This window comes from Canis aureus, chromosome 18, assembly GCF_053574225.1.
Source record: "Canis aureus isolate CA01 chromosome 18, VMU_Caureus_v.1.0, whole genome shotgun sequence".
NCBI lineage: Eukaryota > Metazoa > Chordata > Mammalia > Carnivora > Canidae > Canis > Canis aureus.
In genome coordinates this window covers 20,379,384-20,523,562 of record NC_135628.1, presented here as the reverse complement: position 1 = coordinate 20,523,562, position 144,179 = coordinate 20,379,384, and the positions used below count along the sequence as shown (strand labels likewise).

General features: G+C 40.5%; 2 long non-coding RNA genes across 9 annotated transcripts; one reads left to right on the top strand and one right to left on the bottom strand.

Annotated features, from left to right (window-relative positions):
- The first annotated feature begins 54,191 nt into the window (after positions 1-54,191).
- On the top strand, positions 54,192-134,297 carry LOC144288683 (uncharacterized). 8 transcript variants are annotated; one of them, XR_013356650.1, is made up of 8 exons: positions 54,192-54,443; positions 60,560-60,688; positions 71,417-71,595; positions 91,718-91,904; positions 94,050-94,138; positions 131,941-132,323; positions 133,522-133,818; positions 133,911-134,297. It is a non-coding gene; the product is annotated as an uncharacterized LOC144288683 (long non-coding RNA). The 8 variants fall into 8 exon arrangements; XR_013356651.1 differs by adding an exon at positions 93,308-93,359 and having other exon boundaries at positions 133,522-134,297; XR_013356654.1 differs by adding an exon at positions 69,864-70,029 and having other exon boundaries at positions 133,522-134,297.
- On the bottom strand, positions 82,613-93,653 carry LOC144288684 (uncharacterized). The gene is made up of 3 exons (XR_013356656.1): positions 93,483-93,653; positions 84,342-84,449; positions 82,613-82,714 (listed from the first exon to the last, which is right to left on the bottom strand). It is a non-coding gene; the product is annotated as an uncharacterized LOC144288684 (long non-coding RNA).
- Positions 134,298-144,179: the final 9,882 nt, after the last annotated feature.

The following is a 144,179-nucleotide window of genomic DNA, read 5'->3' as shown; positions in this document are numbered from 1 at the left end:
CTTGAGGAATGAGGAGAACATGCCATGTCCAAGAATCATGCCGTGAGTCTACAGGTAAAAGTGTTTTTTGATTTACCATGGAGGTAAATGCCCTGCATTTCATTGCATCTGTATCTTTGGGGTAAATCCCCAACAGTGCAATTGCTGGGTCATAGGGCAGGTCTATTTTTAACTCTTTGAGGAACCTCCACACAGTTTTCCAGAGTGGCTGCACCAGTTCACATTCCCACCAACAGTGTAAGAGGGTTCCCTTTTCTCCTCAAAAGGAAAACAATAAACTCTAGTAGAATTTTGCTTTGAATGGAGAACTTAATCTAAGGTTAAGAAAACCAACAAGCTCAGTGGGGAGACTATTGTGTGGGAAGTCTGGTACCCAGGTTGCCTTCCTGGCTATGCTGCTAATTGGCTGTTTGACTTGGGCACGTCACATAATATTTTTAGGTTTTAGATTCTTCACTCAAAAAATAAGGAGTGGGGGATGATACCTGAAGTTCCTCAGATTCTAATATCTAAGGATTCTATGAGTCTAGGAAGCTTTATGCATTTAGGTCTACTACACAAAATTTCTGAATTCTAGCCTGTCCTGATCTGTACACTACAATTTTATAAATCCACTTTATGTAGAGAGACATAGCCAATGAAGACTTCCCAGTGACTTCTTTTACTTTTCTAAGGGGAAGGAGAATAAATATTTATAACCTATTACATTTCAGGTATTTCACTTAACCATTAAAATAATACTGCAGACTAGGTGTTACTACTTTCATTTTATGAATGAGGGAATTGGACCACAGATTTTTAAAAATTTTATTTAAATTAAGTTAACTAACATATAGTATATTATTAGTTTGAGGGGTAGAATTTAGTGATTCATCAGTTGCATGTAACACCCAGTGCTCATTACATCACATGCCCTCCTTAATGCCTATCACCCAACTCTCCCTTCCCTACCCCCTCCTCCCCTCCAGCAACCTTCAGTTTGTTCCCTGTAGTTAAGAGTCTCTAATGATTTGCCGCTCACTCTGCTTTTATCTTATTTTATTTTTCCTTCCCTTCCCCTAAGTTTGTCAGACTTGTTTCTTAAATCCACATATCACTGGAATCATATTGTATTTGTCTTTCTCTGACTGGCTTATTTTAGCATATTTTAGCATGATATCCTCTGGATCCATCCATATCATTGCCAATGGAAAAATGTTGTTTTTTTGATGGCTGAGTATATGTATATATATACCACATCTTTTTAAAAAAGATTATTTATTTATTTATTCATGACAGACACATACAGAAAGAGAGAGAGAGAGAGAGAGAGAGAGAGGCAGAGACACAGGCAGAGGGAGAAGCAGACCCCATGCAGGGAGCCTGACGTGGGACTCGATCCTGGGACTCCAGGATCACATCCTGGGCCAAAGGCAGGTGCTAAACTGCTGAGCCACCCAGGGATCCCATATACCACATCTTCTTTATCCATTCATCCATAATGGAAACCTTGAGCTCTTTTCCATAGTTTGGCTATTGCAGACGTTGTTGCTATAAACATGGGGTGCATGTGCTTCATCACTCTTTTTGTATCTTTTGGATAAATACCTAGTAGTACAATTGCTGGGTCATAGGGTAGTTCTATTTTTAACTTTTCTTTTTTTTAATTTATTTTTTATTGGTGTTCAATTTACCAACATACAGAATAACCCCCAGTGCCCGTCACCCATTCACTCCCACCCCCTGCCCTCCTCCCCTTCTACCACCCCTAGTTTGTTTCCCAGAATTAGCAGTCTTTACGTTCTGTCTCCCTTTCTGATATTTCCCACACATTTCTTCTCCCTTCCCTTATATTCCCTTTCACTATTATTTATATTCCCCAAATGAATGAGAACATATAATGTTTGTCCTTCTCCGATTGACTTACTTCACTCAGCATAGTACCCTCCAGTTCCATCCACGTTGAAGCAAATGGTGGGTATTTGTCATTTCTAATAGCTGAGTAATATTCCATTGTATACATACACCACATCTTCTTTATCCACTCCTCTTTCGATGGACACCGAGGCTCCTTCCACAGCTTGGCTATTTTGGCCATTGCTGCTATAAACATCGGGGTGCAGGTGTCCCTGCGTTTTCATTGCATCTGTATCTTTGGGGTAAATCCCCAACAGTGCAATTGCTGGGTCGTAGGGCAGGTCTATTTTTAACTCTTTGAGGAACCTCCACACAGTTTTCCAGAGTGGCTGCACCAGTTCACATTCCCACCAACAGTGTAAGAGAGTTCCCTTTTCTCCGCATCCTCTCCAACATTTGTGGTTTCCTGCCTTGTTAATTTTCCCCATTCTCACTGGTGTGAGGTGGTATCTCATTGTGGTTTTGATTTGTATTTCCCTGATGGCAAGTGATGCAGAGCATTTTCTCCTGTGCATGTTGGCCATGTCTATGTCTTCCTCTGTGAGATTTCTGTTCATGTCTTTTGCCCATTTCATGATTGGATTGTTTGTTTCTTTGGTGTTGAGTTTAATAAGTTCTTTATAGATCTTGGAAACTAGCCCTTTATCTGATATGTCATTTACAAATATCTTCTCCCATTCTATAGGTTGTCTTTTAGTTTTGTTGACTGTATCCTTTGCTGTGCAAAAGCTTCTTATCTTGATGAAGTCCCAATAGTTCATTTTTGCTTTTGTTTCTTTTGCCTTCGTGGATGTATCTTGCAAGAAGTTACTGTGGCTGAGTTCAAAAAGGGTGTTGCCTGTATTCTTCTCTAGGATTTTGATGGAATCTTGTCTCACATTTAGATCTTTCATCCATTTTGAGTTTATCTTTGTGTATGGTGAAAGAGAGTGGTCTAGTTTCATTCTTCTGCATGTGGATGTCCAATTTTCCCAGCACCATTTATTGAAGAGACTGTCTTTCTTCCAATGGATAGTCTTTCCTCCTTTATCGAATATTAGTTGACCATAAAGTTCAGGGTCCACTTCTGGGTTCTCTATTCTGTTCCATTGATCTATGTGTCTGTTTTTGTGCCAGTACCACACTGTCTTGATGACCACAGCTTTGTAGTACAACCTGAAATCTGGCATTGTGATGCCCCCAGATATGGTTTTCTTTTTTAAAATTCCCCTGGCTATTCGGGGTCTTTTCTGATTCCACACAAATCTTAAAATAATTTGTTCTAACTCTCTGAAGAAAGTCCATGGTATTTTGATAGGGATTGCATTAAACGTGTATGTTGCCCTGGGTAACATTGACATTTTCACAATATTAATTCTGCCAATCCATGAGCAGGGAATATTTTTCCATCTCTTTGTGGCTTCCTCAATTTCTTTCAGAAGTGTTCTATAGTTTTGAGGGTATAGATCCTTTACATCTTTGGTTAGGTTTATTCCTAGGTATCTTATGCTTTTGGGTGCAATTGTAAATGGGATTGACTCCTTAATTTCTCTTTCTTCAGTCTCATTGTTAGTGTATAGAAATGCCACTGATTTCTGGGCATTGATTTTGTATCCTGCCACGCTACCAAATTGCTGTATGAGTTCTAGCAATCTTGGGGTGGAGACTTTTGGGTTTTCTATGTAGAGTATCATGTCATCGGCAAAGAGGGAGAGTTTGACTTCTTCTTTGCCAATCTGAATGCCTTTAATGTCTTTTTGTTGTCTGATTGCTGAGGCTAGGACTTCCAGTACTATGTTGAATAGTAGTGGTGAGAGTGGACATCCCTGTCTTGTTCCTGATCTTAGGGGAAAGGCTCCCAGTGCTTCCCCATTGAGAATGATATTTGCTGTGGGCTTTTCATAGATGGCTTTTAAGATGTTGAGGAATGTTCCCTCTATCCCTACACTCTGAAGAGTTTTGATCAGAAATGGATGCTGTATTTTGTCAAATGCTTTCTCTGCATCTAATGAGAGGATCATATGGTTCTTGGTTTTTCTCTTGCTGATATGATGAATCACATTGATTGTTTTACGAGTGTTGAACCAGCCTTGTGTCCCGGGGATAAATCCTACTTGGTCATGGTGAATAATTTTCTTAATGTGCTGTTGGATCCTATTGGCTAGTATCTTGTTGAGAATTTTTGCATCCATATTCATCAGGGATATTGGTCTGTAATTCTCCTTTTTGGTGGGGTCTTTGTCTGGTTTTGGAATTAAGGTGATGCTGGCCTCATAGAACGAATTTGGAAGTACTCCATCTCTTTCTATCTTTCCAAACAGCTTTAGTAGAATAGGTATGGTTTCTTCTTTAAACGTTTGATAGAATTCCCCTGGGAAGCCATCTGGCCCTGGACTCTTGTGTCTTGGGAGGTTTTTGATGACTGCTTCAATTTCCTCCCTGGTTATTGGCCTGTTCAGGTTTTCTATTTCTTCCTGTTCTAGTTTTGGTAGTTTGTGGCTTTCCAGGAATGCGTCCATTTCTTCTAGATTGCCTAATTTATTGGCGTATAGCTGTTCATAATATGTTTTTAAAATCATTTGTATTTCCTTGGTGTTGGTAGTGATCTCTCCTTTCTCATTCATGATTTTATTAATTTGAGTCTTCTCTCTCTTCCTTTTAATAAGGCTGGCTAATGGTTTATCTATCTTATTAATTCTTTCAAAGAACCAACTCCTGGTTCTGTTGATCTGTTCCACAGTTCTTCTGGTCTCGATTTCATTGAGTTCTGCTCGAATCTTTATTAACTCTCGTCTTCTCCTGGGTGTAGGATCTATCTGCTGTTTTTTCTCTAGCTCCTTTATGTGTAAGGTTAGTTTTTGTATTTGAGTTCTTTCCAGTTTTTGAATGGATGCTTGTATTGTGATGTATTTCCCCCTTACGACTGCTTTTGCTGCATCCCAAAGATTTTGAACGGTTGTATCTTCATTCTCATTAGTTTCCATGAATCTTTTTAATTCTTCCTTAATTTCCTGGTTGACCCTTTCATCTTTTAGCAGGATGGTCCTTAACCTCCACGTGTTTGAGGTCCTTCCAAACTTCTTGTTGTGATTTAGTTCCAATTTCAAGGCATTATGGTCTGAGAATATGCAGGGGACAATCCCAATCTTTTGGTATCGGTTCAGACCCGATTTGTGACCCAGTATGTGGTCTATTCTGGAGAAAGTTCCATGTGCGCTTGAGAAGAATGTGTATTCAGTTGAGTTTGGATGTAAAGTTCTGTAGATATCTGTGAAATCCATCTGGTCCAGTGTATCATTTAAAGCTCTCGTTTCTTTGGAGATGTTGTGCTTAGAAGACCTATCGAGTATAGAAAGAGCTAGATTGAAGTCACCAAGTATAAGTGTATTATTATCTAAGTATTTCTTCACTTTGGTTATTAATTGATTTATATATTTGGCAGCTCCCACATTCGGGGCATATATATTGAGGATTGTTAAGTCCTCTTGTTGGATAGATCCTTTAAGTATGAGATAGTGTCCCTCTTCATCTCTCACTACAGTCTTCAGGGTAAATTTTAGTTTATCTGATATAAGGATGGCTACTCCTGCTTTCTTTTGAGGACCATTCAAATGGTAAATGGTTCTCCAACCTTTTATTTTCAGGCTGTAGGTGTCCTTCTATCTAAAATGAGTCTCTTGTAGACAGCAAATAGATGGGTCCTGCTTTTTTATCCAGCCTGAAACCCTGTGCCTTTTGATGGGGTCATTAAGCCCGTTCACGTTCAGAGTTACTATTGAGAGATGTGAGTTTAGTGTCATCATGATATCTTTTCAGTCCTTGTTTTTGTGGATTGTTCCACTGAACTTCTTCTTAAAGGGGAATTTTAAGAGTCCCCCTTAAAATTTCTTGCAGAGCTGGTTTGGAGGTCACATATTCTTTCAGTTGCTGCCTGTCTTGGAAACTCTTTATCTCTCCTTCCATTTTGAATGAGAGCCTTGCTGGATAAAGTATTCTTGGTTGCATGTTCTTCTCATTTAGGAACCTGAATTTGTCCTGCCAGCCCTTTCTGGCCTGCCAGGTCTCTGTGGAGAGGTCTGCTGTTACCCTAATACTCCTCCCCATAAAAGTCAGGGATTTCTTGTCTCTTGCTGCTTTAAGGATCTTCTCTTTATCTTTGGAATTTGCAAGCTTCACTATTAAATGTCGAGGTGTTGAACGGTTTTTATTGATTTTAGGCGGGGATCTCTCTATTTCCTGGATCTGAATGCCTGTTTCCCTTCCCAGATTAGGAAAGTTTTCAGCTAGAATTTGTTCAAATACATATTCTGGCCCTCTGTCCCTTTCGGTGCCCTCGGGAACACCAGTTAAATGTAGGTTTTTCTTCCTCAGGCTGTCGTTTATTTCCCTTAATCTATCTTCATGGTCTTTTAATTGTTTGTCTCTTTTTTCCTCAGTTTCCCTCTTTGCCATCAACTTGTCTTCTATGTCACTCACTCGTTCTTCCACCTCGTTAACCCTCGTCGTTAGGACTTCTAGTTTGGATTGCATCTCATTCAATTGATTTTTAATTCCTGCCTGATTAGCTCTAAATTCTGCAGTCATGAAGTCTCTTGAGTCCTTTATGCTTTTTTCTAGAGCCACCAGTAGCTGTATAATAGTGCTTCTGAATTGGCTTTCTGACATTGAATTGTAATCCAGATTTTGTAGCTCTGTGGGAGAGAGGACTGTTTCTGATTCTTTCTTTTGAGGTGAGGTTTTCCTTCTAGTCATTTTGCTTGATAGAAGCGCGAACTCTTCTCACTGTAGCATTCCAGGTGTTCTCTCTTTAATTCTCAGGCCGAATTCATAGATTTTCAGGATAATTTGAAGGTTTTCTAGGTAATTTGGTTGGGACTGGTGATTTGGAGACCCTACTCTTCTGCCATCTTGCCCCTCCCCTATTTTTAACTTTTCGAAGAACATCCATACTGTTTTCTAGAATGGCTGCACCAGTTTGCATTCCCACCAATAAGGTGAGAGAGTTCCCCTTTCTCTGCATCCTTGCCAACATCTGTTGTTTCCTGAATTAATTTTAGCCTTTCTGACTGGTGTGCTGTGGTGTCTCATTGTGGTTTTGATTTGTATTTTCCTGATGATGAGTGATGTTGAGCATTTTTTCCATTTGTATGTCTTATTTGGAGAAATGTCTGTTCATGTTCCTCTGTCCATTTCTTGATTGGGTTTAATTTTTGGGGTGCTGAGTTTGATAAGTGCTTTATAGATATTGGATACTAGCCCTTTATCTGATGTGTCATTTGCAAATCTCTTCTTCTATTCTGTAGGTGACCTTCTAGTTTTGTCAATTGTTTCCTGTGCAAAAACTTTTTATCCTGATGAAGTCTCAATAGTTGATTTTTGCTTTTGTTTCCCTCGCTTCTGGACACTGCAGAAGTTGCTGCAGCTGAGGTCAAAGAGGTTGCTGCCTGTGTTCTCAGGATTTTGATGAATTCCTGTCTCACATTTAGGTCTTTCGTCCATTTTAAATTTATTTTTGTGTGTGGTGTAAGAAAGTGGTTCAATTTCATTCTTCTGCATATAGCTGTCAATTTTCCCATCACCATTTGTTTAAGAGACCATCTTTTGTCCATTGGATATTCTTTCCTTCTTTTCCAAGATTAGTTGAATATGTAGTTGAGGGTGTAGGGGCCCACAGATTTTAAGTAATTTGTTCGTCCATCAGACAATCAAAGTGGTGCTGCTTGAATTTGAACCCAAGCCTGTATGATGCCAAAGTCCATCTTCATTCTATTATGCCATTTCAAAGCAAATATCTGTTAGAATGCTCACCATTTAGGACAATACACTATGAAGATGAGTTCCACTTAGACAAAAGATCCTCAGGGTCATCTTCCCCATCCAGTGGCAAGCCTTAATGGATTTATTTGTTGGCTGACTTTCCATCCTTAGTTCTCCACACTGCATCATTTTCTGGTCAGATTGTTGAGTGGAAGAGAACCAGAGGATAAGGCTAGTGGAGCAGGACACCTTTTCTTCAGAGAAAACTTCAGAGTTTTCTCCTCCACTTGAATGCAACTGCCTTTGCTTCTGTCCAGAACCAGGATTGAAGTTTCCCAGTACCCAGACTAGAGGCAGAAATCCAACCTTGTTCCATGAATCTTCAACAAGAGAAAATACCCAGCATGCCTTTCTCACTTCTCTATTTTCTTTTCTTTTAATTTCTTAAAAGAATCCTTTTAGTTTTTTAAATTCTATTTTCTTGCTATTCTGTCTGTCAAAGCCTCTCTGCTGGTCACAGATATTGCTTCATAGTAGGATCTGTTATCAGGTCCTCAGGGACTATGATTGACAAAACTTGTTTAGTTACAAGCAACAGAGATCTACTCAAGCAAGTTCAAGAAAGAAGCAGTTTATGTAAGGATTAACATGGATATTCATGGAATTCCAAGAACACAGCTAAAAAAGAGCCAGACTTCACAAAGTCCAGAACTCAAGGGCATTTCTGGGTCCAAGGTGGCCCTAATGGCCTAAGGACCAGAAGTCTATGGGTCTATACTCTGGTGATCCACCAGTGATGTGCCTCAGCAGTCTGGATATCCATTCCTCTTTGTCTCTGATTACAACTAGCTAGCTCTAAAGCACTTTCTCTTTTCATTTACTTTATCCTTTAAGAAAAAATTCATAGTTTTTGTTTTCTTATGGTTTTGGCTTAATGATAATTTCAGCTTGCCAAGACCCCACACAGCTCCTACTCTGCCTCCCTGTCATAATTCCAACACTATTTCATGGCTTCTCTTTCTTTTTACATCCTTCAAGTCTCCACTCCTTCTGTTAATTGCCTATATTTCTCCATGTCTCCCAAATAAAATTCCCAAGGAGCTGTTCCAGATCATCTTTCACAAGAAAAATGTAAATCTTCCCCAATCTAGCACACCCAGATCAAGGGCACCTGACTTAGAGTGGACAATTCCTTGGCTAGCCAATGATTTATGACAGAGCCTGAAATTAAAGTATGAGTTAGGTCTGTAATTCTTTGCTTGAAGGCGTTTTTTTTTTTTTTCTTTGAGAGAGAAGGCAATGGGAGTACACTCAACCCCTTAACAGGCAAGCTGAAAGAACAAGAGAACTAATGTCCCCCAAAGCAGTGCTCAACCAAAGATGGATGGAGAGTTGGCAGATATACTACTCAGTTGTGCCTCATTTAGGAAATTGAGGCATGTTCCACAATACTCCCAGAGTTCCCCAGGAAGCCCGAGTTCCAGCTGCTGAGAGTAATGCCTGACCTGATAAAGCACTCCATATTGGTCCCTTCCTTCTCTCTGTTCTCTTCCTTACCCTCCATTTGTGTTTCCTGGGATCACCTCCTAGGTAAACTAGTTGTCCTTTAATTCTTGACCCAGGCCATATTTCTGAGGGAATCCTAACCAAGCCCTGCTTTCTCAGGGAGGGAGGGGTAACACGTCAATTAACATCTAATAAGCCCTGAGAAATATTGATCTAGAGTACACAGGAGCTAGGGAAAATGACCTTTATCTTAAATGAATTGAATTTCCTGAGATTTGTTGATAGTAAAACGAATAGCTCAAGTATTTTTGATTTAAGATGTTCTTCATTGGGAGTAATTTGACATATATGAGGACACTTGGATCTTAGATGTGAAAGCACTCCATTTTTATTTTACCTCTTTGTTACTCTCTCCCTGAAGTATGGTTTACATTGCATTCTTTTATATTACTACATTTCACAAGGAAGACATAATAGAACACTTTACTCACATGATTATAAATCTTGGTTGTGTTTTTTGAGTCTTGAGGTTGAAGTATTATTTTGGGGACTCTGTGAGTTACTATAAACATTTTCATGGTGTTAACAGAGGCAGTGATACAGTTTGGCCTGTCAATATAAGAATTATCTCCATTGCAAGATTTTGAACCATAATGGTTTCCAAGACTGCATACCAAAGTATCCAAAGCTTTTAACTAATAGACTTCTTCTTTTTTTTTTTTTTTTTAGATTTATTTATTTTAAAGAGAAAGCACATGTGAGCAGGGGTGGGGGCAGGGAGAAAAAGGGAGAGAAGCAGACTCTTCGCTGAGCCCAGACCCCGATGTGGGGCTTGATCTCATGACCCTGAGATTATGACCGGAGCTGAAATCAGGAGTCAGACGCTTACCCAATTGAGGCACCCCACTAATAGATTTCTAATAATTTCATTATTCTAATCTCCAAGTTTTTAATCATGTCACTATTAAAATACTGAAATGATTTTATATTGAGCCCTTCAGGTGATTTCTGATCTAGATAAAAGAAGGTTCTCATTTGGGAAAATAAAGTATATTTTTAAGAAAGCTAGAGCACCTCATATAGTAGTACCCTATACTGGTTAGACAATATAAGACACATTCTATTAGTTGTAATGTAACTTTAAAAGTCCTGAAAAAGGACTTTTGGGAAGTGGGAAATGTACATTGGGAAATGTACATGTTCACTTGTACAAATTTTGTGAGATGTTTGGCTGCAAGTAATAGAGAAACTCCAAGTCACCTGTCTTGAACAGTAAGGGCATTTTATTTTCTTATTTAACAAAAAGTCATGAGTTATAATGACTCTAGAGCTCGTGAAACCATGAGGTCATTATCAGTTTCCTATCATCTGTCATTCTCAGTATATTAGCGTATTCCTTAGGCTAGCTCATTTCATGGTCATGTGACAAGCTATTGATTAAAAGAAAAGGAGTGTTCCTTAGTGCTTCTTCTTCATCTTCTTTTTAACCAAGAAAATCTTCCCAAGAGATATCTGGCAGACCTTTTCTTGGGTTTCATTGGCCATAACCTATCCTAAACCAATTACTGGAAGAGGATGGTATTACCTTGATTGGCTTGGTCTAATCAAGCTTTACCTGTGAATTGCATGGAGGAAGCATGGTCCCCAGACAAAATCAAGGCTCTTTCAACAAGGAAAGGCAGAGAAGATAATTGTGGAGTGAACCACCAGTCAAATCTATTACCATCTCTCATACTGTTTGTTTTGGGTTCACCAGAATAAGAGCAGTAGTTCTTATTGTACTCTCTTCTGAGATGTTTTCTGTGATATTTTCTGTTCTTATGTAAAGAACATAATCTATAGAATAATTTGCAATGATAAACTATCACATTGTGACTTAAAGATGGCTATTGAGCACAATGTGGTGTTCTAAATTCCTAATATGTAGTTTGGTATGTTAGGAAATGGAATGGATTTGGAGAAAGAAGACCTAAATTTGTTCTCTGTTTGACCTTAAATTTGTTACCAGTTTGACCTTAGGTAATGAATCAACTCTTCTTTGACTTATTTTCATCATTTGTAATACAGAGATACTGTCTACCTCATAGTATCTCAAAGTTTGCTGTGAAGATTAAATAAAATGTGATGCAAGGGAGAGTGCTTTGTAAACTATTAAGTGGTTCATACATGAGAGAGATATTTAAATAGAAGCCATAATATGCCATTTAAAGAAGCAAAAACATCCACACTGATCTTGGCAGTAGAGTCAAGAAGGTTTAAAGGGAAAATGCTTGGAAGGATTACAGAAAGTAAATAGGTTTTCCTATGAAACAAAGCTGACTTATGAACAACCCAAGTTAGCCTCATCAAACTTCTTTTTCTTAAGTTAATATTAAGTTCAAGAGGGAGTTTAGGTGTGTAAGTGTGTCACCTGTCCTTCCGACTTCTGGGATGAAACAGGGTAGACTGGTCTGAAATGGAATAAGGAGGATGACAACTTGTGCTTTAACATCGTTAAGGCTGGAAACCAAAGGTCACCCATACCAGTTTTAACTAGCTCAAATCTATACACATTTCCAGATGTCCTACCAGAAAAATAATTTTTCTACTAATTGATAAGTTACTGTGATCTCAGTTTTCTCCCTGCACCGTCATCAGAGGCTGAATCATTCCTCTCCAACTTTTGAGATGGACTCCAGCTGTTCATATTGAAGGAGGCCCTGTTGACCTTGAGCTTGAGAATTGGTATGTGTTATAATACAGATGGCATTAAAATATAACATTTACCCGCTGAGAACAACATTATGCTATTTATGAAACCATATAATTTCAATAACTAAACTCAGCAAGATTTTATTGCTCTCTCCACCTGTAATCACAGAAGTGCTGACTCATCATTCTAGAACCACTGCTTATGGAGACGCAGCCTCACTAAAATCTGCAAGGAGTCTTGTTTTTTTCTTCATTTCTGTGTAACCTTTTTTTTTTTTTTTTTTCCAGTTAAACAACCACCTTCTAAAAGGTTGTAATTAATTAAAGTCTCAAATTAACACCAGGAAAAGTTTCATGTCACAAAATTCTCAGGGCCTCCATGGATAGAGAAGACTATATTTCTAATATCATGATGATAAATTAAAATTCATGAATGTCTTTAAAATTTTTATAGGTATTTTAACAGTCGATTTCACTTTCTCTGAAGATATACTAAAAGAAGGCTTCTTTGATGTATTGGAATGCTTTCTTCCTTATTTCCTTATCCCTTACTCTGGTTTATTTATTTTACTTTATGTTATACATACAGACACACGCAGTTTTCTTCTAAATATCAGTCCCTTTTTATTGGAAGGTTTAAGTGATTTTGTATTTCTCATAAGGCCTTTAGATATGGTCAAAGGAACATTTAGGCTGCATTATATCTTGATCTCCCCCAAAAAGGGAGGGGAAGAAAGATTTGCCAAATAGAAATAGTCTCATTTGCACTCTGAACCATACCTGACATCAATACAGTCAGGGTGAGAGGAAGGTTCGAGAAGAGCAGAAAAAGCTAATTGTCTATGCACTGGATACTGCTGTATTTATATCTCACCAACTTAGTGTGAGTATGCTGAGGGCAAGCGAAATGTCTCCCTGGTTTCAATCGAGATGAGTGTACGTACAGAAGTGTGAGGATTGATAGAGTTACCAGTTGCTAATGCCATTTTGATCTGTAGAAGTTTTACATCATTTAAAAATTTTTACTAAGCTGTTAGCCTCCATTATGCCCTGAAGCGGTTATTTCCACAGGTTAAGGATGTGTTAGATAAAGAATGATTTCCCTTTTATTCTCAGTGAATTTGCCTTTTAATTTCATCTAGCAACCATTTTTGTCTTCCATGATGGAGTGGCATGGATTTAAATGAACTCTCCAAAGATTGATAAAAATCGAAGTCTGTTCCCCATGCTTTGAACTACACGTCAACCTTATAAATGGAACTTGCTGTTTTCTCTTAAAAGGGAGAATCATAAAGAATATTTGATTATTTTAGTCAAGTCAGGCTTCCCTTAGTAAAAGAGATAGTATATTATGGAATGACGTTTATAACCTAATATTATTTAGATAAAGTGAGGAAGAAGAAAAAAAGAGAATAAACAACCCAGCAGGACCTCAGTGAGGGAAGCAAATCTGGAAAATGAGAAAATCTGATAAAACATTTCCTCTTGTTTTGTGGGACCTTGTCATTACCTGCCGGGCAACCCTGGCAAGTCTGTTCAGAGAGGGAATGGCAAACAAATTTATTAATCATCTCCAGAAAAATGAAGAACGCCTTCAAAGACATTACCCTTTCCTTGGCTTCACAGAATCTTTTTAGGTTTTACTGTTAATAGGATTAAATAAGAGAGATGGGCAGTAAAGATATTGGAGCAGAGTTTATTGTGAGAAAAAGTATACATTAAGAATTAGTCTCCCCCACCACTTAGCTCAATGCTCTGTACACATTCTTCCATTCAGATTTTTTTATTGCTGTTTGCTTAGAGAAAAAAAAGTCCCGGGTGAAAGAATGTGGGCAGGAATACATTCGTTGCCTGTCCGGTGTCTTTCTGCTGTGCAGGGCCATGCATCCCTCCCAACTTTGTCCCAGCTCTCTGCTGATCAGAGTTGTAGGCTGCTGCTGGCCTAAACCCAACCTTCTCCTTGCTAATAAAGGAGTCATCTGCCAACATTGTATTTGTTGGACTTCTTCTGAGCCAATCAGAGACTGCCCTTGATGGAGGGACAGAGGAGAAGTTTATAATAGGATCAGTTTTGTTTGCAATTTGTTTCTAATAGATGCCAATAAGCCAGTTAACTAGGCTCCAGTTAATGGACATTTTATTGTTTCTCCCCCCACCGTGCTCATGACCTTTCCTTAGAAGCATTTGCAATGCCTGAAAACATGGATCTGCCGCCTGGTAGCCGGAGGCCTCTCTTTGCTCTAGAAAACTTGTTTGCCAGCCCCGGGCTGCAGACCAGGCCAAAATGCTTTGATCATCCTGTCAGTGGGAAATTTACAGCAACATTCGGGCTTTTGTTCCATGTGTATTTCTCCAAATATAATATCTCCCTCAAGAAATCAATGATAAGCTGTTAAACTAAAGAGCATGGTAACATCCACAGAGCAGTAAATTAATGGTCTTTTGTGGATAGATGGTTACAGATTTCATCATAAAAAATGGATAAAAGATTACATATCACGCAGAGCGAAACTTTTAATAACTCAACATGACTTTTCTTAATGGGTTTTATTCATTTTAATCATTATAGTGTCAATGATGATTATAGCCTTATTAGATTGTAGTGATTGAGGGGCCTGTTTATGAGATATTGAAAATCTCAGGCTGTTCAGAATAGCCCAGCGGCCTGTGTGGGTTTGATGTGTAACTTTATCTGGGGGAGTAGGGCTTGTCAGGAGAGTTTCAATTAATACTTTTACTAAATTGCTCCTGTCTTTAGTGACCTAGGTCACAGATGACTTAAGGATTCCACAACATCAGCTTTTCAAAACAGTTGAGCTGCAGCAGTGTAAATCAAAGGAGACTGTAAGGGAGCATGTGTGTTTAAATAAGGTAGGGCCAGGAAAAGCCTCTGGCAAAAGTGACAGAAATCCCTCCACCTCATTTTGCAGCCAGTAGAGTCCTCTTTCTGCTTTCATGGTACCTCCCTAGAAAGGAGTTATTTTAATAACAGGATATAAAGTTGGAAGGTTAAACCTCTAGCTTTCCCCTCGGTGTCTGGCCACATGATTATAATGAAAGCCAGGACTTTATTAGGGATTAAAAGGTGTTATTCCAGAGAAATGCCTCAAAGATATTGCCATCCTAATACTATTATAACCAACGTGTCAATGCTGTTCCTAAAAAACACACCAAAAGAACCCTGCCACTGAATACCTTCCATGGGACGGGGATCATAACATCATCCAACTGATATCCTCTTGATTTAGTATTGATTCTTCAGGATGTCTATTTCCATTACAAACAATTCTGTCCCCTAAAAATTATTCTAAATGTTTCACTATAGTGGAAGTCACATATAACAGGCCTAGGAGAAGCGGTGTGTCACGGTGTCATAGCGTCATAGCAGGAGACCTGGGTTTGCATTTGGGCTACCTTCTTCAGTAGTAGTGTTTTCTGGGGCAAGTGACCCTACCTCTTCTAGCCTCCGTTTCTCTATCAGTAGAAATAGGAATGACGTTAGTACCTGTTTTGCTTATCTCTTTCACAAGGTTCCTAAGAGAATCCAGTAAGCTCACATTTATGCTTAAGAAACTCTGTTTTCAAGTTAATCTTCAAATCTCCACTGCGATCAAGGAATGGGTGACCTGTTTTTGTTTTTTTTTTAAACCTGGTTTTTATATGAAGTTCAGCAGTAAGTAGAAAATACCATGTGATTTGGTAAAGTTTAATTCAGTGTGAGTGTAAGTGGTTAGGCTCAGTCATTTGAAAACAGAGCAATGAAAGTCAGAGGAATCTAGAAAAGCTTCTCCTCCCTTTCCTGGAGGGAGGAGAGGTAGATACTTGAATTAAAAAAGATAGTGCAAGCCAGTGGAATGTCTTAAGAAACCTAAGTATGTATGTTTCTTTTTTTCTTTTTATTTTAATTTAAAAAAATTTTAAAGAAGATTTTATTTATTTAATCATGAAAGACACACACACACAGAGAGGCAGAGACACAGGCAGAGGGAGAAGAAGGCTCCCCTCAGGGAGCCCGATGTGGGACTCGATCCCAGGACCCCAGGATCACGTCCTGAGCCAAAGGCAGACGCTCAACACTGAGCCACCCAGATGCCCAGTATGTATGTTTCTTAAGTAAATCTGTCTTCATCTGTCAGATGGGCAGAGCTGAGAATCAGCCTCAGTCTAGACCTGAGTGAAAGAGAAAGAAATGAAGTATGGGAAACAAGACAAGACTGTTGAATGTTCCAATAAAAAGGGAACATATACCAAGGAGGGAGGTGATCAAGTTAGGGGAAGAGCACGGGCTTCAGGATCAGACAGCCCTGGGCAGTTCTACTCCATCATCATCACGATGGCTTCCCAGTTGCCAGCCCTACTCAATATCCACTCACCTATGAACAAAATCCTGTGATGTCAGTCATATTTATATCCATTTGGGATAGATACAGCCTACTTAGTGTTTGGGAACATTCAAATGTCCTCAAAAATATTTAATTTCCTTTGTCTATAGACTTTTTAAAGAGATTTTATTTATTTATTCATGAGAGACACACAGAGAGAGAGCCAGAGACACAGGCAGAGGGAGAAACAGGCTCCTTGCAGGGAGCCCGATGTGGGACTAGATCCTGGGTCTTCAGGATCATGCCCTGGGCTGAAGATGGCACTAAACTGCTGAGCCACCCGGGCTGCCCTTGTCTATAGACTTTTTTAAAAATTTAATTTTTTAAATTTAAATTCAAATTGCCACAATTATCTATAGACTTGTATTCTTTTTTTTTTTTTTAAGTAATCTCTACACTAAACATGGGGCTTGAACCCACAACCTCTGACGTCAAGAGTTGCATGCTCCACAGGCTGAGCAGCCAGGTACCCCTATAGATTTCTACTCTTGATCTATACACTCTCCCTGAAAATTTCCATCCCAGCCTATGGCCTCCCTATTTCCAGTTACTCCCAGATTTCCGTCTCTAGTTTCAACTTTCTCCAGGGGTCCAGAAAAAAACTTTCTAACTGCCTTGCTGGTCATCTTTGCTTAGACATGTCTGTCCTAAAGCTACCTCTTTCTCACTGAAACTTTCTCCTCCTTTCCACTACACGAGGACCCAGTGAGAAGATAGCCATTTCTGAACCAGAAAGCCGACTCCCTTCAGACTTTGAATTTGCCTGTACCTTGATCATGGAGTAGCCTAAGGAATAGACTATAGGCATGGAATAGACTAAGGTGCCAGGTGATTAATTTTGGAGTTAATTTTCATTCCATATCTTTTCCCCAAGCCCAAGCAATCATTAAGCCCCATCAATTCTAATGCCCTACTGTGGTGGGCACATAAATTCTTTGACATTGCTCCCATTAAGAGGTGAGTTTATATATCTTCTCCTTGAAACTAGACTTCTGTGACTGTTTTGACCAATAGAGTGATTCTGTGTGACTTTCCAGGATAATTTATAAGAGGTGATTCAGCTTCCACCTGGCTCCTTGGAACATGTCAGCAAAAGGCCTTCATGTTATGGGAAACCTCAAACTAGCTCATGCAGATGAACCACATAGAGGGGCCTGGAGACTCCAGGAAGAGACCAATGCTTGGCTAGCTCCCAGCTGCTTCATGCCTCTGCTTTTCATTTTTCAACTACCACTACAACTGTGATAGGCCATACCAAGATAGACTGCCTAGCTGAGCTCTCCCAAATTCCGATCCATAGAAACCATGAGAAGGGATAGGATGATTATTGTGTTTAGCCATGAAGTTATGGGGTAATCTGAACATAGCAATGGAAACTAGAATGCATACCATCCATCTCCCTCTCCTGTCATTAGCACCCAAGGTCGGGCCTTTATCTCTTTGCCTGGCCCAGTGATTGGCACACAGGAGGCCCAATCGGCATTGCCGGCTGAATGAAAGCCAGCTCCATGAGAGCAGACTTTGTAGATGGGATTAGGATCGTAAATCTAGTTAGGCCAGAATTTTGTGACAATAGGGTTCTCCTTACATTGCAAAACTGTTGATCTATGACTCAGATGGAGAAGTGGGATGAGGTACATATCTCTATCACAAATGAAACAAATAAAGGAAAGAGAAAAGATTTTTTAATAAGAGCATTATTGAGCCCTATGAGAATGATTTGTTTAGATGGTACAGAAATCTTTTTGCAAAAATGTACTCTTTCTGTTGTCTTATCAGTTGAAATCAGCCCAATTACTTAGTCTTTTTTTTTTTTTTTTCCCAAAAGGGCAAAACAAAGACTGTCTTACTTTTTCTTTTCATCCAGGTGGTGCTTCCCAGTTTCTGTTGGAGAATTTAGGTTTTAACTTCTTTTCATTCTAAGACAATACTAAAAGGATTGGAAGCTTCTGATTTACACATTCAGTGAGAAACAGCCTTCCAAGTCTTATAGCCTTTTACATGTTCCATTTTTCAATTTTATCTATTGGAATGTAAAATTTCAGCCCTTTTATAAATTGCCTATTAATATTTAATTTCTTATATCATTGTATTGTTACTGGATAACCACAATTGCTACATGGAACAATAACGGAAGATGCATTAACTATCAATAGACGAGGACACGAATAGATAGCAAAGGTAATATACATGAAAAATAGTCTGTCAAACAATGTCAGCCCCAATGAGCATGAATTTACAGTCGTGTACAGTAGCCACAATGGTTCTCATTGTTGATTCATCCTCTGATTACTCTGTTTGCACTGTAGACAAAATGGTCCAAATGAAGACCAAGATAATAAGTGAACTATCTATCATCTCTTTTATTTTCATTCCAAGCTAGGAGAATTGGCAGAAAGAGAACAGTAAATGGAGATTCCTGCTGGTTCTGTGTCATAGGACTCTTTTAAAACACTGAAGGCGCTGTGAATTATTTAAGACAGAGAATAGAAAGTAGGACTTGGCAATTTCACTGAAGCTTTATGTCAGGTTCCTTACCCATACTCCAAACGCTGTAATCTCAGGCTACGATTTTGGGTTTTTTGTTGTTGTACAAAAACTATCAGCCCACGAGTGTTTGCTTTCAGTAAAAGGTAGAAATGGCCAAGTCAGGAATTGATGAAAGGATCAGGAATGGAAACAAATATTCCAGGTGCAGGTTGAGAACTCAGAGGTGTATTTTCAGTTCATCAGAGAATCTCTGATTTTAAACCCTTCTTAAGTAATTTACTTGCTTGACACCTCTACTCGAAGGTCCCACAGGCATGCATTTATTTATTTATTTATTTATTTATTTATTTATTTATTTGATTGTTTGTTTATGAGAGACACAGAGAAAGAGGCAGAGACATAGGCAGAGGGAGAAGCAGGCTTCCTATGGGGAGCCTGATGCGGGACTTGATCCTCGGATCCCGGGATCATGGCCCGAGCCAAAGGCAGATGTTCAACCACTGAGCCACCCAGGTGCCCCCCACAGACATCTTAAGATAGTAAGATATTTATTTAAGATAAGACCTACTATTATATCCTTCCCTTGCCATTTTATAACACAACAATACTAACTCTGTTCCTTTTCATTTTGATTTCTCCCTTGCTTTAATGGCACCACGATTTTCCCCCTTACTGGTAACCTTACTCCCTGTTTCTCTGTGTACTTGCTATAGTCAGTCATTGCTAAAAGAGATACATTTCCCTAGAGGCAGATAAAATTTCAGTCCAGGGCCGCTCTTGTACACAGGTGTCTTCTAGGGCAGTGTGTTTTTGTAAAAGCCATACATTTTCATAAAATTTGGAAAAATAAGATGTTTCAGCTAGCTGATGTCTCTTTCCACTCAAGCTTTTCCTCAGCCACAATTTCACTCTTACTAAGTGCCCGTTTGGAGACTGGACAAAAGGAATGTTGAATTGAGTTTGGAGATACATTTATTAGGATTTGGTGGGACATATTTATGTGTTTTGGAGGCAATCCTGTTTACATTTAATTATTGCTAGTTGTTCCAATGTAGCTGATGGCTTTCAATCTGTTCCTATGGCCCACTCTGCTGAATCGCCTGGTTCATACGACAGAGAAGCAAGGTCAGAGTATATTATGCCATGCAGGTGTGAGGAGAGACATGCTGTGAATGTGTGGAACCAGAAGCTGGTCTGTGGAAAATTCTTCAGTCTCTCAGATAGGTAAAATGTAAGCAGAGAATTTACTTCTCTATTAACACCTAGTCAACATACCAGTTCTCTCCTATTAGAAATATACTCTAAAACACAGTGCATACAATTATGAATTCACTATACATTTTTTCTTTTGTAATGGGAATAATGAAAAATAGAATTTATCAGCCTGTGTTTGTGTGGCACAAACCTGTCCCAGGACTATGAATAGTAAGGATATACAACTCATGTTACAAAAACTAAGGGAACTGTTTCTCAGGGCACCTGGCTGGCTGAGTCCATAGAACATCTGTCTCTTGATCTTGGGGTTGTAAGATCCAGCCCCATTTTGGGTGTAGAGATTGTGTAAATATAAAATCTTTATAAAAATATTTCTCAATTTGAAAACAATCCTAGAAATTTACATGACTCACCAATAATGAATTGCGAGCCAAAATAAACTTTGCTAAACTACCAATAGAGAAAACTTTTTCAATCAACCATGCTAGGGGAAAGACTGAGTTATCTTTCTATACCCTTTATGGAAAATGATGTTATAAAATATTGGTCATATATGAAGAGGCAATCAAGGACTATAGAGATAAAAATATACCGAAACAAGATTTATAGGGGTATGTCAGGCAGTTCATTTTTAAAGATATGGTTTTTTTTTTTTGTGTGTGTGTGTGTGTGAGAGAGAGAGAGAGAGAGAGAGAATTTTGTAATTTCTTATGATTTCTTTTCTAGTTCTAAATAAATATTCAGTTTCCTACTTACTATTTTATTCTTTCCTCTTTAAAAAGAACTCCAGGGATCCCCCCCTGGGTGGCTCAGTGGTTTGGTGCCTGCCTTTGGCCCAGGGCACGATCCTGGAGTCCCGGGATCGACTCCCGCATCAGGCTCCCAGCATGGAGCCTGCTTCTCCCTCCTCCTGTGTCTCTGTCTCTCTCTTTCTCTCTATATATATATCATGAATAAATAAATAAATCTTAAAAAAAATAATAATAAAAAGAACTCCAAATTATATAAGCTTCATACTCTACCAAACCTGGATTAGCCCCTGGCATAGACCTATGGATTCTTCCTTTATGCTGTTTCTTGACTGTGTGTCATCCTTCCCTTTGCTACCAACATCACCTTTTTCAGACTTTGTTTATTTTTGCATGTAATCTAGCAGAGCAAGTGCCTAAAGTGGTACTCACTGCACCCTCTTATTCTCTCTACTTTAATCCATGCTGCTTCCTGATATTACTCTGATTAAGAACAACAAAATAACAATTTATGTAGTGTCTGCTGGGTACCGGGTACTTTATATATATTGTCTTTAATTCCCACAGTCACCCTTATTGTTGGTATATGGTACCATTGCTGAGATGAGGAAACCAGGGAACAAAATGCTTCAGTCACTTGTCCAAGGCTGCAGAGTTACCAGGGGACAGGAGTGGGATTCAAAACTAGTGCCTCCAAATCTCTGTCTGCCAATAGCCTATGGTCTCCTTCTTTTTCTAAAATGTTCAGCTTCTCTCACTGCTCCTGGAAAGAAACTTCAACCTTTGGCCCTCCTCAGTAAGATGTTGGCCTCTCCTTGCCGGCAGATGTGATCACCTTTCCGATTTTTATGCTCCACAATGAAACCAAATTGAACCCTTGGTGGTCCCCAAATGTATGTAGCACACCTCCTTGGCATGGAACTCTCTCTTCTGCAATAAGCCATTCTTAACTTTCTCAAATGACAATTGCATGTGCCATCTCCATAGTTCTGCTACAAGAGATCATAGCACTCACTCTACTTCTTTTCACATAAGGAACAGGAGCACTCATCAGTACATTGTTGCACCATCTCACATTATAGTTTGCTTATTTCATTAATGTCATAGATATTTTCCATATTTCTGCATAGTTTTAATAATTTCCATGTTGCATGGCTACATGTCTATTTTTTTATATAGCTTAAATACTTCTTTATATTTGGACATTTTTGTTCTAGTTTTTGTTTGTACTTTTATTGGCTGTTGCTTGTAACTGTTAGAGTCAGCTTTAGAGTATATGCTTCTTTCCTCTATGGAATTATTTCCTCAGGATAAAACCCTGGAAGTGGTATTATGGACTCAAAGTGCATGGGCATTTTATGACTCCTATAGTCCTGTTGCTTTTCAAAGATTTGCATAATTTACATTGTAATTAGTGGCAAAAGATTGTACTGGTTTCACCTGGCAGCATTGGATGATATTATTTAAATTGATATTGTTATTGATATTATTATTTTCTGTTTTTGCTACTAGCAAGTTTCTCCCTTTGATTTTTTTTTAGATTGTTTTTTGAAATTGAGGCCAGAGGAAAAGACAGGAATCAGATGAAATATGTGAAATATGTGGATAAAATGACTTCAAATTTTTTAAAAAATTTTAAAGGAAAGATACATTGGGAGAAAAGTTTATGAGTATGTTGATACAAATAATAAAAATAATTTGATACACAAATGTACCAAAGTCTTCAAACCCACACAATTATTACCTGACAATCAGGCTCAGTTGGCTGATTGGCTGAAGATTTGCAGATGCAAATATTACTGCTATGCCAGATGTGTAATTGGACAGTCACTGCCAATTAAGCAAGGCAGCAAATTGAAGGGGTCCAGGAGATAATTGATTCTCCAAATTAGTAACTCAATTGGTCAAAATTATAATACCTGTTGAAGTTACTTTAAATTATGCTCTAATAGTAATTAGAGGCTTTGCCTCATGTTCTATGAAATATTTCCCTTTGCCGATGAAGTACTAAGGGACTGGTAATTTAGGCAAATAAATGATGATTGCCTGATCAAAGTCGTTAAATTAATATAAAATGTAATGGTTGTAAATCCTCCGATAAAAGAAAATGGCTTAATATCTCTATGGGGAGGTGGCCAAAAATACATTTTGCAAATATTTGGATACATTTTTCATAAGGTCCAGCAACCCATTCCATTTTGCAGGTTTTCTTGATAGGTTCATAGACCCATCTTTTTTCTTTTACTATGGCAATAAGTAATTGTGTCTCTTCCATGCCTTTGTCATACCTAATTGCCACTTTATTGTTCCCGAAGGGCAATCGGACTAAGACTTTTAAAAAGCTGAATGTAAAATGACTAGTAAAGATTAAAAGAAGGAACCCCAAGATCGCAGAGCCATCACAGCCTGATACTGTTTCCTACGGTTATAGTTTAATATAATTAACAACAATCACACGTTATTTAGAGAGCAACTGTGCGTTCTCAAGACCTAAACTCTAAGAAATACATATTCACTCTCATTTATGAACTTCATGTTCTGATTTTCTCAGAGATCTTTGGCTAACGTTCCCATCCAACCTTGTCATTTATTTAAAAAAATGAAATTATCTTGATGTTGCAAAGGATCTAGGGAGGAAAATGAGACTGAAATGGAAACAATTGTTTCTCCACATCTTAGGAATTCCACTTAATTTGCAGACCTTAGAGTGTGAGAGGATTTGGGGCTTCTTTTTCATTTGTGGCTCCTCGTTGCTTTGTAGAAAAGAAGATTATAACCGAGTCTAAGCATCCTAGAACACGGAGTCTGGAGAGTACTCACTTTATCACCAAAAGGAAAAATTGTAAGTACCTACTAAATTGCAAGACCGAGTTCTGCAGCAGTGATACTTTTGCATAGATGAATAATTCCTCTGCCTTGAACAAAAGATATGGTCGAAGCTATTGCCAGAACTTTTGAATATGTGAATACAGAGTATAACCTTCTGCTGCTGCAAAAACTGTGTAAAAGTTGCACATGATTTTTGGAATATTTTTTGGCAAGGCAAGTTTCTCCTGGATCCTGGGTAAGTGTGCTAGGAAGGAGGCTGTACTTTCTGTGTTTAGAATTCACTAAGAGTTAGTGAATCTGAACCTTAATCATTGCAATTCCAGTTGGTCTGCCCCAAGTGAAACACAAAATCGTATTTTAAAGGGGTGAGTAGATGCTTTAAAAATGTTTCAAAATAAATGTTCTGAATGTCAGTTTGATTTCGAGGTTAAATTGCCTCTAAATTACCAGTTCTAAAATCGCATTTCAAAGCTTTGGGAAAGCCTGTCTGGGGCCTGTCTAGACCTCAGAATTGGCCTGGTTTGTTTTAAGGTTTCAACAAGGCCCTGGCCTGCTGTGTTTGCCTAATGCCAGAGGAGAGACATGTGTGAGACGTGATGCTGATTTCTAAGGTACTGTTGTGGTTTTGTGTGTGTGTGTGTGTGTGTGTGTGTGTGTGTTTCTTCATTATACTCTGTATGGAAAAATAATTTGAAAGATGATATCATGGTATATTTTTGAAATTGCATCACCCCTTGGCTTCATCACATCTTAAGTGAAGAAGGACAAAGTGGTGGATCGCAACCAATGAAGAGGGATTAGAGACCTGGTTTCTAGTCTGACACCATCACCAGCCCTCTGTGGGGCTCCAGAGGAGTCACACAACCTCTCTGTACTTCATTTCTGAAATGAGAACATTTGGAATATAAACTCTTCACAGCCTCTTTGGCTCTATGCTCCTATGACATTACGAAGAGTGCCGACAGGTTCTCTAAATTTTATTGTATGCTATATGTGTTTATTGGAAAACAAACCAACAATTCAGCACTGATCATATACCAGGGAAATCTAAAACTTCAAATGGACTTGGCAGCAGGGCAGTCATGAGTTAGTAAGTAAGGGTTTATGGACACTCAGAAGCTCCTGCAATTACAGCACCAAGCCAGTTGGAGTTGTATATCTGTCACAATTGCTGCGACAAAAGATTCAAACTGAATATACACTTCCAAAACACGGACCTACTTTGGCTATTTAAAAAAAAAAAAAAAAGTTTTGGAAAGAACCAGAACATTGATCAAATCAATTAGCTCATACCTTAGCAGCTCTGCTTTGCATGCCTGTGACAGGGTGAAACATTCATAAATAGGCACGTCTAAGCCCCCGTCAGGGCTGGATTGTGTAATGGTCTGGTCTGTGTGACTTCTACCTTTCTCTAATTACTGCTTCATGCAGCACCTGCACTGCAAGTCACGTGCCGTGGGTCTCTAGAGCCTACCTCACACCGAAGGGATGGAGGGAATCGTATCTGTTGTCTGATCCTTTCAAGTAGGAGAAAGCAGTGGGTCACTCATGGGGGGCTGGCACAGTGGGCATCATAATGAGCCCTGTCATCTCAACCAGCAGAGGTGTTCCCTCAGCAGCCAGAGCCATTCACACATAAGCGTTGAGCAAGGAGGCTCATAGCCCACCACAGGGCTACTCCTTCTGGCATCTCCATCCTACTTTATGCGGCTCTCACTGTTTTCATTCTTTGGTCATTGAGAGGGACACATATCTTCAGTCTTTACTTAGGAAAATGAGATGAAGTCCTTTCAAATAATTGAGAAAAATTTTTCTTTCAAAGAGTATGAATTAAACAGATTCATTGGCTAATTGTTACTCTCTTCTTAGACACCCATTCAGTGATGTGTTTTCTACAAAAATGTATCTCTGAAACTTTGTTTCATAAGAGAATTGATGATAGAATGTAAAACGAATGAAATCTGGGAGAACATGTTTTACTTTTTTAAGAAATTGAGCTGAGCTCTGTATCACCTACAACTGTTTTAAAGTGTGCAATCCAGTGGCATTTAGTGCATTCTCAATGTCATGCAACCATCACCTCTCTCTGGTTTCAAAACTCTTCCATCACCCCAAAAGAACACCCCACGTCCATTAAGTAGTAACCCCTCACTTCTGCTTCTCCCATCTCCTGGCAACCTCAAATCTGTCTCTGTGGATTTGTGTATTCTGAATGTGTTTTATGTTTTAAAGAGTTACTTTTAGGGACACCTGGGTGGCTCAGTGATTGAGCGTCTGCCTTTGGCTCAGGTTGTGATCCCAGGGTCCTGGGATTGAGTCCTGCATCAAGCTCCCCACAGAGAGCCTGCTTCTGCCTATGCCTCTGCCTCTCTCCGTGTGTCTCTCAGTAATAAATACATAAAATCTTTAACAACAACAACGAAAAAGAGTTATTTTTATTCCAAAGTACTTAGCCCCAAAGGCCATGGAAGAAAAGAACATGGATCTGAAGAGAAAGGGTTCTCAGGATTATTAACTATTTACCTGTCAGAGCTTCCAGCTTCCTTCCTCCTGAATTACAACCGCCTTTGGAGCACAACAGGCCGCCAACCAGCCAGGAGGGAAGAATGATGTCCATTTAGAGTTCCAGGAAAGGCCTAAGTAGAACTGAATAAAATGATTTTAGTTGGAATTTGGCCACATTCAAGGGCTAATTAATGGGGATTATGAACAAAGTGAGGAATGTGCTTCTGGCTGCCATGGAGTTATCAACGTAAAGTATGGACTGTGAGTTTCCTAACCTCTGTAGAAGGACGCCCTTGTGCTCCATCCAACATCCTGAATCTGTTAAGTGCCGAAGAAACTGGACTCTTGGAAAAGGATGTGTAGTCTCTTATTCATTTGCTGAGAGGTTGGTGCTTAAATCTGCAGGGACCTGGATACTTGACTCTTTTGATCTTAAATCTCAGAGAGAAGTGGCTCAGTGACAGGGCTCTGTTGGGATGCCATTCTGAAGCTTCAAAAAGCAAAAGAAGAGATCATTTACCTTTTCCCTCTCCTAACTCAGACAGTTACCAATTCCTACTTCTATATAGGTGAAGATACTTCTTTACATGTGCAAATAGGAGAAAAACAACTTCGTGGATTAATGGGAGCAGCTCTGCGGTCTTGTTTCTTCATTAAGTGTTTCATAAACCTGGGAACTCTAGGAATGCTAGCCTGGGAAGAGAAAGGGAAAATGAAGAAAATGACCCAAAAATGATGCCCTCAGGCGTCATTCTTCAGAGAGTGAAAAAAGTTTCCAAATACCTGCCTGTGTTTCAGGATCATTTAAGGAATCTTAATAAACTTACCCCTATTTCATTATTATTCCACCACCTCATCATTTTCCCCCTCTCGAGCGGAGTCCCAAGTTGCATTGCACATGGAAATGCATGGGTTTCATCCAAAAGCTGTGATTTTTCTTAGGTGAGCTCTTTCTTTACTCACATAAAGTCGCATTGTACAGAAAAACGTAAAAATTTCCAGGCCATGATTTTTTAGAAGTATCTTGCCTTCCCCCCTAAAATTCTACCTTGGCAATTCAATAAATGAAAATTCTATCCTTTGCCATATAGCCTTTAAAATTTGACAACAGTAGTGCCTGGCTGGCTCAGTTGGTTGAGCATCTGCCTTCCGCTCAGGTCATGATCCCAGGGTCCTGGGACTGAGCCTCGAATCAGGCTCCCTGCTCAGCAGAGAACCTGCTTCTCCCTCTCCCACTCCCCTTACTTGGCTCAATCTCTCTGTCAAATAAATAAATAAAATCTTTAAAAAAGTAAAAAAATAAAATGTAACAACAGTAAGCATTCACTGAAATTTGCTCTATGGCATGAGGCCTAAACAAGTGTTTTAAGAGAAAAGAGAAAGGTACAGGCAAGTGGAAATGGAGTTTATTTTCCTGTTTTTGAATTGGAAGAGCAGCTGTTTTGTATTTCCTCAAAGTTTTGAAATAATTGGGGCAGGTTGGGATGGGTCTGTACCTGGCAAGAGGATGGGTGAGATGAGGAGGTAGGGGAGGAGGGGAAGGCTGTCTCCAGGGGGTTTCCTGAGCTAGGCTAGGGCAGGGCAGGTAATAAGTATGTGGATAGAGAAGAGCTTATTGGAGGTTTGTGACTCTGCCCTACTGGGAATCCCAGAAAATGCCAGGTATGGATTTGGTGGAAGGCAGAGCTTTACAGGTGTATGACTTGTATGGGGGCACAAGGTCTGGCACTCAAGGGGTGCGCACTTGGTTTAGGGTTCTCCTGTCAATATCTTGAGATTCTCTTTCTCGTGGCCTTTTTGTTTTCTATCCACAAGAATTATATGCAGTTATTCATACCTGTATTCCAAGTAGCACAGCATAACCTTAATAAAGCAGAAACTAGGGATGTCTGGGTGGCTCAGTGGTTGAGCATCTGCCTTTGGCTTAGGGCTTGATCCTGGGATCCTGGGATCGAAACCTGCATCGGCCTCCCCATAGGGAGCCTGCTTTTCCCTCTACCTATATCTCTGCCTCTCTCTGTGTCTCTCATGAATAAATAAATAAAATCTTTAAAAAAAAAAAAGCAAGCAAGCAAAAAACTCTATATGCAAAACCCTAAAGACATCAATACGCTAGTCATAGATTTTAACATATACTTCTCAGTCTAAAGAGAAATAAAGTGGATACAAAAATAACTTAGGATATAAAGAACATCAACAACTTTAATATCGTTTATCTTACAGCTGTATATCAAACTCTGTTTTCCCAGCACAGGGAATGACATTCCTTCTTTTTTCTTATTTAAAAGAAAATTTTAACTTTGTTTCCAATTTTACTCACCACTCCTTATCTGGCATCTGGAAATGTATCTAGTACATATTTAGCATTAATAAATACTGTTTGAGTGAATGAATGAATAACAGGACCCGCAACAATCTTTTTAGTAAGTATTTTTTTTAGCACTTTTAACTCTCAATAATTTTGATTTTGAACTTGTGTATCGTATACAAAGTCTGATGGACCATGGAACATGTGCATGAGCATTCATGCAATGTTCACGTTCACTGTTCCTTACACCCCGTTCTCATGATGCCTCCTGAGCACAAAATTCTGGTGGACCCCCCAGTGTGTGGGGGTTCAATACTACTGAAAGTGAGTACAGAGGCAAGCATCTGATGCCTACACTGACTAAGCCTCAAGAGGCCAGGCTTTCCATTTGAAAACCTGCTTTCCAGAATTTGCTCCAAAAAGTACAGAAGGAAGTGGAGTTCTACTATACATAGATGCGCCTAAAGATCTTATTGTGTCCTTTCTTATCTTAGGCTTTCTTACCTTCCCTGTCAGCCTGACACAGAAATGATGATGTAAAGGCAAAAGGAGACAAGGGGCAACCACAGTTACTCTTCCTTCTGGTCCTCCCCCCTCATCTGTCAGCCAAAGCCAAAAGTAGGGCTTGGTAGGATACGTGCTTATCAAGAAGTGAAAAAAAAAAACAGTTGAAGTCGTTTTGTGTCCCATTGTCACTGTTGTGGTAAGAATAAAATAGCTCTTCCCCGGTGAGGTACAAAGTACAAAATATGTAATTTCAGTGATTCCACATACAGGTTCAGTGACTTTGTATTTTTTTTTAAACTGGCATTGTACAAAATAAAAAACAGTAGAATTCATGCTAATCATTCACATTTTTTATTTTTCTTGATTTAGGACAGCATTTGTAAATAAGAACACACCAAGCAGAAAGATCGAGAAAGAGAAAAGCTTTATAATTTAGTTCCTCTAGTTTTCCCTGGTTTGTGAACAAGGGGCCCCACATTTGCATGATACAATGGGTCCAGGGAAAGGTGTGCAAGTACAGTGCTGAGGCCTCAGAGGAATAGTTGAAACTGTAAAACTGATCTAATTTTATTTTATTAAGATTTATTTATTTGAAAGAGAGGGAGAGAGATAGAACGTGAAGGGAGGGAGAGGCAGAGGAAGAAAGATAAGCAGACTCCTCGATGAGTGAGGAGTCCGACTTGGGGCTCAATCTCAGGACCCCGAGATCATGACCTGAGCCTAAGTCAGATGCTTACCTGACTGAGTCGCCCAGGTGCCCTTGATCTAATTTTATTTTTAAAAATGACTCTAGGTTGCTTGGTTAAGACAGTTCCTTCCTTTTTCTTAGTAATTTTTTAAAAATATTTTAATGTAGGCAGAGGGAGAAGCAGGCTCCCTTCAAGGAGCCTGATGCAAGACTTGATGCCAGGACCCTGGGATCACTACCTGAGCCAGAGGCAGATGCCCAACCATTGAGCCACCCAGGTATCCTACCATGTTTCTCTTCCAAAGCACTTTGCCCCTCCTATATTTCCCTGAGATAGGCTCATTTTGAAAATAAGAACAGTTAAGCTCCAAGGAGTGGCTTGTCCGTGGGGTGTCCTTCCAGGTGCATGGGCTGAGAGTTCATATGCTTCTGTTCATTCCACTGAGCATGACTGGCTTTTATGATCCTCAAGCTCCGATCTATTACTTTAAGATCCATTTAAAAACTTAATAAAAATCTTCAAGAGAGTGATGCCCTGGGTGGCTCAGCAGTTAAGCATCTGCTTTTAGCTTAGGGCGTGATCCTGGAGTCCTGGGATCAGGTCCCACATCAGGCTCCCTGCAGAGCCTGGTTCTCCCTCTGCCTGTGTCTCTGCTTCTCTCTCTGTGTGCCTCTCATGAATAAATAAATAAAATCTTAAAAAAAATCTTCAAGAGAACAATAACAATGTAAATTTTCCAAAAAGGTAATGTAGGGGCACCTGGGTGACTCAGCTGGTTAAGCGTCAGACTCTTGGTTTTGGCTCAGACCTCAGGATTGTGAGATTGAGCCCTGTGTCGGACTCTGCTCCGCCTGGAGTCTGCTAGAGAGTTTCTCTCCCCTCTGCCCCTTCCCTGCCTCACAAGCTCTCTCTCTCTCTCTGAAATAAATAAGTAAATAAAATCTTTAAAAATAAATAAATAAAAATAAAAAGGTAATGTAAAAAGGCCCCCAAAATCACATTGGCTGTATTTTTCAAAGGCCTCAAACCATAATCAGATATTATAATCATGGGTGTCATTAATCATATCTTGCATTTGTTCTCATATTTGTTAACTGTGGGGTTTACTAATCTCAGAGCTATAATACTTTTTATAACTGTAAGTGGAAGCTGTTCCCTAGCTTTGATTTGTTAGTCTTCCATTCTGCTGCTAATTTATTGGTTTGTTCTACATATTTTATAAAATCCCACCCTTGCAAAACAAGCCTTGGCAATTTAGCTCCATATATACTTTAAAACTTAAGAAATGGCTGATGTGTTTCATTGATATTCTTTATTATTCATTTGACTTACAAAGTATATAGGCATGGAAATTGCCTGTCAGTTTTACTACTGAAAGCTCTAGCAACTCTTACTTAAGATTAAAGTCATTCTTTTTATAATCACTCACTTTCCTCTAAGAAAATTCTCTGTGTGGGGGCGGAAATCTTCCGTGGAGAAGGATTCTATGTGGACTTCCAACCCTTTAACCTAGATTATGGTAGGATGTTAAGTCAGGAAATGACATATCGGGGCAGGAATCAGTGTTCTCCCCCCAAGTCTATTTTAAAGCACTTTCCATTTTAAATATAGCAATAAAATATCAGCCTCGAAATGTCTGATAAGGATAAAAGCAATAGATCCAAATCCAATCTAAATCTGACACTGCCAGGAACAAGAATTCACATTGGTAAGTCAGGACTCATTTATGGGGCCATAAATGGGTGGGCCAGCTATAATTTGGGTATTAAACTTGTAAAATATATTGATGGTATGTAAGAGCTAAATAAATAATTTACTACAAGAAAATTGGAAATCTTTACATGGCACTTAATTGACCACTTGGTCTCACAGATTCTTGATGGCTCCTGCTTTGCATTTGTGTTTTTCACAGGCTAGATTTTTCTTTTCCTTCCTTCAGTTTAATTTCCCTCTGCGGTGAATGATCACAAGTTAGTGGATTTCTGAAAACACACACCAGTTTCCGTTTAAAACTCTGCCAATCTATTACCTGTCTTTGACAACTTCACTTACCTTTTAAGAGAATAAACATACGACATACTCTGTTCTGGGATTAGACAAATTTCTTTCTGACCCACAAAAGCCTCTTTCGTACCACATCTCAGATGCCTGTTCCAAGCACAGAACAGGAGGGGTTTCAATGAGATGCTTTAAAGTACTTACTGTATCCTTTTGTCTGGGATTTGGGGTATCTGCAAATTAGGGAGAAAAATGATGTTGGATAACTCTATCACTGCCTTCCATACATTGATGAGATGCTTAGTATGGTTGGGGAAAAGAAAGGAGAAAGAAAACAAGGAAACTCAAACTAAGGCATTATTTGTGTACCTGTATCCAGAAAAACAAGCAGATTTCTTAACATGCTACAAACTTATTTACCCTAAAGTGATCATAGCTCTTATGGATATAACAATGATGTGTTTCCAAGGGCTTTTGTATGTCTTATCTCCTCAGCTCTAGTGACATTTCTCCAAAATAAGCAGGATGGGTATTATGATATGTTTTACTACACGAGAAAATGGAGGTTTGGGGAAGTTGGGATTCGCACAAAGGAGTCTGTACAGTAAATAGTTAGGCTGGAGCCTAGAGCCCAATTCTTCCAAATCCCAGATTGGCTCTGGTGTGGAGAGTAATTTTGTGCTTTCAGGTATAAGCAATAGAAAAGCCAACTAAAACACACTTAAATAATCAAGAGTTGCATTGGCTCATATAATGGAAAGCCCAGAGGGGGTAGGCTTCAGACTTGGTTCCATTCAAGTTTTGACTATTTCAATGCAGTTCTTTTTCCTCTGTGTTTCTCAGGAGATTTCCAGCTAGCTGTGAAATGGTGGTCGGTAGCAATTGGGGCAGGATGCTTCCTAGTTCACCCTTGCAAGAAAGAGTCTGATTTCCCCAGTGTTCGTTCTTTCTTTCTTTCTTTCTTTCTTTCTTTCTTTCTTTCTTTTCTTTTCTTTCTTTCTTTCTTTCTTTCTTTCTTTCTTTCTTTCTTTCTTTCTTTCTTTCTTTCTTTCTTTTTAAAGATTTTATTTATTTACTCATGAGAGACACACACACAGAGAAGTAGAGACACAGGCAGAGGGAGAAGCAGTCTCCCTGTGGGGAGCCTGATGTGGAACGTGATCCCAGGACCCTGGGATCATGCCCTGATCCAAAGGCAGATCTCAACCACTGAGCCACCCAGGCGTCCCTCCCCAGTGTTATTTCTAAAAAGTAAGGTAAGCTTTTACTAGACAGTTCCAGACACCCTTGTCTCCTTCTCCAGAAGTGGAGCATATGACACCTTCACCATCAGTGATGGAGAAAAGGCCAGGGGATTACTATGATTGGCTTAATCTAATCTAATCAAAGCCAATTCTGAGTCACATGGAATATTCAGGGCAAGGGAACTTACCTGCACAAAACCAGGGTTTTTGTGGGAAGGAAGAAGTGGAAATGGATCAGCAGAATCCTGTGAATTTGGTAGCCAACAAATTTGAAAAAAATCCATGTGTTTATTATGGAAGACAGCAGCAAAAAGAGACTATTTTGTTTGGTCAGAGGGGTTCACCAAAAACTTAATTCTGTTGTTTCACTGTCTTTTATCTATTTCCTTATTTTATTTCCACAGCAACATCCCTGTTATTCCACGTGGCCTCTGCTTACCCAGAGCAAGACATAGGGCTTTTCACAGGCATGATTACTGTGCATCACCCTTAGGAATCCATTGGTTTGGTGGAAGCATTCACTCCACCAGGGGCCCTAACTTAATTCTGTGCTAGATCCCATAGTAAAAGGGAAAACACATAGTGAAGTTAGATGAAATCCTATGCAATTCCAGAAGGGAAAGCAGATGAGAATTCATTGTTTTCCCTGAAAGGAGGCCTGGTGGTCTAAAATATTCATAAATGTGCTATGAGGTAGTTTATCAGCAATGTGGGCTATTTTTTTTATATTTAATTTATTTGAAAGAGACAGCACAAGCAGGGGTTGGGGCAGAGGGAGAAGCAGGGAGCCCCATGTGGGGCTCGATCCCAGGACCCTGGGATCAGGACCTGAGCCAAAGGCAGACACTTAACTGACTGGGCCACCCAGGTGCCCCCAGTGATGTGGTTTTCTTATACCAAACTACTGTCCCAACTACTACTCCATTCAAAAGAGCAGGGCTGTAGAGCTAACATGATCCTATCTATCTTCCCTGACAATGACCTTTTCAACAGTACATACCATGGAGCTTTTATTTATTTTCTTGTTTGGAAGAATCTCAGGTGTTCCAAATATGTAAAGCCTTCTTTGTAGCAGACACCTGCCTCTCAATCTGAAGGCAACACTGATCAGCTATAAAACCGGGATGAGCCGCACATACCAGAGTCCAAAGGACCAGACCCTGCAGTACAGGAAATGTACAGTGTTTAAAACAATGCTTACTGGAGATGATGAAGACAAGAAAGCCAAGAAGGTTTTGATAACACCACGTGTTTCCAGTAGAGGATTCACCGAAGCAAGGGGAAAGTACTTTCTGTAAAGGCTTTAGGCCTAGGTTAGTAATAAAAGCAAAAAACACAATTCTAAACCCCCAATACTGTGTTTTTTAAAATGAGGCTTGAGGCTTAGTTATTCATGGGTGACTAGCAGGACCAGTGAGATAATTTGTGGGACCCTGTGCAAAATAAAAACGTGGGCCCCTTATTGAAAAATGAAGAATTATGACAGTGACAGCAGAGTGTTAAATCAAGCATGGGGCCCCTTTAATCGTGGGGCCCTGTGGCTGTACAGGTCTTAGGTCCATGGAGCCGGCCCTGGTGACCACACTCTTTAAAGTGACAGAACAGGCACACTTGGGTGACTCAGTGGTTGGGCATCTGCCTTTGGCTCAGAGCGTAAGGAAGAGTATGAAGCAGTAATGATAAGATGGTAAGTACCATCATGTAGCCACAGATGGCTCCTTTGACCATCATAGTCACATTAGATGAAATTTGTCTTTTTATTTTTATTTATTTTTTAAATTTTTTCTTTTTAAAGAATTACAATGCTAATAGAGAGCAATCGTTCTACATTTTACATGATTTTGAGAAGCCAAGGGATTATCACCAAAATGTTAATAATAACTTTTCTTTGTGTGTTGGGGCAACAGGTGCTTATTTAATTTTACTTAATTCCTTGTACTTTTCAAAATTTCTATCCTGAACACATTACTTTTTTGTTATCTCTTTTATAGTAAAAGTAAACAATAAAAATAAATCCCAAAACATAGTGATATCAGAAGAAACCTATATTTTTGCTCCGTATGATTTAGCAGAACTGAAACTTCATGTCAACTAATTATTTGACCAATTACAAATGAGTTTTGTAGATAAATTGCCTTTTTAGTGTCTATCTACTCAGGTTCTTGTAGTTGACCACTAGAAAGCACCCCCAGGGAGCAGTGTCATCGCAAACTTTTGTGTCACCTAGATGTGAGGTCAAATCCACACAGCCTCATATTGTTTGTATGACCCTGGACATTAATGTTCATTAATACCTCAATTTTGTGGTTTTTTTTTTTTTTTTTAGATTTTATTTATTTATTTGATGAAAAAGAGAGAAAGAAAGAGACAGAGAGAGCACAAGCAGGGCGAACCACAGGCAGAGAGAAGAAGCAGACTCCCGACAGAGCAGGGAGCCCGATGCAGAACTCGACCCCAAGACCCTGGGATCATGACCTGAGCCAAAGGCAGATGTTTAACCATCGGAGCCTCCCAGGCACCCCAATTTTGTGTCTTTTAAATGAGGATAACGATACCTTTCTAATAAGCCTGCTGTGAGAAGTAAACTAAACAGCAGAAGTGGTGCCACGCCAACTTGAATGAATAAATTGGATTCAGCTACAGCACTGAAAGTCCAGTCTACAGAGGCCTTATTAAATGCCTCTCGTGCCTTCACCCTGAGAGAGTGATGTCAAGGGACAAAGGTCGCTGTGATCACACCTCCCTGTATAATGGGATCTCACGGGGAGAGGTCTGAAATGGCTGTGTACATGTACATCTCTCTCTCTCTCTTCCCCTCCACCAAGTTTCTCCCTTGGCTTACCACCTTCTCTCTGTCCGTCTCTCTCACATAGGACACACTCACACACTCTTTAATCTCAACAAGTTGTGCATGATGGTGGTACATATTAGTTTATTCCTTTCAACTGACTTTTCATTTTACAACACATGGTTGTAACCACAAACATGGTTAAAACAACAAATTGGAAGAAGATTGGTGGCAATCAATGAAAAGCTTAAATTAAAGAATGTGTGCCTTTTAAATGCAAACATATTACTTTTAAGCATACTTTATGACTGGAATTAAGCATCTGAAAGCAGAGGTCCTGCTGGGCCTGCTTGAATCAACTGACAGACTCACTGGGATTAAGGCAGAGACCCAGGGCTGCAGTGAGGAGACAGAGGTCCTAAAACAGCTCTTTTGCCCAAGTAAATGAGCAGGGCCTATCAATCTTCGTCTAGATGGTGCCTATGACATAGGCAAAGAATTACAAGTCTAATGCTGCTAAGGGGAAACAGGCATTCTCATATTCTCCTAGTATAGTATAAATTGAGACTGTCATCTGGAGTTCATTGAACCCATTGTGTATCATCAGTGAAGATACTTTTAGATGCAAGTATTAGAAAATGTAAACAAAAAATGACTTAAATCAGGAAATGTCTTGTCTTACATAACAAGATGTCGGAGGACACTGAGTTCCAGGGATGGTTAATTGAGTGGCTCAGTGGTCATCAGGGCCCTGTGTCCTTTCTGCCTTTCTGCTCTGCCTTCCCCAGCATGTGGAGGTCCTCGTGATTAATTCCTCATGGTGGCAGGATGGCTGCGGCAGCTCGAAGCATCACAGACTCATTCAACAATGTACAAAGGCTGAAGGAAAGAATGTCCCTTTCTGCTGTCTTAAGAGGAAGAAAACTTTCTTTCTAGAAAGCTTCTGCCCTTCTGTCTGCCCCACTCTGAAGTTTTTTCTCACATGGCTCATTGGCTAGAATCATATTACATTCCTATTCCAATCCTATTATTGACAAGGAGAATGAAATTACATGATTGGCTTGGGGTTAGGAAGAGATTTGGCCTCCTCTGAAGCACAGACACTCTTACTATCTGAATCAGATGGGAGTTCGATGAACAAGGAAAAAGTTAGTGAAGTCGTGCTGTCAAGACATCAATAGGGTCCGTGGTCTTCTCTGCCTAGTGATTGCCAGTGATTTTTACAACATGGCACACGTTGGACATTCTAGTATTTACGTGGCACACTGGAGTAAATTGGAGAGGGTTGGGGAGCTTTTATAGGGGTTGCTGAAAATAATCACTACTTTTTCTTATTCTATACAATCAGGATACAAAAAGTAAAAAGTACTCAGAAAGATAATAAGCGTTAAACTTATATAAAACTTACGAATAGGGATCCCTGGGTGGCTCAGCGGTTTAGCTCCTGCCTTCGGCCCAGGGCGTGATTCTGGAGTTCCAGGATCGATTCCGGCATTGGGCTCCCTGCGTGGAGCCTGCTTCTCCCTCTGCCTGTGTCTCTGCCTCTCTCTCTCTCTCTCTCTCTCTCTGTGTCTCTCATGAATAAATAAATAAAATCTTAAAAAAAAAAAACTTAGAATAAAAGCTTTCCAAGTTTTTCGAAACTTGAGCTCACTTCTATAGACATTTTTTTCTATTTTAGATTTTATGTTTGAAATGGCTGTATTCAACTCCTAATCAAGACTTTTCTTTTAATGATGATCTTGTCAAATTCCTTATAGTCCCCAGAGAAAAACTTTATTCTCGAAGTAGGTGATAAAAAAAAATTTAAAACCATTTTTATAACCACTCGGAAATTTTCTACAGTTGCAGATCTATTAAAAAATTTAATAGGTCTTCCTTTTTTTTTCACTGACAAATATAACTTTGAAATTTCTTTTATTAATGTGATTGAATTTCAAATTCATCTGAACTTTTTCATGACAAGTCTTTCAAAATAATGAGAGGTCTCCCATGTACATGCAATGTGAGAACAATCATCAGTCAGTATGTAGCCTAGGAGCAGCTTAAAGGGCTTCCCAGCTACAGATGGATAGAGGTGTATGGGGTACGTGAAGAAAAGGGTCCCCACTTGTACACTGTTGGTACAGCCATTATGGAAAACAGTATGGATTTGATTTGTGGTTGTTAAAAACAAAATTCAACTGAGTACATTTGAAAGATCTTAATGGCTTATTCAGTGATTGTTGAATCAGGCAGCATCCAATCAGATAGAAGGGACCTTCTAAGAGATCTCCAAGGCAACAGATGGTACAGGCAGAAAGGCGCAGGAACAAGGAAGTTGTATTGGGCAAAAAAGCGGATTGGTGATCTCAAGGTTACTGTCCTTATAGGGGATGTTAGGGATCTAATAAGCAGATTACCTAATACTGTTCAGGTGGTTCATGATTAACTGGGATACATCCCAGATTCAATTTCTGGGAGAACTAAACTATAAGTCTTGGTTTGCTGATGTGGACTTTATCATACTGATGACACCATTTTGGGCCTATTGTCTTGTTTTAAGCATGATGACGCTGAGACTTGACCTCAAGGATTCTGGCTCTGAACACTCTCCTCTCCTCATCCCCACACGCAGGGCCTCCTTGTCTTTTCACATTACTCATCTGCAGCAGGTCAGGGTCAATCTCATCCTGATGGACTCATGACAACTTTCTGAGACTTGCTTTGTCTAAGAAAACTATTGCTATGTTGATAAGCATCCTCATTCTTGGGAAATTTTCTCTTTTAGACTAACTTTCTTTGTAATGAAGCCCATTTTCTTTTCTTGTTCTTTTCTGATAAAAAGTGGGTGTGTAGGGATCCCTGATGGCTCAGCGGTTTAGCGCCTGCCTTCGGCCCAGGGTGTAATCCTGGAGACCCGGGATCGAGTCCCATGTCAGGCTCCCTGCATGGAGCCTGCTTCTCCCTCTGCCTGTGTGTCTCCCTCTCTCTCTGTGTGTCTCTCGTGAATAAAGAAATAAAATCTTTAAAAAAAAAATAAAGTGGGTGCATAGGGGATAAAAATAACAATAACTAAATTTATTGAGCCTTACTATGTTTCAGGCATGTTCACACATCTGTATTATTTAATCTCTACCCTTCATGAGGTTAGTGTTCTCATAGCCCCATTTTTATTTTTTTTTTTTTTTTTTTTTTTTTTTTATTTATTTTTTTTTTTTTTCTCATAGCCCCATTTTTAAAAAAGATTTTATTTATTTATTCACGAGAGAGACACAGAAAGAGAGGCAGAGACCTAGGCAGAGGGAGAAGCAGTCTCCATGCAGGGAACCAGATACAGGACCCGATCCCAGGACCCCAGAGATCAAGACCTGAGCCAAAGGCAGATGGTCAACCACTGAGCCACCCAGGTGTCCCTCATAGCCCCATTTTATAGAAAAGGGAAAATGAGGCACAAGGTGTTAAGTAAACTGGCCCAATGACTAATATGGGGTTAAGCAGGGATTTCAGTCCAGGTGGTTGGACTCCAAATCTATGTGCCTAACTCCAATACCATGTTGACTTTAAGGAAAGAGATCCCTGATAACCGACTTTCTTTTTGTACTTGGTATAATTCCTTTATTCTATCTCGCCAAGTAAATCCAGATGCTTTTGTGGTTTTTCCCAGATCTTACCATTCAGTTCATCTCTCACTCTTTCTCTTTCTCTCTCTCTCTCTCTCTCTCTCTCTGTTTTCTGTCAGCTGCACTTCAGCAATAAATGCATTCGGGAACCTGTTTCCATGTTGTCTGACTCCTGGCTTATTTACTTCCACTGCGGCAAAACTGTTACACCTAATTTGAGTGTAGACCTCCCCAGTAAGTTTTGCCAAGTCCTTCCTCTTCAAGTCCAGCAGGAATCTCCCTCCTGTCCTCTGCTCCTTTTCCTCCAGGCAACACATTTTAACTCAGAAATTCACATTCCATAGAGACTCAGCCAAACATTATTCTTGAGGCTGCTATAAAATTCTCCAATATAATGAGAACAGAAGAATTTCTAGTAGTTTGAATTATTTTCAAGTTAATTTAGTGGAGTAATCAAAATAAAATAACTAAAATCTAAACAGTCAGCTGAACCTATTTTTTTTTTTTAAAGATTTTATTTATCCATCATGAGAGACACAGGCAGAAGGAGAAGCTGGCTTCCTGTGGGGAGCCTGATGCAGGCCTCAATCCCAAGATCTGGGGATCACTTCCTGAGCCCAAGGCAGACGCTCAACCACTGAGCGACCTAGGTGTCCCCAGACTCCTGTTTTAAAAGCTTGGAATTCAGGGACATGGAAATGAATAAGAATAAGCCCTACAGGAATTAGGCTATAAAGGCTAAGAAAAAATGCTTTCATCATTATTCCTAAAAATCCAGAGCAGTTCTGGACTCAAGATTAGGGAACAGAGACAAGGATTACCCCATCCAACACAACAACTTTCTTCCTGATTTGTCCCTGGCTATCATCATTGTCTGATATACACTTCAGACATCCACATCTCCTCTCTGGAGAGCCTTCCCTGATCCCCCTTGATGGGGTCAGGTGTCCCCCTCATGCCCCTCCCAGTGTCTCCAATTTGCCCATTCTGCTGAAGGGCACGACCTCCATCCTCCTCCAGGCTGCTGGTCCTTGTGGGAAATGACCTGGCCTGGCCCTTCATTGGCTCCTAGTCTTACCTAGTAAAGGGACTCATTCATAGATGCGCAATGAATATTTAGTAAATGAATTGAGTGAGACCTTATTAGTGAAGACACTTTTTAAATTTACTTTTGCATTTCTGTAAAAGAGACACCCTGACCTTCCTATGTTAGAGAACATAATTAGAGTGTTTTTTTTTCCTGACTTCTGTCCTTTAATTAAGTGGATCATGAAAAATTACAAACTACTTTTTAAACTAAACTGGTTCGGAATATCCATCCCAATTATTAGCAGCTCCCAAGGATACTACAAAGCGCTTTCATGATGCCCCCCTCCGCCCCTTCTCACTGATGTTTCCAGAACCTGGGCCCAGAAAGAACGTCTGAGAGGGGAAAATGTGAAGGGCTGTTGGGCTGATTTTTCAAGCCAGGTTCCCAGCCAGGCCCTTTTCTTCTACACTTTCCCAGAGATCAAGCTGGTGACTGCTTCCTGCCCCCCTGCTAAGTTGGACCCGGGGGTCGATGGTTTTACTATTCTTCAGTAATCATGCAGATTAACAGCTGTGGGTTCAGTAGCTTGAGGCCTCCCTTAAATTGAGAGGGCTGGAGCCACACATTCCACAAGCAGTTGGAAACGTCTCTGACTTTGGTTCCTTATTATGAGAATGTTACTGTGGCTCTGGGCTAGACAAGGAATAAAGCAATGGTTTTGATGTCTTTTGTTTCATGCAGCCCATAAAAAAGCAGCCTTGCATCCCTGTCCGCACTTGGGTTGGGCAGATAGACCCTCTACTGAGACAGCCCTTCACTTTTGCTCTCACCTGCAAGGGGATAGCTTGCATATCATGTTTCATTTTATAGTGGCATGTAGCCCCCTCCTGAGGTCCACCCCCACCCACTTGCCCTGAGACCTTGATTCAGGAGCTAAAGAGTACTGTCTCCATTTGGTGTTTCTTAGAACTGCATTGTTCACCGGCCTGCTGTGGCTTTTCTTCCATTCAGTAGCTGGAGCTGAATTTGGTGATATCCTTTTCTGCTTCTGAGGTGATTTTTAGGGAATACATGGAAATCTAAATCTCCTGCTGGTCAACCAGCAAGAGCTGGGTACCAGAGACCTAGCAGTTGATGGGGTATTTGATTCTTTTTCATTCTGATTAAGCCCCCGGAGACTCATAGTCCAAACATGAAGGACAAATGGATTTTAAATTAGTTCTTAGGATTCAAAAACTCTGGCTGCAAGTACAAAGACTTTAATGGCCTCGTAGGCATTTTTACTTGCATCTCAGTTTTACAGCTATGAGTCCTTATGTGAGCCTATCTGGGCTTCTCTTTTGCCAGAGATGTTAGAGAACTAAACCCAGGAATAATGGAAATAGTTTAAGGAGAGGCTGTAAGGCTGCTTTGACTTCTCTTAACCAATGAAAGCCTGCCCTCAGGAGAGCAAGGGAAGATATATGAAAGTCTCTATCTCAGTCTGTGTCTGGGGCTAGGGGAGAATTAAGGGCAGAATGTCAAAGGCCTTCCTCCCCATTCTGGTGTGTCCACCCAGGTGGAATGGCCCTGTTGCTTTTTTTTCTTCCCTCTGAACAATGGACATTTATTAAATGAGGGGAAAGTCCTTTTGCAGATCTTTGTGCACAATGCAATTATTCATTCAATATTAAAGATGGTGGAAAGTCAGATGTAAACCAGCATATAGATAACAGAAAAGCGTAAGATGTATGTGATTCCTCAACTAGTATCAAAGAAAGTGTTAAAATAACAGATACTTGATTAAGAGAAATTCAGATGAAGAACGTAAGCAAGTTGGGCTGAAGTGGTAACGGGCTTCTACTCTATATATCATCAGTCCTTCAGCTCAGATGCAGGTTGGAACGTGCAGCTTCTGGAAATATTTCCGGTCCCAAAATTGAAAGCAAAAATTTAAGTGCCAGGATGAAATCTGCAATAATATAATATAAAACATCCTCGCTCCATTTACTATTACAGAAATAATCAAAGGTCTGTTGTTGCTCTCAAGCACAGTGGGTTTTATAAGCAGTCTGTCTTGTTTCTCTGTGGGGAAACAAGATGGTGATCTAGTAGCCCTACTGAGCACATTTCACACCTCTGCACAAGGTGCTTGGGGGTCCCTATGAGAAGAGTTTATTTGCTTGGGTTGAAAGAGACTTGATTTGGAAAAAGGAGGGGTTATTATTGAAGGCAGGAGATGCTTCATTTGACTTGTTTCAATTGACAGGTAAGCTGTTTGTTTCTGTGCCACCTTCCTCTGGATCATGGAGGCAGCAGTGGGCAAAAAGTGTTGTTGACTTGATCTGAGAAGTCAAAGATTCAGTGGTTGGTGGAAAAGTTTTATAGCCAGTCAGGGAATCTGTGTCTAGGCTCTAGGGTATGAGGTGCCAGAGCTGGGGATAAATGGGGTAGATCCTTCAGGCAAAACACAGCAAACATCTCTGTGTTCCATTAGAAAGCAAAGTCTCCATGTGTTGCTAATGGGCTGGTGGTGTATGAGCTGGTCAGTGGGCTGGCCAGAATTGATCGGCTGCTTCTGTGGGGCCCTGTCTTGGGTTATGGTGGTAGGGGATGATGTGGGAAACAAAGGCAGAAGAGAGATTATTAAATTTCCTTACTATCTACAGCCCACTGACAAGTTCTTGAAATGGGCAGAGTGACCTTCCTCTAGGGACTCAGCTGCCCCGATGTTAATACTTTGCTAAGGGCAAAAGGCAATTTTAGCCCGACAGACCCTCCAGGATCCTGTAGGTCTACTTGAACATATAAAAATTCCTTTGGAAACTTCCTTTATCTCTGTGCCCCTCACCTTGGCAAGATACCTGTTAGCAAACATCCCCCAAGCATATGAGCCACTGATACACATCTGAAGAGTCTAATGACGGAAATTTTACTAAGGAGTAATAAATGACCTTTCCTGTAACAATAGCTAGCCCCCTTAGGATCCTGGAAACCTTGTTTCCAAAATACTAGGGAGGCTTATGCTCACCGTCCCTAACCCCCTCCCACCTTGAAAGTCTATAATGGGCCACTCCTCAGGACCCCAATGCAGCTCTTTCTGCCCAAGGATCCTGACTCCATGCTTTAATAAAACCACCTTTTTGCGTCAAAGACGTCTGAAGAACTGTTTCTTGACCATCGGCTTCGAACCCTAACGGTCTTTCCTACATCAGGGATTATGATGTCCAGTTGTCCCTGCTTTGCACGTGACACCAGGTCAGGATTGTGTGGTCCAGTCAGCTCTGCATCAATGTCTATAGGCTCGTGGCCAGGTCAAGATTTATCAGTGGCCAAAGTAATGGGAGATGAAGAGTTCTTCCTACATGTGCCTTTTGTTTATGACACTCCCTTGGCCATTTCTACATTTAGCCTCACATCAGAATGAGGAACAAGCTGTTTCATCTAGTCAATTCACTGAGCCTCTCTGAATGTACGTTTGCTCACTGCTGACAACCCTCACTCCCTATCTCCCCATCCCCAACCTGCAACCTCACAGTATGATTTCTTATTCTTGCATCCCTACCCACAATCTCGAACTCCTCCAAACACTGAATTCCTTATTAAACCAGACAAATATATCTAATTTAGAAGGCGATCAACTGAAAAGTTAAGGTGTGGATTAAGGAGCAAAGCCCACTTGGCCATCCCCAAAGTTGTTAATATTTTCACATTGGACAACAAGCCACCTGATCCCTTTTAGTGTAGAAAAAAAAATGCATTACACTCAGTGACCAAGAACATTTATGATGCCTCTAATCCCAAATTGCAAAACCCATTGAAAACAACATTTAAATTTCACAGCAATCTGAGATTCAGTCCACACCAATGGGGAGCAAAGCTAAGAGACTGTGTTTCATCTTTGAACTGAGGTGGGGTTTTTTTTTCCTTTTAAATATGGTCTTGATAAATTATTTCCCATGTATCTTCTTCCTTTCCCTGTTGCCTATAACCTTGAAACTTGATTTGCTATTCACCAAGCAATACTGATTTGCAACTTGACTAGGTGGGATGGGGAAGGAGAGATTTGCAGGCTCAGAACAGCCCTGTTTTCCTCATGGTGGGTGGGTAGTCTGGAGGGAGGGGAGCTCTGAGTGAGGCTTTGCTGGTGCTACTCAAGGTTACGGGCATTGTGGTTGGTATCCCCAGTCCCTAATTGGGTGAATCTTCCCAGTGTACCGACATAGCACATTTCTGTGCATCTGCACTGCAGAGCTGGATGTTAACACTCCCGGGGGGCTCAGTGGCAGCAGCGTTGAGTCACGAAGTGAGAGAGCTGGGCAGACTGGCTTCCGGTGCTTCCGGCACAACACAGGCCACTTCTCTCTGTAGGTAACAGTAAGCTAACAGAATGCCGTTAAAGAGGCCAGTCAGAGACTTGTTAACTTTTTCATAGAGGCTGGATTCTTGCCCTAGTGCTAAAAAACACGTTGTATTTTTTTTAATTGCCATCATGTGGCAGGACTATCATTTCCCTTCTCCGGCATTTCTTCTTTCTTATATTCCTACCTTCAGTCCCCACATCTGAGCACCCCTAGACAAAACCGCGGTGTAGGTAGAGTTTGCCCATGGCCTGCCCTAACACCCCATTTGCACCACTCTTCTCCCTGTTCTCCACCCCCTGGCACCCAGGAAACACCCTCTCAGCCAAGTGACTTGCTCTCCAGTGGGCAGCAGAGCATCAACTTCCACTCTGACTTCTCTCATTTAATGCAAAGTTACAACACCACCCCAAAAAACAAAACCCCACCTCTGTGCCTCAGGTTCCCCATATGTGCAAATGGATAATAATCCTCATTCTATCAGTTGGGTGTTTTTAGCAATAAGTAACAGAAAATCCCAGGCACTTGAGTGGCTTTGTTGGTTAAGCGTCTGCCTTCAGCTCAGGTCATGATCCCGGGGTCCTGGGATGGAGCCCCGCATCTGGCTTCCTGCTCAGCAGGGAGTCTGCTTGTCCCTGTCCCCTGTCCCTGTCTACTGCTCCCCCTGCTTATGCTCTTTCTCTCTCTTGATCTCAAATAAATAAATAAAATATCTTTTAAAATGTTTTTAAAGTAAGAGAAAACCCAAGTCAAATTATCCTCAACAATCAGAATACTTACGGACTACTAGAACAGGAAGCACAGAGGTAGGGCGGAGTTAGCTCAGTGGCTCTGATCTCCTTTCCCAGAATCTCCTGTGTCAAGCCAGCCTTGGGTTAATGGAGAATCAAGGGCAGCAGTTCTCAACCTGACATGGGGGCATAGAGCACCCAGCAGAGACACACAGGCTTGTCTCTGGAAGATTTCCTAGAAGAGTAAGATGAGCAAGAAATTGCCTGGAAAACATTTTATTGAATCTCAGTAGCCTGAATTGAGTTGCAGAGGGGAGGGATTGCCTTAGATGAACTAGATTCACCTCTGGAGCTAAGGGTCAGAGGGTGTCAAGGGCAGAGGAGAGGGACTTCAGGGGGAAGAGAAGGGTGCTGGAGCAAAAACTGAACTCCTATTAGAAAGAAGAGTGGGTAAATGATGCTGGAGCAGCACCTGACATGGTCCACTACATGGGCTTCTCTGGATTGTCTAGGGCCCAGCATCAAAGGGAAAAAAGATGAAAACACACTTTGGAGCCTGCAAAGCATTAAAGTAATATAAGGGACAGTTACAAAGCTCATCTTGCCAGGCTTTGGATGATTTCATTGAGGGCATCATCATCATCCTAATAGAAGATTTTGATCTACAAAGGTTCCAGTGTCCAGAGGTGAGGTTTAGTACCCTACAATCACTGGCATGTATATATTTGAAGGATGAGGTGGACTTCCAGTATCTGGCTATCATGCTTGCACAGGAACATAGGGCCAGCCTTATCTCCCTTGGCCTTCAGGAATGTGTTCACACCAGCGCACAAGAGCTGGAATGTCCAGGCTGCCTCCTCCTCCTCTTCCTCCTCCTCCTCCTTCTTCATCTCCTTTTTTAAGGATTTTATTTATTTATTCATGAGAGACACACAGAGAGAGGCAGAAACAGAGGTAGAGGGAGAAGCAGGCTCCCTGTGGGGAGCCTGATGTAAGACTCGATCCCAAGACCCTGGGATCATGACCGGAACCAAAGGCAAATGCTCAACCACTGAGCCACCCAGATGCCCCATGTCCAGACCTTCTGTGGGATAACTAGCATTATCAGAGGATGATCCTCTTAGGGGAGGTAATACATATGCTCAATTAATACCCAGACCTGAAGAGGCACCTAGAGGCTGAAATTTAAAAACTTGTCCAGAGACATCAGGCTGTGTCATCTTGAGTTCTCTTGGAAGGAGGAATGCAGAGCAAACCAGTTCTCTCATTCCTGTAGGTGGGTGGTCTTCCAGAAACCTAGAGCAGTGGTTCTCAAACTTCAGCATATCAGAAGCCCTACAGAGCTTGTTGTCAAAGTACAGATTGCCTGGCCAGACACCAGGAGGTCTGGGATAATTTGCATCTCAAGCAAGTTTCCAGGTGAGGCTGAAGATCCTGGTGCAGGGACCACACTCTGAGAACCACTGACCCAAACAGGAGATAAATGACGAAGTGTGTTTTCTAGCAAAGAGAAAATAGCAGTTGTCCAAACTCAGTTGGCTTTCTCTGTGCTCTGGATTAGTGTGCTAATTAGTAGTATATATGCTCCTCTATTTATTGAAGTGTCCTGTGTCATTTGTCCATGGAAGGAATCTCATTTTTACCCTACAGGCTAGAGCTTCTTGTGGGAGAGTGTTATGGTGCGTGGTTTGTCAACTATGAGGAGCCTCAAGATTTTGCTACCCTGGCTGTTTATAATATACAAGAGAAGAACCAAATTTCCAGAGGTGCTGCTCTCTCTGCATTGGATATTCAACCTGGGAAGCACAAGGAAGTCCCAAACAGAAACCTTACACAGCGGCTCTAGAGATCTTTTAACTAATGGGCACTTGTAAATCTAACAGGATTTCCTACCCATGTGAATGCCTTGGGTAAAATGCTCATTAAACTGTCAGCTAGCAGAGAGGTGTTGCTCCTGGGAAGAGGGTCACAGCATCCTGGGGTGGAAAGAAGCCTCCCTAGGCTACCAGGGTCTTCCCCTCCCCCAGTCACTCACTGTCTACTCCAGGCTCAAACCTTCTTTCCAAAGCCCTTCAGAGGATTTTATAGTTCTCTTCCAACTCCATTAGGAAATTATTCATTTTGTCCAATCCAAAATATATGTTCCTTTTAAACTGCTATTTCCTCTTGTTAGAGAAGATGTCTTCTATGGAAATTGAGAATGGCTAGCCACTGTCCATGGTAGGACCATTCTTCATATACAGTAAGTCAAGTCCCTTATAAAGTCACTCTTGAATCTTAATTTTTTCCTTTCGTTTCAATGTTAGAAGAGTTAACATTTATTATATTAAAATAATACTTGCACATGGTAAAAATTTTTTTACATAGCACAATATGTTATACAATGGAAAGTGAATTTCCTTCCCATCCTTGGCTCTGGGGTGATTCCCTAGCATTAACCTCAAACGAAACCTCAAACGAAACTTTCATATGTGCCTACTAGAAGGTGTCCAAACATACATCTATGTACATGCAAACACAGGCACACAGTCATGTCACGCTTTTTTCTTTTTTTTTCTTTTCTTTTCTTTTCTTTTCTTTTTTTCTTTTCTTCTTTTCTTTTCTTTCTTTTTTTCTTTTCCTTTTCTTTTTTTTAAGAGAATGGCATTTTTTTTAAAAGATTTTATTTATTTATTCATGAGAGACACAGAGAGAGAGAGGGAGAGAGGCAGAGACACAGGCAGAGGGAGAAGCAGGCTCCCTGCAGGAAGCCTGACATGGGACTCGATCCCAGGTCTCCAGGATCATGCCCTAGGCTGAAGGCAGCGCTAAACCGCTGGGCCACCTGGGCTGCCCTCTTTTCTTTTTTTTTACTCAAAGACTTATGTTGGGGGTTCCTTCACAATAGCACATACACTTCTTGTAAGAATATACCATAAATTATTAATCAGTTCTCTATTTATGGTCTTTTGGCTGTTTCCAGTTTTGTGCCTCCAGATAATGCTGTAGACACACCTTTGATTATGTTGACAAATATAAAATTTCCTAAAGCAGAGTTGCTGGGTCAAAGGCTTTGTGTGTTTTTAATTTGGCAGATTACATTCAGTAGAGGTTACAACAGTTTTCATTTCCTTCAACAATATCCAAAAGTGCCAGTATTTTACCATATGCTATAGGGTGTTGACAACTTTAATGTTTTGCCTGATAAGCAAAACTAATGCTTCATTATTTTATTTCATTTAAAGATTTTATTTATTTATTTATTTATTTATTTATTTATTTATTTATGAGAGAGAGAGTGCATGAGAGAGCATGAGTGGGGAGAAGGGCAGAGGGGGAGGGAGAAGCAGACTCCTTGCAGAGCATAGAGCCCAATGTGGGGCTTGATCCCAGGACTCCGGGATGATGACCTGAACCAAAGGCAGATGCTTAACCCATTGAGCCACCCAGGTGCCCCAAAACTAATGCTATTATTAACTAAATCTACGATTCATACCTCTCTTTATATCATTGAACAACTTTTAAAAAAATTATTTGATTTTATTTTTAAGTAATCTCTATACTTCGTATGGGGCTTGAACTTACAACCCTGAGACCAAGTGTCAGATACCCTATGGACTGAGCCAGGCAGGTGCTCCTCAGTGAATAACTTTTCATATGTGTATTTGTGTTTCTTTTTCTTTGAAGTCTGTTTATAATCATTTACCTATTTTTCTACTAGTTGTTGAATTTTTTTTCTATAGTTTTATTTTTTTTTCTATAGTTTTATATGCTATTTATATATATCAGGAATTAGCCTTTGTCTGCCATATATGTTGTAAATTTTAAGTACTGTTCCCCAACTTGTCATTTCACTTTGGATTTAGTTTAAGTGTTGATTTTTTTTTTTTTAAAGATTTTTTATTTGTTCATGAGAAACACAGAGAGAGAGAGGCAGAGACAGAGGCAGAGGGAGAAGCAGGCTCCATGCAGGGAGCCCGACGTGGGACTCGATCCCAGGTCTCCAGGATCATGCCCCGGGCTGAAGGCAGGCGCTCAACTGCTGAGCCACCCAGGGATTCCCTAAGTGTTGATTTTGATTTAAGTTGTTTTATGTCATGGAGGAACTTCTAATTTTTCTGTAGTTAAATGTAATCATGTTTTTTATTAGTAACTTTTGAGTTTTATGTCATGCCTAAAAAAGGGCTTCCCAATCCAAGATTTTTTTAAAAGTTCTTCCTTGTTTTCTTCTAGTAATTTTGTGGTTTATGGTTTTGTGGGTTTTAAAAAATATTTACTTTGATATAAGGAGATATTGATCTACTTTCATTTTGCTTCCCAATGACTCCTCACTTGTTCTGACACTACTTACTAAATAATCCATTTTTTTTCTATTCTGTTATGCAATGTCACTATAATAATAGTCTAAATTCCCATTTGAGCTCGAGCAGGTTATTTGTGCGATCTATATTCATTCCATTGACCGGCATATTCATTTGCCAGAATCTCATTATAAGAAATAGTGTAACTTTATAGTGCATTTTAATATCTGGTAAGACTAGTATCCTCCATTACTCTTCTTTTTCAGAAATTTCTAGATATACTTGCCTATTAACTTTTCCATAGAAACTTGAAAATTAGTCTGTCTGGAATTGGAAATTATCCTGCTGGTATTTCTACTGAGACTGCATTAAATTTATAGATTAATTTAAGGAGAATTGAACTTCTTTATGTTTATTGTCTTCCTATCCAATAAAAGAATAGCATTTCCATTTATTCAGGTTTTCTTTTGTGTCCCTTAGTAGCATTTTAAAGTTTTCTTCATATATAATGCGAATGCTTTTGTTAAGTTCATTCTTAGGTATTTTTTGGTCCTTTTTGTGAATGGATATTTTTCCCATTTTGTTTTCTGACTTGTGTATATTTTTGGATATTTTCATATCCATGAATTTTCTAAATTCTTTTGGTTTATAATAATTTTTCGATTGAGCATCTTTTTGTGTAATCTGTAAATAATTTTCACCTTGTCTTTTCCCGTATTTTCAATTTTTATTTCGTTCTCCTCCTGTTCTATTTACAATGGAAATACATATAGAACATGATCAAATGTCAGTGGATCTAATAGATACCTTGATCTTCTGATTTAGATACGAAGGCTTCTACAGTTTCCCCATTCAATATGGTTCAGGGCTTTTCTCTTTTGTTCTATTAATATGGTGAATAATAGCAATAGTTTTTTCCAATATTGAATAACAAATAGCTAATACTGATTCAATGTTTACTATATGCCAGACACTATTCTAAGTGCTTTACATGCATTAATTCATTGAATCCTCTCAATACACTATTATTAACTTCATGTTATAAATGAAAAAGCTGAGACTTCAAGAAGTTAAATAATTGTGTGTCCAAGGTCCTATTCCTGCTGAATAACAGAGCTGGGAACTGAACATAGGCAGTTTGGCTCCAGGATCTAAACTTTCAACAGCTATGCTCATTAACTATCTTTAAATTTTTTACCAGGAGGCAGTATTCTCTTAATGTACGGTTTGATTCTGTCTGCTAAAAATTTATTTAAAATTGTTTTGCCTTGATATTAATAGATTAATTTAGATTATAGTTTTTCTTTTTATATATGTGTGTATCATCTTTGCCAGGTTTTGAAATAAATATCTTGCTTGTTTCAAATCTAATTTGAGTGTTTTTCTTCTTTTACTGTGGCCTGGAACAGTTGGGCCGCCCTGGAATTATTTTTTCTGTAAAGATTTGGTAAAAGACATTCTTCACAGCTATAAAAGTGTCTGATTCTGCTTAAGGAGGATGAATTTTTGATAATTTATTCTATTTCTTCATAATAATTAGTCATTTAGATTTTCTACAACTTTTAGTCAATTATATGTTTCTAGAAAACTATCCATTTCAGGGGCACCTGGGTGGCTCCGTTTGTTAAGCATCTGACTTTAGCTCAAGTCTTGATCTTAAGGTCCTGGGATTGAGCCCTGCATTGGGCTTCTCATTCAGTGGGGAGTCTGCTTCTCCCTCTACTCTCTCTCTCTCAAATCAATAAATAAGATTTTTTTAAAAAAGAAAATCCATACATTTCATCCAGATTTTCAGCTCCATTTTAGCAGAGCTGAGCAAAGAGTATCTCAGAATTCTTTTAATTTTTATATATATTTATTAGTTCCCCACTTACTATTTTCATTTTGTATTGTTTGTTCACTTTTTTCTTTTTTTTTTTTTGTTCACTTTTTTCTTAATTGAATTAAGCAGTAAGTTTATTGTTTTCTTTTGTTTTCAGAGAACTAGCTCTTGGATTTATTTATTGTTTCTCCATTTTATTATACCGTTTCCTGCTTTTATGTGGTTACTTCTAATTTTATATATTTGTGTATTTAGTCCCACCTTTTTAATTGACTAGGTTGGCTAATGATTTATTTTTCTCTTTGTTTGCTTTGCTTTATTTTATTTCTCCCAAGAACCATCTCTTGGATCTATTTATTAGTTCTACTATTTTTTTTATTAGTTCCTTGTGCCTTATTGGATGTATTTTATTATTATTTTCTAACTTGCTGACTTTGCCCTTATTTTCATTCTTTCCTGATCAGTAATACTAGTAAGTCAAACTATGCTGTAAAAGGCAGTATCTCCAAGGTTCTGATATATAATTCTTGCATTATCAATATTTTCTAGATACCATATTATTATTTCCTGGACCAAGAATTAAGAGAGAGCTTTTCAATTTCCAAGTGACTAAGATTTTTTTGTCTTTTAAGATTTTATTTAGGTTGCCTGGGTGGTTCAGTAGTTGAACATCTACTTTTGGCCTGGGTGGTGATCCTGGGGTCCTGGGATCAAGTCTTGCATCAGAGTCCCCATGGGGAATCTGCTTCTCCCTTTGCCTATATCTCTGCCTCTCTCTCTCTCTGTGTGTGTGTGTTTCTCATGAACAAATAAATAAAATCTTTAAAAAATATATTTTATTTATTTATTTATTTGAGGCAGGGGTGGGTGGGGGCAGGGAGAAGAGGGTGAGGGACAAGCAGACTCTGTGTTGAGCAGAGAGCCTGACATGGGGCTTGATCTCATGATCTTGAGATCACCACCTGAGCTGAATTCCAGAGTCGGATGCTTAACCAACTGAGCAGACACCCCAAGATTTTTTGTCTTTGATTAAAAAATTAATTTTCAGTTATTTGTACTGAGATCAGAGATTCTAATATGTAATATTCCTGTTTTTTTAATATATTGAGATTTTTCTTTGTAGCTTAACCTTTGTAAATATAGTCATTTTAATCAATATTTCAAGAATTATTAAATAGTAGGCATATTCTCTATATTCAGAGTTTAGAAGTATAGATACATACATACCAATGTAGATATGAGATAGTCACGCACATGCATACACACACACGGGCTCCATGACACTAACTATGAGGTGTAGATTTGCAATAGCCTTACTTGCTTTCTTGTCTACTTGATCTGGCATGGGCTGAGAAAAGTGATTTAAATTTTCCCACAATCACCTTTCTATTTATTTATGTATTTACTGCAGTTTTCTTCTATGCATTTTGAAGCAATGCTACTTGCTGCATGAAAATTCACTGAATTATATGTGTACCATTACAAAGTGTCTTTTTAAAAAATGTTTTAAAGTTTATTTATGTAAGCAATCTCTACACCCAACGTGCAACCCAAGATTAAGAGCCACATGCTCTACTGACTAAGCCAGTCAGTATAGTGCTATCTTAAATTTACCTTTGGTTGGTATTATGATTCTTCCTATTTTTTCCTTGTAGTTAATTTGCATGTCTTAGCTGAGCCTTTTACATTCAACCTTTCTAAGTAATTTTTTACAGACGCATTTCTTGAATGTGTTATATGGTCATTATAATTTCTTATCCAGTTTAAGCCTTTTTCTTTGAAATAGAAAAGCTTTCTCATTTATATTTACTGATAAATTCCTTTTGATCTTAGTTCTATCAACTTATTACATGATTTATTATTTTACCCTCTTTTTTTGTCTTTTGCTATATGGCCTACCTTCTCTTGCTTTAAGCTCTATGCTGAGTGATGTACTTATCTTCCAGTAATTTTGAAGATTGATATTCTAGTGTTTGTTATTCTAATGATACCACAGTAACTTTTAATGATACGCTGAAAGTCTTCTTGACTTGTCAACTTCAAGCAATATATTTTGACACCCTGCTGTAAAAAAAATGAGGAAATTAGAAGACTTCCTCTTGCCCTCCATACTTTTCTGCCCTTCAGAATTAGCACCCCTCCATCATTGCACTCAATCACTATTATTAGTTTACTTCTTCCTGGCACTTATCACAGTGTGTAATTATCCTATTTATTTATTCATTTACTTGTTTGTTCTTCAACTCCCTCAGTGGAGTATAAAATAATTGAAGCTAAAGTCATTGTATGCTTTTGGGTGATCTGGAAGAGATGGCACAATTACAGAATAAAAGCAAGCATTATGAGATTACTTCATCTAATTGTCTCTTTACAAGTGAAGATCCCCAGCCCCAGGGCATGGAGACACTTGCCCTACATCATAGCATTAGTGGGTGAAGGAGCTGGGCTACAACTTGGGTCTGCTCACCCAAGTTTGTTCCAAAACTCCAGGTTTCTTGAAAATGTATCACCACAGTGTTTATGTCCTAACACCAAGGGAAGGTTTATACTTTATACAGGACCAATGTAGAAAATTCTTTTTCATTATTTCAATTACTCACTCAGTGACTCCTAAATGACATATTTGAAAATAGCTTTATTATAATGTACAATTTAAAGAGATTGTCATTTCAAACGTTCAAAATAACTCCATAACTCTTTACAGATATATTCCGAATCTTGACATTTCTAGATTGAGGAAGCTCGGTAAGGAGAATATTCCCATTGTAAATTGGGAACCAAGATTCTAAGTGACATACTCAGAAACACTTAGAACGGCAAGAATTGATTCCAGAAAAGAATCTCTGTTTCCTGGCAACCAGCTCAGTACTCCCTGAAGGGCACTTTGAAAGAAAGTTCAATCAATGGAAGGGTCAAATGTTTTCTTTTTCAAACGTCCATTTTGCATGTAATGGCTGCTCTGTGCAGACTTTACAGGGTGTTCTTCTCTTGTTCCCAAGATCTAGGGTCCTTCTGCGCAAATGCATGTACCATGGGTAAGAAATTACTTCAACTGAGTTTATTGACATTTCTTAGAGCATATGAGTTCAAAGAAAATTATTACAGGTAAGAGCTCTGTCCGTTAAAAGACCACTGTATAGATTACATAGTGATATATATGGTCAGAAAGACATCCAAGAAAAGCTCAGTACAGATATCACAATTCTAAAGACCAGCCTTTACTACAGGTCAGTAAATCTTTCTTCTGACCCCAAAGCCACCTGCTTGGTCCTGATTATTTTTTCAGTCCGACTGAAATCTCACTAGTGGAAATGAATGGAGTATGGAAAAGATGCTGTAGTCAGACAGCCCTTAGTTTGAGCCTGGGCTTTTACATGGCCTTCAGAAAAGCTTTTAACTTTGCTAAGCCTTGATTTCTCTAGATGTGGATAGAGTAAAATAATACTCTAATAATACTCTAATAAGAGGGTAGGTGTGATATTTCAGCATGTTTATATGCAGACATCTGCCCTTTGGTATGTATCTCACTTGACCACTCCTTACTAGTTGTCAAAGATTGGCGTGGAGGTCTGGACCAAATGGAAAACCAAGGACTAACTAATGCTATATCATTAGCAATAATGTCAGTTTCTCTTCAGTTCTCAAAAACACTGTATTAAGCATTTAAATAACTCCCAGGACTTAGAAAAAACAGATTTCCACTTAACAGAAGGATGAGTGGAGTCATCAAGAAGTAATCATAAACCTAAAGCTACATGTCACTTGTCAGCTCTGTGGGTGAACAACTTTCACAGGGGCACTGTGGTACTCTATGAAGTCTCATCTGTGAGTGTGAAAGGTATGCCATGGATCCCTGGGGCCTTGGTGCTGCAGAGGGCTCTGTGTTTCTGATTGACATGACATATTTCCTTAAATTCCAACTTTCGCACTACAGACATTCAGTTCGCTATCCATAGCCATTATTACTTTGTGTGCTAGAAATGAGTTAGAGGGAATAGCAGCCTTTCACAAGACAGACCTCTGAGGAATAATGCTACAGAAAAATGGGGAGTTGTCATTTCTCACTCAAGGAGTATTATGAAGCACCTATAATGGGCTAGACTCTGTGAGTGTTAGGTGGGAGGGATAACATAGGTCAGTCAGACCCTACTTGTCCAGCATTGAGCTGCAAATAACTAGACAAGATTGCTGTGTTAACATGGGCCAGGTAACCTCAACCTTAGTTTCCTAATATATAGAAAAGAGGCTTGAGCTAGGTGATTCCCCAAGATTCATTTCATTTCTCTGACTCATATTTTTATGAAACTTTACCTTCAGTTCCTTAAAAAACAATCCCAAAGGATAGAGGGATATAATAAGAGACAAACATTTTAAGTAATTTTACAACATCTTACTGTCCTCTGTAAAAAAATTTACACTAGGGCACTTGGGTGGCTCAGTGGTTGAGCATCTGCCTTTGGCTCAGGTCATGATCCCAGGGTCCCGGGATGGAGTCCCATTTCAGGTTCACCACAGGAAGCCTGCTTCTCCCTCTACCTATGTCTCTCTCATGAATAAATAAATAAAATCTCTAAAAAAATAAAAATAAAAAGATTTATACTGACCTAATAATAATGGCTTCATTCCAGAAGCCAATTTTAGCTCAACATTTAAGAGTCATTGTGGGAGAGTCCCAAGAGCATATGGAGTCCTTTCCTTTTCTGGCTCCTTCTTCTAGTCTGTGGCTGCTAAGTCTCTCATGTATATCTTTTTCCCTTCTCTTGCTGCCTGCTGGTTCCTCCATATTGTGTACTGCCTGTGTCAATTCACTTTTATTTGACCCTTAGCATCATCCATCAAATTCTCACATGCCATTAGCATATCATTGTTTTAGTAGAGGGCTCATTGGCATCTGGCCAAAATTCCTGTAACTCTTGTGGCTCTTCTTCCTCAATCCTTCTCTGGCTCTACCTCTTTATGGGTGATACTAGAATTTAGAGGCCTAGCCACACCTATCTTCCACATCTATCTTCCCCCGCCCCTCCAAAATCTCAGCTTTCAAAAATGAACAAGTGGCAATGCAGCAGGACACTATTATGCTAAGAAAATTGTGACTTTGCTTATTAAATAAGTGGGGTTTCAAATCAGAATGGATTGAATTTTTCTTTTGAAATTATTACATTCAGGGGTGCTTGGATGGCTCAGTGGTTGAGCATCTGCCTTTGGCTCCGGTCGTGATCCCAGGGTCTAGGATAGGGTCCTGCAACAGGCTCCCTACAGGGAACCTGCTTCTCTCTCTGCCTATGTTTCTGTCTCTCTCTGTGTCTCTCAGAATAAATAAATAAAATCTTTAAACATAAAAAGAAAATATTACATTCATTGAAGTTGTATGTGAGCTAAGCTCACGGTCTATGGTTTATATTGTAATAATTGGCAGATGAAATAAAGATTATAATGAGAAACAAGCTCTTTGTGCCATGGAGTCATAGAAAGGCTCAGGATTTATTTAAAGGCATCTTGTATTTCCCATGCACCTTTCTCAGGAAGTTGCTAGAGGACCCCCAGCAAAACAGAACAGAAATGGAGAAAGAAAAAGACCTAGGATTGAAGAAAGAGGTAAAGGAAATTTCCAGGATGAGAGCAAACCTAACGGATGGTTGGCAGATATAGGGAGTAAGCAGTCCAGATTGTAGAAGGACAAGACTCCAAGAAGAAAGTGACAAAACAACATAATGTATTTGAACATATAGAGAGGAGATTTTACATTCCTATCAGAGGATTTAGGGTTCAATTAGTTATGGGAACATGGAAAGTAAATAAATTAGAAAAGCAATTATTAACTCCAGGGAAAACAGAAAGTTATACAAAAATGGAAATCGAATTAAAATTTACTACTAAGACTCAATAGTGAATAATACTTATTTATCATAATATGACATTGAGAGGCTGAAGGGGAGGGCAAGTGTTTGGTGTATGTGGGGAAATTATAGCATTAGAAGAAAAAACCCATTATCTTCCATAGTTGGGAATCAGTAGATATTAGCTAAAGCTGAAAAATAAGAAAATAGCAGTAAGAAAACATGTTATTTAGAGTTATGGAGATAAAAATACAGGAAGAAATGGCTAGAAATTAAAAGTGATGACCTCTGGGGTGCCTGGATGTCTTAGTTGGTTAAGCATCTACCTTCAGCTCAGGTCATGATCCCAGGGTCCTGGAATTGAGCCCCGCATTGGGCTCCCTGCTAAGTGAGGAGTCTGCTTCTCCTCTCCCTCTGCTTGCCACTCTGCAGAGTGTTCTCCCTCCTTCTCTCGCTCTCTGTATTAAATAAATAGATAAAATCTTTTTTTAAAGTGATGACCTCAAAAAAAAATAAAATAAAATAAAGTGATGACCTCTGAAAAGCAGGATTATGGATATGGAAGAGATAGGACAAGAAATGTAGTTTTTAAATTATAAGCCTGTAAAGCTTTCTAAGCTATGTGCATATGTTATATTTTGATAGAAATAAAAATTAAATTAACAAGAGAAAATTATGCTTTCTTATTAATCTCAAGGGAAAGATCTTAAAACAAAAAAAAAACATGTTCATCCTGGAATACCCATACACAGAAGATATTTGTTAAATGATAAATGAATGAGTGAGAACTGTAATGAGCTTATTTAGAGTTCAGAACGTATCACGGGCGGCAGGTGGAATGATGAGAGGTCCTGTACTGGGAAACGATTTAAGGAAGCCCAGAAAAGATGTGTAATTGTGTACCCCACCACAATGGAGCCCTGGGGTTTCTGCTCAGTTTAACCTATAACACAGTGTAAGGCTGGCAAAAATTGCTCATTTCCATAGAGCTGACTCCACAGATTTAAAAAGTCCTGAATGGGAAATAAATATGCTGCTCTTAATAAATGTCTAGTTAAGGTATAGTTAATATAGTTAAATGTGAAAGTGTATAAATGATATATTTTAATAGCATTCAGAGCACATTTCAGCACTGAGATAAATGCAAACTTAAAAAAATTCTAACATCCTCTAAACACATTGCCTTATCACAGCAAATGATAAATTACTAAAGAAAAATGTTATTCTGCAATGTTTTGAAGATTAAGTGGAGTATGAGTGAAATTAACATTGTGTGTAAGTAAAGCTGTGACTATATCATGTCAGGGTGGTAATAAAATTGCAAAGGGGAGAGAATTAGAGTTTTATGTCACAGAAATGGAAGTAGTTTTCATTTTAATTGTTTTTCTTTAAATGGATTGTTTCTGTAATATACTATATTCTTTCCAGTTCACAGATGTTCAGGAAGGATAAAAGAGTTATAAAATATTCTAACGTGAGCTTTTAAAATAGCTTTTTTGGAACAGAAAAAGAATAGCCTAAAGAATTCAGAATTTTTAAAGTATAATAAAGCATTCATATTGCAAAGTTAGTGATTTGCATTTTGCGATATGGAAAAACAAATGGCCTTTTAACATTGATGCTCTGGCTGGCCTCTCAGTTAAATAAATCAGTTTCATTGATGATATTCTTTCTTTAAAGTCAGGTGTCTCTACAGGCCTTTCTATTCTTTCCTCCTCTTCTCATCTCTTGCAAGCAGTTCTTTATTCCCGGGACTAGAAAAGTCCCCATTTTCTCTGCCATATAAACGTGGTTCTCGGCTTCACCTGAGCTAACCTGGATGGATGAATTTGTTGTGCCAATGCCGGAGGCTCCTAACTGTCCCTCTGCTACCTCAGGGCCACCTTTTCCCTTCACTCATCCTACAGTCCCTGCCAGAGCTGCTGGGTAGCTCAGTTGCATCAATAGAAGCTTAGAGTGCTAAGCTCCTCACCAATTCCACCTTGATAGTTCTCTTCCCCTTCTTCCTTCTTCATTTTACTTTTCAAAAGCCATTATTTTTCCATGATTCTTTCTACTACTTGAATCTTTTGTGCTGTGTACAAAAGCTCTGATTCATCCCGACAGCTCTGATTTTCTCTTACTATCATGGTTGCTTTTTCTTTCTTGGCCACATAGCTGGGGCCTAATATATATAGCCTGAGGCGTGGGACTGCTGTCTCAAGTGGGTTAGTGTTCTGTTGGAGGTTAACATTAACATAAAGATGCTACGTGGGGCACCTGGGTGGCTCAGTCAGTGTGGGATCCTGGTTTCCACTCAGATCATGGTCTCAGAGTCGTGAGATGGAGTCATGGGTGGAGCTCATGCTCGGCTGGGAGTCTGCTTGAGTTTCTCTCTCTCTGTCTCCCTCTGCCCCTCTCCTAACTCACATTCTCTCCCTCAAATAAATATATCTTTTTAAAAAAAGGTTAAGATGCTACTTTATTTGCTTATTTATTAAACAACAACAGTATTTGCTGAGTGGCTACTAAATTGCCAAGTACTATCCTATGTTGATAATGTTGAACAAAATGGAATGGGCTCTGTCCTTATGATGCTTACAATCTGGTGAACAGAATAAACAGTACACATATAAATGAAATGAATTAATTGGTGAACCCATGAATTTCAAGCATCATAAGTGTTGGGAGAAAGAAATACAGGGTGCTATCAATATGTGGGTGCTATATGTGCAGGTAACTGAGGTATCTGACCTGATGTGGGGGGGTTAGGAAGAGTTCCCTTGTGGAAGTGACACTTCAATAAAGACCTGAGGAATAGGAGGCAACCAGGGGGAGAGAAGAACATTCTCTGCAGAAGGAGCCTCAGGAGCAAAAGCCCTGAGGCAGGGGAGACAAGGGGTGTTTGATAAACTGAAAGAAAGACCATGAGATGGAATACAGGTTGAGGCTGGAGATGACAAAGGAGTGTGATCCTGTAGGTTGGTACACAAAAAGCAAGGGAGGCTTAAATGAAAGTGTGATGGGATCATATACACACTTTGACAAGACCCATGTACAGAATGGGTTGGAGGGACCTAAGTGTGGATGGGGTCCATTTACTTCAATTCTCTTCCACATCCTAGGTAAATTAGTGCTCTGAGACTCATGAGTTTTATCCAGTGGCTTCCTGTGATCCTGCTACTCTGTCACACACACAGTGTGGGAGAGTAGGGGATGAGACACAGCACACATAATCCCTCCTCGAGAAGCACAGATGTGAGAGATGCATGCTGCCTTGACTAGATGTCCTTATCTAACAGGAATATGGCCATTGAAAGATGGTCTAGATTTTTCTTTAGGCATTTCTCTCATTTCTCAATGTCCAGTCGTGACTGTTTAAACCTTGTCTGTGCTTTCCTAAAGAGTCTGACCTGACCCTCTGATACTTCTTGTGGATGGAACAGAAAACCCTAAAGCAGCGAAAAAATAGGAGCTTGTCCTTGTTTGATGGGAGGAACATATCATCAACTATGAAATAAAGTTCCCTCTGAGGTAAGAAAATGTGTAATTGTGAATGGAAAATCTAGTCATTAGCTAAATTTTAAAAATTATTGACAAGAAAAAGACCAGTGATGGAATGAGACATTGGAGGAAACATGGATACTAAAGTTTCCATTTCCCTAACTAGAAAGTTGTATTTTTTCCTTTGGTTTTGTAATCCCTTCAGTAAAGTCAGGTTAGGATGACCCTACCCTACCATCCTCCTCTCTGTAACCTAATAAAAGTATTTTCTCTGTGGGAAGCAACCCTGTTTGGTGACATTATATTTTCTCTCAACTATTTAGAAAAATAACTTATTCTGCTCATTATTCCATGATTCCATTCAGCAAAAAAGAGAAAATACTCTTTTTTCTTTTTTTTTTTTTTATTTTAATTCTTGTATAGTTAACATACAATGTGGTATTAGTTTCAGGTGTACAATATTGTGGCTCAACAATTCTATAGATTACTGGTGCTCATCACAATAAGTGTACTCTTTATCCCCTTTACCTATATCACCCATGCCCCTATGGATCTCCCCTCTGGTAACCATCAGTCTGCTCTCTAGAGTTAAGAATCTGTTTTTTGGTTTGTCTCTTTCTTTTTTTCCTTCACTCATTTGTTTTGTGTCTTAAATTCCACACATGAGTGAAATCATATGGTATTTGTCTTTCTCTGCCTCATTTCACTTAGCATTATGCTCACTAGCTCCATCCATGTTGTTGCAAATGGCAAGATCTCATTCCTTTTTATGGCTGAATAATATTCCATTCCATATATACACCACTTTTTTACTCATTCATCTACTGATGGACACTTGGGCTGCTTTCATAATTTGACTATTGTAAATAATGCTGCAATAAGCATAGGGGTGCATGTGTCTCTTTGAAATAGTGTTTATGTATTTTTTGGGTAAATACCCTGTAGTATGGATTATATGGTAGTTCTATTTTTAACTTTTTGAGGAACCTCATACTCTTTCCTACAGTGGCTGCACCAGTTTACATTCCCACCAACCCAACAAGGGTTCCTTTTCCTCCATATCCTTACCTACACCTGTTGTTTCTTGAGTTTTTGATTTTAGCTATTCTGACAGATGTGAGTGATATCTCATTGTGGTTTTGATTTGCATTTTCTTGCTGATGCTTGATGTTAAGCATCTTTGTCTGTTGGCCGTCTATATATCTTTAAAGAATCTCTGTTCATGTCTTCTATTTTCAATTGAATGATTTGTTTTTTGGTGTTGAGTTGTATCAGTTCTCTTTTTTTATAAAAATTTTATTTTGGGATGACTGGGTAACTGGGAAACCAAGCGTAATCTTGGTTTCAGGAGTAGAATTTAGTGATTCATCACTTACATATAACACCCAGTGCTCATCATAACAAGTTCTGTCCTTAATACGCATCACCCATTTAGCCCATCCTCCACCCATCTCCCCCCAGCAACTCTGTTTATTCTCTATCGTTAAGTCTCTTATGGTTTGCTTCCCTCTCTCTGTTTTTTTCCCCTTCCTATATCTTCATCTGTATTGTTTCTTGAATGCCACATATGAGTGAAATAATGTGGCATTTGTCTTGCTTTGACTTTTTTCATTTAGCATAATGCACTCTAGCTCCATCCACGTCATTGCAAATGGCAAGATTTCATTCTTTCTGATGGCTAAATAATATTCCATTGTATATATATCCCATATCTTCTTTATCCATTCATCAGTCAATGGATATTTGGGCTCTTTCCATAGTTTGGCTATTGCTGATAATGCTGCTATAAGAGTTGTATCAGTTCTTTATATTTTTTGTATACTAACCCAGCATCAGAATATTTCCTAGTATTTTCCTTGTAATTCAGCATTTGGTTCATGGAAAAAAATACTTTCTGAATATAAGAGTAAATCCCTCCCTCTCTTTATCCTTTCCTTCCTTCCTTCCTTCCTTCCTTCCTTCCTTCCTTCCTTCCTTCCTTCCTTCCTTCCTTCCTTCCTTCTTCTCTCTTTCCCTCCTCCCATCAGTAAGTATTGTTTAAGACAATTCAAAGCATTAACTTAACTTCAGGGTCAAATTTGGGTGAGATAACATCTTGACAATAATGCCAGCATTGTCTTTAAGTGGCTCCCTCCTTATTGATGGCCCAATACTGCTTGGTCAAGTCAGATGATGTCCTGGCCATGTCAATTTTGCACTGCAAATCTTGTCTAGCATGTTTATTTTGGTTCACATGAGCCTCCCCTATTTGTGTGCCTTTTTTGGAGGGATATGAGAAAAGATTGAATGTTTACTTGGAGTGGGAGAGGCCATTCTTTCCTGTAAAAAGAAGGTGACAACACAGCTGTAGACAACAGAACTCAGGGAAAACCTAGGCACCTGAGGCCCAACAAGCATTAGACAGTGGAGCATGAGCCCACAGGCAAATGACAGTAGAAATTCATCAGGGAAAGAAGATGGGAGGCAGGGGGAAGCTTGGGGATATGTGCTTACCCAACCCTACCTAGTGCTTGACTAAGGCAATGTTGCCTCCCTGACCAGCCAAAGGAAGTATTAAGGACATTATGCATCTCCCTCTGGCTTAGTTCATTTGCACATCCATTCACCTGCATGCTCAGCAAACATTTATTGAGCACCTCAAGTGGACGTGTCATTGATCACACATCTTTTCATTCCTCCAGGAGCATAAAGTCTACTGGGAGGGAAAGAGACCACAGAAGTAATCAGTAGCAGAGTAAATGAAGTTATTCTAACAGAGGGACATTGGCAGGGATACAGAGAGAAAGGAATAATTAATTCTGGTTGAGTTTGAGGTTCAGATATGGGAACTAAATGCTTAGCCACAAGACAAGGTCATGAAATATGAGACTATAATGTATGTGATATGTCTGTTAACCCCTAACATCAAAGAAGCCTGATGTATGAGAATGTAATCTTGGAAAAAATAGGTGAGATGGTTACAGTAGAAATAGGTGCTTTGCTTTACAAAAAGGATTCTTTAGATAACAAGTATATCTTTTGTTATAATACTAATTAATGGAGGGCATAGGTTTAGATAAAAGACTTTTGAAATGTTAATATATCTGTGTGAACATATGGTTCAAGCTACAAACATGTTATTGCACATGACTTTTCATACTATTTCTGTTGTGTAAACCAAACTGTACTTGTAATTGTGATCACAGATCACAACCAAAATTTAGTAAAAGCAAACATGTTAATATGAATACACCCAACAAACTGAAAATACATAGGACAGTAGGTAGTCAAGCACGCATCCATTGGCCAAGGGGCTTCCATTATAGGTTACTTGGCAAAAAGCCATTGGCATAGATTCTGAAAGAGGTCTTCCTTTAGTTCTCTTTCCTGGCTGCACATTAAAATCATATAGGGTGCTTTTCAAAAAATCCCAGAGGCCAGGCCACACCATCAGAATCTCTAGGAATAGGACCCAGGCACCAGTAGTTTTTTAAAGCCCCCTTGATAATTCTGGTATTTGGCCAAAACTAAGAACCACTGCTCTGGGGAAGTGCTTCTCTAATGTTAATGTACGTGGAGTTTTGTGAAGTTCAGGTCCTGATTCAGTAGGTCTAGAGCAGAGCCTGAGCTTCTGCACTTCTAACAACCTCCCAGATGGTGTTGATGCTGCCAGGCCAAAGGCCACATGGAGGCAATGACATTGGATTTAAATCATGTGCACTGGTGCATCTAGGCGGGCATGTGACTTGCATCTGGGGGACTTGATTTCCCCAAGTCTCATACTGGAGTACAAATGGAATTACATAACAACAATAACTCAAGCTCTACTAGCTCTTGTTTGAATGAGTTCTCACAAGAGTACAGCACCTCTTAAATATGTCCAATGGCCCTGTGATAGTTCTTATGGGGGTGGAGTCTTAGGGAGGGGCTCCAGCAGGGTCACAAACATTTCCACCTTTAATTAGCTCTGTTACTGAAACCCCACCCCCTGCCCTCAACCACAAGACACACAGTGATTCCAATGGGGAATCCTGCTAGCTGACATTTCTAGGTAAAAGACACCACATTGTCTTTAGAATCACTTGTCCCAAACTATTCTGTATAGCTCCAGGTATCATGGTTTAACTTCCTTTAGAACAACTCTCACAAGGCTCCCATTACCTACTACCGAAAAGCATCCAGGGGACCACCCATCAGGGTGCCCTGTCTGAATCCCTGCTCATTTCCAAGTAAGAACCATGGCCATACCAAGCTTCATTTTGTTGTTAAGAAAGATAGAACAGGTTCAATAGAAAAAGGAGGGTGGCCAGGAGCAAAGGGTTCTTGGAAAGAGTTAGTGCTAAGGAGCACTACAACCCCAATCTGCACAGCCACAGGACTCTTCGGGTGATCCCAGACCAGTGGACTCTGCTGTGAGGGGAGGGCTGGACTCCTTGGCAGTGTGTTAGTGCAGGAACTTTTGACTTTCCCCAGACTGGCTGTCTCATCCTAAAGTAGACCTTATGTGACTGGGCATGGGTGAGCAGCTTCCTCATCAGTGAAGAGTTCCATGCTCAGGGAAGGACCTCTCCCTCCCATGGCTATACCGACCTCTGTGATCTCTTCTCACCATTTTTTACAAGTTCTATTTTTTTTCTCTCCAATTGCTCCTATCTCATTGTATATGTATAGGATATGATATGTGTCTATGCCCTATGTTACTGTTTAACACAAAATTATCCTTTCTTTTGCAAAAATGTGTTTTTTGGAGGGTTATTTGAGGGGCTACTAGCTACTTGAAGTGGCCCTCATAATGATTTTCAATGTCCTCTTGCCACAATGTATAGCCTTCAGGAAATATTGGTGCAGTATCTATTAACATTGCAGTATGAAATAGTGAATTCTTGGAAAATTAAATGAGGTGTGGATATCCAAACCATTCTGCTGACATTTATTCCAAATGGGTCTATAACAATATATTCTTCACTCTTTTTTGTGCATATTTCTATTGTTTCATAAGTAAAGCTCACTTGAATAAGCATCATCCATTTTCTAAGTGGACTGGAGATGCCAAGATGGTTACATCCTCCAAAGTTTTGTCTTATGGAGGCAAGTAGCTTGAGTACTTGGCACAGTGTTCAACTATTTTAGCATAGTTTAGATGCAAGAAAGCAGAAATGTACCTTACTGCAAATCACCACTGATGTGTGAAAACCCAAACCTGAAATACAAATTAAATTAATGCTGAACCTTTCATTTTACAAAATTTTCCTTAAGCAGTGAGTTCCTAGAATACATTCACATCAAGCCACCTTTTCAGAAGTTAGCCTCCTGCATGATATGAAGTATGAGAGGTCCACATATACCTCTCATTCTGCATGAAGCATTCCAACTAATTTTAATCATGCAGTCTGAATTTCAATGCTTTTCAAGGAGGAAAGGATCTCCGTGTTTTTACATTTGTAATCAGAGGATAGAACAAGATCAAAACTCATCTACGAAGCTAAGAATATTTAGTCTTGGAGAGCAAAGGAAAACATGCAATGTTTGCCAGTGTTCCAGCAGCCCTTGCCAGAACGGCAAAGATAAGCATGTAGCATCTAAGCTACGGACAGGGGCCTGCTGGAGCATGCTGGGGCTTCCTGTAGGATGACTAGTGGCTTTGCTGGCTGGGGCACACAATCATGTCCACCGTGTGGGCAGGCATCATTAGGCAATGGCTCACTGTTAACTAGGATTTTCCCAGACCTGGTGGACTCATCCAACCAGGCCTAACCAGGTGATTGTCAAAACATTTCAGGACCAGAAGGGTCTTAGGAAGCCATGTAGTTCTGTCCTATTACTTATAAGATGAAGAAACAAATAACTTTCTCAGGATCATTACGCAAATGAAGGCTGGGGTTGAAACTATAGTTTAGGGCTCTTGGCTTCTGGTCCAAGGGTCTTTCTTTACCTATTACCATAACTAACTTTTCATTTCTTTACCTCCCAAATGGGGGTACTCCATGTAGTTAACCTGTTCATTAATAAAGAGCGACCATGGAGCCTAAGCTCCTACAGCCATAGCTTGAGTTCAACAGGTTGAGATAACAAAGCCCCAGCTTCCATAGGCTTACCTGCTCCCAAGCCCAGCTCCCAATGCTCTTAGCAAGGAGCTCAGTCTTCTCTAAATCTCTTCTGGTAGAAACCTTTGGATCCTTCACCTTCAGCTCCTGGATACACAGCTACAGTGGAGCATTAAGGTTGCCTTGATTTCCTTCAGGAATGAGCAATACTTCATGGGGTTTTTCTATCTGCTCCACATGGCTCCAAATCACAGCCTGTGGCCACAAGAGCTGCCAGCTTCCTCAACAAAATTGGGAACTTTGTGGATCCCACGAGAGGCCTTATTTATTACATCTCCCAGAGAAAGCAGACCGGGGCAATAATCGTCAAAGTAATATTTACCCCTTAATAACTGCCTATTTTTATACTGGTGTTAGAGGTTAATAGCAGTGTTATTTACTCCTCTGCCAAAAAGAACTGAAGGATGTGAAATGTAGCAGTCAATAAAGCTGAACAGTCAGATAAATAACATTCATATTATTTCCTGACAAATCCTTCTGCAACCCAAGGATATAAATAACTCTAAGAAAGCAGTTCCTGCATTACAAGTTTACTGATGTGTAAAATGTAATTTTAAAAGGAGCCTCAAACCCTGGAAGCATCAGATTCTATAACTATATACACTGGCAGACAGCCCCCACAACGTGTGCACATGTGTGTGTGAGTCCTTTGGGAGCACACATGCCTTCTCTGACGTGCTTAGTACCTTTTACGTGTGAGCGTGGTGTCACTGTGTGCAGCTGTCGCCTGTCCTTCCCTCTCCACCCATGTGCTATGCCCTTCTCTGCTCTTCTTCCTACCTCACTGATGGCTCTTTTTTAGTCTCCTTCTTATGCTTTTAAAGTTGTAGTGCGTAAAGTCTCTGTTCTAGTCCCAGGCTTTCTGCTCTGGAGCCTTCGTAGGTGATCCCAGCCATTCCCAGGGCTGACTCGCAAATGTGTGTCTCTGCTCCTCAATCTCCCTTAGATTGTCTCCTCAATCTAAGTCTGATATGATATTAACAGCCTCCTTGATTTGCACTTGAATGTGTAATAGGCCACATCTAATAGGTCAGTCATGGTCTGGCCATGGGATAGCTCTAGAATCCACCCCAACCCCCGCTGGCTTCCCCAAATCAGCAAATGGTACCACTTTCCATGCAGTTGTTGAGTTAAAAACCTAGTGTCTTCTTAATCCCTCTTCTAATGTTCACCTGCCCTCTACCTTGTATCCAGTCCATGAGCAAGTCCTATAAACTTTTCCTTCAAAATATGTCTGGCATCCATCCACCCATCTTCTTTTTTTCTGTCTCCACCTCTCTCTCTTAGTCCAAGTGTACCATCTTTCTGACTGCTTTCCCAGCTTCCACTCCAGCCTCCTCTCCATTATCCTCTCATCAGAGCAAGCTTTAAAATATAAACCCAAATGTCCTTCGTTGGCCTGCAGGCCCTACGTGACCTGGCCCAGTTTCTCCCTGACCTCCTCTCCAGTTTGCATCCCCTTCTTCATTGTCTTCTGGCCATAGCACTGTGTCCACCTCTTTGACCCTCAAACAGATCAAGCACTTCTTCCCAGAATATTCTGAAGCTGGTGTTCCCATGCCAGTTTCCTCTTGTCAGTCCATGACAGGCTCTCCCTGGTTGTTCAACCATCTGGTCTAAATAAATGTACCAGCACCCCAGGTCATACCTTCACATCATCCTTACTATCTTCTTCATAGCATTCACCATTTCTTAAAATTATGTTGTTCATAGATTTGCTTACATGTTTATTACTTTCACTAGGATGTAGCCTCCCTAGAGGCAGAGACTTTGTCATCTTTACTGCTGTACGTCCCAGGTCTAGGAACCCACCAGGCACATAGTAGGCATCTGTGTAAGTGTCCTAGGATTGCCGTAACAAAGTGCCACAGATCTGGTGACTTAAACAACAAAAACGTATTGTCTGAAGGTTCTGGGGGTCTTGAGATCAAGGTGTTGACAGGTTTGTTTCCATCTAAGCTCCCTTCCTTGGCTTGTAGGTGGCCATCTCTCCTTGTGTTTTCACATGGTCTTCCCTCCATTATGTTTATGCCCAGACTTCCTTCTCTTATAAGGACACTGACTGTATCAGATTTGGGGCCACCCCGAAGGCTTAATTTTAAATTAATGACCTCTTTAAACATCCTGTCCCCAAATACAATGACATTCTGAGTTATTGGGGGTAAGAACTTCAGCATAAAAGTTTTGGGGAGGGACACAATTCAGTCCATAACAGCATCTAATAAATACTAATAGTGATGATCATGAAGGCAAATATTATTGAGATATTGTGTGCTGGACATTGTTGCAAGTGCTTTTCCTGTATTATCTGAATCTTCACTATTAAGATTAATAATTAAGAATGTCACCATTTTCCAGATGTGGAAACTGAGACACAGAGAAAATAGGTGACCTGCTAGAGGTCACAGGTTAGAAGTGGTGGAGACTGTTTGATTCTGGGACCTTTGTCTTTTCCTACTACTCTACCCTGCTCCCCTTGTGCTTATAAATCTCTGCTGAATGAATGAATGGATGAAGAAGCATGCAAATGCATGGCCACCAAAGCCAGCACATAGTGGCCAGGAACACCTCCATTATATCTTAGGCTCCCTTCTAAAAATGATCTGAAGCAAACAATATGAAAGGGCATCTATACAACATGTAGCAAACTAGAAATTAAAATAGATTATCAAAAGGAAGAAAAAGAAGAAGAAAGACAGTTACAAATTATGGACGTTAATAGAGCTGCGGAGATTAACACCAGCTTTGGCTCTGGGTTTCCCATTTCTTTTATTCAGAAAGAAAGCGTACCAGTTCCTTAGATAAAAATTATTGTAGAGCTAATTCTAAATACATGCCTCATGCACTTGCATTATCCTGAGAGGAGCCACATCCTTTTTCCTGCCTATTAGGGACATTCTGCAATTTCACTCATTCTCAGTTTACCAATCCATCTGGAGTTAGGCCCTCGCTGACTTTCCTCCTTCATTCCAATTAGGTGGAAGAATGGCTGCTTCTCCAGCAGAAAGCCTCAGAAGTGCTGAAATGTTAATCATGGGGAAAGAAGCCCTCATTTCAAAGAGGGGGGCTGGATGTATGGGAAGGAATGAACTCATCTTTTTCTTTTCTTTTTGAAATGATAGTTGGAATGGCAAATTGGAAGGGACAGAGAGATTAGCTTCCCCTTTAAGAATCAGTTCTCCAGAATAACTCCAACACAGCCTCTAGTAGTGAGTCAGGATTTGGCAGTGGACATGGCCTGTAAAACACCCAGCACAGAGCCTGGCTTACCGTAGCACGTAGCACTCGGTAAGTAGTATTATACCGGTGACTTGAGAAAAGTGTTCGGAACTCCTTGGGAATTTGGGGAAAGTGTTCTCTCCAGTATTTTCAATAATATAGATGCAATATATGTTTATTAAATTGTGGAATTCCTGGTAAAAAACAAATTAGAACAACATTTCCAGAAATATTTAAAAGAATATAAATCTATAGCCTTAATAATGTCCATAAGCCCCACCCAGTTGTAAGCTTTTATGATTTTGCTCTAAAATAAGAGAGATGTATAAAAAGATGATAAACAAATATGTTTAAAAAAACAAATATGTTCATTATGGAATTATTTGTAATAATGAAAACAAGAAATTAGGGAATTAATTTTGGATACATCCATAAATGATATGTCAAAAGTTGGAAAAATCTGAATAATACAATATACATTGTTCTACAATTTATTTTTTACACTTAGTCTATCTTGGTTTTCATGACAGCACCTACAAGTCTACTATATTTTTACCTTACTGCCCAACTTTTTATCATGAAGACTTTCTTTTTTTTTTTAAAGATTTTACATATTTATTCACGAGAGACAGAGAGAGAGAGAGAGAGAGGCAGAGACACAGGCAGAGGGAGAAGCAGGCTTCAGGCAGGGAGCTCGATGTGGGACTCAATCCCGGAACCCCAGGATCACACCCTGGGCCGAAGGCAGGCACTCAACTGCTGAGCCACCTGGGCATCCCTATCATGAAGATTTTCTAAGAAACAGCAAAGTGTAAAGAATCATATGATGGGGGCACCTGGCTGACTCAGTCAGTCAAGGTTTTAGGGTCATGAGTTCAAGCCCTACATTTACTTAAAATTTTTTAGGGGTGCTTGGGTGACTCAGGCAATTGAGCGTCCGATTCTTGGATTCAATTCAGGTTGTGATCTTAGGGTCAGGAGATCGAGCCCAGGGAGATCAGCCCTGTGTGGGATTCTGCGCCAAGGACAGAGTCTGCTAGAGTTTTTCTCTCTCTCCCTCTGCCCCCTTCTCCATAGGCTTATGCATGCATGCTCTCTTTCTCTCTCTTTAAAAAAATATCAAAGATTTATTTATTTGTTTGAGAGAGAGAAAGAAAGAGCAGGGGAGAGGCAGAGGGAGAGGGACAAGCAGACTCCCTGCTGAGCAGGGAGCCTGACTTGGGGCTCAATCCCAGGACCCTGTGATCATGACGTAAGAAGGCAGATGCATAACTGACTGAGCGACCCAGGCGCCCCTAAAAAAGTTTTTTTTTGAAGAATCATATGATAAACATTTGTGTATCCACCTTTTCAATTCTACAACTACCACATTCTTTTTAAAAGAATGTAGAGTAACTCATCTTAGGACAGACTATTTCATTTATTCCTTAATGATTTATATTTATGCTTCTTCCAGTTTTTGGTGTTACACAGCACATCAATAATCATCTTTGTATATATATCGTTGTGTATATATACAAGTAGATCTACAGTATAAATTCTTGGAGCTGGGGACTGCTGAATCAAAAGATATATGGATTCTAGAAGCTGATATATATTGCCATGTGTCTCATCAAACTGGTTGCAGAAAAGAGGGTAAGAATGTTTATTTCACTTCACATCTGCCAACCCGAGGTATCATTAGACATTTTTTTAAAGATTTTATTTATTCATGAGAGAGAGAAAGAGAGAGAGAGAGAGGCAGAGACACAGGCAGAGGGAGAAGCAGGCTCCATGCAGGGAGCCCAACATGGGACTCGATCCCAGGTCTCCAGGATCACATTCTGGGCTGCAGGCGGTGCCAAACTGCTGAGCCACCCAGGCTGCCCAACCGCTAAGCCACCCAGGCTGCCCTCATTAAGCATTTAAAATAGCTTATAATTTTACAGATGAAAATGGTGTATCTTTTAGTCTGAATTGCTGTAACAAAATATTACAAACCAGGTACTTCAAGCAAGAGACATTTATTGCTCATAGTTCTGGAGGATGGAAGACCCAGATCATGATGCCTTTGTGGTTGGGTTCTGGTGAGGGATCTCTTTCTGGCTTGGAGACAGCCAAACAACTACCCCTCCCTATGTTCTAATGTGACAGAGAAAAAGAAAGCTTTTTGGTGTCTCTTCTTGTATTGGCACTCATCCCATCATGAAGGGAAGACCCCACTGTTACAATTTCATCTAAATTTAATCATCTCTCAAAACCCTGTCTCCAAATACCATCACACAAGGGATTAAGCCTTTGATATATGAATTTTGGGAAGATACAAACATTCTATCCATAACAATATCTCATTGTGGTTTTGTTTGTTTTTATTTGTGAATTTTTAATATGTTTATTTGCCATTTATATATATATTTTCATTAACTGCTTGATTAGCTTCCTTATTCATTTTCCTACCCTATTGATTAATAAGAGCTTTTGAATTTTAGAAAAATTAGTCCTTTTTCATCTATATTGCAGATATTTTTTAGAATTAGTCATTTGTCTTCTGATTTAGTTTATATGGCTTATTGTGCAGAAATTCTAGATTTTGTTATAGTCAGATTTATCAGTCTTTTTCTTTATGGCTTCTTGTCTCACTTAGAAAAGTTTTTCCTTCTTCAAGGTTTACAAATTCAGGGATAGATCTTTCTCCCTAATCTTGAAGCATGAATTGTTACTTAAATAGGTCATGAGAGTCATCTTTTTGGTATGACTTAAGCAATGTTTTTTTTTAATTCACAACCACTGGAAACTTTGGGCCTTGCATATAATGGTGGTAGAGACTTGAAAATTTGTCATTTGCAAACCTTCGTGAGGACTTCTACCCACAAACCCTTCTTCTCATGTTGTGTTAGGCACTTAGAAAGTATCCCAACACTTACAGAAGTTGCCAGATCTTTTCCTGATGGCAGTTACTTTTGACTTCTCTCAAGTCTTCAGAGAAAGCAGGGAAGCAAGTGTACCTTTGTGTGTGTGTGTGTGTGTGTGTGTGTGTGAGAGAGAGAGAGAGAGAGAGAGAGAGAAAGAGAGACCAATAGACAGACAGGAGTGAAAGCAGGGTAGTTGTGGAGATCTGATGACTGCTCCCCACTCCACTTGAAGTCCCTAAAAATCATGCCAGATAGAATGATTGAGCAGGTTAGGGAGAGAAGGGAGGAAACCACAAGGAGGCTACAAGGAACTGGCATGAGCAACCTGGCTTGAATGTTGACCCAGTAAGGCTTAGAACTCTATTAGAGCTTTTAAAAACAAACCTTACTGAAGTATTTTGGGATGGCATGTCCCATTCTGGAAATTTCGGGCAGGTACAATCTGTCATCATGTAGCACTTCATCACTGTCTCTTCTGCAAATTTCTGAGAATAAAAAGATTTGACTGCAAAAAAACTCCTAACTTCTCCATCGGTTTGTAATCAGTGAATACAGTAAGTGCAGGGGGTTGATGACTGTTTGCAGAGTATGTTATTTTATATATCTTGTGGGAGAGGTTGAGAGGATTCTGTTTAAAAAGGCTGCCCTAATAAATGATTTACCAGGGCAGCCAGAGATCAAAGAAATTGCTCAGAAATTGCATCTCAGGGCACCTAAAATTTTAAGTTTATGGAAGTCCCCAGAACCCCAAACCTTTTATGACTTTTATATTAGCTAACCACTAAATTTTCAAAGCAGTGTGACTGCTGTGGGTTTTAATAAGAGCTGCATGTTTGACCCCTCCTCCATTTAATAAACATAATGGTGATGCTGCTGAGATATTTTGAAAATATGGAAAATGTCATGGAAGATATAGCATGAGCGAAGCTCAGGCCGGATGGTGAAAATTCTTAATTCTGATGTGAAAAAAATTGACCAAAGATAAATCCCACATACTTTGTAACAAAATGATAGAAATACTGCCTTGGAATAGTGTGCTAGCTGGAGTCTACATGTAAGAGCATTGTGGGAGGCTAAGAAGCTCTGGAGATTGGAAAGTGAATTTAGTGATGTCACACAGGCTGGGCACTGATTACTCTTGCACATAGTTCAACAATTAGAAAAATTTTCCAGCACCCTGAGGACTTGGGAGAGTTTCTCTGGAGTTCACTGGTATGTCTCCTCCCAGACAAGTTGTGGTCTAGTCTGAAAATGGAGAACCCCAAACAGGTAGGATAGTGGTTTTGAAAGTGCATTCCAAAGACCCTTGCACCCCTCCAGGTGGTATGTAAGGTCAAAACTATTTTCATAATAATACCAAGGTACTATTTGTCTTTTTAAATTCTCATTCTCAAATGAGTGACTACTAACAGGACTGAGGGAAGAATCACCCTGCTGAGCACTAATGGAACTGCAGAATCATGAGCAAATATGGGCATTGTTTTAAGCCATGGAGTTTCAGGGTGCTTTGTTTTGCAGCCATAGATAATTAGAATAGTCATGTCGGGGATGCACATTGATGCCGCCAGTATTGGTGATCTTGGTTAAGGATCACTCCAAGTTTTTTCAACCATGTGGGGACCTAAAGGGATTACTCACAGGGACAGAAATCAGAATGACTGGTTTCCTGACATGTTGTATTGATAGCTCAAATCAGAAAGGGAGGCCATGGTTCCCCCATCATAGACAGAGCCAAAGGTAATTCCTAAAACTTGAAGGAAATTTCTTCTGATGAATAACTTTGAAGACATTCATAGCAGTGATGATGATGATGATGATGATGATGATGATGAGATGAGGAGGATGACAATGATGACAGTAAAGATAATGAGGATGATGGTGGCAATGGCAGTGATGATTGTGTAGCAAGGATGGAACTTGGTCCAGGGACTCTAAAGTCTTGAACCAGAAGAAATGACCAATGGGGAATAACACATTGTAATGGAGAGAGTGTAAGCTTTGGCATCAGAAAACCTGGTCAAGTCGTGGCTTCACAATCTTGAACAGGCCATGCCTTCCCTCTGAAGTTCAGTTTCCTAAGTGCCAAAATGGGAATAATTGGACTCCCCACCCTTCCCCCAACAGAATTTTCATGAGGGTCAAGTGAGAGTATGTGAAAGTGCTCTATAAACTGTAAAGTACTATGCAAAAGGGAAGAATATGAAGATAAGAAATATGAGATTGTCGCTAAAAGGAATTTTCCTTCTACTTTAGCAGTTCTGAGAAAACACAGAGCAGATGATTAAAGACCTTTCTGCAAGAAGTTTTTGAGTTTGCCCGTGGGAGTTACTGAGCTTTCTGTCTCATACAGCTGCTAGCCAGGCTCCGTAAATAAATACAGGTTCCTGCTGTCTGGAGCACGTGGTATTTTCTGTTCTGTTTACCAGCATCATATATAAACCAGTCAATGTTCTCTAGACATTCAGTGTTGTGCTAGAAATTGGGGATGGGGCTGAAGATGTAAAAGTAGCTCCTTCCTTTCTAGCCTATCTGTGGTAGGCAGAATAATGGTCTCCCAAAGATGTCCGTGTCCTAATACTTGGAACCTGTGTGTATGTTAGGTTACAAGGCAAAGGGGAACTAACATTGCTGATGGAAATGTGGTTGCTAGTCAGCTGTCTTGTGATGCAGAGATTACCCTGGGTTATCCAGGTAGGGCTAGTGTAGTTACCAAGTCCTTAAACATGGAAAAGGGAGAAATAAAGAGATGGCAGAGTGAGGAGGTCTCATCCTAATGTTGCTGGCATTGCAGGTGGAAGAAAGGTCATGAGGCAAGGAATATGAACCCTCATCTAGAATCTAAAAAAGGCAAAGAAATGTATTCTTCTCTGGAGCTTCTAGAAAGAATGCAGTCCTACCAATATCTTGATTTTAGCCCAGTGAAACCCATTTCATACTTCTAACATCCAGAACTGTAAGATAATACATTTGTATTGTTTAAGTCACTACCTTTGTAGTAATTTGTTATGGCAGCAATGGAAAACTAATATATTGCCCGAGAGCCTCCTAGGCAAGCTAGCTTTGTGGGAGGACGGAACAAAAGAATGGGAGATTTGACCCAATGCCACACATGATGTCAATGGAATTTTAGTTCCATTTGTCATGATAAATTCAAAGACCTAAACCAGCAGGCAATGTCTGTAAATTTTCCCATTTGGGAAGCTGTAGTTGTATGCACAGGAAGTATATTGGCACCAATGGCCAAGCTGTATACACCTTATTGTCTGACAGTGATGTATTGACTCATCTGGTTTATGTCTGTCTTTCCCTCACTAGAATATAAGATTTATCAGGCTCACTGCTATAGCTTCAATCCTTAAAATAATGCCAGGGTTCTAGTTAGTGCTTAATAATTTTTTATTAACAGGGCAGCCCGGGTGGCTTGGCGGTTTAGCACTGCCTTCAGCCCAGGGCCTGATCCTGGAGAACCAGGATCGAGTCCCACGTCAGGCTCCCTGCATGGAGCCTGCTCCTCCCTCTGCCTGTGTCTCTGCCTCTCTGTGTTTCTCGTGAATAAATAAATAAAACCTTTAAAAAATAATAATAATTTTTTATTAACAAATTCTCTCATTTAACAAGTTTTAAGGCTATGCATCAAGCCTAGGAAAAGAAAGTTCATTGTAGGCAGAAATATGCATCTGTTAGCTGCTGTATTTTTATGCAGAGAAAACGGTGTCCTTGGCACTCGATAAGCATTTATTAAATGGATGAATGAATGACTTACATGAATGAATGTTTAAAGAATGAAACATAAATGCCCCTGGCTCTTGAGGAATCTGCAGTCTGTGGATTCAGATTTGTCAATATAGCCACTCATGCCAAAATTGAATTTGCTTTCCTCCTCAAAATTTCCAGTAATTGGCAAATGATTTGTCAGACCAATGCATTGTGGAGGAAGAGAGGTGAAGGCAGAGAATGGAGGTGGGCAAATAAAATGGAGCTCTAAGTATTTTTTTTGCCAGGTAATATGGGGACTCATCTAGAGAAATAGAATATTTTCTGAAACAATTAATTTCTATTATTATTGCACATTATTTATAATTTTACCACATTACATGCTCATGTAACAGAGTTACAATAGATTCCTCGCTTCCTCAGTTCTGCTCCAACCCCACTCAGAGGTAATGACTGTTAAGAGTTTGGTCTATGGGATGCCTGGGTGGCTCAGCCGTTGGGTGTTTGCCTTTGGCTCAGGGTGTGATTCTGGCCCTGGAATCAAATCCCACATCGGGTTCCCCATGGGAAGCCTGCTTCTCCTTTTGTGTCTCTGCCTCTCTCTGTGTGTCTTTCATGAATAAATAAAATATTTTTTTAAAAAAGAGTTTGGTCTATAATCCCCTCTCTTCACATATCTGAGTAGATGACTCATTTTCAGAACTGCTTAAAGTGAGTGTAGCCCTAGTCCTTGATATGATACAAAACTGCTGAGAAAAACAATTTAAAAACATATACTAAAAATAATATGAGAGACAGCCATGTAACAGAAATCCCTAGATGGGCAAAATCGTTTTTAAATTGCTGTGATTTGTACAATAGCTGGTTTTCCCAGGCTCTATGTTTTTGCCTCTTTAAAGTTTTTCATATCTTGAAATTGGAGTCCTAAGCCTATTTGCCTGAGAATTAACAAAGGAGATTCTACTACTATATTTAAAAGAAAGAACATTTCCTGACATTTATAGGAATGAAATCTTTGTGAAAAGTTGTATAAAGCATTTTGAAAAAAATGCGTTTTTCTCTAAGAGAGATGAGACTATGAATCACTAACCAAGCAGCCTAACGTTTCTCACTCATGATTGACATTGACACAAGCCCAGAAAAAAGAAAAGTCAGCAAATCAGGACTCAAGTACATAGTCAGTGCTCTCAGGGCTGTCCTTGAACTTCTCTGTCACTTATATCTCCTCCTAACCCTGTTTTGTCCTGACATTTAAAGAATAGGCTTATACTGTAATAATAATTAGCATTTGCACATCACTTTTACAAAGTGATTTCCTACCTATTTTCTTATTTGATGCTTCCACTTCCTAAGACATATTTGCTATTGTTCATGGTGCCTATTCACTCTCATTTCTCAGATGAGGAAGCTGAGGCTCAGTGAGCTTATGTGTGACTTGCCCAGGGTTATGTGGCCAGTTAGCAGCTTAGCAGCTGGACTTCCACCTTCAAATCTCTTGTCTTTTCCTCGAAGCACTTTGAGTCTAGATAAGAGTCCCAGGCCATAACCTCCTGACATGGTCATTAAAACCCTCAAGAACTTGTTAGGAAAAAATGAGACAAGGTGTATTATTTCACTGTAATTTTCCATGCAGTCAATGTGAAGTGTCCAGTGCCTCAAAGATGTCTTCTGAAATGGGGATGGACTTGCTTAAGGGAGAAGAACCAGCATGGGCCTACCTCTGACTCTCCACTGCCCTGATGCCGAGCCCTGACTGGGGCCCTGGATACAGTGTTCTGCATGAGTGCAAGGCCTCAAGAAGGCACAGAGGTTTCCCATGGCATGTTGGCCAAAACCACTCATGCCAGTGTCACCCTTCCCCTGGTCCACTGTCTCATTGTCCAGACCACCCTGGCAGCCAGCCAGAAAGGCAGGTGAGGGAAGTTACACTCCAGGAGCTTGCCAAGCCTTTTTCTAATTTAATGCAGGTGTGGATAGAGGGTAGGCCTACAGGTAAGATCCTTAGGCTGTCCTGGAAGGCATGTCAGGCGTTAGCCTGTAAGTGGTGCGACTTGTTAGCTACATTCGTGCATGCGTATGGCTGGGAGGAAAGCATATGGGAAATCCTTGAATAAGTGCAAGATGGGGTGATGGAGAGCTGTTTGAATCCTGCCTCTGCTACCAAACAGCTAAAAAATATCCTAACCTTTGAGATTCCTTTTTATCATGGAGATGAAATGGAAGTAGTACTGTGTCCCATTCCTGGTATTTAAGGTTACAATGACCCAATGAAAAAAAGTTGGTGAAAACACTTAAAAATTCTAAAGGACCAAAATAACATCTGTTTGAGTTTTTGTTGGTGGTGGTGGTTTGTCTTCCAGATAGAAATCTCTGCTCATAAAAATCTTCCACAGCACAGAGACACTGATACAAACACATGACTCCTCTCCATTATCTCATCATCTATGTGCTTCTTTAGGCAGCTCACTGGTGAATTCCTTACTTCTCCTTTTCCCTATACTTACTGAGTCCTTTCCCTGACGACTTATCCTAGCATGAAGCTTTGGTCCTCCTTCCCAAGTAGTCTGAAGAAACCTTAACAGAGACCCGTTTAATGGATGGGAAAATAACTACGGGTGAAAATGAAGTCTGCTTTCCATTCTAATTTTAGCAACATTGCTCACAATACTAATCTGATAATTACTAAAGTTGAGGTTCTATGTCAGAGACTGGATATTTGTTCCCCAATATGTATTTTCTTTTCTTCTGTAATTACAGAGCTTTCAGCTGAGCACATGGGTGCTGAATTAAAAACCACACTTCCCAGCCTCCTTTAAGTGTGGCCATGTGACTAATTTCTGGCTAATGGGAGTAAGCAGAAGTGATGTGTGCAAATTCTGGGACATAGGCTCAAAGGGAAAGGACACAAACTCCCCTTTTCTTTTCCCCTTCCTGCTGGGTGAAATGCTGATGTGGCAGTGGTGGTTGGAACAGTCATCTCAGACCACAAAATGGAAGCCATGTGTTAAGGATGGTAAATAAGACGTTGGAAGCAGCCCAAGGCTCTGACCCTGCTAAGCCACCCTACCTGTGGCATGAGACGGGGAAATGCATTTCTCTCTGCTTCAAGCCATTATATTTGCGGGTCTCTTGTGATGGCAGCTTAACAATATCATAACAGAGATTATAAGAGGAATACTTTGAGGTCTACAGTTGAGCTTAGGAAGTTCCATGTCTGCTCTACATCTCGGCCTAAAATAGGAAAGCACAGGTGCTCTCCTATGGTTCCCTCCCTCTGTGTCAGTGTTCACTATTATCACTACTATTGTTATGGTTACCACCATTAACATTGCTTTTTTTAAAGATTTTATTTATTTATTCATGAGAGACAGAGAGAGAAAGAAAGAGAGAGAGAGAGAGAGAGGCAGAGACACAGGCAGAGAAAGAAGCAGGCTCCATGCAGGGAGCCTGATGTGGGACTCGATCCCAGGTCTCCAGGATCAGGCCCTGGGCTGAAGGTGGTGCTAAACCACTGAGCCACTCGGGCTGCCCCAACATTGTTTTAAATAAGCCAGGGGATAGAAGCACAAGCAACAATAGCAACAGCAAATAGATAAGCTGGACCTCATCAAAATTTAGGCCTTTCATACATCATAGGACATTATCATGAAAGTGAAAAGACAACCAACAGAAAAGGAGAAAATGTTTGTAAATCATATGTCTGGTAAGAGTCTAGGATCCAGTATATATAAGGAATTCTTACAACCCAACAACAAAAAGATGAACAACCCAATTAACAGGTGAATAGAGAACTTGAATAAACATTTGTCTAAAGAAGATATACCAATCCATGGTCACCAAGTCCACCGTCATTAGTCATTAGGGAAGTGTAAATCAAAATCACAGTGAGATGCCACTTCACAGCCACCAGAATGGCTATAATTTTTTACAAAGGGAAAATAGCAAGTGTTGGCTAGGAAGTGGAGAAATTGGTGTCTTTGTACACTGATGGTGGGAATGGAAGGGATTCAGCTACTGTAGCAAACAGTTATGGTTCCTGAAAAGGTTGAACAGAACACCCAGCTCCTGCTCCCAGGCATGTTCCTCACAGAACTGAAAACAGGTACTCAAACTAGTATGTGTACACGCGTGTTTGTAGCAGTATTATTCACAATAGCTAAATGGCAGAAACAATGCAAATGTCCATCAGTGGACGAGTGGATAAACACTTGGTGGCATACACATTCAACAAAATATTATTTAGCCATAAGAAGGGATGAAATGCTGGTACATGCTCTAACATGGATGAACCTCACAAGCATTACACTAAATGAAAGCAGACACAAAAAGGCCTCACATTATACGATTTTATTTATTTATTTATTTATAAAGATTTTATTCATTTATTCATGAGAGACATAGAGAGAGAGAGAGAGGCAGAGACACAGGCAGAGGGAGAAGCAGGCTCCATGCAGGGAGCCTGACATGGGACTTGATCCTGGGTCTCTAGGATCACACCCTGGGCCGAATGTGGTGCTAAACCACTGAGCCACCTAGGCTGCCCTATGATTCCATTTATAGGAAATATCTAGAATGGGTAAATTTATAGAAACAGAAACTAGATTGGTGTTTGCCAGGGGCTGGGGGAAGAGAAGTAGGGAGAGTAACTGCATAATGTGGATTCATTCTGAGATGATGGGAATGCTTTGGAGCTAGATAGACATGATAGCTATACAGCATTTTGAATAAATTAAAGTGAACTGAATGGTTCACTTTAATGTTAAGATGGTTAATTTTGTTATATGAATCTCACTTCAGTTAAAAAAAAAAAAGCCATAGGGCCCCAATAGCAATAGTAGTAGTGTTCGTTTCCGGAAAGGCCCCTGACAGTGCAGGTGCCTGCTTGAAACAAGAACGTGAACCATGTAAGCAACTAGGTTGCTAATGAGTGCCTCTCCTCCCCTTGAAGCAAAGGCTCTCCTCCTCCTCCTCCCAGCCATTTATTAGGCTCTACCTTCTACTAATGTCAGGTAGCATTAGTTGTTCAGGTATCCAGGGAACTGGAGTACCCTCGCTCTTCCTGATTCCTTATTTATTATGTTAATGAGAACATGACCACAGCTCTGAGGCAGAAACTCCAAGATGGATGGATATTTGGGCTATATTCGGTGGCAGGTGGTCTGCACAGGGTGCCATGGAGGGACTCACACCAACAGGTCTGGTTTCAAACCCCACTTTGTCACACACTTGCTCCATATTCTTGAGAAAGTCAGTTACTCTGAGACTGAGTTTTCTCCCTCTAAAATGAGAATAAATAATATCCTCCTTTCTTCATTTTCATATCCAGAAACTGATTGCTTCTTGACACCTCCCTTGCTGCCACCTTGGTTTGACCCACTTATATTTTCTCAGTGAATGCCATGGTCTCCCAACAAGTCTCCCTCCTGCTTTTGCCCCTCTGCCACCTATTGTCATGCTACCATAAGACTGGTCCTTCCAAACATAAGTCAGACTAAGTCACTGCTCTGCTCAAAATCCTTTGGATCCCTCATGTCATCAGGGGAAAAGCCAAGTCTTCATATTGGCCTTCAAGGTCCTCCATGATGGGATTCCTTTTGTTTTTTTTAAAGATTTTATTTATTTATTCATGAGAGACAGAGAGAGAGGTAGAGACATAGGCAGAGGGAGAAGCAGGCTCTGCAGGGAGTCCGACGCAGGACTTGATCCTAGAACTCCAGGATCATGTGCTGAGCCAAAGGCAGATGCTTAACTGCTGAGCCTCCCAGGTGACCCATGATGGAATTCTTGCTTCTACTCTGACCACCAATCCCCTGGCTCACTCTGCTCTACACTCAATGCTCCCTTCTGTTCTTGACTTGGGCCATTGTACGTGCTGTTCTCTCTGCCTGCAAGACTGTTCCTGCCCTTAGCAACTCCACATCTCTGTCAAACGTCATCTTACAGTGAGGCCTTCTTACCCTAGTAGTCCCTATTCCCCTTCCCTGCTTAGTTTTTAGTTTTTATTACAATTACAATTAGCACCATTCAACATTGAACATCAAAAGACACATGTTTGTTCATTTATTTGTTTTTTACTTGTCTCCCTCCTCAAAAGGAAGTTCCATGAGCTGTTTTGTTCACTGCTGCACCCAGAGTGTCTAGAATAGAGCCTGGAACATATAAATAATGAATGAATGAATGAGTTTCTTTGAAGATGAAATGAGACGATAAATGTGACAGTACTGTACAAATATACAATATTTTATTATTTGTATCAAAATGAAATTCATCTCAACAAGGTCTACATCAATAGGATTTTTGATGGTTGGAGAAAATACATAACAAAAACTAAAATTTTCACTGTTCAGAAAACTTTCACAAACCCCAAAGGATATTTTAAGATCTGATACAGCCTCCATTTTTTAGAACCTCGTCATTAGTAATATTCCCAGAACTCATTTTGTCAACCTTAATGGAATGGACTTCAGATGCTCCCTCATATGTGCGAGTCTAAGGAACCTGCATATTTCATAGCCTGTGTGGGATTTTACAGATACATCAAGTTGGCTTTTTATTTGCTACTGCAAAATTAAATTAGGAATGAAAGTAATTTGGTTCAATGAAAATAAAAAACTAAACTCAAAGTAGAGGAAGAAAGGCCAAATCGTACAGAGGTCAGGACAGCCAGGAAGGTTCCTCTTAAAGTCTTATAAATAGAAGGTAATTTCTAAAATGTCAAGGGTTTCTCGGCTCAATTAAAATTATTTGTAGCACAAATGGTTGAGACCAGGGAGTGCTTTAAACCATAGAAGTGCAGTAACAAGAATAATAAGCAACTAGGCTATTGTTGTTCAGAAGTCTTATTTAAATGTTGAAGAATTTCAATCATGTTGGATGCCAGAAAGACTCAGTGATAAAGGGAAGTGGAGCTGTTTGCCCTCCAATTCCTTTCCTCCTGCTCCCACTTAGAAATAGGAAACAGCCAAGAGCCATTTTGCAATCGAAACAACTTCATTTCCCATGTCCATTTGGAAGAAAGAGCCATAACTCAACGCATACACATTTAGGATAGGTTGGGGAATGGCCGTGATGCCACAGCCCTGAGCTAAGAGCATATAACTTCTTTCCAAATATGTTTTGGACTCCGTGGCTGTCATCTACTAAAGGATGAATTTTGCAAATATTATGAACTTACCCATTTGGGAAGCAAAAACAAATATCGGATAGACCCAGGTTTTGTCATAGATAAATAGTTCTTTACATAGCAAGCCCAGGAGTGTTCGGAGCAACCTTGCAAAGTCCAATGAAGTGTCAATTGAAGCCAGAGGCGTGATCATTTATTGTCAACATGGACTGTCATCGCTTACGGCCATAATCGGGAAAATTGCTGATGATTGATACCGATGGCAATGATGATTACTCTTGCAATAAGCTTAATGAAAATAATGAAGTGTTACTGCATGTGACTTAGTTGTGGCACAGGGGAGATAATGTGTGCGTGCCACAAAGAAGTCACCAGCCAGCACAGCGTTCATATTTCAATCCTGACACACGGGGAGCTTAGAAGAATTGTGTGTGGCTCCTGTGATCCCCTCTCTTCTTACTTAGGCCCAGAGTTCCTCATCCCTCCAGCATGCATAATTGCTGGAATACGTGCAAGGACAAGAGATCATTTCAGCTGTAAGTCCTGCCCAGCAGATGGTTAGGACTGTCGACTCCTGGTTGGAGGAGCTGCTTACCAAACTCCATCGGGTTGGCAGGTTAAGCTGTGCGCTTTCCCCACCACTGGCAACCTACCCGCTCAAAGGTGAGAGATACACTGCTGACCTCCTGGACCATGGGCTCAGAAAGCTCATTTTTCTTTCAGCACTGCCTGTTGCTTCCTTTTCCTCAGTTCTTTCAGCACTGGGGATGTGGAAGAGATGGGAGGAGAAAGAATAAAAACCGTTGAGGGACCTTGGAGCCACCCAGAAGGCCAGCCTCAAACCCAGTTCTGCGTCCATTTCATATAATTGGCGAGGGCCTTAAAAACCCAAACAGCTCTCATCCACTGCAGGAAGATCAAAGGGACATTTACCTACTCACTTAACTCAGAAAAAATAAAACACCCAGCGCAAATTGTGGGCTTTTAACTATCTTGTGAGACCAAAAACCTAATCAGAGTGCCGAGGACTATAAACATGTAGGAAGGGAAGTAGACAGTCATTAAAATCTGATTATGAGCCCAGCAGCGCTGATAGGGCCTGACGGCCCACCTTCCTGCAGAGGGGTCTGCTGACAGAGCAGGGAGAGTGAGCAAGATTGGCCTTGAACGTCTTTCCTTCACATACAGAAGATTTTGGAGCCCTACAGGCCACAACAATTTGCCTCATTTCAAGAGAAAAATTAGCCCCAGCAGTTTGTGGAATTTTTTTCCTTCTGCTCACAAAACATTCATTGTATATTAGTCATCGAAAAATGCAAACCCTCACGTAGCATGTCAGAGCAACTCTCTCTGGCTATTGGAAACTGGGATTTGTTTCATTTATCCAACAAATATTGATCGAGCATTTGCTTTCTGCCAGGCTCTGTTCTGGGTGCCGAGACATGGCAATAACCAGACAGACAGAGCCCCTTGCCCTGTTAGAGCTCACATTCTAGTAGAGAGAAACACACCATAAACACATATGCAAAATATGAGCAGGTCAGATGGGGAAACATATTGTAGAGAAGGAAGATAGGAAGTATGTATGGGGTGGGCTTTAGTTTGAGATAGGACAGCCAGGAAAGATCACACAGAGAAGGCGACACTTGAGTAGACACATGGGAGAAGTGCTTCTTGGAACAACTAGAATTGGAATCAGGAAGAAATATCAGGACACGTTACCAGGACTGGCACTTACGGAATGCCACTGTGTGACAGGCACCATGTTGGTGGGCCCCTTTCCTATGTTATCTCTTGAATAGAGCCTCTGTTGGCAGCCATGGAATTGCAAGTAAGGCATTCGAGGTCAAATTACAGGAGCCAATGCCTCTGTCAGTCCAACTCTGAAGTCCTCTGGGCATCTAAATGACTCAAAGGACTCATTCTTGGATTAAGGTCTTGCCTGCAGCAGAGCAAAAACACACATATCCTGGACCCACTACCTCTAATCTATTAATTTAAATATCAGTTGTATTATCCTCGTCGCATTTTGGGCAGGATAGATCTTTGTTTTGGGGGCAGTGGTGCATTGTAGGATGTTTAGCAGCATCCCTGGTCTCTCCTTAGCAGATGCCAGTGGTATCCAATCCCCCAAGCTGCAAGAATCAAAGATGTCACCCCAGGGCAAAGTCACCCCAGTTAAGAACCAGTGCCCTAATGTGAACTGAATTAAGTTTGAAAATACATGTATTTAAGATAAACCTGAGCACCGTTCAGCGGCACACCTTCAGCCACTCTCTGGCGAGCCCCTCCTGTGATCCAGGTGTAAATGGTGGGACTCTAGGTTGCCCCCCACCCATCTCTTGCCAACCTGCCCATACATAGCAAGTCCCTCTCTGGCCTGCCTGCCACCAATCCGCTCCCTGCCACACCCTATGCCTCTTCCACACGGTTTCTATAATGAGACCCAATGCTATTATACTTCTCTTTAAAAGCCTTCAATAGTCTTACAGAATAAAATGCTAATGCCCATCACAATATTCCAGACCCCTCACATCCTGGCCTCAACCTTTCTAGCTAGTCTCCACAGTGCACTGCTTCAACCTCAGGCCTCAGCCTCCCCATTTGGTCTGTGTGTCCCAAGCAAAATTGTGCCTTCTTGCCCCGACCACACTCTACTCTCTACCTCACTCTACTCTCTACACATCTCCTCATTTCTGGGTAGCAAAGATTTACTTATCTTTTCAAGTCTAGCTCTAATTGCTTCTTTTCAACTAAGTTTTTCCCAATATTCTTCTTAACCCTTTCAAAACATTGTTTCAAGACATACATTCCCATAGCACCTTGATCACACTTCTGCTACTGCATTGTCTCAGCTCATCTGGCTGTCTGTCCATCCATCCATCCATCCATCCATCCATCCAACAAATGTTTGTTGAGCACCTACTATGTGCCGGGCATTTTTCTAGATACTGGGGATTGAGATGTAAACAAATCTGGCAAAAAGCTTTGCATTCACTGAACTTGTGTTCTAGATGGGGAGCCCCAAAATAAAATAAAAAATGAAATATGTGTCAGATGGTCATGGTACCAGGTGCTACAGTAGGTTCTAGGAATAAGAATGAACTAAGCCCAATCTCTGCTTTCAAGGGGCTCATGGTCATGGGGCCAGGATGGGAGAGTGGTCAGGTAAGAGGTAGGGAAGGAACAGCTGGAGGTTGGAAGAAAGGAGGAAATAAACACACTTGCTATACCCAAGTGTAAGGGGTCCTCAAGGTCACAGAGAGGTCAGTGAGATGCCTAGAAGTCTTGGAGAACCTTTTGACGGCTTTAAGTTAAGACATTTACAGAGTGGAATGCATTTCAGGGAAGCTGAGCCTCTGAAAGAAGGAAAAGAGACAGTGGTTCGGAATGGTGAGATGGAATCCACATCCAAATTTACCATTTTTCCCTTTGCTTCAAGGTTGCTTACAGACAGGACTGGAAGCCCCTAAGGCCACATGCCTAGTTCACATTTTGCTCCTGGTACCCTGTGCTCCTCAGGTGGGACTTCCTGCTGGCAAACTAACAGACACCTTAGTTCTTCCTAGGAGAGGCCTCGTGTGCACATAAGGTCAGACATATTTTCATGCCACCTCGAGGGAATATCCAGGATGATAAACGCTGTCTCCCAGGCCTCCCCGCAAAGTAAAAGGAAATCCATAATACATAAAATAAAAAGTTGACATTAAATCAACAAAAAGCTCTTGTGGGTTTGCTTGCCTTGTTTTACATGGTTTGGGTGAATTCTCTCCCACCTCCTCATCCTGCCAGGGCTTCAGGGATATGTGGTCTTTCACTTCCTTGAAATAGTTAATCTTTGCAACCAATGTTCCAAATGGGAGGCTTAAGCTGGGGATCAGCTCACTCTGTGAGTAGGTCATTTAAGAGCTCAGTCTCATCTTTGAAATATAGATTAGCCAGGAGAGTATGAGTTCAGCATTTCTATGTAATGTTGTTTCATTGATCCTGCAGGCCAACTGGACATGGCTTCAGATGGATACCTAAAAATTAGTTTTAAAACTTTCCCATCTTTTAATATTTTATAACCTGTCAGAAAATCAATTATGGACTCTGCCCCCTTTCAATGCCTGGTTTCATAGGAGCTGATGTTTAACCAAAGTGAATTTCTTTCCTCTCCTTTACAAAAAGCAATGGAAAAGTTCAGAGTGAATGATGACTTCAGGGAAATTCCTGGATTTGTAAAGATTTAGAAATGAATTGAATAGCTTTGACCTGCCAAGTCCAGAGCTTGAGTTTCTCCCTCATGCAAAAGCCACAGATGGGCTTTCCTAGACACTGTGAAAGATCAGGGATCCAGAGGTTAGTGCTATGGGGATCCAGCCATAATTTGAACTTGTCAAATATCTTCAAGCCCAGTGAATCACAAAGGGCTTTCTCCAAAACCCACACCTCCTCTTGTGCACTTGCATACACGTGGAGCATCATCTTTTAAGTTTAAAAATATTTTTCCACTTTTTTGTAGTAGGGGAAGATTTCAAGGAAAGAAAAATATGAGGAAACATGCCAGTGATTTTTATTGTCTTGTCTTTTCAGTATTCTATACGATTTTTAATATGAAAATGCATTGATGTTATAAGAAAAAATTGTTTTTCATGAATAAATAAATAAAATCCTTAAAAAAAAAGAAAAAAAAGAAAAAAATTGTTTTAAATAACAACTTAGGTAAAGTCACACCAACATAACACCAAGAATCGATGGTAAAAGGAAGTGGAATTAATTCTGACACCAGTTCAACAGTGAACTTTGCAGCTGCCACACCATGGGAGTTCTTAAAGATGGCACACATGCACCAATCACTACTGCATGGCCATATTCATCACAATGAACTATAGTTTGTCCCATGAAAATAGGTGTGTGAAGTATCCACATTTCAGAATTGGGAGAAAGGAGTGAGGAAAGGGTGAAGGGAGGGACTTGGAAGAATGATAGTGGGAAGGATAAAAAGAAGGATAAAAAGGATAAAAAGGATAAAAAGAAGAGGAGATGAAGGATAAAAAGGATAAAAAGAAGAGGAGATGAAGAGTCAGATGAAGAAAGTGAATTGAGTCACATGGCTGTGGAATTGATAAAGTGGGGTTCTGGGGACATCCCAGCTCTCTGCACACCCTCGTGTATGGCAGTAAGTAGCAGTGGCAGTACCATACCCCTCATCCTTGGTAAGAGCTAGGACGTAACTGAATGTTATTCTTTTTTTTTTTTTAAGGTTTTATTTATTTATTCATGAGAGACACACAGAGAGAGGCAGAAACATAGGCAGGGGGAGAAACAGGCTCCCTGTGGGAAGCCTGATATGGGACTCAATCCCAGGATCCGGGATCACGACCAGAGCCAAAGGTAGACTCTCAACCATTGAACCACCCAGGTGCTTAAATGTTATTTTTTAAATAGAAGTAAAATACTCACTGACTTTATTACACTGATGTAAATAACCAGAAGAAGCCTGAAAGAAAAACACATGTAGCTACCTTTGGCCACAGCTCACAGAATAGGGACACCAACTCCCTGCCTCTCTTTCCACTTTCTAGCAACTCATAGCCTGAACACCAATAGCCAACTGTCTAGCCACCAGTAGGGTCTTTCTGATATTCCAGAAAGGGCTGTCTTGGGAGAAAGAGGATGTGTTTGGCCCAGGGCACAGGGAGAGTAAAATGGTTGTTGGTAGAAGGCACCTGGGGTGGGGTTTTGGGGTGGGACATACGCTGAATCACAGTGAACTTGAGTTTACCTAACAGATTAACAGAGTATGTTCAATTTGTGCTTTGTAACCTATCTGTCTGGTTGGTACTGAGAACTCAAGTTATTTCTTGCTTATTCCATTTGCCAAATTTGTCAGGTCCCCAAAATGTGTCATCAGGTAAATGAACCCAGCTTGTTTCTTTTCACTAGATAGAAGGAACCATATTCTTTTCTTTACTTTTGTTTTAAAGATTTATTATTATTATTATTAGTTTTTTTAGAGAGACAGCAAGCAAGAGGAGGGGCAGAGGGAGGGAGAGAGAATCTTAAGCAAGCTCCACACCCAGCCCAAGCCCAATTCCATGCTTGATCCCACCACTCTGAGATCATGACCTGAGCTGAAACCAAGTCAGATGCTTAACTGACTGAGCCACCCAGGTGCCCCTTGGAAGGAACCATATTATTTTCTTATTCCTGTTTGGCATTGACATTTTACCTTGTTTGGGGGAAATGTCTAAATATCCTCCTACTTGTTAGTTATAGAGGTGCCTTAACATCATCCTCACTTTTTTTTTTTTAAGATTTTATTTATTTATTCATGAGAGACACACAGAAAGAGGCAGAGACATAATCAGAGGGAGAAGCAGGCTCCCTGAGGGGAGCCCGATGCAGGACTCAATCCCAGGACCCCAGGATCACGCCCTGAGCTGAAGCCAGATGCTCAACCACTGAGCCTCCCAGGCGTCCCTCAGCCTCACTTTCAAACCCACCTCTACCAGCAGTGGGATCTTGAGCAAGTTTACGTACCTCTAGTTCCCTCACCTCCAAAATACAGAAGATGATAACAGAACCTATTTCATGAAGTTGTTGCAGGGATTACCCATGTTAATGAATGTAAAGCATTTAGAAAAATACCCAGTGTGAGTTTAGTGCTCTGTGTTCAGTATTATCATTTCAATCATCAAACATATTTTTGGTACCTGTGATGTGCCAGGCACCATGCTGAACACCAGAGATAGAAAAATGAGAATGTCTTTGGAGTTTATATTCCAGTGGAGGAATAATAAATCATAACAAAAGTAATAATAACACTAGCAGCTAATATTTATTGGAAGTATAATATGCATAATCTAATCTGATCCTCATAATAACCTTAAAAGACTCGTAAGAATATTATTTATAGGAGAGGAATCGACAGGCTTAAAAAGGTCAGCTACCTTGATCACACAACACGGCCGGTGAGTGGCAGAGCCAGGGCTGGAACCAGCCCACCTGGCTCCCAAGTTCTAAGTTCTAACCATGCCTTTCTTTCATTTTAGTAGAATGTGGGCTACTTTCAAGTAATAGTCATGATCCACTTTGTCCCTTCAAAGAATCATCACTTGCCTCCCACTTCTTTTATGCCAGGCACTGAGTTTTTTGGTAGCCACTCATTTAACATGATAAAATTCAACTATCCAGTGTAAAACACTTTCCCCCCGCTGGTCAGAGGAACAAGTCAGCATTTGAAAGAACATTTAACACTGCTCAGCTCTGCCTTCACGCTGAGAGATGTGCGCACATCTCGAGGCCTACCCTGAGCCAATCACTGGAGAATGGTTTAATTGGTTAATCATATAAATTACAATCACTTAATCATTTTAATCACCATCAGCCAATTAGCTCAGAGTTATGGGCTCTGAGGTAACAGTTATGCAAATGTTTGTTCCACGGTAGGCTATTAACAGCCATATTTTCTCGATCAAGCTGACAGAGACTGATGGGTGGGGGAAGAAAAGGAAAGCGAGCATTTGTTTAGTTGAAACTTCTTTCCTGTTGGGTTGTAACGAAGCATTCAGTGAGGAGAAGCACCAAGCTTGGTGTTTTCTTTATCTTATTCCATGTGAGTGTGCTGAGTGAATGAGAGGGAACCCCCCCGCCCCCACCCCAGGGAAATGCAGGTGATGGAGAGGGGAGGAAGGACCAGCTAAGAAACTGTTGAATCTGGACTGAATTTAGCAGGCTGCTGCTGAAAGTGGTGGCTTTCCTGATCGCTCAGTACACTGTCCCGTCACAGCCACAGGAATCAAGAACCGACATGGGGACCTGCTTTTGCTGCTGCCTCTCCTCTGCTAGGGCAACAGGGAGTGTCCGCTAATAATGCAGGAGGATTAGGTCAAGTTCAAATGGAGCACCATTTATACTTAGTCATTAACACCTATAATAAAACTACATAATAACCATAAAGAATATATAACAGCCCTGTAATGATATAAGGCATGCTCAGTAGACCAGAAACTTTGTGTTTTTGTTTTTGTTTTTATTTTTTTAGACCAGAAACTTTGAAGAATACCTGAAACATTGTTGATGTGGAAGAAAATATGCTGTATATATCCAGGTCCTGGTTTTGTGCCTGGCCCATGATAGCTATTCAAGAAATACTTGTGAATGAACAAACTAAGAGTGGCCAAATGTGAACCCAAGAGTCAAGGAAAGAAAGGAGTTTGAGTCTGTTGGATGTAAGTGAGCTATGAAAACATGGATATGCTCGCGTGCATAGAACGGTTGGCTTCTGCAATGCAGCCTTTGCTTGCTTTTTCCTCCCACAGCCCCAAAGTGTAATAGAGCTCTCTGTTGGATGGTCAAAAGAGTGAACTGGCTTCTTTGAGAGCCTTCAGCTGTAATATATTCAAGTTCTATAACAGTGAGGAACAATCAGAATCTCAAAGATAGAACTAATCTTGTCAGGAATGTACAGGAAGTGACATGGTTTTGTGGTCCCCGGAAGACCCTTTGTGATTATGGCACTCTAGTTTTTCTTCAAGGAATATCTTAACTGCCCTTGAAACTTTGTCTGCCTTTGCTGGTTAGTTGAGCCTAGGATTGGGGTTGGACCCTCCCCACCATGTCCCATTTATTCATTTAATGATACATATTGAAAAAAAAAATATTGAGCTTTTATTGTGTACCAGAGGTCATGCAAGGGACTAGGTGAACAGTACTGCCCAGAAAAAAAACACTTGTGATATGATGATTACAAAGTATTGTCAGATGCAGACAGGAGAGACCAATTCTTGAAAGCTGACATAGCCTCAGAGAACCTCCTCAAAGAGGTGGGGTTTGTTCTGGGGACAAACTGGATAGGCAGAGAGATGAAGCTAGGGATCATCAAAGAGAAAATTAATTTGGCATCCCATGTGTCTAAGTAATATCCATGTCACTAATATAGCGATAGTTTTTTTGTGTTTTTTTAGAAAAGCTTTCTATTTTCCAATTTAGTAGTTGTTCTGCCAGGTAACTGGCCTTGTTTGAACTTGTTTGCAGAGGTAGGGCCCAGAGGTTCCTCAGCTACAGGCTGACTGGTCAGTGAATATCTCTTGGTGGTAGCTTCCTGTTCGACCTGAGCCAATGGCATTTCCCCTCTTGCTTGCCTTGCTTTTTCCGTTCCTCAAACAGGAAAAATTATATTGACCTACCCTACTACTGCTGTGAGGAAAAACTGATAAAAAAAAAAAAAAAAAGATGGCAACACACTTCAGAGAGTGAAGTACTGCGGTAAAAAATGCCTAACAATGAGTATGCTTAGCTTAGTGAGACACAGAAAACAATGGGTAGAAATGGAAAATTGGACAAAAATCATATAAAGAGGTTTTAAAGATTTTCTTCCTTCTGCATTTACAACATTCTATTATTGACTTCAGCCTTTTTCTTGCACTTAATTAGTCAAAAGCCAGAGGAACACTCTCTAAAAATCTTTCTGTAGGTCAGACATGAGCCAGAGTCCATGTTCCTAAAGACAGAGCTGTTAAACCACTCCCATCTTTGATTTCTTCTCTGTGTTCAGTTTTCATACATACTAAGCTTGCACTATATTTATTTGTCCTTGTAAACATGAAGTGATTTTATTTGTCTTACTCCAAAGTAAAATATAGGTCCCTGACTTCCTGGCAGGCTTGTTTCATGAAGACACTTTGGTAAGACAACTTTCTTAAAAGAGATCTTATAAAGTTAGAACAACACATTCAAAACTAATTCTGACTCCAGCACCCAAGAGATGTTTATGCCTATATGCCCAGTTTGGTTCAAATTCCTCTTACCTTTCATGGTTCAGGATGGAGTTGAAACTTAGGTTAGGCATTCACTAGACTCCGAGCCCAGCTTGGTTTATATAATATAGGACAGTCTGTGTCTTAGTTTGAGTCTTCCCAGAAGCAGACACAGAGGCAAGGATTCAGATGCAAGTACTTTCTTGGGGAAGGATAGGGAACACTTAGTAGGGGAGAAGGGAGGCAGTACAGGGAAGGTGGCCAATAAAGGGTGAGTAATTAAACCAACTGTCAAAGGGAATGACTAGAGCTGAATCCAGGACACACATCCCAGAACTAACCCACCAGATGGCAGACAGCTGCTGAACCAGGGTATTGAGATACTAACTCTAGCCAGTGATTGGTTGGAGGCAACTGGAAGAGGGGTTGTTAATTAGGGGCAGAGAGCTTTGTCATTCCAGAAAGAGCTCGGGGGCTTGGAGACAGGGGTACTGGCAGTAGGACATTGTCCTTGTTCTTGGAGCACATGAACATGGTGAGGTCAGAAGGATGTGAATGGGACAGAGAGACAACAGCTGCTACAGTTTGAATCATAACATCTGTACTTTCTTGCTCAAGGGTGCAAGTTGGAAGACGAAGAGGCTTCAGGGACAGAAGAATGGGCCCTGACCAGGAGAGTGCCTCCTTCCTGTAGCAGCTATAAAAAGGCAAGGTCATCTGAACTCACTGTTGGCAATGTGCCTTGAGTCACACTGTAGTCATTGCTCAAGCATCTGAAAGGGTCCAAAGTGCAGACATTAAAACATAATTACAAGCTTATTATAGCTTAATCATAAATATACACCAGAAACCAGAGGAAGCCAACAAAACAGCCCTTTATTTTTCCCTTTGGATTATCTATCAGAGGATATTGGACCCATACTAGATCCTGGGAAGGGAGTCATGTTTGATAGTCATGGTTTCAGTCCTCTTGCCCATAATTGGCATCAACACAGCCATGTTTCCCAGCCCTGGCCTATGAAACCTGAGTAGAAGTTGGGATTGTGCATGAGCAGGGTAAGGGAAAAGGATTTTCTTGCTTATAAAAGAGACGCCTGGATAAGAACATCTTTTTAAAAAAAAAAAAATTATTTAAATTCAATTTAGATAACATATGGTATATTCGTTTTAGGGGTAGAATTTAGTGATTCATCAGTTGCATACAACATCCAATGCTCATTACATCAAGTGCCCTCCTTAATGCCTATCACCCTATTACCCCATCCCTCCACCCTCCTCCCCACCAGCAACCCTCAGTTTGTTCTCTAGAGTAAAGAGTCTCTTATGGTTTGCTTCCCTCTCTGTTTTTGTCTTATTTTATTTTTCCTTCCTTTCCTCTATGTTCATCTGTTTTGTTGCCTAAATGCCACATATGAGTAGAATCATATGGTATTTATCTTTCTGAGTGACTTATTTCACTAGCATAATACCCTCTAGTTCCATCCACATCATTAGAAATGTCAAGATTTCATACTTTTTGACAGTTGAGTAATATTCCATTATATATACCACATCTTCTTTATCCATTCATCTGTTGATGGACATCTGGGCTTCTTCCATATTTTGGCTATTGAGGACAATGCTGCTATAAATATTGGAGTGCAGGTGCCTCTTCAAATCACTATGTTTGTATCCTTTGGATAAATACCTAGTAGTATAATTGCTGGGTTGTAGGGTAGTTCTATTTATAACTTTTTGAGGAAGCTTCTTACTGTTTTCCAGAGTGGCTGCACCAGTTTGCATTTCCATTAATATTGTAAGAGAATTCCAAAACATCTTTATTTGCTGGAGATTTAGAGTCTGTTTCTGAAGCATGAGACTTCTACACCCACTTTGCCACCATATGGGGCTGAATGGTAGAAAGATGGAAAAATCCTTGAGTCCGAGCCTCTGAGGTATCAATCCAGGAGACATCCCACCTTCAGACTTCTTGTTATTTCAGTTTCAGATATTTTTGGTTGGATTTCCTTTGGCTTGAGACACTTTCCTGTTACTTATGACTAAAAGAATTCTAAGTGATATAATGTCAGTTAACTTAGCAGGTTGGCAAAGAGAAGCTCTACTATGTATTAAAGCAATTGAGTGCGGGACTATACAGATAGACTGGTTCGGGCTGGAAGCTTGTTCCATGATGACTACCAAATATCTTGCGCTTAACTGTCTTAGCTCAGGCTGCCATAATGCAATACCACAAACTGAGTGGCTAAACAATAGAAATTAATTTTCTCAAATTCTGGATACCTGAAATCCAAGATCAAGGCACTGGCAGGGCCAGTGTCTCATAGGAACTTTCTTCCTGGCTTACAGACAACCACTTTCTCATCATGTCCTCAGATGGCCTTTCTTCAGCGCATGTGCACCCGGGGGTCCCTAACTCCTCTTATGAGGACATCAGTCCTATTGGATTAGAGCCTCATCCTTATGACCTCATCTTAATTACTTCTTTAAAGGTCCCCTCTCCAAATACAGTCACATTGAGGACTAGGGCTTCAACATATGAATTTTGGGGGGATACAATTCAATCTATATCATTAATCACTTATATGCAGGGGAAAGGAGAAGAATATTCTCAAGTGTTCTTGGCTTTTTTTGTGTTCATCCTTCATTTACAAGCTAATAATAGTTATTTATTAAGCCCTTACTACCTCACTTATGTTGTGTTAAGCATTTTATATAGATCAGCAGTTTTCAAAATGTAGTTTGTAACTCCTAGGGATCCCCAAGCCCTTTTATTCAAGGGATATGCAAAGTCAGAATTATTTCCCTAGTAATATTAAGCTCTTATTTGCCTTTTGTACTATGTTGACATTTGCATTGATGATACAAAAGTAATAATAGGTATCCAGGGAGTGGCACCACATTACATGAATAGTCATTATATTTTTGACCACCACCATCATGCACTACAGAAAAAAAGCTGGTTTTTCTTAAGGATGTCATTGATGACACAGTGAAAATTATGAAAATTATTGACTTTAGTAAATCTCAACTCTTGAGTCCATATCCTTTGACTATTCTGTGTGATGAAATGGAAAGTTCACATAGAGCACTTCTGCATAATGGGTAGGATGGTTGTCTTGAGGAAAAGCACTTGTACAATTAGTTGTAAGATGAAGTAACTACTTTTTTCATGGAATACCATTTTTAACTTGAAAGAACAACAAACAAAGAAGCTATGATTAGTCTGACTTGGGACTTTTACAGACTTCTTGAAAGTGAACAAACTGAAACTTACTTCAAGGAAAACAAGTGACAGTATTTGTTGCCAAGAATAACATGTGGTCTCTCAGGTGAAAATTAGAATTTTAGAAAAACCTGTGTTTTCTCCTGGAGTTTGATGACTTTACAATATTTAAAAAGAGTTTTCTGATAAGATAAGAAATAATAATAATGGATATGGTTTTTAAATATTATATAATGAAATGTTGAGTGTATATTTTCCAAATGACCAATATGTGATGTTTAAAAATCATGCATGGGTGAAAGATCTCATCAGAGACAGTAATGAACTTTAATGTAATGGCATATGAAAAGTTCTTTGATATGGTTTTTAGATTCCATATTGCAAATATTTAAGAAAGTGCTGCTTGTCAAGTTTTGGTGTAGTAGCAAAAAAGAATGTCCACAATTATCTGAAAGGCTATTAATATCTATGTAAATCTAGGTTTTTAATGTACTTCAACCAAACCATGTATTGCAGCAGATTAATGTAGAAGATATGAAATGGAGCTGACTTCTGTTTATCCAGACATCAAAAAGGCTTACTGAAATAAAAAGACTAGTGTTATTCTTCCCACTAATACTTCATTTTAGAAATTTTGGTAATTTTTATATAAATGTGTTATTAATGTTGATATGAAATGGGTTGTTATTTTTAAAGGAATTAATAGATATATTTTTAAAATCTTAAGATTTAATACAGTAAATATTGATAAATATAATGTACATAAAGAAAAATCCTTTGGAAGACTCAATTTTTAAGCAAAGGGATCTCAAAACCAAAAAGATTGAGAGTTATTAATATAAGATTTTTTAAAACCCAACTGAAGAGATAGCTGTGTCAGAGTTCTCAGTTGCAGACAAGAGAAACCCCATTCACCAGCCAGTTTACACAGAAAAAGAGTCCATGTAAGGGTATTAGGAGCTCCCCCAAAGCTAGATGATTCCTTTACCACCTTCGTAAAAAGGTGGCTTCCATGCCTTCTCACCCAAGAAAAAGGTGACATACTTTTAGCACTAAAAATGTGTTGGTTCAATTCAGGCATCATATTTCAGAGTCCTCATATCTGGAAGGTAATGAAAAAAAAAAAAAAGGAAAGGATGTTTTAAAGTAAATGTCTCCTTGCTTGTGATTGTCAGACATCCAACTACTACAGAAGGAAATCCTGAGATGGTACAAGTGACAGTGGTCACCTGTTTATATTCTGCAGGATACTAAACTAGGGCAAGTAATGGACCTTAAATAAAGCCATAAAGCTGAGAAACAGGTGGCGCCTGGGTGGCTCAGTGGCTGAACTCGGGTTGTGATCCCGGGGTCCTGGGATCAAGTCCCACATCAGCTCCCCACAGGGAGCCTGCTTCTCCCTCTGCCTATGTCTTTGCTTCTGTGTCTCTCATGAATAAATAAATAAAATCTTTTTTTAAAAAGCTGGGAAACATTAAAGGTAGGAAAGAACTGTTATAAATTCCTGATTTAGATTTCTAACACACCTGGAAAGTAGCCTTGCTCTCAAGAATGATAATGACTAAAAATCATGCCTATTTCCATTCTCAGATAGGGAGAGAGAAAAAAATGAGGAAGAACAAATGAAAACTCATGTGGCTATCTTAATTTTTAGCTAAGAATGGGTTAAGTTTCTAGTATCCAATAACCAAAGAGACCCTATTCACCTTTGATTTGATAACTGCTCATTTATTGTGTCCCTGGGAAGGTAAGCTCTGTGAGGGCAGGCACCAGTGTGTCTTGCTCGTCACTATACCCCAAGTGTGTAGAACAATACTTGGCACATGGCAGGTACTCAGTAAACAGCCACTGAAGAAGGGAACAAAAGAGACTTCCTTGTTTTTCCACTACATGACAGCTATTCTTCATTCTTGAGAAGCCCCAGTAGTTTCATAAGTGTGTGCCTTGGCATGTATAAGCCCCTCACTCCAATACAATAGATAACTGAGTTCTCACTCACTGCACTGGGCCCAGAATCTTCCTTTAAAGAACTTTTGATGGATCAGTGCTTTCTCTCAGTGCTTCTCAGACTTTAATGTGCATATGAATCCCTGGGATCTTGTTAAAATGCAGATTTTGCTTCCAGAGGTCTGGAGCAGGGCCTGAGATCCTGCGTGTCTCAGGTGATGCTGATACCATTGGTCATAGCATTTTGAGGAACAGAGCATCCTGACACAGCCGATTGTGTCATTGCATATCGGAAGATGGCTCTGTCAACAGACCGAGACATGGACCAGTTCCCTTAGCGTGTATCAACTTAGCTCTGGCCGTGTTATCCCCGGAGGTGCTTGAGTCCCAGAGTGCACACCTCCCAGCACAGGTAACCTGAGGGCAGGCAGGATTACCTTACAGTTCCACTGAGGTGTGGAAAAGACAAAAGGATGGATGCGGTCTGGGGGCTGATGGGAGGCAAGGTATTTACTTACCTTGCACCGGTAATAGAGGCAAGATCTCCAAGGATATAATTTTCTTTCTCACTGCTGGAGACCGCGGAGCACATTCTCATTCTCACATCTAGTGGAGATATTTCATAAATCTGCAGGGTAATCATTTAGAATTTAAGTTCTTTCTCACTAAAACATGTTCGTAGAAGATATGAAACTTAGCAAAATGCAAAGGCTTTTTTTTTTCCACATCACAAATGTGCTTCTTCAGCAACTAACAACTTTCAAATGATCTGTCACATTTTGCATAATTAAATCACAGTGTCAATGGCAGTGAATCATTGCAGGAACAGTTGGACAGCGCAAATAGAAGATGAAGCATGGAGGGAAGGATTTCTTGGTTAGTAAGTATCTCTCACACTGGGCTAACTATTCCAGACCAGCAAAAGGAAATAGAAGGAAATAAACTCTCAATTCAGATCCACCAAAGAACATTTCTGGAGCACCAACCAAAGTGATCCCTGCCCTCAAGGAGCCCCCGGTCTTATGAAGGACAAAATGTCAACAACAAAAAAGAGTTCAGCCATGGAATGGTGAGATCACTATCTAGACGATGATAGGATAATTACAGGATGGCTATAATAAGGGTCACTTGATGGAGTCATTTTATTTATTTTTTAAAAAGATTTTATTTATTCTTGAGAGATGCAGAGACAGAGGTAGAGACATAGGCAGAGGGAGAAGCAGGCCCCCTGCGGGGAGCCTTATGCGGGTCTTGATCCCAGGAGCCCAGGATCACGCCCTGAGCCAAAGGCAGACCCTCAACCACTGAGCCACCCAGGCATCCCGACGGAGTCATTTTAAATAAATATTTTCATGTCTACTTTCTTAACAATGGGTTCTCCATCTCTCAGATCTGTCTTCCCTCCAAGGTTCTAAATTCAGTTTCAGTTCCCCATCATATCATTACCACTCTGTTTTTCTGTGCTGCACGCTCAATAAGCATCACCAGGACTTCCTCACTCTTCAGACAAGTGTGGTGATTCACAACATATAAGAACACTGGATCCTGACTTTCTGGGTTTGTGTGACCTTGGGTAAGTCATCTAATTACAATGTACCTCAGTTTCCTCATCTGAAAAATGGGGATAATCATGGTACCATTTCGGAGGGTTGTTGTGAAGATGAAGTGAGCTTAGAAAGGTGTGTAAAATGTGTAGAGTAGTAGGGGCTCATAATCACTACGTGGGTGTTTGCTCCCATTGCAAGCACTGCTCCTTGTTCTCACAGCTCCTCTCCAGCTGTAGGGCTTCCCTTGCTCCAGATCGACGGCAGTCAGTCTGCTCTGCCTGCCTTCACGAGGTACAGTCCTGGACACCCTTGGAGTTAGTCTTCTCTACTCCCACTGCTAGGACGTCAAGTGTTAGAGAAGATGGAGTCAGGACCCCTCTTGGTGTGTCTGTCAGGCTCACTATGCTCCCCATTCTTTGGAACTGCGCCTAATACATGGGGTGAGCTGCCAGCCACTGTGGGCCCCTGTGCCCTGGCTGCAGCTGATTGGTCTAGGAACAGTCTACTGGCCCCTGTCGGCCCATTCTTCTCTCTCCCAGGAAGTTGACCTTCAAAGGGAGCTCTTGTGTGTTGAGCCTAGAGTGGCAGAACTTTGGGGAGAGGGCCCCTGACTCTCACTAGCATTGCCCGGGCTTCCTCACTTCTCTTGCCCCCTGTTGATTCACCCCCACGTCTTCCAATAAACTCCTGCTCTCTCATACGTTGGCCAGGGTGTGTTTCTACCTTTCACAAACCAAAGGAATCTCAAATGAGGCAGCCAAGAAACATTGACCATGAAGTCTTCTCCAAAGTCACGCTATTTAATCTCAGATGGTCCATCATTAGGGCTGAGCACTTACTTATTCACCACCTTAGTCACTCCCTGGGGAACTCCCCACAGCAGCAGCAGCGGTTTGGAATTCCTCCACTTGGACTCAACACATGGCCTCTTCCTCACCTTCGTCCTTCAGTGTGCAGTGGTTCTCAACCCTGGCCACACACTGGAGTCCTCTGGGGAGCCTGCAAAATATGGGTGCCTGGGTCCCAGCCCCAGCAATCTGGGTGGAACAGGTTGGAAAGGACCCTTGGAGATTCTGATTGGCACCTACCCAGGTTGAGAACCCCCCTCAAGCTCCTTCAGCAGACCTCCCCTCCCTCACGTGTTCGCTTCCTCCAATCCTCTTCTCCCTGCTTCTGGGCTTACGTGTCCCTGCCCTAGACTAAGGCCCCCACTGGAGAAGGTGGCCGATCCCTGCACCATCTTAGTGACCTCACTCCTGTTCATTCCTGCTCCTCCAGGCAAGCTCCTCAGAGGAACGGTCTACAGTCTGCAGGCTCCATCCCGCGCTAAACCAAATTAGGGAGACCAAAGAATACATTTATCTTCCTAGGCATCACCTGACTCAATGATTGCAATTAAGAGTTTTTAGTGAGTGGAAATGCGTGGTAACAATAACAGCAAACTAGATAGAGTGAGAACTACAGTAACATCAGGCAGTGTACTGTGAACTTTCTGGACATAAAAATATTATCTAATTCCCAGGCTCAGTCTGAGACAGGAGCTATTCCTGCCCCTTTACAAACGAAGAGACTTAGTTGTGGCCAGGCCAAGGAGCTTGCCAAGGACCTAGAGCTGGAACACAGCACAGCTGGGATTCAAGGAGATTAATAATAAACATTTAGGCATTGTTTTTTATTTAAGAAGCACATACATGCATGTTTTGTTCTAACTTAAATAGTTCTCTACATATGGTTAACTCTGAGTTTGATTTTTGAATGACAGTCTGACCAGAATTTTAAGATTAAGACAAAAATTAAAACAGCTGCCATCCCTTGGCCTAGAACCACTTATTCTGTAGTAATAGCTTTTTTTTTTTTTTTAATGAGAAAGAGAATGTAGGAGGGTAATTGACAGCATTTTATAGTCTGTGTGAAGGCCAACAATTGTCTAATCTACCCATGTCATATGCTAATATCGATTAAATTTAATGCTGAGATTTTTCAGCAAATGAAAAAAAAATCAATCTGTTCATATCAGCCTAAGAGGGAACATTTATGGAATTCTTGCTGTTTGTAATCGACTGCTGTTAGAACACTGTAATGCAGTTGCTCTCTGTGATTATTTTCTGCTTTCCTTAAGAAATGGCAAGTTACAGTAGCGCTCACTAGGAGCACTATTTACCGAGTCCGTCTGTAGAGCCTAGGGTGGAATTACCAGATGAGCCCCAGCAGGTTGAGGGAGGCTACTGCCGCTCCCACCATCATAACTAGTTCACCCAAGTGACAAACAAGCCCTTGCTACCACCTCGCTACAAAAAGCAATTGACTGCTGCTCAATTAGGCAGAAATGAGGCTGTCACTCACTGAGGTAGAGACGTGAGAATTGCCTTATCTGGTTCTCAATAGCAATTTGGGTTTTTGGAAGTTATTTTACAGTTGTAATTACAAAGGGAAATGAAGTCTGCTTTTGCAATGTTACCAGGTGCTCTTCCTTCCATTATAACCTTGATGAATAGCCCCCCAGAGCAAACTCACTGGCTGTTCTACTAACTGGTTTTATTACGCAAATACAGTGAAAAAAAAAAAACACCATTCAATTGAGGCAGCATCTTAAGATCTAGGGAGGTAGCTGAATGTCCTATTTCAAATATTTAGGTGAATGATATAAACTATAGTTAAAGTAAAAAACTCCTTTTAGGCCAAGAAAACCACATCCTAATCTAGACTTTGTATTTAAAAATTAGATTTCATTAAATAGGATAAACATATGGCCGATATTTGAACTTGTCTATGGGCTTGTTTCTGGTCCCAGAGAATCACCAGAGATAAATGCAATCCCATGGCCAACACCAGAACTTTTCCAGAGGTCTGTTTGTCTCTCTTATGTTCAGACCTCAGGGTAGGTCCCCTCACTTTCCTGGGCTCCACTTTTCACTCGGAGTGTTCTAAGATGCAATAACTTCTAAGGAGGACTGTTGAGCAAAACGCTATAAAAACCAAGCAGAGCAGAGGTGTGGGTTCCTAGAATGTTGGAGGGTACTTGAGCAGTCATGCTGTTCAGTTCTCTTTTTGATAGTGGGAGAGACTGAAGGGCAAAGAGGCAGAGTGACTGTCCCCAGGCCACTGGATCAGTTGCAGAGCCAGGGGAGAATTGAATGTCTGAATCTCAGGCAGAGGGCATCCCAGGCCAAGAGCATCTTCAGGAAACCCTTAAGTGATGTCTGGAGTCCAATGTGAAAATCACAATTTACTCCTTAAATTGGACACATGGTGGGTTGCACAGCTTTAGCTGCCTGTTTCTGAGAAACAGTATTAACTGATGGTCAAATAGGCCATACCCTCTTGAAAAGGACATTATTGCCATGGCTATATTAAAGAGAACACCAATGATATGCCATTCATTAAGCATATGCCATATGTCAGGTGCTGTCTTGATCAATAAGTTTTCTGACGGGATTCCGATCCCTCCCCCCAAATAAATGAGGAGAGTGGGATCCTTTCATATCCTTCTGCCTAAAAAGTTGCCTCTGAAGCTCAGACACAACAATGGAGCTAACTAATGAATCTTCCTGTCCCAAGTATTTCAGAAACTCTACACCTCTGGTGGCCTGAGCAAGAAACCACTTGCAAAGAGTTGGGTTGGTGTGCTAAGAGCTACCCTTCTGACCCTTGCAATAAACAAATAGTAAAGTTGTCTTTTGCTAGTCAGTACAAAACTCCCTCTCGCTGCTCTAAAAACCATTTGGAATTGGTCCAGCTTACATATCTGTTGGATGTTTAAGAAATAGATTAAGAGGTCAGCAGGGAAAATGAGACATCTCCAGATGGTTGTCTAAATGGACAATGGTAGGAAGAAAGAGGGGTTGGGTGTTAGTTGTGGTGAAACAAATAGTGGCTAATCAAGACCACAGAACCAGAGAAGCTCAGAGTCACCAGGTGAGGGAGCCTGTGATAGAATTTGTTCAATTGAGAAGAGCAGAAAACTCAAAGTCAATGGGATTCAACTATATTAGGTGGTATTTCTTAAACTTTAAAGTACATATTAATTACCTGGGGATCTTTATAAAAATGCAGACTCTGACTCAGTAAGTCTAGGGAGTCTAGGGTGGAATCTGAGATTCTGAAGTTCTAGCAAGCTGCCAGATAGTGTTGATGCGTGCTGGTCCTTAGACGGTACCTGGTAGGGTGTTTAATAGGCCATGTCCCTGATAAGACAACTTCAGGATGGATGCAGTAATAGAATCAGGGATTGAGGACCAATAAAATCTAAATATGGCTTGTCACCACATGGATAACACACTTCTCAGAAAAGAAGGAAGAGAGGGTGAGAGCAAGAAAAAGGAAAGAAGAAGGAAAGGGAGGAGGGGGAGGGGAAGAAATTTTGGGGCAGGGTGAATGCTTTGGCTACCAGGCAACAAGGCTGAGTACTAAGTCTAGAGGCAATAGGCTTGAGCCATAGAAACTTGAGAAAGGCACAAGGGCCTCCAGCAACCACCAAGCTGACGCAAACAAGCTTGTTAAGGAACCCATTTAGAAACAGCCATAGGCCCTAACTGACCAATGGGCTGTTTACAACCAGGCACAGTTCCTAAGATTACCAAAAAGGGGGAAATTCCATAGTTCCCATATCTCCTCACTCTACCCTATAACTATAGCCCCTCACCACCACTACGTGGTAGACATTCTCTTCTCTGCTGTCCTGCCCACAGGTCCCTTGCAATATATTCAATAAACTTCTATCTTTGTTCTGCCTTTGAATTCTTTCACCTCCCATGACACTAGCCCCCATCTGATCAGAATATACCATACTAAGTTATTTTCTCCTTCTGCACAGGTCCTCATAAGATAATGTTAAAATTAGAAATCAAAAGAATGTTTTTGAGAATACACAATATTGTTTGTACCTTCTATTAAAGCTATAAAATTTGGAAAGTAGCCAAGGCACCCAGCCAGCCATGGTAGGAGCAGGACACTGCCCGGCCTCCTTACAGAGGCCAGAGGTGCCATTGCTAAGGATTCCTGTGTATTTCTGGTCATCAGCTTGGACACAGGATCACTGTGCTCTGTACCCAGAGGAGCCCTGTAACCGAGGAGGAGTTAGAATAGTCTCTGTTCCCCTAGTTATCTTGCACTTTTCTTTTCATTTCCTTCTCCAAACTGGCAGGAAAACGAATTAGATTTCCATTTTTAAATGTGCAAAGTTTTGCTTAACACTGGTTTAAATTATTGGATGTTGGACCAATAAGGTATAAGCTGAGAATGTAAAATTTTTCCAGAATCTGCTTCCACAGTAAGTTGTAAAAGCTGTTGTTTAGCTCAGAGTATCACTGAAGGTAATTTTCAGTCTCTTAATCGGGCTGAGGAAGTAAAACAAGTGGAAGGAGATATTTTTAGTTTTATTTCTTCAAAATGAGCAGTATTATATTGGAAAAAAGACATAGGAGATCACATGACTTTGTATAGCTCCATTGTGAGTGTAAGTTCTCTGTCAGCTTCTGCTCTGGGAAACAGGGAGGCTTGGAGAAGTGAGACGAAGGGAAATTTCTTTTCTCATTCTGAAGAAGCTCATCCTCAGCTGCACCTGTCTGAAGGAAGCTGTGAGGATGAGGGGTTTATCTTCAGGGAGAGTTTAGAACTTTCTAGCTATGGACACAACTGTGCACAGGAGAAAAGGTCAAGTACAACTCCCTATGAAAACCCAAAAGGTTTAGTTTTGAAACCTAGAAGAGAAAGAAAAAAAATTAAACATAAAAATTAAGGAATGGACCTCAAATTATTCCTAGAGGCACATTTTTATCTCTTGCTTTCCTAAAATTGTATTTTAAAAGGCCATTTAATAAGGGAAGAGTGTTGTATTACAGGGCCAAATGCTTGGGCTCTGGTGCCATTCCTGCCATTTAACTGCCGTGTAACTTAAGGAAAATCACTTAACCCAGCAGGATGACTAACTAGTCCTGATTTTAGCCCTGGAAGTCCCATGTCCCTAGAAATTTCTCAGTGCCAGGCAAATAAGGATGGTTTTTTGCCTTCCTTAACAATACTGAGTCTTTTCCTGAAATCAGCACTACACTATATGTTAATTAATTTGAATTTAAATAAAATTTAAAAATTAAAAAAAATTTTTTTAAACAATGCTGAGTCTCCCTGTACTCATTGGTAAAATAAGGGAGTTGGATTAGATCAACTCTTAAATTCCATTTAGCTCCAGATAAAGCTGTTTACCTTCAGTTGTTACATTATTTAATTTGTTCATTTACATATACTTGGACTGCTTTTAGCAAGGATTTAAGGAAGCTTATAAGGATCAGCAGTATAAATTTTTTTTAAAAGGTTTTAAAACAAAACAAAAACATCTAAAGAGAAGAACAAGACCAAGGTTTAAGTTGAAACAGAGATATGCTGGCCCTTTGACTCAATAATTATTAAAATTGAGTGAACTACACAAGGGATTTTAAGGCCTTGGATCAAAGTGTGGTAGTCTTTGCAAACTAATAGGTTTTCCCCAAGTACTTATGGCATCACAATTTCCTGGAGAATCTAGGTGGGGATTTAGAAAGAGAACTTCCTTCCTTTAACAATGGCAAATGCCAAGGATTGTGAACTTCCTTTTGTTACCCTTGTTTTTTTTTTTGTTTTTTTTTTTTTAAGATTTTATTTATTTATTCATGAGAGACACACAGAGAGAGGCAGAGACATAATCAGAGGGAGAAGCAGGCTCCTTGTGGGGAGCCTGATGCAGGACTTGATACCAGGACTTCAAGATCAGGTGCTGAGCCAAAGGCAGATACTCAAACATTGAGCCACCCAGATGTCCCCCTTTATTACACTTGTAGCACAGATGTAAATTCAAAAGAAATTAAGAAATTCTCTCCAGGGGTGCCTGGGTGCCCCAATCAGTTGAAAATCTGTCTGACACTTGATTTTGGCTCAGGTCACAAAGTCACGGTTGTGAGATAGAGCCCCACATGAGCTCTGTGCTCAGCAAGGAGTCTGCTTCAGGATTTTCTCTCCCTCTCTCTCCCTCTGCCCCTACTTCCTGCTCACATGTGCTTTCTCTCAAATAAATAAATCTTAAAAAAAAAAAAAAGAAAAGAAAAAAATTCTCTCCCTCTGCCCCTGTACGTACCTACTCTCTTTCTCTAAAAAAAGGGGAAAAAAGAAAATTCTATCCAGATGAAGGTGAACATCTTACAGAAGCAATGTCCTTTTTAAAAATTAACTTCTGGAGCAGGGAGCTTGCTTCTCCCTCTGCCTGTGTCTCTGCCTCTCTCTCTGTCTCTCATGAATAAATAAATAAAATCTTTTTAAAAAATTAACTTCTTTTTTGGTTTGTTTTGTTTTCATCGTTGTTAACAAAAGCAATACATGCTTACAAAAAATGCAAACGATAAAAATGGATAAAAAGTAAAAATGTTTCTTTTCCCTCCAGACTAACTAACTCCCCAAAGGAAAATATGCTTCTTGCATGTCTTTCTAGAAGGTTCTATTGAGCCATATTTCTGATCAAAGACCGTTTGTCAAGGATCTGGAAGCTGATTTAACAAGTACATTACAGAACATATATACAAGCTATTGACTAGTATAAAAGTCATGGTTCTCAGCTGGATCTCAAATCAAAGCATGCACCTTAGCATTTGGTCACCTTATCATTTCATAACCAAGACCATTACTCAACATAGGACACCTAACATGGGTAGCATAATATGACAGCAAGCAAAACATTCCAGAAGAAGGATGGTGGGATTCTTTGGGTGGTTTTGTAGTTTGGATGGTTATATGGTTCTGATTCACCATTACAGTTAGCGAGTGTTGGAAACTGGAATAAAAATGGCATTAAATTTAGGAAGGAGAAAGAATAATCTGTCTAATGTCCTTGACACTTGCCTCACCTTTTAACTTTATGGGCCCTTTTGAAGAATCAAGACAGATATTGCAGGGATGTCTTTTTCTCTTCCTCAGTGTTGGTGGCTTCAGCTGGAAGGCTGGAAATCTAAAAGATAGAATCATCTAAAGGCTCTTCACTCATATCTATTGGTATAGCTGGGACTCAGGGTTAGAAGACCCACGTGTGGCTTTTTATTGTGGACTGGGCTTCCTTAAAACATGGCAGGTAGGTTCCAGAATCAAGTGTCTTGAGAGAAGAAGCCAGGTGGAAGTTGTATCCATTCTCTGACTTGGCCTCAGAGGTCATATAGCATAGCATCACTTTCACCATAGGTTAGGGCAATTACTCCAAGAGTCTAGGTGAGAGACTATAGATCTCCATTTCTTGGTGGAGACGTGTTAGCTACACTGTAAAAAGAGCACGTGGGATAGGATAAATGTGTAGATGTGGCCATCTCTGGAAAACATAATCTGTCATATCATCTGAAGGGTAGAGGTTATTGTTAGCAATCACGTAAATGCTAAGCTCCGCTAGACATGGTTATTGGCATGCCTCTTGTCAGATCCTGGACTAGTCCTATGCAAAATCATCAAGATGGGTAAGGCTTGTGTTCAAAGATGTGTCCTTGTCCCCTAGCCTTCTACTTCACTTTTCTATTTTTGTTTTCTTCTTTCCTAAGCCCATAATGCCTTCTAGGTGCCCAGAAGGCATTATGGGCTTTTCTAGTCCTCTACCTCCCATGAAAACTTATCCTTGGGTGTTTCACTCCACCAAAGCCCCAAGAGATTTCACTTTCAAACTCACTTGCTAAAGTGAAAATGGCTTCACTTTTAAGCTGCATCAGAGAATGAACATATTTCTACAGTATCAGGGCTTTGTGAGAACAAGATCACATGCCAATGATTTAGGGGAACTGGTAAAGCCAATAAGGTTCTTGTTAGTTTGTACGTTCAGGACTTTGTTCCTTTCTTTAGAAGAGCACAAGAATGTCCTTGATACACAGAGAAAGTTAACTCTTGTTATCTGTGGAATTATGGTTGACTTTTATTTTATCCTTTTGTATTTTCAATATTTTATAAGTTTTCTACAAAGAATGTGTATTGATTTTGTAATTTGGAAACAAAGCTATTTTTTAACAGCTTTATTGAGATATAATTCACATACTATACAACTCACCCATTTAAGGTGTACAATTCAAAGGCTTTAGTATATTCACAGAATTGTGCATCCATCACCACAATCAACTTGAGAATATTTTTATTACCCTCCAAAAACTCCATACTCCTTACCTGTCATTCTCCAAAAGCACTCCCCTCATTCATCCTCTATTTTCTGTCACTATAACTTTGCTTATCCTGGACCTTTCATGTAAATGGAATCATATAGTATGTGAGCTTATTATGGCTGGTTTCTTTTATGTAGCATAATGTTTTTCAAGGTTTATATAAGTTATAGCATGCATTAGTACTTCTATTTATTGCTGAATAATATTCCATTGTGTGGATATATCACATTTTATTTATTCATTCATCAATTGAGGCACATTTGCATTGTTTCTGTTTTTTGGCTACTATGAATAATGCTACTGTGAACCTTCATTTACAAATCTATGAATGAACGTATATTTTCATTTATCTTGGTAATATATCTATGAGTGTAGTTGCCAGATCATGTGATAATTCTGTCTAACCACATGATGACTCCTTTCCAAAGTTGGGTGAACTGTTTAACATTCTTACCAGCAATGTATAAGGGCTCTAAGTTTTCTACATCCTCACCAACAGAAATTATTGTCTCTTTTTTATTCTAGTCATCCTACTTGATGTAAAGGGGTATCTCATTGTGGTTTTGATTTGTATTTTCTGAGTAGCTAATGATGTTAAGCATTTCTTTGTATGCTTGTGGACATTTGCACATCTTCTTAGGAGGAATGTCTATTCAAATTCCTTGCCTTTTCAATTGGATTGTCTTTTTTTTAATGGAATTGTAATAGATTTTTACATTTTCTAGATACAAGTCCCTTATCAGATATATGAAGGGCCATATTTTTCTCCCATTCTGTAGGTTATCTTTTCACTTCCTTGATGGTGTCTTTTGACACAAAAGTTTTTAATTTTAATAATGCCCAGTTGATCTATTTTTTCTTTTATTGCTTGCACTTCAGTGTAATATATAAGAAAGCACTGCCTAATACAAGGTCATAAAGATTTACCCCTATGTTTTATTCTAAGAGTTTTATAGTCATAGCTGTTACACTTAGTCCTGATCCATTTTGAGTTAATTTTTGTATATGATGTGAAGTAGGGATCCCATTTCATTCTTTTGCATGTGGAGTACCATTTGCTGAAGAAACTATTCTTTTTCTCATTTAATTGTTTTGGCAAACCTTATCAAAAATCAATTGAAATAAATTCTTATTTATGTTATTTTGTTTCCATAAAGCTTTATCTCTGGTTTATCAGTTTTATTCATTAATTTGTATCTCTTTCCTTATACTAATACCACACTATCTTGATTACTACAGCTTTGTAGGAAAATTTGAAATTGGGATCTGTGAGTACTACAATTTGTCCTTCATTTTCAAGATTGTTTTGACTGTTGTGGGCCCCTTGAATGTTTTTATGAGTCAGTTTCATATGGATCAGTTTGTCAACATCTGCCAAGAAGTCAGCTGGGATTTTGAAAAGGATTGTGTTGAATCTGTGAATCAATTTTGGGGATACTGCCATCCAAATATTATGTTTCTTGATCCATGGACATATGATTTCATTTATTTAGGTCTTCTTTAATTTCTTTTAACTACAATATCTTGTAGTTTCCAGAATATGGATTTTTCACTCATATTTTCATTAAATTTGCTAAACAATAAGTTTTGTTAAATTTATTCCTAAGTATTTTATTCTTTTTGATGCTATTGTAAATATAATTGTTTCTCAATATCATTTTGGTTGGTTTATTGCTTCCATGCAGCAATACAATTGAGTTTTGTGTGTTGATCTCGCATTCTGCAACTTTGCTGAGGTTATTTATTAGTTCTAATAGTTTCTTTAGAGGAGTTTTTAGGATTTTCTATATACAAGATTATGTCATCTGCAAATAGAGATAATTATACTTCTTTGTATCCAATTTGGATACCTTTTATATCATTGTCTTGCCTAATTGCCCTGTCTGCATCCTTCAATACAATGTTGAATAAAAGTGGTGAGGGTGGACATCCTTGACTTGTTCTTGATCTTAGGGGGAAAACATTCAGTCTTACACCATTAAGTATGATGTTGACTCTGAGTTTTTCATAGATGTCTCTTTTTAAAAGATTTTATTTATTCATGAGAGACAGAGAGAGAGAGATGCAGGGACAGTCAGCACTCCAGGATCATGCCCCAGGCCAAAGGCAGGCGCTAACCACTAAACCACCTGGGTGTTCCTTCATAGATGTCTTTTATCTGATTGCGGGAATTCCTTTCTGTTCCTAGTTTGTTATGTATTTTTATCAGGAAAGAGTGTTGAATTTTGTCAAATGCTTTTTTTTATAAAGAATTTATTTATTTATTCATGAGAGACACAGAGAGAGAGAGCCAGAGACACAGGCAGAGGGAGAAGCAGGCTCCCTGCGGGGAGCCTGATGTGGGACTCCAGCCCAGGACCCCAGGATCACAACCTAAGCGAAAGGCAGACGTTCAACCACTGAGCTACCCAGACATCCAAAATGCTTTTTTTTTTTTAATTTATTGAAAGGATTTCAATGGGTTTCGTCCTTATTCTATTGATGTATATTCTCATCCTTTTCCTATTGATGTATTGTATTACATGAATTGGTTTTCAGTTGTTAAACCAACCTTGCATTTCTGGGTCAATCCCACTTGAGCATAGCTATGATCTTTTTTATTGTTAGTGTTTTTGTGAAGGATTTTTGGGTCTATATTCATAGAGATATTATTCTCTGGTTTTCTTATGATGTCTTTATCTGATTTTAATATCAGAGTAATGCTGGCCTCACAGACTGGCTTGAAAAGTCTTCCCTTTTCTCCTATATGGAAAAGTTTGTGAAGAATTAGTATTAATTTTTCCTTAAATGTTGAATAGAATTTGGCAGTGAAGCCATCTGGTCTTGGGCTTTTCTTTGTGGGAGGTTTTGTTTGTTTGTTTTCAAGATTTTATTTATTTATTTGATAGAAAGAGAGAGCAAGTACACAAGAAGGGAGAGCAGCAGGATGAAGGGAGGAAGAAGCAGGCTCCCCACTGAGCAGGGAGCCCAAAGAGAGTCTCCATTTAAGAATACTGGTATCTTTCCCTAAGCCAAAGGTAGATGGTTCACTGACTGAGCCATCCGGTTGCTCCTGTGGAAGGTTTTTTTGATACTAATTCAATCTCTTTCTACTTCTTCTTGAATAAATTTGGAAGTTTTTTCTTCCCCAAAATTTGTCCATATCAGCAAGCTATCTAATTTGTTGATCTTTTGAAGAATCAACTTTGGCTTCATTGATTTTTCTCTATTGTTTTTCTATCTCTATTTCATTGATTTTTGCTCTAATGCTTGTTATTGCCTTCTTTCTGTTTGCTAGCAAAGCTATTTTTGACCTATTGAAAAGAAGAAAAAATTATTTATCCAATATACTTTTGGTGGTCATTTGGATTGTTTCCAGATTGAACTATTATGTATAAAGTTGTATGAACATCTCTCACATGTACTTATATGAACATGTATTTTCATTTCTCTCTGGTAAATATCTAAGAATGGAATGGAAATGAGATAGATGTATGTTTGACTTTATCAGTTATAAGATAAATAGAGGCATATTAAATATGTTAAGAATATATTTGAACAAAAATTAATTCAAATCAGGCAGCATCTGGTCTAGCAGATGGGTAGGAGCTCCAAAGAACTGTACAAAATGAATGACTTTTAGAGGTGAAGGGAGCAGGAAAAAGGAAGTTACACTAGGCAAAATGTGGGTTGGTTATTGCAAAGCTACTTTCCTTCAGAGGATGGCAGGGATCTATCAGGCAGCTTATCTCACCAGTGCTGATCAGGCAATTCCTGATTGACTGGTTAAGATTCCATTTCTGGGCGAGCCAAAACTATATTATGTCTCAGTTTGTTCATACAAAGCTTAGCATGAGTGACTGATTAGGGCCTGATGTCTTGCTTTTTAATATAAAAACTAGAACAGTTTTGCAAAGAAGTTGGACCATTTTACACTCCAATCAGAAATTTATGAACCATCCCCCCCACCCACACATTTGATATTGTCAGTCTTTTTCCATTTAGCCCTTTTGCTAAGGAGAATGGTGGTGTTTTCTGGTTTTAGTTTGCATTTCTATAATAATTAATGGGACTTTTCACCTTCTCACTTCTGTCCAACTGACTATACAAATTTTTGTCACCCTTTCTGTTGGTTGTCTGCTTTTTCCTTATTGACCTCAGCTCTTTATATATTCTAGGTATATGTCCTTTGTCAAATAAATTATAGTATTTTTTTAAAATATTTTATTTATTTATGACAGATACAGAGAGAGAGAGGCAGAGACACAGGCAGAGGGAGAAGCAGGCTCCATGCACCGGGATCCCAATGTGGGATTCGATCCCGGGTCTCCAGGATCACGCCCTGGGCCAAAGACAGGCGCCAGACCGCTGCGCCACCCAGGGATCCCATAAATTATAGTATTGATGGGGTTCAGAACACAGTACTGCAAAATATAGCACCTTGGTCTACTAAATATTTCAAACTAAGAAATTTGAGAAATGGCATGTGCAGGAAGGACTTTCTGTCCTTTCCCTGAAGCAGGTCATAAAATCCTCATGGGAGAAGTGCCCTTCACTTTCCAAGGAAAGGAACATCCTTATCTTCAAAAATAGAGAGACACAAAGAGAAATCTGAATGAACAGGCCTTGCTAAGTTTCCCACAGCCTACCACACTTACTTCATTATCTTTGTTCTATCACATTTTTCCACAACTTTCCACTCTATATCAACCCTACCATAAAAATACTCAGATTTACTTTGGATCTTCATTTTTTAATGAAGGCTTCTGTGTCACGTAAAACTTACATTAAACAAATTTGTATACTTTTTTCTGGTTAATCTGTCTTTTGTAGAGGTCCCAGTAGAGAACTTAAAGGGGTGGAGGAAAAACATAATTTTCCCTCCTCTACAATATTCATAAATGGACTACCACACAGCGATCAAAGTGAATGCACTATTGCTACGTATGTAGATAAATGCATAGACATAATAATGAGCAAAAGAAGCCAACATAAATGAGTATATACTATTAAAAAAGAATATATACTATGTAACTTCATCTGCATACAGTTTAAAAATTGGCAAAACTAATCTACTGTGTTATAAGTCAGGGGAGCAGTTCCCTTTAGGATATTGGGTAATAACTGGGAGGATATGGGGACCTGTAGGGTCCTGACAACATTCAATTTCTCCAAGAGGACAACGGTCACAGATGAGCTCACTTTTTGAAAATTCACTGAGTTGTCATTTTGTAGCTTGTGCACTTTCCTGAATATTATACCTCAACAAACTATTCAAAAGAAAGAAAATTGTGTTCTTGAGAAATGTATTAATTATCAGATACTTGGTATTTATGAGCATGTTCTTTGCATATGACATATTCCTCACTTATTGTATTAAGGAAGGGTTTTTTGCATTAAATATATTCCTTGTGCATACTTTCTTTATATTTTAAGACTAACATCTCATTTAACAATAGATCAATAGTAGAGTTTAATTTTTCCTTTGCTCTGGACTGTAGACACCTTGGCAGATAACAAAATCTGAGTTCCCAAGGGCTGTAAGATTTTAAAATCTACCCCTTCCCCATCAATCCCATAATGCTGAATACAATGCTCATACAATGAAATGCCGCAGCTAACACTGCTATAGCTGTCCCCTTAGGAATTCATTGTAAAAGGTTTCACTGTACTTTGTAAAGCAATTTGGAATCCTTCATGATGAAAGGTTCTATATAAAGAAGGTAATATAATGGACTTGGCTTTCAACTTCTTTCATTTAAGCCTTAACAGAAACATGAATCTAGTATATTAGCATCATAAACCAATAGGTGCTATTTAAATGCTGAATAGGAATATTCTGGATGAATAAATTGCAAATATAGCTATGTATTAGCTAAGTGCTTTACCAAGTATTATGCAAATGAGGATTAATAAGGCAATTACACTTAATTAAAATAATAATAATAATGCTACATTCTTCTACATTCTTCTAATCCTCTCAGCACCCATTGAGTTGGATATTTGGTGTGTGTCTGCCACTTAAGTCCCAAGCCTAAATGCAAACTCACATGAGATGCCTCTTCGGAAGGAAACTGTCATCCTTTGAGTTCAAAACAAATAAAACTCTAGCATGTTAGGGGGCAAGAGGGGCAAAGGAAACCCCTCTCATGCACGACATTGACTTGATGCTTTTTAAAGAGTCCAATGATACTGAAAACAGTATTCCTAGGTCCTAGAATATATGTAATACTGCCCAGAATTACTTTATGCTCCTCAGCATTGCTTTTGGAGACTAGATCCTTTAGTGCTTCCCTATGCTGTAATCACCAGGCATTAAATCATTAAACAGTTGTAGTAGTCACCCCAAGACAGTGACGACCAGAAACACCCTGTGTTATCCCTACATGGAGCCTAAAACGTTATCAGAATGCTTTTGATGAAAGATGTGTTAACATGAATCATTATCATCCTTATTGTTCTTTCTTTTATAACATCTTTGGGCACTGAGAGTGATTTTCAATTCTATAGGAGCTGCAGTCCAAAAACATTTTTTTTGGTAATTTCAATCCAGATTTACAGAAAAATGTATTTGTGAGCAAATGTACTAAATCTACAACTATTATTTTTGTGTGTAAGTCAGATGGTCAGATGAACTACTCAACTTTATGGGTGAAAAGTGGCATTTCTATTTTGACCTCTCATTTTTGAACCTTGCCATGATACAATAAAGCACAGTAAGTTTCTCACTAGAAGCCAATTTTCTTGCTTCAGCCCTCCGTACAAAATAATATAAACCACCAATCCTTTTGCAGAAAGTTTCAAATTTCACTGTGGATGGGCACAAATTTGAAAATCAGGAGGAGGAGACACAGCCCAGACAGAGTGGAGAGAATGCTAACCAGAGGATGGTGAGCAGCTGTTCCTGTCTCACTGAAGATGAGCCAGGCTTAACTGATATGGGAAGGGTGGGATTTCATGTCCCTGAAAGGAGCCACAGTGAAAAACATACAAGTCCATTCCTCAAGGAAAGCATAGCACAAACCCCATTCTTTGTCTCTACTCCTTTCGGTTGCAACATCACAGATATCCTACAAGAAATAGCGTAACCTATGCAAGAGGATTCTTGTCTTAAGGGTAATCTAGTGGGTCCCAAAGTTGTTTTTGTTACATGCAACCCCAAATAGAAAACAAATCAAAACCCTCCAAAGAGGGCCCCTCAGCAGTCTGTTAGCACTGGTCTAATCTAGTGGAATCCAGGATGTGAGGTCATTGCTAGTTAGATCCACACAATCTTCAGTGAAGCCTTTGTGAAGAAGCTAGGATCTGAATCAAGCTTTGCACATCTGGTACTTTGCCTGAGCGATGTTTCTGCCGGGGTCAGTGCAGGGAAGACAAGCCACTCCAGGCACATCAAGCAGAAAGGGATGAAACACAAGGAATTAGGTGCCTACAAAATCATATGTGGGGCCAGAGGAATAAGTCAGGGGATCTTCAGGCCGGACATTTGGCTTCAAGGCCACACCACGGCAGCTGTGATGTGGAGGTGCAGAAACTGGAGGAACCAAACTGCCACCACTCTGGCTGCTGCATGGCCACAACCACATGCATGACCTGGTGGAGCTGGTGCAACCACGTGAGTCAGCGGCTGCTTGTCAAGCAGCACCACGGCAGAAGAGAGCCTCTGCCTCCTTCACGCAAGAGCATCTCACTGCAGAGCCTAAGTGGCACCTAGGACTGCAACCTCAAAGTCGTCCAGGAATAGTGTTTATCCTCTCAACTCTGTGACACAAAAAGGCACCTGGAAGGAGCTGACTGGATCGTGACCAGGAGAACTGCGGGTGACCCCATGTATGGGAAGAGCCTGAGCAGCCGTGGAGCTAATGCAAACTGGAGGGTGAATTCCAGGTCACGTGGGAAGCTGCAGTTCACCTCTAAAGTCAAGAAGTCTTGAGCAGATAAATGGAGAGCAAGGAATCATTTCCCAAGGAAAAGTTTAAGAATAGCATTAGCAGTTTTTTTTAGGATGATAATAGGTTCAGTATTTTATTTCTTTCCTATTTTTATAACATAAGTCATCTATGTTCAGTGTAAAAATGCTAGAAGACTAGTCAGTCAGAATCCTATCATCGGAGATAATCAAATATTGGTGAATCTCCTTCCAGATATCCCAGTGTTTCTTTTATCATGATATCATGGTTTTCCTTGTGAATAACTCTCCATATTAATAAATTACCATCTAGTGACATTATCAACGTGTTACTAACCACATTGCCAGTAGTGCTGTTATAGAAATGGCTCATATTTTATCTAATAAATACTGTATTTAAAGGCCCTCTTTGCTGGGCATTCTGATATTTTAGATTAATAGTGATGGAATGAATAGAAAATGCAATATTTCAGGGGGAGATTGAATTGGGAGATGTGAGAAGCAAAAATATCAACGAGATGGAAGGACGCAGCAAAACTCATAACGTGCTCAGGTTGAAGAAACTCGAAGTCATCCTTGTCCATCTTCCTCATTTAACAGATGGGGGCAATCGAGACCACATTTCACTCTCTTTATCCCAAACTCCCTGGTCTTCATTCTCCATCTTTAATCTGTACACACACTTTCTGAAGTCTCAGCTGGATGTATTTGAAGCCATGTGGGGATTACGCATTCCAAGCATGGTTTAAGATCTGGTCATTTTGCCCTGTTCTTGTATTCCCTCTGTTTGACAATTTGTAGTTTGCTTTTTTTTTTTGGTCAGAATAATAGCTCTTAAGCAGATGGTTGTAATCAGTCCCCTCGGGTAAGCCTTGGAGGGAAGTTGGACGGGGGACTCAGCAAGGATTGAGGATTCTGGAACTCACTTGGCTTGAACCCAGGCGAGGAGTGAGGGTGTTGATTGCTTCCAACCTGTTCTTTGGTGAGTAATAATAGCAATTAATCTTTCTTCATATGGTAGAGATAATAGCAGCAGATCTAAACAGCAACTAACAGAAAATATGGCTTACAGAACAAGGTCAACAAAATTCCAAGCTATTACAATTCAGTTGAATTCAATTCAACTCACCTAGCATTTTTTTTTCACCCAGCATTTATTGAGAGCCTTTTCTGTGACTAATACGGGGTGTGTGTGTGTGGGAGGAACAATGTTAAAAAAAAAATCAGATACAGACCTTTATCCTCAAAGCAACTACTGTCTTACAAAGGAGATGAGAAAAAAGTTTCAGTCACATTGAGGCATCTGTTTATGTTTTATGTGGGAATGGCCCTGGGTTCCAGGTAATTTCTTCCACAATTTCCTCATCTCTTGGGTTTGGATTGTGAAAAAGCAGGAAAATGAAAAAGAACTGTATATGGTTTTATATTTTTTTCAGTACAAGAACATTTAAGACGTGATCCCTAATATTTTCTTGTCTAGACATCCTCATCTTTTTACTTTTTAATAAAGCAATCGGCAGTCACCCCTTGTGGTTTTGTAGCTACAGTTCATTATCAGAGGAACGCTTGCCTTTTAAGTGGTGTTAGCACTGAAACCCTCTTCTCTTGTCTCTTTCTAGTTAAGATTTCCTCATCTCGATCCTCTCTCCCCACATATTGATCACACATTGCATGCTTCAAAGTGTGCGCTTAATCATTCCACTTTTTCCAAGAGAGTAGCTAACTCTTAATACACCTCAGTTTCCTATTACACTTCCCTTGCCTTAAAAATACCTTGAAAGAGTAAATCTGCCAGTAAAGAAACTACCCAGACCAAAAAGCCTTTCCACAAATTTTCCCAAACGAAGCTGGACTGAGAGCAGAGAAAATGTAGCAGTCACATTCACACGCTGCCTCAGAGCTCCTGGATCCCTGCATCGATGGATCCAACCCCAGTGGAAAGGAAGCCTCAGAACACTTGACCCACACCTTCTGAGGTCTCAGCTGGATGCCTCTGAAGCCTTGCAGGGATTATGCAGTCCAAGCATGGTTTAAGATCTGGTCATTTTGCCCTGTTGGTTCTTGTATTCCTCCTGTTGGACAACTTGTAGTTTTTAATTTTTTTAATCAGCATAATAGCCCTTAAGCAGATGGTTCTAATCAGTCCCCACGGGTGAGCCTTGGAGGGAAGCTGAACAAGACACTCAGCAAGGATTGGGGATTCTATGACTCACTCGGCTCAACTCCAGGCCAGGAGTGAGGGTGCCGATTGCTTCCAACCTGTTCTTTGGTGAGTAATAAATGTCAGTGGATCTTTCCTCATGTGGTAGGGATGATATCCATATAAGAGGACATGACAAATAGTATGTGGTTAGAATGTATCCACGGGAGCCAAACTCATGCGTGCTTAGAATGAAGTTATTGGGTCCGTTTGTCATTCTTTTTTATGTCCAAGTTTTAGTAACAGGATGTTTTCAAATAGTTTACATTTCTCTCGGGACATCTTCCCCAACCAAATGTCATACTAGTGTTAGCCAGGAGTTATTTGGATTTGCTCAATTCTTGTTTCCAGACCCATGATTTAGGCCATTTCTGGAAGCAGAATCTCGCATGGCAGATAATGGGCTTTTCTTGCCTGTCCATAAGGAGAAAGATGATTAGATCAGTGGGAATTTTACAGAGCAGATTATTAAATCCTTGGACATTAAAAATTTCAGTTACTTGGAATGCTCACGGTAGAAGCAAACTGCAGATGACATTCAAGAGCATATTTGATGAAAATGTTAATACTAATATTTATTTTTATTAATGTTATTTTATGTAATGTTATTCTCTAGGGAAATTAGAGTTATTAGACCTTTCTTTCTTCCTCTAAATCCTTTTGTTGTGCTCTAAAAATCTCTCTTTTTTTTTTTTCTGGTTACAGAGTAGTAGATCTTCATTGTAGAATATTTTAAAAACACAGAAAAGTATTAATTTTTTTTAAGTACTTATGATTCTTCGATCCTGAGGTCTTCATTTTTTAAGACAGTCAACAATGAACATCATTTGAAATTTTGTAAAGCTTTAAAACATTTTCTAGGGGATCCCTAGGTGGCTCAGCGGTTTGGCATCTGCCTTTGGCCCAGGGCGTGATCCTGGAGTCCCAGGATTGAGTCCCACATTGGGCTCCTGGCATGGAGCCTGCTTCTCCCTCTGCCTGTGTCTCTGCCTCTCTCTCCCCCTCTCTCTCCCTCTCTCTCTCTATCATGAATAAATAAATAAATAAATCTTATAAAACGTTTTCTAAATTGAATGTTTTCCAATTTAAACCCTGATTCATTCTCCCAACAGAAATTTTGTCCTGGGGCACCTGGGTGGCTCAGTCGGTCAAGCAACTGACTCTTGATTTTGGCTCAGGTCATGATCTCAGGGTTGTGAGATTGAGCCCGGTGTTGGGGTCCACAGTCAGCACAAAGCTGCTCAAGATTCTTTCTCTTCCCCAATCCTGTGCTCACACACTCTCTTTCTTTCTCTCCTTCTAAGTAAATAAATCTAAATAAATAAATAAAATCCTAAAAAAAAAAAAGAAAGACAGAAAGAAAGAAAAGAAATCTTGCCCTAGCATCAAGATTCCTTGATGCCACACATCAAAGGTTAGTTCTAAAATGACTCCTTTCCAGATACGTGGACAAGATAATCCAGGCAAGAGGTGGTTTTAGCCCTGTTCATTTCCCTGGGGTCTTGGTAAAACCAATATTTGCTTTTTAATGTATAATCAATGAATACAATCTAGAACCATGCATACAATTGAGGGGATTACTCAGTAGTAATAAGAGAATATATTCAACAAATTAGAAGATGAAGTATCAGCCCTGGTTGCAATGGAATCTTGGGAAGTCAATATTTTGAGTTGGATAGATTATTGCTCTGGGCAAAATGATGTTTCTGAAATGAGGGGCAAGAAGAGGGGGAATATCTGGTAGGCAGCTAACCGTGTCTGCCAGGAAGATATTACCCCCAGAGCTAGTTGGGGCCAGTCTAGGACAGTACCTGAGGCCTCTAGCCCTACCTCCCATGAGCTGTGAGCTAATTATGCCCACTTTTCCATATAAACCTAATGCCAGGTCAACAAGACAGTCATGTGTTAGAATTACTCAACATAAATAGTGAAAGATAAAGCAACAGTCTTTTAACGGGGCACATCGAGTTTTTACTAAGTCAAATCATGTAGGTGCATTTATGACTATCTCCAACAGGCTTTTTTTTTAAGATTTCATTTATTTATTCATGAGAGACAGAGAGAGAGAGAGAGAGAGAGAGAGAGAGAGAGGCAGACACAGGCAGAGGGAGAAGCAGGCTCCATGCAGGGAGCCCGACGTGGGACTCAACCCTCGGGTCTCCAGGATCATGCCCTGGGCTGAAGGAGGCGCCAGCCTGCTGAGCCACCCAGGCTGCCCTCCAGCAGCCTTTTTAAAGCCAGGTCTTTGGAAGCAAATTCTTTCCAGCTACAGCTAACCTAAGATAGATGTCTAGAACCCGTAGTTTTTCACCTTAGCTATTTCTAAATTGAAAACTATACCCTGCTAATGAACACATATAGAAAAAAAAAACCTGATTTATTTAATTCAACAGATTTTTATATTGCTACCACTTAATTCTACAGGCTTGTATATAGATATGACTTTAATCTGGTAGACATCATTCACTTAATATGCTTCAGATATATCTTGATTCTAAAATTCTCTCTGGGGGATCCCTGGGTGGCGCAGCGGTTTGGCGCCTGCCTTTGGCCCAGGGCGTGATCCTGGAGACCCGGGATCGAATCCCATGTCAGGCTCCCGGTGCATGGAGCGTGGTTCTCCCTCTGCCTATGTCTCTGCCTCTCTCTCTCTCTATGTGACTATCATAAATAAATAAAATTTAAAAAATTAAAAAAATAAATAAATAAAATTCTCTCTAAAACTACATTTCTATGACTTTTTCTTAGCCTTATGTCTTCTGATCCCAGTTTGAAAGTAAAGGTATTCTCCATTAATTCCTGCCACCTTGAACCACTTCTAACCAGAGAACTTGCTAATTATTCTTCACCTTCTCTTTCCTCCCATTTATCACCTCAATTCACTCATGCTAGCCTATAGACTGGGAGAAGTGTCTAGAAGTATAAAAGAGATATTATTTAGAACAACAGCTGTCACAACAAGGTTTTGTTTTACTGCAGCCTTGCCCTTCTTTGCTCTTTTCTGCAAGTGAGTGGCTAATTGCCCAGAATTTCTAAGATCTGGGGTTTAAAACTCCACTGTCTCTAGGCTGTTCCTATTATTGGATGAGATAACTACATTTGGCAGAGGTGCATATAGCTGTTTTGATAGCAGAGAACATTAATTTGCAACCACGGCTGCACAGAAAGAAGGAAATGCAACTGCTGTCCTCCTGGGAGAAGCCACTTAGGCAAGAAAATAAATAAGAGGATTTTGATTATATTAGGAGCTCTTATGCTTGTGCCCAGGGAGGCTCCATCTTTAAACTCTTGTCATTTCATGTTTACACAAAAATTATAATGGAAGAAAAAAGGCTCATAGTTTTCTGTATAAGCATTTCACATTTAAAAACTCTATCCATGTCCTATTGGGGTAATACAAGCCACGGTTTGCATTTGCTCCTTATTTCATTTCATGAAATGGGATAACAAATGTAAAGGGCCCAGCACTATCGATGGCACACAATAAGACACCTAGAAGGGTCTTTTTTCTTACCTTCTCCTTCTTTCGCTTCAATCTTATTGTCCCTGCTCCTTGTCAGAAGTCATATCATATCTGAAGAGAATCCAGAATTCCACATACCTGGGCTAGAGTCGGTTGGAACCAATGAATGGAACACTCTAGTGTTGGGCATCAGGCTCTCCCAGGCCCCGCTAGTTCCTGTGTGCATCATGGCTCTTCATTGTTGGCTGCAAGGAATCCACGTTCATGCAGTTTGCTCTTCCCCCACCCACTACAATTAATTCAACAAATGGAGTGTTGGCCCAGTTGAAGGAGAGATATGCCCATAACTTTAAAAAAAAAAAAAAAACATTTTATTTACTTATTTGAAAGAGGGTGGGAGAGAGAGAAAGACCGTGTAAGAGAGCACAAGCAGGGGGAGCGGGAGAAGCAGACTCCCTGTGGAGCAGGGAGCCCAATGTGGAGCTTATCCCAGGACCCCGGGATCATGACCTGAGCTGAAGGCAGACACTTAACCAACTGAGCACCCAGGCGCCCGCACATAATAACTTTAATAATAATACTGTTGCCCGGCACTAGGTGATAATACTAAAACAATTAAAACCATTATTGGTATAGCTGATAGTTATTGAGCACTTATTAGATGCCAAACACATGTGCTAAATGTTTATACATATAGGATATACTTTTTTACTGAATGGCCCCAGTAAAGTAGGTTTTAATCTAGGAACATCTTAGCCTCCTTCAAAGACAGTCTGTCAGACATTGGACAATGTCAGATCTCTATCTCCCCTGGTCACTTTTAATTAAGAAAACAGGCCCAATTCAGGTCCAGTCTAGACTAAAGCAACACTTCCAACTCAGATAAGGTTAAACCTGCCTGGATCCCTAATGGCTTCCCAGTTCCCATCTGCAATCCCCATGAAGACCAGCTGTGCCTGACTTCATGAGCTGCCCCTGTAATTGTTCAATATCCTCCTCTCTTTATTTGAGCAAGCTGGCAAACTTACAGCCAACCTTCCCTGACTAGAAGAAGATGGGCAATAAATTCTCAGCAGAGCTTTTGAGTAACAAGACACTTTGGCTGCTGCAACCACACTGGCCTCCACCCAAGTGCTCTGGCAGTAATTGGCTGCCTTTTGCTACCTTTCTCCCTTGGAGAGCTCACGTGTGGTGGGGTCGTGATTTTTTTTTACATCTTTGTGGAAAGCGATATTGGGGCTGAAGCTTCAAGTAGGCACCAAGAGAGAGGGTTTTTTGAGGAGGATATTTGGGGGAAAACCTCACCCTCAATCATGTGCTTTTGCCCTCTTACCTCCAGTGAGACAGGGTTACTGGGCAAATTTATGTCAGCCCCATGAAGCTCGGTTAATCTCTGGCCTTCTCTTGCACAGTCTGTTGGGGCCATGATTGCTGGATCTCACAGGCCCCTCTTTGTAAGTCCTTGGGGATGTGTCTCATTCCACCCCTCAACTGTGGGGTTCCTTATCACCTACGGTCTCCACCTTGGAGAGTCAATTGAGAGCTGACTTGACAGGATAAGTCCTCTCCCACATTCTGTTGCACAGACACTCTCTGACTTAATCCTCTCAACAGCCCTCTTAGGGAGACAGATTCCTGCCTCACAAACAAGGAACTGCAGGGAGATTGAATATCTTACCCTAGATCACATACTCAGCAATGCCATTACAGGATTAAAACCCACGCTGGTCTAATCCCCAAACCCGTTCTTCCCATGACAGCCTGGCAGAGAAGGGGGAAAAAAATCATAACATAAACCAGGCTGTGAGGGGTGAGCCTGCAAAGTTTGTGCCTCTGCGATGGCAAGTGCTCCCACAAAGCTGCAGGCAGGAGAAACACTTGGGAGGTTGATGGGATCTGGTCTCAGAGGCAAGATTGTGTGACATGCATGGAAAAATGGTGAGAAGTTTGGACTCTGCCAGAGATCGTCAGAGTTTTGAGCAGGGAAGTGATTCCCTCCTATCTCTGCTCCCGAGATTGTCCAGGTGGTAAGTTGGAGAAGAGGTGGAGGTGAGCGGGGCTGCAGTTAGAAGCATAACGCAGCCGTCTGAGGGACAGGGAGTAAGAGTCCAGGAGCCAGTACTGGTGGGGAGGGAGGAGGGGGAGGGACAGGTGCAGGAGAAAAAGTAGTGACCAGCGGGGACACACAGATGGAATCAAGACAGACAGAAAAGTAGCATGGGTGCTCTCCAAGGTGCCCTGGAAAAAAGCAGATCCACAGGCTTCCCTCGTGAGCCCAGCCCAACTGGCACACAAGACAGAGATGCTGAGCTCTGCAAAGGTAAGGTAAATGTTCAGCAAAACGCATTCCTGCCGCATTGGACATGTGTTTGTAATGGATTCCCAGGCTGCTAACGGCGCTGTTAGTGACCTGTGGGGAGTTCAGGTCTGTGGATGGGGCTACCTACAAATCTTGGCTGTCACTTGTAAAGTATGCAGAGTGAGCCCGGGCTCGCCCTTGTCTGTTCTTTTTAAAATCAGATGCTGGAGTCCTTAGAGTGTGTGTATGTGTGTGCGTGTGCACATGCGTGCACGTGTGTTGCCCAGGATCACGTCTGAATCACTTTCCCTCTGTGTGCAGCAGACCACCTTCCCTGCCCGAATCAGGTCGCCTTGTTACAGCCAGAAAACTCCACGTCAGGCATGAAGCTTTTCATTCTAAATCAGCCTTTGCTTCTAACTTAGTTCCACACAACCGTGTCCATTAATCAACATCTCATTCAGCCAGAGGTCCTTCCAGGCTTCGGTACCTTGGTGTGGGGGTGTCTGACTCGGGCTTCCAGATGAAGTCCACATTCCTGATGCCTCCAGCTCTTCATGATCTGCTCCCTTCCTGCCCTTCCAGATTCATCTTTTACCACTCAATGGTTCCCTTTCTTCTCAGCCTTTCTGAACTTGAAGTTCCCCCAACATGCTTCTTCACACCCAGGGGCAGGAGTCTGCTTTGTTCCTTCTGCTTGAGATGGCATTCAATGCCAGCATCATGCACACCCCATCCTTCCTCATCCCACATCAACTCACCCTTACTGTTCAGCAGAGGCTAGACCTCATCCAAGGAGCTGTCCCTCCCTCGCTGCTCTGAGTTTCCTTTCCTTCTGTGTTCCCATGGCATTGCCACAACATGTTCACACTGGATTTTAAAGTACTTCCCCCCTCGTTATAAAAGACACTCAGATTTATTGTAGGCAATTGGGACAATTAAAAGATTTTAGACAAAAAGACTTAAAGGAGAAAAAAATCACATATAAGCCAACAACTTGGGGTTATAAGCCGTGTTAATATTTAAATGCATTTATTTCCAGCATTTTTTCTATACATATATTCATATACTTTTGCATACTCAGGAAAGGAAAAAAATCAAATGCTGCAAAAAACAACAGAGAATATTGGCTGACAATAGTTTAGTGAACGCAGTGTTTCTAGGTGACTGGTAACTTTAATAAATCATTCAGAAAGTTTAAAAATCAGATTGCAAGGGGTTTTTTTTAGCATCAGCTTAACAAAAATACATGATAGAAATTAAATGCTTAAACAAATCTGTTTAAACAGTTTGTATTCTCTCTCTCTTTTTTTCATTTGGCATTTTATAACATCCTAAAACTTCTTTGAAAATGCATTGTTAGTCTATAATCCTCTGTTTCATGATTCTCACAATATTAGAGTGTTTGCTTACTTTTTGGTATTCCCTACAAGATTACAAGCGTTTTAAAGACAGATCCTATGAATTCTATCATTTTTTATCTAGTACCTAACACAGTCTGACTGTTTGGTTAGCATGTAATAAAATGAATGAATGAAAGATTACCTCACTCTTCCTGAATTCTTTACTCAGTCAACCAACCCCTATTTGTTATCTATGCTGAGTTGTCCAAGACTATGCTTGAGTCTATAGTTCTGGTGGATGCCAGAAGTCTCCACTAGCCACATAAGCCTGACCCTTCCGAGTGCTGGGAGTGCTGCTGGCAGGAAGCCCTTGGGGATTGCCTCTGAAAAGGAGCTGCTTTGTCCAAGGGCCACCCCCTTGGTGCCCTGTATCCAATGACTGGTCCATGGAAGTATAAAGCTCTGGCTCCCAGGCCCCAACTCTTTAGAGTTGTCCCAGCTTCAGAACGCCGCTTAGTGTCTGCTGAGGCTGCCACAAAGACCACATCACAAGTCATCTTCTCCCTTTGCCCAGACCTACTTCCTTTTCCTTCCTTGGGTGTCGACTCCAGCAGCACTCCTCTCCATCCCCAATAAACTTCCTGCACTTCCTCAGAGTCTGCTTCCTGGAGAATCCAACCTGCAACAGTAAGGACCTAGAAGATGAGTATACATAGCTCTAACTTGGTTTTATGCCTTTCCAGGTCATAGGTCATAAGCCTCTTGAACAGAGACCACATCTTACATGTGTCATGGCACTGGGCCTCCCCACAGTCCCTAGTACATAGAACATTCTCAGATACACCTTCCCTCCCATGGAAGGATGATAATGAATGGAGAGGTATGTGTGAATATGAGAAATTCTGAGTAAGCATCAGCTGAGTGCTGATGGATTAAGGGAATTAAAGGCGAGAATGGCCAATAGGTGGTTTCTGAGTTTCAAGTCTGAGAGACTGAGGGAAATGCTGCTGGGGGCAGTTAATTTTGTGGGAAATTGGTTTGAAAGTAGTTTAGGGCAAACAAGTTGCCTTCAAAGTATGTCAGAATCTTCAAGAGGAAATGTCTGATAGGCAGTAGTTGATATAAAACCAGGTCTTATGCATGAGACAGTATGGAAATATAGACTGAAGCACCATGGATTCACACTGAGGGAAGAATTGAAACTGTGAGAATAAGGAGAGTCTCAGAGGTATTTTTTTTCTTTTGAAGTTTAGAAACAGACCCATCAACTTACTGCTTCTCAATTAAAGACGGGGAGAAGAGGGGGAAGTCAAACATATAAGGAAGAGACTCTGTATGGTGTAGTGTCTCTAGAAACAAAAAGATAAAAATTTCAATAGTGATTTCCTTCAGTTAATTTGGCTCAGTCATATTAGAGCTGTGCATTGAGTTATCTGTTCCATGATGCAAGTACAGTATAGGACACACAGGCAGTGCAGGGAGCAGGACAAGACTTCAGGGAACATACATCCTCAGAGAGGAAGAAAACTAGTAAGAATGCTGGAAAAGAGGAATAGCCAATGGGCACTAAAAAGCCCTTGGAACTTAAATACATGATAATGGAGATTTTAAATGTAATAGAATTGACAGGTAATTGGTGAACTCTTCCAGAAAACAGAATAGGCAAAAATGTAGAGAAGCGAAAGTGGAGAATGAATTCAGCAAGTCTAATTTCTGAAAGATAGGACAGATAAAACAGACCAGGGAATTATCTAAAAAATTATACAAGAAAATGTTCCTGAAGGGTATGAGTTTTCAGTGTGAATGGATCCAACAAAGGCCCAGCACAATGAATGAAAATTACCCACAGCAAAGCAGGTCATAATATTTTAGTTTTAAGGATAAAGAATAAAAACTCAGAGAAAGCCAGGGTTGGGGTGGGGGTGCGAGGGTACGAGTGGAGAGAACAGTCACATGCAGAACCAGAATGGTATCACACTCAGTAGCAATACGAGAAGTTAGAAGACCATGGAATAATGTCTTGAGGTCCTAAGGGAAAATACTTTCCAAACGAGAGTCTCATACCTAGCTAAGCTTTCAACCAAAAATGAAGGGAAAAGAAAGATAAGATCTCAGAATGTGTCTTCCAGGTATTACTTTTCAGAAAGTTACTCGAGAAGATGCTCCACCAAAACAAGGTAGAGGTTTTGGCTCCACCAAAACAAGCAAGACACGAAGTTAACAACAACCATAACAACAAACACACAAAAATTAGAGGATCCAGGGTGCCTGTGTGGTGTAATCGGTTGAGCATTCAACTCTTGGTTTCCGCTCAGGTCATGATCTCATGGGTTATGGGATAGAGCCCCGAGTTGGCCTCCGTGCTCAGTGGGGAGTCTGCTTGAAGACTCTCTCCCTCTGCCCTTCCCCCTGCCTGTGCACTCTCTCTTGCTCTATCTCAAATAAATAAATCTTAAACAAAATAAATTAGAGGATCCCATAGGGTAGAGAAGAAAAAAATTCCAGTGATGATTAAGGTGGAGAAATATGAGAGCTGAATTCTGATCTCCCATAGCAGGAAGTTAATGAGCAATATCTAGACCTGAAAAATAAATAGCAGTATAATATTTTTATTTAGAAATGTGAAGGAAATAATGGGAGAAACAGCTAAAGAGATGAAAGGAATTTCCTGGAATCTCATGGAAGCAGGAATTGGGGGAGGGGGTTGGTTGGGAAAGAATTGCTGTTTTTCTTTAGAGCTCTTGTAGTAGTAGTTGACTTTTAAACTAAGCATGTTTCATACAAATAAAATTTAAATAGGCAAAAATCCATTAATATGCCAGAAATCATTTGTAAATTGTGTGTAAAAACAGCCCCCATACCAATGTTATTAGAAGTAGTATTTCAGAGGAGAAAGTAAGCCCCTCTGAAATCAAATGTCTTTCTTCTTCTGCAAATGGTTTTTGAGCAAATTCTTGGGAGCCCATCAATCTGCCAATTAGAAGAAAATGTAAGAGTAACAGCAGGAATCATGACTGCAAGGAAACAGTTACCATCCTATAAAATTATGGCCTTTACCAAATTAGAATAAACCTGTCAAGACAATGTTTAACTATCTTTATGTAAAAATCAAAATGGTCTGACTTCAACTGTCAAACAGACTCTTTCAACTTGTCCGTAACAAAGTGCTCCCTGAGTAAGTCATATATTTCAAGTTGCTTTTGCAGTCTGGGGGGATGCAGCTGGCGGGCCCATGAATCCAGAGGGGCGGCCTTCCTTATGGCTGCCTCCGGTGTGCTGCACATTGGCTGGCTCATTTAGTTGGCCTGGCAGTTTCGGCAGACTGGGGGGATGTCACTCCTGCAGAAAAACTATGAAGTAAAATATCATTGCACCTACCTCACTGATCAATAAAACAAAATAAAAAATCTAGCTCTTCCATTTGGATGAGAGGCAATTTTCTGTGGCTTCTCACATTTGCTTGAACTTTACAAATATGTATCCTCCAAACCACCGGATGAGACAAATCGGTACAATACTAGTTATTTTTATGTGCTGCTCCATCCTTTATACAAAGTATCTCAGATCACTTTAAAGTGAGAGAGCAGAATGGAGAGGGTGATTTATAGAGCCAGGGACAAGGCTCATGCTGCAGAAGTAGGGAATGGTTCACTAAGGATTCTGGGAAAGGAAGGGTGGCTGAGAGGCCGACTACGTGTGCAGCACCTTGCAGGGATGGGGGAGAATTGTAGTGGGGGTCACAACTTCAGTCTTGGAGCTGAGGAGCTCATCATGAAGGGCTGATCAGAACTAGAAGATAGATGGACACCAAAAAAAAAAAAGTTGGAATGCTATAAATCTCTCTGCAGTCCTTTCTTTTTTAAAAGAACTTCATTGAGATATAATTCACATGCCATACAATTTACCCACTTAAAACGTAAAGTTCGGGGCACCTGGGTGGCTCAGTGGTTGAGCATCTCAGGTCCTGATCCTGGGATCTGGGATCAAGTCCCCATATCGGGCTCCCGGCATACAGCCTGCTTCCCCCTCTGCCTGTGTCTCTGCCTCTCTCTCTCTCTCTCTCTCTCTGTCTCTCATGAATAAATAAATAAAATTTTTTTTAAAAAACTTAAAGCTCAGTGGTTTTCAGTATATTTACAGAGTTCCACGATCATCAATCAATTTTAGAACATTTCACCACCCCTCAGTAAAATCCATACCCTTCGTGGCCACCCCCCTTTGCCCTCCCCACCTGACACACAGCCCTAGGCAAACAGCAGCCTACCTTCCGTCTCTATGAATTTGTCTTTTCTGAATGTTTCATAGAAACAAAATCATACAGTACATGGTCTTCTGTCTTTTGTCTTCTTTCATTCAGCATAATGCTTTCGACATTTGTTTAGATTGTGGCATGTATCAGTACTTCATTCCTTTTAGGGGCAGAATAATATTCCATTACATGCATATACCACATTTGGCTTATCCATTCATGGATATGTGGATTGTTTCCACTTTGTGGTCATTAACACTGTAGTGAACATTTATGTACGAGTTTTAATGTGAACATAACTTTTCAATTCTCTTGGATATACATCTCAGAGAGCAATTTCTAGGTCCCGTGATAAGCCTATGTTAAACATTTTTGAGGACCTGCCAAACTGTTTTCAAATTATCACTTTACATTTCCATCAGTAGTGTATGATGTTTCCAATTTTTCCATATCCCCCCAACACTTGTTATTACCTTTTTTATTATAGCCACCCTAATGGGTGTGAAGTGGTGTCTCATTGTCTCATTAATTTCTCATCTTTAATTTTGTCCCTACACTCTCATGATATATAGGCTTTAATGGCCAGTTGGCTGTTGTATTAAAATTCCAAAATGGGAAGGAAAGGATTGATAAAGAACTCTTGAACTTTGGTGCACATTTTAAAAATATTTTATTTATGTATGTATGTATGTCTGTATGTATGTATGTATTTATTTATTTGAGAAAGAGAGCTTGCATAAGGGGAGTGGAGGCCAGGAGTAGAAAGACAAGTGGACTCCACACTAAGCGCAGAGCCTGACATGGGGCTTGATCCCACAACCCTGAGGTCATGACCTGAGCTGAAATCAAGAGTCAACACTCAACCAACTGAACCACCCAGGTGCCCGTTGGTGTATATTTAAAATAGTCCACAGAACCCAAGACTTGGAGGAAAAATTACCCCAATACTTGGAAGGGATAAACAGAGATATTAAATAAACTATATGTTATTACTATTAGTTACGCATTATTACTTATGGAGGATATATATAACACCAAAGACTGGGCCAAGTGCCTTAAAGGAAATTAAAAACACACAGGCTCCTTACCACCAATGATTTACAGAATTCTAGACCTCACTGTGATGGCAATAATACTGTTTGTACACAACTTTACAGATCATAAAGGACTTTGATATCTTAATTCTGTTTTTCCCCCCCAGGAGCCAAGAGTTACAACAGCCAGGGGCTCTGTGACCCCTCTACTCCAACAAGACAAGGATCAAAGTGGACATGACATGGAGCAGAGTGGCAGGGGGAACCTCTCTGGCAGGGCGAAGCTGGGGAGCTGCACAGTAGAGGGAGTGTGAAGAGCCAAGAAGGACTGGTAGCCTGGGAAGGCAGTCCACTGCCAAGGTGTCCCAATGCCATGGGCAGGAGAAACATTTGGGTACAGAGACACACACTAGAGGCTTTAGTTGCCCACCCAGACCACAGAAGACTGGGGACCAAACAGTTGGGTGCCTGGCACCACTTGGAATGACATCGTGGGATGCCACTGGTTTTACTGAGCCACCTCCACTCCTCTAGCAATACTGACCCATTTGTGAGTTTTTCATATGTGCCGCCCCTTCTTACATCTGTGTGCTTTTTCTTTTTCTTTTTTTTTTCCTGTGTGCTTTTTCTATAAGATGTTTTCTGAAACACTCTCCTCCAATTCCCATACCACAATGCCAAAAGTGTCATCCTTCAGGACAGTGTCCCTTGCTTATTAGAAACCTATGCCCTCTCACCACTGCTCAGAGGAGGGCAGCCAAATGCAGCATTCAATGCCTTTTCCAATCTGCCCCAACCCACCTCTCCCAGCTCCTCTGCTGCTCCTTCCCGTGGCATCTGCCCTTCTCCTGTAAATACTCTACAAAGCCTTCCCTGACTCTCTTAGGCAAAATGATTGCCCTTTGGCCTGTGTTTCCTCATCCCTTGCTTTACACCAGCATTGCCCTCATCACTGCTTAGCGTGTTAAATACACAGGTGTGTACATTTCAGTTCCTCTGACTGGGAAGGGCAGGCAGGGGCTCTGTCTCATTTATCTTTGTATCAATAGCACTGGAGTGGGTTATCCAAGTGGAAATGCCCAAAAGGTGATGTATGAATGGATGGACTAATGAATAAATGAATTTGTACAAAATGCCAGACCAATTTGGCAATATTTAGAAAAATATTGCCTTGGACAAATGTTATAGCTAAGAGTTCATCCCAACATCAGACCAGAACAATTGGCAAATTATGCTGCTGCTTACAACATTGTTCTCAAGGAGACCTATTTAAGCCTGCTTTGATTAGAGCTCTTTTTTGATTAGAGGTTGTAAAAGATATAGAAGTTTTAGTCAACCAAAAATGCAATTGGGACAAAGTATAAATGAAAAAGTGAAATGCAAACGTGCTCTTATTTACCAATGGTCATCACTAGTGGTGAGCTAGAAGTGCAAACAGAAGCATAGGTCCTGAATCTAATTATTCTCCGTAGCAGTAAGATAACTTCTTTAAAAAGGAGGGGATGGTGCTGGCCTCTGAGCTGATTTCCAAGAAATGCAGTAGACTTATGCATTTGTGAGACAAGTGTGCAATGTCAGAGCTACATTTTGTGGTACATCGTGTCCTCAGCAGGCAAATTGATGTCCACAGGGACACCACTTAAGTGAGTTGCACAGGGCTGCAAATGCTTTGCCACAGCTCTCCTCAACAGGTGCAGTCTACAGCCTCTCACCTTGAGTCTGGCCCTGTGACTTTCTTCCTCCCACAGGATAAGAAAAGCCACACTGTGACATCCAAGGCTGAGCCTTAAGACATCTGTAGTTTCTGCTCTTGGGTGCTAGAAATGCTACGATCTAGACTATGCTATGAGAAGCTCAAGCCGTGGGGAAAGACCAAATGGAGGAGAACTAAGGTACTCTGGCTGACAGCCCTGTGGAACCTCCAGTCCAGAGCCAACGCTGGCTGCCAGCCACGTTGGTGAGCCCACTTAACAGTGCCATCTTAGCGAAGCCCCTGCTGGACTGCAGCCCCATCAAACACCATGTGGAGCAGAAGAACCTTCCAGGTGAGCCCAGTCGACCCATAAAATCATGAAATGCAATGAACAGTCGTTGTTATTTGAAGCCACTGAATTTCTCAGTGTGGTTTGTTATACAGCATTGGATCAGCAAAACACTCCCTGATTTGGAACAAGGCAGCCTGTATTTACTGGAAAGTGAAACCAATTCAAAATTCTGCTCATCCTCAGGAATACCAAAGTGGACAGAAATAAGACTTTCTGCCTCCCAGGCAATTCCCAAGAGAAACAGCTTAGCTGGCTGTGGAAGAATTAATAAGAACAATGCAGTAAAGTGAGATGAAGTGTGCTATGTCAGCAGTGTCACTGGCCAAGTGTGCAAAAACCATCGTGCCATTAAAGTAAGCAATTCAATTACTACAATATGTACAAAGCGAAATAATCAACCTGCAGTTTGATGAGAAGAGTGTATAAAATCAGTAGCTATAAAGAATGCGGTGGAACCAATAAAGTTTATGAAAATGGAATTAGTTGTGTGTGAATGTGGGTAACAAATGCACAACATGTTCTGTACCTAGGAGACGAAGGGAGAGCCGTCTGTGGTCTGATCCTCAAAGTAAAGGGTTAACAAATACCTATCTACTCCTTGATTTCTTTTGATTACATCCAAGACTGTTGTATTTATTCTACTTCCCAGGTTCTGCTTGCGCCCAGGCATTTGTCACTTGTCCGTTTTCTCCACCCAGGGGACCCCTACTGATCAGTGTCCAGGTTGTGCCACCACTGTGAAGCCTTCCTTTATTTCTCCTACCAATAATGAATCACTTTCCTCACTGCATCCCAGTGGTGATTCTTGTAAATTGTCAAAATAGCACATCCCTAGTTTCAGTTTCTGGTTCCATGCACTGACTGGGGGGCAGAACCATGTCTTACTCAGTTTGGTGGGCCTGTAATAGGTAAGACATGGTCCTGAGTGTATAGAAAGGCTACGTAGTGGGTATTCTGATCAAATGGACAAATAGATGGCTAGATAGAAAGAAGGTTAAATGCATGGGTGTGTGGAGTCCCCTTAAATTGTGACCTATGGGAAATCCCAAGAGCTGGAAGGATAAGAAAGGAAAGATTAAATACTGGCTTGAGAATTTCTCTACCAGAAGGGCGTGAGCATGGGAGGATAGTCAGAAGGAGAGGTTGGAGAGTCTGCTTTGAAGAACATATTCTTTTAATTTACATTTCATGTTTATTTGGGGTGGATCTGGAGGCAGTGTTTGAGTCTATGAATTGGACAGGCCACCCCTTGGTAAGGCCACAACAAAAGTTACTTGCGAAGTAAGTTTGATTGATTCTTGAAAACTTACTATTGGTGACAATAACTCAAGCATCCAACGAAGGTTCCTCGGGCTGTGCAGAAAATTACCTGATTGTGGTTTGAAACTCTACCCCTAAGGCAATGGCAAGAAAGCATTAAGATTTCACAACACTAGGTCTGGAGATCTCTGGAGATGGGGTCTTTGCCCTCTGGAGCAGTGTTTCTCAGCCTTGCCTGGCCTCCATTCTTTGAAGATATTGCTTTGATTGATGTGAGGAAGGAGCCCTCAGTATTTTCTAAAATCTTCCCTGATGTTTCTAATGAGTGGTCAGGATTAGGAACCATTCATTGCTCTAGAAGCTTACATTGGATCCAGATACAATGACAAGGACCACTGTGTACAGGACACTCTGGCAACAGAATAAAAACATTGTCTGCATATGAAAAGAGCCACATTGTATATACATTAATTCAGTGGACATTTATTGAGTGCCTACGATGTGCCAGGCGTCCTGCCAGGGGCTGGGATACGGTGATGTACAGTGCTCACTGTCACAGAGTTTATAGAAGTCTAATTAGAGTATCAGACATTAAATAATAAACACAAATGTAATTACAAATTGTGATAAGTGCTATGGGGGAAAGGACAAGATGCTATGATACAGAATAATCCAATTTAGGTGGAGTAGGACAGGAAAGGAAAGCTCAGAGTTAAATCCCATTTAGGTCAAGACTTAAGAATACAATTCAGGGGGTGCCTGGGTGGCTCAATTGGTTAAGCATCTGACTTCAGCTCAGGTCATGATCTCAGGGTCCTGGGATGGAGGCTCTGCACTCAGTGGGGAGTCTGCTTGTCCCTTTCCCTCTCCCTCTGCCCTCTCTTTCATATAAATATATATATATATATATATATTTTTTTTTTTTTTTAGAGAATACAATCCAATGGTACTTATTTGAGGAGTTGGAAGTTAGCATTAGGTTGAATCACATGAAATTGCTGAGATTGAACCATTTGTAACCTAAAAAATGGTGATTCCATATCATTCAACCAGACAGCTGAGTGTGAGCAGGGGCCAGGGAGAGAAGGCATGGGATGTTCTATTTCTATCAGAGCGGGAATGGATGGCTGCAAGATCCGAGGCATCTGCAGCAAAGGGAATAAAACTTGCAACTCTATATTACAAAAGTAGCACTGGAATCTGAGTAGTATATTTAATGTTTATGGTATCTTTTTTCTTTTAAATACTCATGCTTCTAAGGATGCCTGGGTAGCTCAGTGGTTGAGTGTCTGTCTGCCTTTGGTTCAGGGCCTGATCCTGGAGTCCCGGGATCGAGTCCTGCATCAGGCTCCCTGCATGGAGCCTGCTTCTCCTCCCTCTGCCTATGTCTCTGCCTCTCTCTCTCTTTGTGTCTCTTGTGAATAAATAAAATCTTAAAAAAAAAAAAAAAACTCATGCTTCTCAAATCATTGAATCGATGTTTAGAGAAAAACCTGAACTTCCATTGTCTCCCTTTCTTCTAAAATAGAGGGGAGAGGGGCTGTTGGTTCTTGGGGGCTTTGCATTTCTGAATGAAGCAGCCAGTCCCATCACCATGTGATCACACAGCACTGGATATGAAGTGTGCACGTGTCTTATCTAGTTAATTTGACTGCATAACAAACCACCTCAAACTTAATGGTGTAAAACAACAACCATTTATTATGCTTGTGGATTCCAGAAATCACTCATTAGAAAAAGCACAGTGTGTGTGCGTGGGGTGGTGGTGTGGGGGTGTTCTTCTCTGTTCTATCATGTCTGGAGCCACAGCTGGGGAGAACTGGATTGCTAGGGGCTGGAATAGCTGGAATTGGAGGTTCAGCTTCCCAAATGGGTTCTTCCCTGGCTTGTCTGGTGCTTGTCTGGGAAAAATGGAAGGATGGCTCAGCTGGAACTTCGAGCTGGATCCCCCTCATTGATTGTGCTTCTCATAGCCTGGTGGCTAGATTCTGAGAGGAAGTGTCCCAAGAGGGGGCCTTTGGAGAGTGAACATTCTGAGAAGATTAGGCTGTAGCTATGTGGCCTGACCCTATTTCAGAAGCCACATTGTATCCCTGCTGCCATACTCTATTGAAAGACCCAATCGTGGGCTCACCAACATCCAAGGAGGAGGGGGACAAAAATCCTTCTTAATGGGGAGGGCGTCAAGGTCACATTGCAAGAGAGCATGGGGGGTAGGAGACATGACTGCATTCATCTTTGAAAAATGTAATCTGCCACAAAGAGATCAGACACTAACACCTAGAGAAATTTCATGAAGGAGCTAAGTAATAGATTTGCACAGCATTTTTGTATCTGTGCAAAGTGAAGGGGAGGGCAAGCGTACCCTGGTTACAAAACTGAAGGTACTTCACCCAAAGTTTTCCAAAAACAACCCTTCTCTTGCCATAGTGTGCAGAGAAATGTGGGGTCTTCCCGACAGGAAGGAGAAGGAGACTTGCACACTCAGTTTGCAGAGACAGAGGCCTTCTGTTGGCAAAGCCAGAATTTTACAGATCACAGTACAGGGAAAGCGAGGTTTCCAAAGAAATACAAGGCCAAAGAAATATAAGTTTGGAAAGACTATTCCTAGAGCCATTTGTAAAAGCAGTATCTGAGTTTTAGACACCTGAAGCAAGAAGCAGATGTCAAGATTTAAGACACCTTAGAAACAAAAGCAGAAATAAACTACTGGGACTGCATCAAACTAAAAAGTTTTGCACAGAGAAGGAAATCATCAACAAAAGGGCATGGCAACCTGCTGAATGGAAGAAGATATTGGCAAGTGATACATCCAATGAGGGGTTACTATCCAAAATACATAAAGAACTCCTACAACTCAATACCAAAAAAAAGAAGAAAAATCCACTTAAAAATGGACAGAGGTGGGGATCCCTGGGTGGCTCAGTGGTTTGGCGCCTGTCTTTGGCCCAGGGCATGATCCTGGAGTCCCGGGATCAAGTTCCACATCGGGCTCCCTGCATGGAGCCTGCTTCTCCTTCTGCCTGTGTCTCTGCCTCTCTCTGTCTCCCATGAATAAATAAATAAAATATTTTCTAAATAAATAAATAAATAAATAAATAAATAAATAAATAAATTGGACAGAGGACATGAATAGACATTTTTCAAAAGACAATATAGCCTCTCTCCTTCAGCCACCTAAGACGCCTAAAGGAAGGAAGGTGATGGGTTAAACGGGGGCCCCAGCCCCTGCTCTTGTGAAGAAGCAGAAGGCCAAAAGGGTGGTTAATCCCATTTAAGAAAATCCCTAAGGATTTTGGCATCACACAGGACATCCAGCCCAAAAGGACCCCACCCGCTTTGTCAGATGGCCCCATTGCATCCGGCTGCAACAGCAAAAGGCTAATCTCTATAAACGTCTAAATGTGCCTCCCTTGATTAACCAGTTCACCCAGGCCTTGGACCACCAAACAGCTACTCAGCTGCTTAAGCTGGCCCACAAGTACAGACCAGAGACAAAACAAGAGAAGAAGCAGAGATTGTTGGTCCAGACTGAGAAGAAAGCTGAGGGCAAAGGGGATGTCCCCACTAAAAGGCCACCTGTCCTTCAAGCTGGGGTTAACATGGTCACTACCCTGCTGGAAAACAAGAAAGCTCAGCCGGTAGTGATCACATATGATATGGATCCCACTGAGCTGGCTGTCTTCCTGCCTACCCCATGTCATAAGGTGGGGTGTCCCTATTGCATTGTCAAGGGGAAGGCCAGGCAACATGTGTTGGCAAGGATTTGGGGGGACCCCTCGTGCACTGTTGGTGAGAATATAAATTGGGGTAGTCACTGTGGAAAACAGTATGGAGGTTCCTCAAAAAACTAAAAGTAGAAATAGATACTATTCAGTAATTCTACTGCTGGGTATTTACCCAAAGAAAAAAATTAATTCAAAAAGATACATGTACCCCTATGTTTATCACTGCATTATTTATAATAGCCAAGGTATGGAAGCAACCCAAGTGTCCATCAGAAGATGAATGGATAAGGAAGATGTGGGGTGTGTGTGTGTGTGTACATACACAATGGAATATTACTCAGCCATAAAGAAGTATGAGATCTTGCCCTGTGCAACAACGTGGATGGACCTAGAGAGTATTATGCTAAGTGAAATAAGTCAGACTGAGAAAGAAAAATACCATACGATTTCACTCCTGTGCAGAATCTAAGAAACAAGATTAATGAATCAGCAGAAGGCGGAATCAGACTTATAAATACAGAGAAAAATAGATGGTTGCCAGAGGGAAGGGCGGGAGGATGGGTGAAATAGGTGAAGGGGATTAAAAGATACAAACTTCCAGTTGTATGATAAACAAGCCATGGGGATGAAAAGTACAGCATTGGGAATATAGTCAATAATATTATAATAACTGTATGATGACAGATGGTAACACATATCATGGCGAGCGCTGCAAAATGCATAGAACTGCTGACTCACTGTGATGTACACCTGAAACTAATATAACATTGTCTGTCTCTATACTTTAATACAAATAAAGGAAGGAAGGGAGGGAGGGAGAAAGAAAAAAAGAAGATGACTTTTTTTTTTAAAGAGCATATGCCTTTCGACCCAGCAATCTAATGTTAACTCAGAGAGACAATCGCAGATACATGAAATTTACCCAAAGAAATATGCACAAGGATATTCTCTGCAGTTTGTTCATATTGCAGAAGATTAGGAACAACACAGCTGCCCGTCAGTGGGGGATTGGTTAAATTACTATACAGCAAATGAGGTAGGTGATTCTGATGTGGGACAAGCTCCAAGTAATTGAGTGAAAAAAATATCAATATGCACAGTGTTTATTGGTAGCACCTCTTCAGGTTTGAAAAGGATACCCACAGACACACCACGTGCCCACACGCAGACATACATGCTGGTATGTATGTAGACTAACTCTGATAGGCTGCAGAAAACCTGGTCACTGTGGTGACTGTGGTTGCCCCTTGTACAGGGGAAGCAAAGGCCATAGGGGTAGGTGGTGGGGGCAGGGGAAGGGAGCCTGCTTTTCATGCACACTCACCTGGACGTTTTTTATTTATTTATTTATTTATTTATTTATTTATTTATTTATTATTTATTTATTTATTTATTTATTTATTTATGGCATTTTATTTGTAACTTTATTATTATAACTTTATTTACTTATTTTGCCATGGGTTTATTTGCTTTTTTTTTTAAGATTTTATTTACTTATTCATGAGAGAGACAGAGAGAGAGAGAGAGAGAGAGAGGCAGAGACACAAGCAGATGGAGAAGCAGGCTCCATGCAGGGAACCCGACGTGGGACTCCATCCCAAGACTCCGGGATCACACCCTGAGCTGAAGGCAGATGCTCAACCGCTGAGCCACCCAGGCGTCCCATCACCTGGACATTTTTAGTTTCTAGCTACGAGCATGCATTACTCAGAAAAAAATAGTTAATTAAAAACCCAATACAGTAAATTGGGTAAATACAGTAAATACACAGCAGAGAAAACATGCTACATACAATCCAGTGATACATTTGGGGGCTGAAGGGATCATGTGAGCACCTTCTTAAAAATTTACTGTACAGAGATCACATCTCTAATGATTATGTAGTTAAGATTCCTGGGCACGTGGAGGAAATTGGGAGGGAAGGTGGACTTACAGGGTGGACATTACGTTGGCTTTGCTTAGCCAGGGCCTCTCTTTGGGTGCCTTTGCCAACCACCACATCAAAGAACGTCCTCGCTCCTGCCACCTGGCAAACTGGATGGGAATTTTAAGAGGCAGAGCATCAAACTATGACTTGTCCCACTCCTTCTTTTCCAGGATGTCAGTTACTACGATATTTTTAGCAAAATAGGACTAGGTTAAGGATGCAGAGAGAGAAAGGAGACAGAAAGTGGTCGGGGGATGATTGGCAAATGTTTGCAAAGCGAAGGCCTTGACTGGAGAGCAGAAGTTTCCAAGTGTCCCCCAGAAGCACAGACCACGCTCCACCACCACCCCAACCCTCCCTGTTGCCCCTGAAGGGGAAGAAGCCACCCCTGTACTGCAGGAGGCTCTGTGAGCACCATCCTCTGGACGCTGCCTAGTTTAAGGGGAGCCTGGCCCCCAGAGCCAAGCGGAGATGGCCAGCCTTCCCGTGGGCCTCCACGGCCTCCACCACACTGCATCCTGACTGATGGCCCATCAGCATGTGAGCAGGGCTCTGGGTGTGCCCCGTGATGACGCCCCAGCCCTGGACCCCCTTCCACTTCCACGCACTCTGACAGGCTGAGTCAGCAGCCCCACAGCACAGGGGCAGTATCCCCACGGAAGGCTGGTCGCCTAAAGGACAGGGATTAGACCCTGACTCAGGCGAAGTTACAAGCACCAGCCTCTAAATCCTAGTGTGTGGAGCTCGGTGGAGGGAGGAGTTCCCTAATCTGAAATCCTGTGGATCAATAAATGTATTCCAACTCGGTGCCACATAATTATTTTCAGGCTTCCCACATAGGTCAAGATAACCACAACAGTACACGTGTTTGAGCCAGAGAAAATCAGGGGAAAAAGACCTGAACAGCAGGGCACTAAATAGTTGATAAAATCCACCTCCTCAGATTTCTTTGGCGCCTGGTTTCATCTGGTTTGATGCTCACATGTTCTGGGAGGCCTACCGATGCCTGTGTGCCTGTCTTCCCTGTGAACCCCACTTCATGCTTGGAATCAGATATGGCATATGTGCCCAGAGGGAACACATCTGCCTCAAAGATTCTTTTAAAAGACGTTTTTAAAAGGAAGATTTTTTTCCTTTTAATAAGAAGCTTGTTAATATATATATTATATATTATATATTATATATTATATATATGTAAAGGAAGCTTGTAATTTTTACTTGACCCCTAATTACCATGGAGGTCCACCCAGGCAACAGTTCCCCTAGCCTCAGGAGTGTGAATGAGACCTAATTTTCCAGCACTTTCTGTGTGCCAGGTCCCTGCTAGGTGGGTGAAGGGCCCCGTGTCACCTAATGCAACATCCTCAGAGGTGTACTCTAGCCTTAGCCCTATTTGACAGAGGAGACAGGTTTGAAGAGAAAAAGCAAATCACCTAAAGTCACCTGGGCAGTGTGACTGTGGCTCACAAACCTCAGGTCCTCTTATTAAAGAAAAACAGAAACCGACAGGTTAGAAATCCAAGATTCCATTTCTTGATCCCCAAAGCCTTGCTTTTGAATTCAGAGACAAGTCGTTCCCCACTCCCCAATCCAAACCCCACAGAGGGGTGCAGATCAGGGACACAATCCGCAGGGAGGCCGCCTGCCTCTGCTTCCTCCACCGGCCTTCCACGAGTCTCTAAGGAGGCCCCTGCCTGCTTCTGCAAGAGTATTCCTGGAGTCTTGACACATCTTTGCTTTGAAGTCCCTGGAGGGAGAGAAAGGCGCCCTAGACTTCTTTCTTCCTTCTTCACCTTGGAAGGGGCTCCCATCCACCGTCTCCACTCCCTCCCCTTTTCCTAAGCCAAAGGAAAGGCAGGCTTTGCAATCCCTTTAATTAACAGTTTGTTTTTATTTTTCAATATTTGGTGGTCGATTTAGTTGACGGTCCTCGGGGAATTTATGCGGATTAAATAAAAGCAGCTGGAAAGTGGAGAATGTTTCTGCGGAGTTTCTTTCCTCTCTCTCTTTAATTGGTAGCAGCACAATCTGTAACAAGGTGAGTCTAATTCCATTCTGCTGAGAGAGGAAGAAAGTTTCATCTTTATTATCCTTCCAAGAACATCTAGCAAATTGGCAGGGTTGGAGTTCTTTTCTTAATAAAACGAAAAGGAGAAAAACCCCAATTTCTGTCTGTTTCTGAGGAACCACCAAGTGTGGGGGGTCAAATGAGGACACAGACGTATCTCCTTCATCAAACCGTCACCTTGTTCCAGAGCCTGGATGCTGCTACCTGCTTTACCCAATCCCGCAGAGGTGGGCTGCCCGGCGTGCAGCCAGTCTGTCACCAGCTTGCTCCTGCTCCATTGGCCTTCTCCCCTCCAGCCACCCTCAGACACCTGCTGGGGCCAGTGGGTCTCTGCTTCACATCAGCTGTTCCCTTGACCTCTAGACCAGTCAGTTACCTGCTTTTGAGGCCTCCCTTGAGCAAGCCTCACCTCCTCCATGAAGCTCTCCCTGACTAACACAGATTCCTAAGATTACTTCCTTTCTGTGAATTCCACACAATCCTCCACCGTTGGGTATAATTCTCCGAGTGTGACCACAGCAGCATGGACAGCAAGCTTCAAGCTGTCATAGACAGTGCACACACTCTTAAGCCTATTTTTATATATCCCCAATACTTTTATACTGCTCAGTTAAAAAGCAGCTAGATACAGCCTTAATGGAAGGCAATTGGGTGATATGAATCAAAAAACTTAATATTTTGTCAGCTTTTTGACCCACCAATTATACCTCTAAGAATATATCATCAGGAAAAAATCATATATGAAGGAATGCTTATTAGAGGTATTTATTACTTCTAAAAATTGGAAACCATCCAAACGTCCAACAATAGGAAAATAAATTATGGAGCAGTTATACCATGCACTATTCTACAGCCATTACAAATATTATATTATAATATTTAATGACAGAGAAAGCCATTCAGGTTATATTGTTAAGTTTTTTAAAAACGGGCTTCAAATTAATGGCAAATTTATTTTTAATCATGTAGCTGTAGTCCAGAAGAGCTGGAAAAGGAAATAGACAAGTCATAAAATTAAAATGCAGAGATTCCTTGATGATCCCTTCTTTAAATGTTAGATGAAAAAAATTTTAAATACAGATAACCAAAGGAAAGTAAAAATTAACCAGGTTGCTTTTACCTACATGCAATCACAATTAACATTTTGGTGAACACTTCCTATATTTTTTCTATGTGTGTGTGTGTGTATACACATGGGGGTGAACACTTACTATTTCTATAGGCATTTCCCTAGAGACTGCAATACATATCTTTGATTTATCAAAGCTAATGTTGCTTTGTATTTTTACCCTCTTTGGAAAATACAAAAAGTTAGTACATTAATTTATCCCTCCTCCCCCAGTTTTCCTGAACTTACAGGACATTGTTGTTATGCACT